This window comes from Pelobates fuscus, chromosome 2 (assembly GCF_036172605.1).
Source record: "Pelobates fuscus isolate aPelFus1 chromosome 2, aPelFus1.pri, whole genome shotgun sequence".
Classification (NCBI taxonomy): domain Eukaryota; kingdom Metazoa; phylum Chordata; class Amphibia; order Anura; family Pelobatidae; genus Pelobates; species Pelobates fuscus.
This window is the reverse complement of record NC_086318.1, coordinates 359744523-359888701: the sequence shown is the minus strand read 5'-3', so window position 1 is coordinate 359888701 and position 144179 is coordinate 359744523. Positions and strand designations below refer to the sequence as shown.

Below are 144179 nucleotides of genomic sequence, written 5' to 3'. Positions count from 1 at the left end.
GAATAATCAATGTACAAAGCATACCGACATTTTATTATATAAGGATTCATTTCATACATTTCACAATTTATAATGAGTCAATCTAACAATATCAGAACATAATTTCCGTTGCCTCGGGTTATTGAGTACGTTTAATAACCCATTACTAATACAGTACACGTGACTACAGAAATCCAAAATATATTGTTTTGAAATATGTTGGTTTTTTTGTTTGTTTGTTTTTACAAAATTTGTTCAATAAAAATAATTTGAAAAGGAATGGATTGTTTCAATATTTAAACTAATTCTTAAATGTTTTAATTTTTGCACTGTGAGAATGTTGCAACTTTTATGGCATGATATATAACATAAAGCACCAAATTGTCTTCATATTTGTAAATTAATTGCCTTATTTTAGGGTGTGATATTAGTTTGGTCTCTGCTTAATGAGAACATTTTCTTTTTTTTCCCTCACTGAGCAGCCATGTTGGGTTAGATTCTACTGTTATCTGCTCAACTGCTGCTCAACCGAAAACTAGAATCTGACCCAACATGGCTGCTCAGCCTGATAGAAAAGTAACATTTTCTAAAAAAAAAATAAAAAAAAAAAAATATCATTTTATATATCATTTTAAAAAATCATTAAGTTTCTTTAACCCCTTAAGGACACATGACATGTGTGACATGTCATGATTCCCTTTTATTCCAGAAGTTTGGTCCTTAAGGGGTTAAACGTAATTAAAAATTAAACGTGAAAATGTTATGGCAGTTGTCCTTCAAATCAAAAGAAAGTTTGTGAGTATGATACCCTGGCTCTACAAAAAATAAAAAAACCAAGGTAAAAAAAGAGCTTATGTGAAATCACGTCTGCGAATATCACTGAAGAGGAGAGGAGTTTGAGTCCCTAACTTTATATGAGACGTATTCTTCACTATGTGTTGACTGGAGAGTCTCTTGACTTCCTTAATCCAATAGTGCAATGTTGTACAATTTAGAAATTAAAGAGGTGAAAAGATTTAACAGACACAGGCACATTTTCTAGCTTTAACCCCTTAAGGACCAAACTTCTGGAATAAAAGGGAATCATGACACGTCACACATGTCATGTGTCCTTAAGGGGTTAAAAGACGGTATAAGTATTTTCCACAAAGCACTTGATCATAGCCATCGATGCATTGCAACATCACATACGTACGGTCTTCTTATTCATAAGCAGCACACGTGAGGCAATCATACACGAGAAGGTTTGGGTGTGCGACTGCATTTTGTCCCATACTGATTCCAGTAGTCATTGTAGACAATAGAGAGAGATGGGATTCTATAAATGCAGGCACCTTGTTTTGGTGGAAATAATAGTACAATGTGTTGATGAAAACTTGATGGATTCAGGTTGAGTCCTACATTCCCTGTAGGTGCCATAATTTATTTTTGCACAGCAAATGGTTGTTTTCTGGCAATCACTGAAGTTGGAGGTAAGGGTTATAATGCTTGTCATATTTCAAGAGCAATGCCACATCCCATGCGTCTTTACACTTGGTCTAAACTTCTGTTGATTTTAGCACAATTTGTTTATAGTAAAGGAGATATTGATCGTAAAAATAAATATTTCTATTACAAAAATATGCAATATTACTAATAAATGAAGAGTGTGTATTCCAGTCTTATAATTCCAGTAACTTGTGTTCCTCTGGCTTCCAGACAGCCCTGTCATCCAAACCTAGCCTGCTGTATTAAAGTTTGGGTTGTGTATGTAGATATCATTTGGCGATAGGTTTAATATCTCATCTATTTCTGGAACTTCGTCTTCCAATGGCATCTCGGACTCAAACATACGCTGCAACAAAGCATCCACTGTTCTGTACCCTAAAAGACAGTTGATACATTCATTTTTTTCTAAAAAAAATTTTTTTTAATTCTTTATACTTCAGATTAATTTTAACATTTCAATAAAAAGGAGTACTAGACCATTATCAATGGGCACATCTAAATGTCATTATATGTACATAGATTTATAAAATAGCCTGCAAAGATTGCCTTCTGTTTGCCCAATATATAATCACGTAGAAGGAGCATTTATAGTTAAGTATAAGGATGTTAGGAGGTCCCTGAACCCTGTCCATAGCATGGTCCTTCCTCTTCTCTAGCACACTGTAGAATATGAAGACAAAAAATGCAGCAGACAGGACAGTTAAATAAAAACAGAGCTGCAGATCTAGTATTTGCAGCAAGTACAAGCTTTACCCTTCTTTCACTATTTAATATTTTTGAAAGATTTCAAATTATATATTTTGGACAAGCTTTTCAGATTAATAACATTTTTGGATAAGCTTGTAAAATTATTTTTCAAACTAGTAAAATATAAAAAGACATCAGTATATCAAATTTTTAAAATATTTTTCAGAATATCACATAATTTTAAACGTTTATCCAAAATATTAAATTGAGGTCTTAATTTGCTAAAATTCAAAGTTTAGTGAATAGCCCTCTCTCTTTTATTGCTTCTCATCCATTGTACCCCATACTCTGAAATAAATGCATAGAAGAGTAAAATGGGTAATAAAGAAGGGACTTGTACACAATGTGGCACAAATAGAATTAAGATATATTTTACTATAAAGACCAAGAAGACTATTTTAAATTATTTCACTGTCCTTTAAGGCACAAACATGCCAGTTCAGACAACAGAAACTTACGGTTTGATGCAATTCTAAACATCAACCCCTTCTGGCTTGTATCTCCAAAATGGCTAATATTATTTTCACCATGTTCCATGTTGTCAACCAAGTTTCCAGAAGACAGATCTTCCCTATGTAACATACACATAAATTAAATAATTAAACATACCACCATGAACACTTCTGAGAACATTAAAATGATCTGTGCAGGTTAAAACAGGATGTATTTTGATATTATTCTTTTGTACAAAATGCTTTTTATTCAGGATAATGTATATGTATATTCTACCATTCGATGCATATTTAGCGTTTGTCATCTCCATTCCTTCTGACATTTAAAATATGCTGATTATAGAAGTCAATAAAATCGATCAGTTTGTTGGCAGCAGCCATCTTGTTCTGCCATACATCGACAGATAAGTAGATATTTAATGTTTATTCACATTATCGTTTGAACAGCCATCTTTGTCTGCTGTGACTTTGTCCACTATGTTCCAAATATATCGACAAAACACTACTCTGAAACAGCCGTCATCAGTCATTTTTTCATAAAAAGATATTAATTTCACTACTTTATAAGGATCTTGCAGATTATGCTAATGATACGTGGGGGAATATACTACACACAATTCTAGTGTCCCAAGCAGTTTCGACTTACTCTTGCACAGCCATTCCCAACTCTTGGATCTTCTTCTCAATAGCTGTCTCAACCTCGCTCTTTTCCAACGAATATTCCACGAAAAAAGCTTCCAAAATAAATGCTACAAAAATGCTGCAGACAAGATAAATAATTTGCAACTGTCCTGCATAAATGTGGTTATTTTGTCAACTAGAAAGGGCCTGCTAGGGATTCTGCTTGTGTTTTGCTGTAAATATAAAATTCTTGGACCAAAAACATGAATAAAAATCTTAAATAAATAACAAACATAGCAAATACTAAGAATATCATTTATCAGCTATCAATTATAGTTTAATACATTTAGTCACTTAAAGGGACACTATAGTCACCTGAACAACTTTAGCTTAATGAGGCAGTTTTGGTGTGTAGAACATGCCCCTGCAGCCTCACTGCTCAATCCTCTGCCATTTAGGAGTTAAATCCCTCTGTTTATGAACCCTAGTCACACCTCCCTGCATGTGACTTGCACAGCCTTCCATAAACACTTCCTGTAAAGAGAGCCCTATTTAGGCTTTCTTTATTGCAAGTTCTGTTTAATTAAGATTTTCTTATCCCCTGCTATGTTAATCGCTTGCTAGACCCTGCAAGAGCCTCCTGTATGTGATTAAAGTTCAATTTAGAGATTGAGATAGAATTATTTAAGGTAAATTACATCTGTTTGAAAGTGAAACCAGTTTTTTTTTCCATGCAGGCTCTGTCAATCATAGCCAGGGGAGGTGTTGCTAGGGCTGCATAAACAGAAACAAAGTGATTTAACTCCTAAATGACAGTGAATTGAGCAGTGAAATTGCAGGGGAATGATCTATATACTAAAACTGCTTTATTGAGCTAAAGTAATTTAGGTGACTATAGTGTTCCTTTAACTCCAAATTGCAGTGAATTTGAAACTAAATTGCAAAACCGAAGCATTAATTGATGGAAAATGTATCAATTCAACTACAGACACATCTTGGATGTTTTAACTTGAATTTTGTAATTTGGTTTGTAATTCGATTTGTGTTTAGTAAATGAGTGTATAGCAGATAGCTGCAATATTTTTAATTTGGCATTAGGTAAACTTTAATCTGCTATGTGTGCTTACAATGTTTTAATGCCAAAGGAGAAAATCTGGCCTAAACAAGCTTTTTTATTGGCGTGCTGTTACAATATCCAAATAATATCAGCACAAATCTTTATAAAACAAGTATAAATACAAGCATGTATTATGCATGCATGAACATATATATGTATATTTTGGTAGGACATACTGATGAAGGGCTGCTGGTAATATAGCAACAGCGAGGATAAGCATTACTTCCGATGCTGCTAATAAAGATATGAGGAATGAGAAAAAACATCTTTTTTTTAAATTAAAAGATATGCGCCATGGCATTAAAGGTTGCCACTCTGGAGCAAAGTGCAAAATGTCAAAATAGATTCTATTTGGTTTCAATGGGGACTGGATCATACTTAGCACTTTGACCCAGAATAGCACACTTGTTTGGATACAGCTCCTTTAAAAAAACATTTATTTTTATTCCATTTATTTTTATTATTATTGACATAAACATCCCAGAATGAAAACTCACTTAATAATCATGATAACGATGACGACATGAAAAGCGATGAAATACAGCTTTGCTGCGGGATGAGTAACCAGAGAAAATCCAGTAGCCAGAAGTATTAAATTAAGGAAAATTAAACTCAATAACTATTGATTAAAGCTAACTAAAATAAAAGCAGAGCTTTGCGGCCGGTCATTAAATATAACCGCCTGCACAACACGGGGGTTCATTTGACATAATACACTGAGACTGAGGAAGGAAGTGATAAGGCATCAAGATTTCAGTAAATGGACTAGGTCTCCTATAAATGTCTATATATTTAATCCAGAGCACGTGGTTACGAGGTTTACAACAGTTGTAATTCTCATAGAGCACAGGCATCGTAGCCTGCGAAAGGATTGTAGGGGTTTAAAGTTCCGCTGACTATGTCTGTTTTATACATATTAAGTGATTAGCAAAATGAACATATTCAGAGTTAAAATCCAAGTTGAGAAGATAACACTAGGTTTTAAACTGGTAATCCCCATGACATAAAGGATATCGTGCCATTGGTTGACAACAGTGAGCTCCACAAGAACAATAAAGCTGGATGCAATGTCATTGAAGTTGTTTCTGCAATATTTGCTCCTGGCAAAGACAGAGTCCTTTAGGACAGCAGCCCCACAAGAATGGGCAAGAGGATCTGTGGAATTCACAGGAAAGAATCGTATTTTGCCACTGAATATTTCCATACCGACTACTGCAAACACATAATATATCACCTAAAAAAAAACATCAATAGAAATTCGAATTAAACAAAATCCATACAAATACACCTGCTATATGGAATTTAGGCTCAGGAACAAATTACTTTAACCCCTTAAGGACCAAACTTCTGGAATAAAAGGGAATTATAACATGTCACACATGTCATGTGTCCTTAAGGGGTTAAAAAAAAACAGCTCGGTTTTCCCTAAAACGTGACAAAAACAAATCATGCTTTATTTCAGTTGTATTGATTATATAATAGGAATTGTAAGTGAAAAACAAAACACATTTCTCACAATATTAACGGAACACTATAGCGTTAGATATACAAACATGTGTTCCTAATGCTACAGTGTTATACTATCTGTTTGAATAATTGCTCCTGCCAAAAAAAAATTAGAAAAAAGCAAACTTACTTACCTTATTTCCCTTGGAGTGCCAGTCTCTGTGTGGCCATCCCGCCTTAGCTGGCTCAGATCATCAATACTGGTGAGTATTGGAAGCATTGGGAGGATAGTGTGCCTGCGCAGCAATGGACAAGCTCTGACCAGGGCTGGATTTTCCTATAGGCTAACTAGGCTTCAGCCTAGGGCCTCAAGATCAAGAGGGGCCTACATTCAAATTGTTAGCAAAATTAAAATTACACTATTCTAAAAACAGTGAACACTAAAACACTGAACCGAAAATAAGGAGAAATTCTACGCATATGATATGACCAGTGGTGTACTAAGGGGGGGGGGGCGGTCCGCCCCGGGAGCCACTTACTAGGGGGGTGCCCGGTGCAGACTGCAATGCCCCTCCTGCCGCGATCGCCGAGACCGGAGGTCTGCAGCTCCGCAATGTGCAGAGCTGCAGACCATGGATCTCGCGTGCACTGCCCAATCAGAGCGTTGCCGCGGGTTACCACGGCAACGCTCTGATTGGGTCTCGCGAGATCCATGGTCTGCAGCTCTGCGGAGCTGCAGACCGGAAATGAGGGCCACCGGACCACCGGGGACGCCACCGGACCACCAGGCAGCCCCCACTGGACCACCAGGTATTTAAGGTAATTTTTTTAGTCACCCCCCTCTCCTTATCACCCCCCTCCCTCTCACAATCACCCCCCTCTCTCTTACAATCACCCCCCCTCACAATCAACCCCCCTCTCCTCATCACCCCACTCGCTCTCACAATCACCCCCCTCTCCTCATCACCCCCTCCCTCTTACAATCACCCCCCCTCTCCTCCTCACCCCCCTCTCCTCCTCACCCCCCTCTCCTCATCACCCCTCCCTCTCACAATCACCACCCCTCACAATCACCCTCCCTCTCACAATCACCCCCCCCTCTCCTCATCACATCCCTCCCTCTTACAATCACCCCCCTCTCCTTATCACCCCACCTCTCCTCATCACCCCTACCCTCTCACAATCACCCCCCCTGACAATCACCCCCCTCTCACAATCACCCCCCTCTCACAATCACCCCCCTCTCACAATCACCCCCCTCTCACAATCACCCCCCTCTCACAATCACCCCCCTCTCACAATCACCCCCCTCTCCTCATCACCCCCCTCTCCTCATCACCCCCTCCCTCTCACAATCACCCCCCCTCTCCTCATCTCGACTTTTTTTTTATTTATTATCCGTGCCACATTTTTTATAAAGGTTAGTACCAATCACATGTTTAATTTAATCTATCTCATTCAAAGAATCATGGGAGTTGTAGTTCAGCAACATCTGGAGGGCCAGAATTTGGAGAACTCTGCTTTAAACAGCAAATCGAACAGTGTCTCTATTCATTCACTACACATAAATATTAAATATACAGACATACATATTTAGACATGCAAAGAATATTCTTACTAAAATAAGTCCACAAAATGTCAGCATCGTGGGCAGGATGTTAATCAGCGTATTCACAATAACTCTGAATCTAGGAAAAAAAGATAGATCAGTGAGAAAAATATTTGCTTAAAACAAAGTAATGATGTTAAGTGATTATAGTGCCTATAATATCCATTACATTAAGCCCCTTAATTACAATTTAATGCACAATGTGCAGACAATGGGAACGCTCCACCCACAAGTTCCTTCCTGGTCAAGGATACCGGAATATCTTTACTTAAAATATGTGCTCTTCTACTGCTACTCATAGTTACCAGTAAAGAATTGGTCTTTGTAATCCACGTACCAAATGCAATGCAGTATTTCCATACTAGTACCTTACATTACTTTACTAGAACATTGCTGAACATTCAATTAGGGAAATATTGCGAGAGTTAAAAAAACTAAAGTTCATGATATTTAAAAAAATGTGGAATTACAGCTTTAAATGGGTGATGTTAAAGGGACACTATAGGTGTGAAGTGGACTGGGTGCTGTGCCTCTGTTTTTTTAACACTGCGATGTAAAACAATGTTCTCACTGCGGCAGTATTTTCAGTGCTGTGTAAAAATGCCTCTAGCGGCTTTCAGCTGTCAGATGTTTCTTCTGAAATAGTCACACAAAACTCGGCTATTTCAATCAGGTTGTCTCAAAGAGACAGTTTCAAAAAGATTGGTGCAACACGTTTCACCGCGCATGTGCACTAACCTCTCAATGCTTTCCTATTGGAAAACATTGCACTGGCTGTGATTGTCAAAAATGATAATCTCAGCAAAGGAGGCAGAGCATTGGCACGCCAAGGGGTGTAAAGTAAGTAAAGCGTCCAGCAGGGTGGAGGTGTGGGGGTGCACCTATAGATAAAGCAACACTACAGCTTTAGGAATACAGGTTTGTTTTATACAATCCCTATAAATCAGATTATAATTATTCAACTTACCTTTGCACACTGTCAATGATCCTGATAAGTCGTAGAACCCTTAAAATGAACACTATGTCGAGCACCTGCTGACTGTTGTACTGGCTTGCTACAGTAAGAAAGATAAAGTTAACATCAGTCTGACAGTGGATGGGATTCTCTTTATATTACATTGACATTTCAGAAGCAGGCTAATATAGTGATGGCTGAATTTTGGTTTGTCAATCATACTTAGCCATCAATGTTTACCCATCACAAGACTAGGACATGTCTGTCATTAACATATAGGAATGTATAAACTGCTATGCCAAGCATGGCAGTTTAACACTTTAAGCGCCAGAGGGAAAAAGCAACCCATTGCCCTTCTAGTTCAGAAAAGGTTAAATAGCACTGTATTCATTGTAACTGCTTCATCTCTTTGAAGTGGTTATAGGTTCTGGAGTCCTCTGGCACTGTCCTTACATTCAGCATTTGAACCGTTTTAAATATTTTAATGCCATATGAGAGTACCCGGCATCCCATTCCCTCTGTGCTGGACTAATAAGGAAGTAGAAGCCTGAGTAGAAATGGGTGGCTGTGATTGGATAAAAGTGTCAGGTGAGATTGCTGGTATGAATCGGTATGGCTAGAAGGAAATGTGTAATCTCTGCTTTAGCCATACATTTAATAGGAGGTAAGATGTCAGCAGCCAGGGCCCCTCAATCAGTGTCAAACTGTATTTAAATGGTTTGACATTGAATGGAGGGACAGCACCAGAGGACTCCAGGCACTGTAACCAAACCAGTGAGATTAAGGTGACTGCTATGTCCCTTCAATGAGCCTCACCCTATTTAATATGAAGGTTTGTATCAATCGGCAGTGCTGCTTTGACATTCTCAGGTATTGAATTGTGTCTATTCAGAAGTGAAATGAATCAGAAATAGCAAAATATTACATTGAAAAGTAGGAATATCGTGCTTGTAGTAATACTGCATGACAACGGAAACTTACCAGATTTCAATCCTGCATTGACACTTGTCGCAATTAGTGCTGCAACAATAATAAAAGTATCAAACCTGCCAAATCAGGGAAGAAAAACAGAAAGATCTCAGTTTCACACAAAGCACTCAGGCTGTTGTATGGACAATTGGGTTTATTTACAAAACTTGAAACTGGGGAGTAATTACAAATGAATTATACATTCTAGGCCAAATGACCAGCTTACATTGAAACATTCCTATACAGGACTATTCACGAAATTGAGACTAATTCATGGTGAATTCAGGGTGAGTTTGAAATTTAAGGTCATAATAGGTCGTAATGAATTGGAAAACCTATCTACGTTAGCTTGGCTTTCAGTTCTGCAACATTGACCTTAGATTTGAATTTCATGGAGTATGGGATCTCTTACCACGGCCTTTTTTCAGTCACTGGGAGGTGGCCTTAAATACCACTTTCTCAGATACACAATGGGAGAAAATATGCAACTTGACACAGTCCAGTAAAACACAAGAATACTCATATAAGCTATTATCTATGTGGTATGGAACTCCACAGACTCTTTGTAGGTTTGATCCCTCTCATGATGGTGGACGTTGGAGATGCCATGATGCACTGGGCACTTTCTGACACATATGGTGGGATTGTCCCCGGATCATCCCATTCTGGAAGCGGCTATACAATATACTTAAACAATTTACTGATTAACCACCTCCATTTCAACTGACGTGATTTCTCCTCCATCAAACCTCATTGACGACTTCTGCTTTTAAAAAAATTGTTAACTAATCTTGAATATCGTTAAACATTTCATTCCAATTATGCGTCGTAAGCCTGATACACCCACTCTGCAGCTCTGGTTCTCCAGAATGTAGGAACTCAGGATGATAGAGCATCTCACATTTAATGCTTCAGGCTGTACACAAACATACATGACAATTTGGACACACTGGATCACTACAACGGTAACCACTGAATTCTAGGCACTCCAGAGACTACAGGGTCTACTCAAGGCTAGGTGGTGGAGTTTGAACTACCTTACAAGACGGGTTGCATGAATAGTGGACATTACCCTTTTTTCCCCCCATTCTTTCTTTTATATGTACGCTGGACTTCTCTTTCTTATTTTAACAAAGACTTAAAAACATACTCACCAGTTGGGAAGCATTGATATATTTAGTTTATTCATGCTTTTATACTTACTATGGTCCAATGATGAATCTATACCTGTTTATTAGCTTGAGTAGGATTCTGCTATTGTTACATATCACAATATAACTTTATCAGATATCCAATTTGTATAATTGTAAAGTGCTGCAGCATATGTTGGCGCCAAATAATTGCTGGTAATAATAATGTCTATTAAGTGCAGCAGGTTAATAGGTGACACCCATACCTGAATACAAAATATTTACACCTCAAAAAGCCTCTCCAACGTTTTATTCGGATGGGCTACATTCATTGACATAGAATCAAAAATGACAATGACATGCCCTATTAAATAAATGGTGAACAGAAGTAGAACCTATTCATTTTCGCAGCTGGCTGGGATTGTACAAATTCCTTTTGGGATGAATTTGAGATAGCTTAGTTGATTAATACATCAGCTGCGGAACCTATGAAAATATTCGTATATGGCAACGTCTTTCAAGCAGGGCCAAGCTAATAAAATTAGCATAATTATTTTGGCTTGTAATAACACCCATTTCAAGTAAATGAGAGTCAATACATTAACACTGACAAAACTATAATTATTTGGCGTTTGGAACGAAAATAACATATTGCAGACAATTATTGAACCATAACATCTAACAATAACTCACCAATTCCAAAACTGGTTCTTGGCAAAAAATGTTCTTGGATCATACGTATAGAGTTTGAGAAGTATTTCCAGTATATATAACGTGAGGAACACCCACTCCGCATTTGCAATTAATGGGCTCTTGTCATCCAGAGCAATAAAGATAGCATTGACTAGAATAATGACATCAAAGGCATAAACAAACCCTCTGTAACAGAAGAGAAACAGTATTAAAAGCATGTACTTGTATTTTGCATCCATATTTTTCCTCTATTTAAAGTAGATTGGTCATGTGTTTTATTTTTTTTCTTTCCAGTTTATATGTTGTGTGTTTTTTTGTTTTTGTGGATTTTTTTTTTATTATTTTACTTTATGGTCCTTCAAGGCACGATAGGGAACAGTTAGGATGTTAAGTTATAATGCTTAAACCCTTCTCATCATAACATAGAAACATAGAATGTGACGGCAGATAAGAACCATTCGGGCCAACTAGTCTGCCCAATTTTCTAAATACTTTCATTAGTCCCTGGCCTTATCTTATAGTTAGGATAGCCTTATGCCTAACCCACGCATGCTTAAACTCCTTCACTGTGTTAATCTCTACCACTTCAGCTGGAAGGCTATTCCATGCATCCACTACCCTCTCAGTAAAGGAATACTTCCGGATATTATTTTGAAACCTTTGCCCCTCTAATTTAAGACTATGTCCTCTTGTTGTGGTAGTTTTTCTTCTTTTAAATATAGTCTCCTCCTTTACTGTGTTGATTCTCTTTATGTATTTAAATCTTTCTGTCAAATCCCCCCTGTCTCGTCTTTCCTCCAAGCTATACATGTTAAGTTCCTTTAACCTTTCCTGGTAAGTTTTATCCTGCAATCCATGAACCAGTTTAGTAGCCCTTCTCTGAACTCCCTCTAAAGTATCAATATGCTTCTGAAGATACGGTCTCCAGTACTGCGTACTATACTCCAAGTGAGGTCTCACCAGTGTTCTGTACAATGGCATGAGCACTTACCTCTTTCTACTGCTAATACCTCTCCCTATAAAACCAAGCATTCTGCTAGCATTTCCTGCTGCTCTATTACATTGTCTGCCTACCTTTAAGTCATCAGAAATAATCACCCTAAGAGGGGCGGAGCCTAACCACCGAGCCGACCAGACGTGCTGTACAGCAGCTCCCGCAATAAGCGACGAAATCAGGGGTATAAACCCCGACAACGGACACGATCTGGAGCCGGAGTGCACTCAGCGAAGCAGGGTAACCATGGGGCATCGAAAGAATCAACACACGAGTCGCAAATCGCCCGGAAACCCGATATACGTTAATGGGGCCTACCTGAGCCAGAGCCAGGGAGAGACGGCCGCTCTCCTGGATGGTAAAGCCAGACATCAACCCCTTCAAGCACTTACTTCTGCTCCTCCCCCCCCCCTGGACCGGTGGGGGTTATCCCGGTCCGCTCTCTGTCCCAGGAGCACACAACTAAGCAGACCACACAAGCATGACCCGGGCATGCTAACCTACAGGCCCCTAAAGGTCTCAACTAAAATGGCGGCCGGCAAAACAACCCGCATGGCGAACATAACGCTGCCATCGACTGCACCCCTGAGGCGCCCGGATGCGACCCTGTTCCACCTCTGGGACTCGCTAGGGTGGCGACAACAAGCAGCCCGACCTAAATCGTCTCCGCCACAGAAGAAGGGTGAGCGGAACCGTAAGAGTAGGGGAGTGGAGGGATTACCCCTGGGTACACACTCGTCCTACCCACCCATGTATGCGCAACCTTACCCACCCGGGCGGCAGGTCACAGGGCATAGTGCCCACAAGCATCACCCACACTGGCGGAGGAAGAAGCAACGAACACCACGAACAACGACCCGCTCCTCCGTCCCTCCCGCAAGTGGAGTAAACCCGGACCCCAGTGGCAACCGAGTTTGTGGCAAGAAGATGCCGACCTGCACTCCAGCCTGGGGCTGGGGGGACGCCCTCTCCGACACCTATATTGCAACGGGCCACAGGAACCCAGAAACAGACACGCACCGCCTATACAGAGACGGCATCGGGTGATGGAGAATCGGATGGGGGCCACATGTAATCGCTGATATGGGACACTGTCACACTGCTAGCACCGAGTATCTTGGGCGCTGAAATGCTCTAACAGCGAATTTGCAGATCCTACCGAAAGGTTGGACACGCTAGTGGACAATACGATTTATATTATGCTTGCCTTATACCTTGCTACACAGGTAAACTGTTTTATGCCATGACACATACCACTTGCTTCAAACAAACGATTACTAGAGGTTAGACCAAATACCTATACAGACACACTCTTGCCAACAAGCCTAGTACACACTCGAGGGCACACGCTCACATGCACTTGAATCATAAACATGATGTATATATGTACATTGGTGACCATAGTACTTGTTTAACGTAGGAGCACTGAACTACACAGACAGGGAACCAGTACATATAGAATTATTACTATTGTCTTTATGTCCAACACCCAATCGCGTAAGCAATAGCCTATGTGGGAGATACTAACGGAAGGGAGGCACTAGACATTAATGGAAGTCGTATGACAGTTAACTTAGCCCATACAACGGTTATACCCGCCTACAATCTATGAATATCTGTAACGCTACTTTGGTTGTGTTTTGTTGTGTTCTGTTTGGGTGCTCTGGGAGAGAACCCAGCCTGACTCACGCTATATATATTTAAATTGTATTGTATACTGTTACTCCTTTGACAACCTGACATGACAGGCATTGCTCTTGGCTCTACTATGTTTTTGCTAAACGACAAGATAAAAATGGAAAAATGAAGCATCGCCATGCCGGAAATGTACTATTTCAAAGCTGACATTGTCTTAACCCCATACTGTAACCGACTTAAACGTTTCCCTCTTCTTTTATGTACCCCATCACAAATGCTTCAATAAAAGAAAGATTGATAAAAAAAAAAAAAAAAAAAAAAAAATAATCACCCTAAATCCCTTTCCTCAGATGTTGAGGTTAGGACTCTATCAAATATTCTGTACTCTGCCCTTGGGTTTTTACGTCCAAGATGCATTATCTTGCACTTATCCACATTGTGGAAAAAGAAAAAGGAGGAAACCGCGCCCTTAGTGTAGATACGTAAAAATATACAAATATACGTACACAATGGTAATATCAAGGGGTCTTCTTATACAATTGACCTCAAAGAAAACATAAAATATAGAAACAGTAATAGTGTGGTATGTCAGATATAGTGGATGGATAAATAGTGGTAAGTGATCCACACTCACATGGCCCAGAGCTAACTCAGAGCTCAGCTGTTAACACGCCTGGACGGAACAATCCCCGTCTATGGATGTGTGGCTTTCTTTCGCGGTCACAGATGGGCGATATATGAAAAGAATAAGAGAACTCCAAATAGTGCAGAGTGTATATATATATATAAAATATGTGAATAGGTAATAAAGTATCGTACTCACATTTGCTAGAGCAGAACTTGCTCTAGTCTTAAGGGCATAGGTGGTATAATCCCCACCAAGGAACAGGTTGATGATCAATTGACCTCAAAGAAAACATAAAACATAAAGGCAGTGATAGTGTAGCAATTTGAATATAGTGGGTGGATAGTAGGTAATAAGTAATCCACACTCACATGGCCCAGAGCTAACTTAGAGCTCAGCTGTTAATACGCCTGGACGGAATAATCCCCGCCTAAGGATATGTAGTTGTCCTCACAGTCTCAGGTGGGCAATATATGGAAAGACAAAATGACTCCAAATGGTGCAATATGTATGAATAAAAGACGTGAATAATTAAAAAAGTATAATACTCACATTTGCTAGAGCAGAACTTGCTCTAGTCTTAATAGCTTGGGTGGTATGGTCCCCACCAAGGAACAAGTTGGTAGCCAGGAATAAAAATGATAAAAAATCCCAGTATAATAAAAAGGATAATTTATTAACAAAAAATATATATTAAAAGTAAATAAAAAAATATGTATATAGTCTCTAGTAGTCCACTTTACGCGTTTCGCCTGTAAAAAGGCTTCCTCAGAAGTGTGGATAATGTCCTGGTACCAAACGTTTATATAGGAGTCCTAATAATGATGATTACTTCCTGCTTTGTGCAATTGATGCTTCCTGTAACCACTGGTGAACCGCACGCGTCATACCTCCAACCAGGAAGGTATAGTTTTAACGTCTGAAATAAGCAATAGCGAAATTACATATTTAGATCTTAATATTTACATAATGGACAATGTTGTCAACACAAAAACGCACTTTAAGAATGTACACGTGAATAACTATATAGATACAAAAAGCTGCCATAACAAAATCTGGCTCGACAGCATTCCGAAAAGCCAGATCACAAGACTAAGAAGGAATTGCTCTGATAATACCACTTTTATCGAACAAGCGAATAAAGTAAAAAACAGTCTGATTAATAAAGGATATAATAAACAATTAATAGAATCTACCATAGCACAAAACCTTGAAATCAGTCAAAAAGACCTCATACATAAAGAAAAAGCACTACAATCCCAAAAAACAGATTTTACACTTCCTATAATATTAGACTATAACGACAAAAATAGACATCTGAAGAAAATTATGAATAAACACTGGCATCTTCTAAAAGAAGATCCAATTTTAAAAGATATAATCCCAGAAAGACCAAAAATTATTTTTAGAGGCGCACCAAATTTAAAAATGCACCTTACAAAAAATTTTACTAGGGACGCCAAACCTAATCTTATCAAAGAAAATTTTTTATCCTTAGGTAAAGGTTTCTACAGATGTAATAGCTGTGCAGCTTGTAAAAAAACCAAGACTACAGATAAAAAAAGGACTACATTTAAATCTAATAACACGGGTAAAATTTACACAATAAAGGAAACTATTACCTGCGAGAGTAAGAATGTCATTTATTTATTAGAATGTCCATGCGGGCTCCAGTACATTGGACGCACAATAAGAGCACTAAAAACTCGTATAGCAGAACACTGCAGAAACATTGAAAAGAATTACACTAACCATTCAGTGTCATCCCACTTTTGTATACACAATAATGACCCAAAGCATCTTACATTCATGGGGATAGCCACAGTGATAAATCACTGGAGAGGTGGAGACCTGATTCGAAAAATAGGCCAAAAAGAGATGGAGTGGGTTTTCAATATAGACACCCTCCATCCGAATGGATTAAATATAGAATTTGATTTATACAATTTTTTATAGACTTTTTTTAATTAATATATTTTTTATTCATAATTTATCTATTCCATTATTTTTATCAGTCTCCCCATCCTCTTATTTGTAACCACTAGTGCTGCATGCTTTATATATGTTTTTTATGTATTTTGTATTTTTTCTTCTTAATGGCATTTTAATGTATCATGTCCTACTTATGGCTTATAGATCTGTAAAGCCCCCTTTTTTTAACATTTTGACTTTTTAAATTAGTTTCTATATTTGTCATTTTTCTGTATATTCTCCATATATTGTTTAGTTCTTATGATGTCTCTAATCTGAGTGTATAATTCCACCATACACTATTATTTATTACATCACCCACTTGGGTTTATTTCCCTGTATATACAATGTTGCACTTTTTATGGGCTAATAGACTTTTTTCCCTGTTTACACATATATTCCTAGATGTGTATATTTATTATTTGGTATTCCATTGATAAGCTGCATATTAATTTCTCCTCTCTATCGAGATTACTACTCTGAGGATCGCCCCTCCCAACAAGAATACAAACCGGAACAGTTCCGGCAACATTTGCGTTCCACCAGTGGAACCGGAACAGTTCCGGCTACATTTGCGTTCCACCTGTGGAACGCATAATACCATCATGGTCCCTGACATTGCGTCACTTCCGGGCCGACACCGGAAGTTACGCTAGATGTATCCGAAAAACGAAAAATCCAGCAGTAAGATCTACTTTATTCTTATGGACCTTATCCAACTGAATGGAACACAGCACCACTATTATAGTCTTGTATGTGTTCCATATATGGAACACGGATATCACCACGAACATATTGCGCCGCGTCACTTCCGGTATGACGCGTGCGGTTCACCAGTGGTTACAGGAAGCATCAATTGCACAAAGCAGGAAGTAATCATCATTATTAGGACTCCTATATAAACGTTTGGTACCAGGACATTATCCACACTTCTGAGGAAGCCTTTTTACAGGCGAAACGCGTAAAGTGGACTACTAGAGACTATATACATATTTTTTTATTTACTTTTAATATATATTTTTTGTTAATAAATTATCCTTTTTATTATACTGGGATTTTTTATCATTTTTATTCCTGGCTACCAACTTGTTCCTTGGTGGGGACCATACCACCCAAGCTATTAAGACTAGAGCAAGTTCTGCTCTAGCAAATGTGAGTATTATACTTTTTTAATTATTCACGTCTTTTATTCATACATATTGCACCATTTGGAGTCATTTTGTCTTTCCATATATTGCCCACCTGAGACTGTGAGGACAACTACATATCCTTAGGCGGGGATTATTCCGTCCAGGCGTATTAACAGCTGAGCTCTAAGTTAGCTCTGGGCCATGTGAGTGTGGATTACTTATTACCTACTATCCACCCACTATATTCAAATTGCTACACTATCACTGCCTTTATGTTTTATGTTTTCTTTGAGGTCAATTGATCATCAACCTGTTCCTTGGTGGGGATTATACCACCTATGCCCTTAAGACTAGAGCAAGTTCTGCTCTAGCAAATGTGAGTACGATACTTTATTACCTATTCACATATTTTATATATATATATACACTCTGCACTATTTGGAGTTCTCTTATTCTTTTCATATATCGCCCATCTGTGACCGCGAAAGAAAGCCACACATCCATAGACGGGGATTGTTCCGTCCAGGCGTGTTAACAGCTGAGCTCTGAGTTAGCTCTGGGCCATGTGAGTGTGGATCACTTACCACTATTTATCCATCCACTATATCTGACATACCACACTATTACTGTTTCTATATTTTATGTTTTCTTTGAGGTCAATTGTATAAGAAGACCCCTTGATATTACCATTGTGTACGTATATTTGTATATTTTTACGTATCTACACTAAGGGCGCGGTTTCCTCCTTTTTCTTTTTCCACATTCATTTACTACAAGGTTGGGGTTCCTTGTACTGGTTACTGCTGCCACACCACCCAAATATATATAGTGAGCGCCTAATCCACCAATACCTACACTTATCCACATTAAATGTCAGTTGCCAAAACTCTGACCATTTTTCTAGTTTACCTAAATCATTTGCCATTTGGCTTATCCCTCCTGGAACATCAACCCTGTTACATATCTTAGTTTCATCAGCAAAAATACATACCTTACCATCAAGACCTTCTGCAATATCACTAATAAAAATATTAAAGAGAATGGGTCCAAGTACAGATCCCTGAGGTACCCCACTGGTGACAAGCCCAAGCTTCGAATATACTCCATTGACTACAACCCTCTGTTGCCTGTCACTCAGCCACTGCCTTACCCATTCAACAATATTGGAATCCAAACTTAAAGATTGAAATGTATTGATAAGCCTTCTATGTGCAACAGTGTCAAAAGCCCTACTGAAATCTAGGTAAGCAATGTCTACTGCACCACCCTGATCTATAATTTTAGTTACCCAATCAAAAAAAATCAATAAGATTAGTTTGGCATGATCTCCCTGAAGTAAACCCATGTTGTCTCTGATTTTGAAATCCATGTGTTTTTAGATGTTCAACAATCCTTTGTCCTTTTTCCTAACTGAGGTCCTTTTCCTTCATTTTCATCTGTAAACACTGAACAAATATTATTAATTGAGGCAGTCAGCTAGACCTTTATCCTCTTCTACATACCTTCCTTCTTTTGTTTTTAATCTAACTAATCCTAGTTTTACTTTCCTTTTCTCATTTATGTATCTAAAAAATGTTTTGTCCCCTTTTTTACTGACTGTGCTATTTTCTCTTCTGTGTGTGATTTGGAAGCTCTTATAACTTGCTTAGCCTTGTTCTGCCTAATCTTATAGATCATTCTGTCTTCCTCACTCTGGTTTTTTTTTATAATTACTAAATGCTAACTTTTTGTTTTTTACTATTTTGGCCACATCTGCGGAGTACCACAGTGGTTTCTTGATTTTTTTGCTTTTACTGACAAGCCTCATGCAATTTTCTGTGGCCTTCAGCAGTGCAACTTTTAAATAATCCCATTTCTCTTGGACGCCATTTAAATTGCTCCAGTCTGATAATGACTCCTTTACACATATTCTAATTTTAGAAAAGTCTGTTTTTCTAAAGTCTAAAACTTTTGTTTTTGTGTGGTGTGACTCAGTCACTGTTCTTATATTAAACCACACTGACTGATGATCACTGGATCCTAAACTTTCACCTACAGTAATATCTGATACCAAATCTCCATTTTTTTAACACTAAATCTATTATGGCCTCTTTACGAGTTAGCTCCTCAACGACTTGTTTTTTTTTTTTTTATTCTTTATTTTTGCTGTGCTCAAGATAACATACGTATGTCAGCAATGCCACAACAGCATTTGTAAACATTTTAAAAACAGGTATTCATTAACAGTTGTATGACATTCAGATATAAAGCACAATTTTTTTATTTTTTTTATAAGATGATGAGACCTATTAGATACATGCTGGGTATTGACGTCTGACATTAATCAATTGGTACTTTAAGCATATTAAACTGCTGCGCTTTGCTATCAGGTAAGCTCTATTTTTTGTGATTTATTTGAAGTCTAGCTGACGGCTTGCCCTTCTGCCAGTGTGTGTTTCAAAGATCAATAACAGAGATGGCAGTAGTGTGACGCATATCTTTTAACCCCTTAAGGACAAATGACATGTGTGACATGTCATGATTCCCTTTTATTCCAGAAGCTTGGTCCTTAAGGGGTTAAAGGTACAGTAAATAGTTTAACATAGTGTGGAACAAGCTTAGGTACCATTATGCTGTGTAATGCTAGCTGGTAGTTTGAATGCATGTCTATTGGGTGTGTGAGAAGATTAGTACGGTAAGCTATACTTAAAGGCTCAGTATATAAACATGCTAAGGTTAAACAGCATTCTACATGTAAAGTTTCACCCTGGCTGATCGAAAAGTTTGTGAGCTGGCACACGCTCCAGGGACCATCGATATGGCGAGCCCGATGCTTCACGGGTGGTAGTGGACACATGGTCAGCCAATGCCTGATCTGCCGTGTCGGCGTGACAGGGTGTTAGTGACTTTCAAGGCTGTGGCACTGGCGATGTTTCTCCAGGCGCATCTCTGGGCTCCTCGCTGGTTTTCTGTGGGCTGCTTCCTTGTTTGGTTAAGCTTGCCTCTTCTGGGCATCGGGAGGTGAGTGGTCTCCGGAATTGGCATTCGGACGTTACTAACTCTGGCTTGCTGCTGGGAGTCATTGTTTGGCCCTCTTCGGGGATGCCGCACTGCAGGCAGTGCGTAGGGCGAGAGTGCGGTCGGCCCTGCTGTGGGAGTGCCTCGCTCAGCAGCAGGGTCATCCGTCAGTGGCAGGGGTGAGTGTTGAGCGGACTCCCGGTCTACTAGTGTAGCAGCTGCTGTGGGTCCGGTTGGGCCTCCGTTGCTGCCCACCTTTAGCATGCCTCGTTGCGTGGCCAGGTATGACATCGCCTGCTGGGCTGCAATGAAGGGAAGGAAGGCCACAAACTCCTCTGACCTCCTGGGCACGTGCCTGGATGCCTCGCTGGGTGCTCTGAGCTCCGCTGTGGAGCATTCCCCTCTGCACATGGCAACCGCCATCTTGTGTGGTGCGGTCTGGCCCTCGAGTGTGGCGGTAGCACCTTAGGGCTCTGGCTGCCTGGCTTCTGGGTGAGGACCGGGAGCACCCCCACCGGGGGGGACAGGGCCGGGTCCTTCCGGGCCTGGGCCTCAGGTCGGGGACCGCTGGGCAGGATAGTGGGGCAGCGGCCGTCTGCCCCTCTCACCGCCGGCATAGGCCCCAACTTGATCGTCGAAGGCCTCACCTCCAGGGGACTGTAGCTCGATGAGCCAGCCTCTCCCTGGATCCAGTGTCCCTGTAGTACCGAGGACCAGTGCTGTCGTTTTCCATAGTTTAGAAGCTTTAATGTGTGTGAATTGCAGGAGCTGATCTAGCTTGCGACTGTCCAGCTCAGCAGTCCAGCACCGCCCCCCTCAACGACTTGTTTTAGAGACAATCCCAGTAGGGAGTTTATAATATGTGTGCTCCTGGCACAAGCAGCTATTTTTGTTTTCCAATTCACATCAGGAAGATTAAAGTCAACCATGATGATAACTTCCCCCTTCTTTGTCATTTTAGCTATTTCCTCAATTAGTAGATTATCTAACTCTTCAATTTGTCTTGGGGGCCTATAAATCACACCTACACGAGTTACTGTGTGATTACCAAATTCTAACATAACCCAAATGAAATGGACTATGTTCGCCCCACTAACTTTTATTAGGCTAGATTTTATGCTATCCTTCATATACAGGTCCACCCCTCCCCCTTTCTTGCCTTCCTTGTTTTTTCTATATAAAGAGTACCCTGGTATTGCTATGTCCCAGTCATTTTTCTCATTATACCATGTCTCAGTAACAGCGACTAAATCTACACTATCAGTTGCCATTATTGCCACAAGTTCATGGATCTTATTCCCTAAACTGCGAGCATTGTACGCTTACCTCACTACATGTAACATGAGTATTGACTGACTGCTTCCTATCAAGTTGCACAAGAAAATAAACAAATTACTCCATTTGTTGCTGTTTATGGATTTTTCCACACAGTTCCACTTGCTAGTGGAGATATGCTGACTGACTGCAGCTTGAATGTAAGTGCAAACAGTGCAATAAAGTGTTATTTCTTTTAACAGTACTGCTCTATATAGTTTCTTTCCCTTTGAGGATCTGATACATCAAGAGCATCCTGATTCTATTTCGGAAGATTCCATGTCCAAGAGGGATATATATTTTTCCCAGGATACCCCATAAGGAAAGGGGAGATAAGCGCAGATCACCAGTGGCTCTTATCCCTCCCAGATAATTTGCTATTATATACAGGTTGTATATTCTGTATATTTGTGTGATATCCCCATTTTTCAATCAATCTATACTCTCACTTTGTGATATTGTATAGTTGCGTTGTGGTTTTTGTATATGCTATTGGTGTAAGTGAGGTACACTTTGGGGTTTTAGCACTTTTTCTCTGGTTCTTTTGGGTTCTATACAGTACATTTTTGTTATATCAAAACAATACGTTTTACCGTTAGTTAGTATTACAAGCATTTATTATGTAATAAAAACACATATCTAAAGGCTTACTCTAGCACCAAAAAGGTAAATAAATGAAGTATAAACTGATTTAAGATCTCGCTGCAGGTAGAGGGATGTTCCATAGGCTGGGCTGAGGGAGAACTTGGGCAGCCTGGAGGAGTGGAAATGCCATCATTGGTCTTCTGTAGCCATAATGCCATGTGCTGACGACGAACACAAACTATGCATAGATTTCACATTAGCCAGCCTGAAACTCTTTTATATGCAGCGTTTCTTACAGACTCCGAGCACTATAACCACTTCCAATCACTGAAATGGTCATGTTGTTTGGAGTATGGTCATGTTGTTTGGACACTGTAACCATAACAGGGGACTACATTCAATCTTTAGGGTGATTTTTAGTAATGTAATGTCAGGATTCCATGTGAAACACAATTGTGACCATGGGCGTCCGCAGGGGGGGGCAAGAGGGGGCACTTGCGCCCCCCCCCCCCCGGATTTTTCAGCTTGTGCTGCTATTTTTGGTTTGTGTGAGAATACACTGCAGTAGGTGGCGCTGTGAATGTTGAAAGGCAGGAAGCTACAGCTTATCCCTGCCTCTCACTCATCACTGAAAACCGCAGGGAAGCAGCACAGAGGCAGCCTACAGAGCAGGTAAGTGATGGATGGGGGGCACTATTACTCCCCTCACTACCCTCAGCATCACCCCCCCTTCACTATCACCCCCCCTCACACCCTTAGCATTACCCCCTCACTATTACCCCCCTCACCACCACCACCCCCTCACTATTACCCCCCTCACCACCACCACCACCCCCTCACTATTACCCCCCTCACCACCCTCAGCATTACCCCCCTCACTATCACCCCCCCTCACCACCCTCAGCATTACCCCCCTCACTATTACCCCCCCTCACACCCTCAGCATCACCCCCCTTCATTATCACCCCCCCTCACACCCTCAGCATTACCCCCTCACTCAGCATCACCCCCCCTCACACCCTCAGCATTACCCCCTCACTCAGCATCACCCTCAGCATTACCCCCTCACTATCACCCGCCTCAGCATCCCCCCCTTATTATCCCCCCTTACAATCATCCCCCCAACACCCTCAGCATCACCCCCTCACTATCACCCCCCTCACCACCCTCGGCATTACCCCCTCACTATCACCCCCCCTCACCACCCTCAGCATTACCCCCTCACCATCACACCCTCTCACACCCTCAGCATCACCCCCTCACTATCACCCCCTCACCACCCTCAGCATCACCCCCCTCACTATCACCCCCTCACCACCCTCAGCATCACCCCCCTCACACCCTCAGCATCACCCCCCTCACTATCACCCCATTTCACACCCTCAGCATTACCCCCCTCCCTCAGCATCACCCCTTCTCACTATCACCTCCTTTCACCACCCGCAGCATCACCCGCCTCACTATTACCCCCTCACCACCCTTAGCATCCCCCTCCCCCAGCATCACCCCCTCACTATCACCCCCCTCATCACCCTCAGCATCACCCCCACCACCCTCAGCATTACCCCCTCACCATCACCCCTTGCTCAGCATCACCCCCTCACTATCACCCCCCTCTGACCACCCTCAGCATTACCCCCCTCCTCAGCATCACCACCCTCAGCATTACCCCTCCTAACCATCACTCCCTCAGCATCATCCCCCCCTCACCACCCACAGCATTACCCCCATCACCCCCACCCTCAGGATACTCTGTCAGACACACTCAGGCACAAATACAGGTAAACTGTGCATCAATGTGTATATGTGACAGTGTGCATGTATTGCAACTGTATTTTTTTCACTTTTTTGTTAGTGGGGCCTCATGTTTGAGTTTCGCCTAAGGCCTCATAAAGTCTAGAGCCGCCTCTGCAGAAGGAGAAGACTGTGTCAAATGAAGGAGAAGAAATGAGATTGGAGCACTTAATTCTGGACAGCACATCATAAGGCTTTGGTACCTGGGCCTGGCAGGGAAACTTTGGACCTTCTCATCTCCCCAGGTAAAAAAAGAAAATATCAGTATTAATGTGTTCACTTTAATTTACTGAGTGTCAGGAAACACAGAGGGCCGCTGGGTAGGGGTGCCGCTGATTGGCTAGAGCAGTCAGCTGGCACTCTAAGCCAATCAGTAGCTCCCCATTCATGAAAACGTAAAAAATTTTATGAATCGGGAACTAGCGATTGGCTTAGAGCGTCAGCTGACCATTCTAGCCAATCAGCTGCACCCATGCCTGATGTCAATCTGCACTTCCTGACACTCCGTTTAAGAAGCTGAATACCACTGAGCGACCTGGAGATCTGGAGCTGGAGGAAGCCTTTGGGGGTAAACCATTTGAGAGTGGTTTCACACCTTTAAGGAAAGAGAGCGCCCAGGGGCCTCCTTGCATCATAGCATTTTCATTTATTGTTGTTATGATGACCAGAATGTTCCTTTAATTTGATTAAAGGAACACTATAGTGTCAGGAATACAAACATATATTCCTGACATTATAGTTGTAAAAAAGCTGTTCACCCTGGCTTTATGTAAAAATGACTATGCTCCTTCCCTTTCATGACACTGTCAAAAAGGGGCCAAGCATGGATGTCATTACAATTATGCCCCCCCGGAAAAATTCCTGTGGACGCCCATGATTGTGACTTTATCATGAGTTTAGAAATCTTTTTTGCAGCATAAAATTAGACTTACTTGTGTCTGACTACTTTGTGGATGAAACGACTCAAAGTAGATTTGTACAGGTAAGGCAGCCAGGACTCCAGGGGATGCATGCGTGCTTTCATCGTAATTACTTTAATATTTAATAGATCAGCCAGGCGCAAGAAAGCCTCCTTTCCTAATTGAGAGATGATAAAGACACTGATTATAACAGTCAATGCAGTTTGCACTCTCCGTTGCTCTGAGTATTCCCCTGGGTGAACATGTCTTTTAAAGTTCTTACACTTATTTTTACATATACTACAAAAATAGTATGCACTTTATATATTCTCTTTTCCTTATATCACTTGATGGAAAAAGCTAAATGTGAATAAGTTGCATTACGTTACTAATGAATGTGCTTAGCGGTTGGGCCACTTTAATTGATTTCTACCCTTTACCCGGTGATTGCTTAGCATTGTTTAGACCAGGGGTAGGCAACCTTCAGCACTCCAGATGTTATGGACTACTTGTCTCCTGATGCTTTGGCAGCATTATGGGAGATGTAGTCCACAGCATCTGGAGTGCAAAAGTTTGCCTATTAGACTATTCCAATTTAGAAATGACTCACCCACATAGTTTGTTTTTGCATCATTAGACACTCTCAAGAGCAGTTCTCTGTGAGAATTACTGATATCCGGAGCCACCAACTTCACCAGATGTTTCCACCTGCCCTCTGGAATGACAAACTCGGTACCTTCCTTGACCTTTAAAGCATTAAAAGCTTCCACCATCTTACGACGCTTCATATAAGCTAATTTACGGATCTCATTCTGGAAAGAGATTGGAGAATTACATGTATATATTTCCTACTGGCACAATGTAACTGCCTAGCTAAACATTTACAAAATAAGCAATAGAATTAAAAAAGTGAGCACATTAAATATTGTTTTCAACAGTACAGATATTTATAGTCACTTATTGTATCTGTCTACACTCAGATTGTGTATTATGTAAATTATGTAAAATACAACTAAAATAATGAACAATGCACATTGGTGGGACAATATTATAAATACTATCGTAAGCATAATTTGTTGTATTGTATGTCAACATATACAAAACACAAAGTTTAAATGTAAATAAAAATATACATAAATAGGTATATATATATATATATATATATAAAAAACGATCCTCTGTACGAAGCTTGCTATTTAGGTTTGAATACCTTTAGATGTTTCCTGTAATTGTTGTACACAACCGCCAGGAAGACAGACATGAAGATATAGGTGTTGAGTATAATGTAGGCTATGAAGAAGATCGAATACCACCGGTTGTAGTCATAGGCTGGCATCCTAAACGGGAGACCAGCAGAACCATATTTATATTTAATGCATAGTAATTATAATAGAAGTGTAGAACAGTGATTGCTAAACTGTGAACATATGGTTTGTGAAATACAATCCCCGAGAAGGTCGGACAGCATAAAGGATGGTTTAATAACAAACTATAATCATCAGAAATAGGTGATTTGTGGACAATATGCCCTTGGATGCTCAGGAAACTGTAGTCAAAATTCACTGCTCTGCCATCTCATGACTCATTAAGACTATAGAAGTATTGTCTGCAGCAGCTCCTTTATAAACATCTTTTACAGCCAAAATTCATGAAAAACACAAAAAGAAAGGATGGTTAGTCCAGTATTCCTCCAAATTGTGGAGCCTACTTACATCAATGTTTCCACCAAACTATTTTTGTCAAGCTCGGTCAAGACAGCGTTTGTCAAAATACTGATGTGTGAAGACATCAATAAACTGTATAATTGTTTTGTTGGCAGCTTCAGACAGTAAATCCAGATCATGGCAAATCCATGAAACACTTGCAATGCAAACCAGTTCCTAGTAATGATACGCTACCATATTGTCCCCATCATCCAATGCCCACATGTAGGGTTCCCATAACCAAAAACACATTGTCGGAAAGCCTCCTGTAGGCAAGACAAACTGAAAAACCTGAAGCACCCTACAAAGGTGCATGCACAAAAAAACTATTGGAGGAGATGACTAAAATGTTTAGAAAAGTTAACCCACTGCTGCCTAAGAGCCCTGCACACTGTTTGCTCAAATCAGTGTACATTAAAGGAACACTATAGTCACCTAAATTACTTTAGCTAAAGCAGTTTTAGTGTATAGATCATTCCCTTGCAATTTCACAGCTCAATTCACTGTCATTTAGGAGTTAAATCACTTTGTTTCTGTTTATGCAGCCCTAGCCACACCTCCCCTGGCTATGATTGACAGAGCCTGCATGGAAAAAAAACTGGTTTCACTTTCAAAAAAGATGTAATTTACCATAAATAATTGTATCTCAATCTCTAAATGGAACTTTAATCCAGGGCCGGACTGGGGATACAAAGCAGCCCTGGAAAAAAATGTTATGCCAGCCCCATGTCATTGCGACATATATTGCCGTATGTAATATGTAAGGCTATATCTTACCACCCCAGATGACAGATGATTGAGTAATATATATATATATATATATATATATATTTTTTTTCCTAATATAAAATATTGGTCCTTTCAGAGTAAAACATTTAATTATACAGTAAGCATACTCACATGCAGACACAGACAATCTCACTGACACACGCAAGCTCATTGATACACAGCCTCATAGACAAACAATCTCACTGATATACATCAGCTCATTGACATAATAACACAAGCTCACTCACTCGCAGGCACACACATGCAAGCAAGCTCACTCACTAGCAGACGCGCGCACACACACACAGCTTAATCTAGTGGTACTGGCCACTAAAAAAGGCAGTGTTTACATTGCTTCAAAGTGACACCGCTAGTGACAGTCACTCAGACGGTCACTAGAGGTGCTTCCTGTGTCATTGCACCTACATTCAGGGCCTCCACACTCTGGAGGCGCTGAACGTTCCCCATAGAGATACATTGATTCAATGCATCTCTATGAGGAGATGCTGATTGGTGTAGTGTTTTGCAGCCAATCCTATGGCAAAGCATTGGATTGGCTGAGATCATCAAGCTTGATGATCTTAGCCATAGAGGCAGGGCCAGTCGAGGGGAGACCAGCACGCTACGTGGGGGAAAAAAAGGTGAGCAAAAACATTATTTTTAAAACACACATATACACCATGACAGACACAGAAACACACATATACCATGACACACACACACCATGACACAGACAGAACCACACACACACCATGACACACACCCCATGACGGGCAGACACACATCCCATGACAGACAGACACACACACCATGACACAGGCAGACACACACACACCATGACACAGACAGACACACACACCATACACACACCATGACAGACAGACACACACACCATGACACAGACAGACACACACACCATGACGGACAGACAGACACACACACCATGACGGACAGACAGACACACACACACCATGACGGACAGACACACACACACACACCATGACGGACAGACAGACAGACACACACACACCATGACGGACAGACAGACACACACACACACCATGACGGACAGACAGACACACACACACACACACACACCATGACGAACAGACAGACACACACACACCATGACGGACAGACAGACAGACACACCATGACGGACAGACAGACAGACACACCATGACGGACAGACAGACACACACACACACACCATGACGGACAGACAGACACACACACACACCATGACGGACAGACAGACACACACACACACCATGACGGACAGACAGACACACACACACACACACACACCATGATGGACAGACAGACACACACACACCATGACTGACAGACACACACACACACACACCATGACGGACAGACACACACACCATGACGGACAGACACACACACCATGACGGACAGACAGACACACACACACACCATGACGGACAGACAGACACACACACACCATGACGGACAGACAGACACACACACACCATGACAGACAGACAGACACACACACACACCATGACACAGACAGACACACACACACCATACAGACAGACACACACACACCATGACAGACAGACACACACACACCATACAGACACCATGACAGACAGACAGACCATAACACACATTACTCCTACCTGGCTGCCAGGGGGCCGTGCAGTGCAGACTGCTGACTGTGCTGGCAGCCGCTGGGGGACTTGTGCTGGAGTCTGGCGGCCGCTGGGGGAGGTCTGCTGGCGGCCGCATGTGAAGCTGTGCTGTGCTGGCTCTGCTCTCCCGCCTTCGCGCGCTGCTGAATGAGACCGCGGCCGGAATATGACGTCTCATTAAGCTGCACGCTGGGGAGCAGAGCCAGCACAGCACAGCTTCACATGCGGCCGCCAGCAGACCTCCCCCAGCGGCCGCCAGCAGACCTTCCCCAGCGGCCGCCAGCAGACCCAGGTGTCTGCCTGGCCCCAGGTGCCGACGGCCCACCGGGAAATTTCCCGGTATCCTGGTGGGCCAGTCCGGCCCTGCTTTAATCACATACAGGAAGCTCTTGCAGGGTATATCAAACTATTACCATAGCAGGGGATAAGAAAATCTTAATTAAACAGAACTTGCAATAAAGAAAGCCTAAATAGGGCTCTCTTTACAGGAAGTGTTTATGGAAGGCTGTGCAAGTCACATGCAGGGAGATGTGACTAGGGCTTATAAACAAAGGGATTTAACTCCTAAATGACATAGGGTTGAGCAGTGAGGCTGCAGGGGCATGTTCTATACACCAAACCTGCTTCATTAAGCTAAAGTTGTTCAGGTGACTATAGTGTCCCTTTAATGACTCACATATATACACTAAAAGGGTTTTTGTCAATGCATACCTATTGAATTCTATCAGTAAGCTGACAGACCTTAGCCTAACTCTGCTTTTTAACATGTATTCACTTTTACTAACAAACTAAAAATTACTTACATAACGTCTGGACTATTAGCTGTTGTCACCAACACATAAAGATTAAATACACCTTCAAGGTAGTTTTCAAAGTAAGGTTCTCCTTCGGCTGTTTTGAGTTTTCTGTAGCGAATGATAAGAAATGAACACTGTTTGTTACATACAAACAGATACAGAACTGCCAATACCGTATATACTCGAGTATAAGCCGACCCGAATATAAGTCGAGACCCCTAATTTTACCCCCAAAACTGGGAAAACTTATTGACTCGAGTATAACACTAGGGTGGGAAATGCAGCAGCTACTGGTAAATTTCTAAATAAAATTATATCCCCCCAAAAATTATATTAATTGAATATTTATTTACAGTATGTGTATATAAAATGAATGCAGTGTGTGTGTGTGTGTGTATTTAATGCAGTGTGTGTGTGTGTATTAGTGCAGTGTGTGTGTATGAATGCAGTGTGTGTGTATATGAATGCAGTGTGTGTGTATATGAATGCAGTGTGTGTGTGTATGAATGTAGTGTGTGGGTATGAATGTAGTGTGTGTGTGTGTATGAATGCAGTGTGTTTGTGTGTCTGATGCAGAGCCCTGGTGGGGGGTGGGCATCTTTATTATTTTTTGAAAATTATTATTATTTTAATATTAATTTTATATATATATATATATATATATATATATATATATATATGTATATATATATATCAGATTTTATTTTTATATTATTATTATTTTTTTAATATTATTAATTTATTATTTTTATTTTATTTACATTTTTATTTACATTTTATTTGTTCCCCCTCCCTGCTTGTTAGCTGGCCAGGGAGGGGGGCTCTCATTCCCTGGTGGTCCAGTGGATGGGCTGTAGGAGGGGGGCTGGCAGAGAGCTGTAACTTACCTTCACAGCAGCTCCTGTCAGCTCCCTTCTCTCACCTCCGGTCGGCTCCCTCTGTAAGTCTCATGGCCGCGCGGAGCGTTGCCATGATAACACGTGGTAACGCTCTGACCCCGCGGCTCTCGCGAGAGTTGCAGAGGGAGCTGACCGGAGGAGAGAGAAGGGAGCTGACAGGAGCTGCTGTGAAGGTAAGTTACAGCTCGCTGCCAGCCCCCAACAGGACAGCCGGGCTTGTAATGAGCCCGGCAGTCCTGTCTGTATTATGGTAATGTAAGCTGCCATAATACAGACACTCACTCGAGTAGAAGACGAGTGGGGGGTTTTCAGCACAAAAAATTTGCTGAAAAACTCGTCTTATACTCGAGTATATACGGTATATAGAAACATAGAATGTGATGGCAGATAAGAACCATTTAGCCCATCTAGTCTGCCCAATTTTTAAAAATACTTTTAATTAGTCCCTGGCCTTATCTTATAGTTAGGATAGCCTTATGCCTATCCTACGTATGCTTAAACTCCTTCACAGTGTTATAGATTTTGGAGTGTGGATTATATCAGTGTTCCCCAACCCCCGGGCCGCGGACCGGTACCGGTCCGTGGATCAAACGGTACCGGGCCGCCCAGGGGTGTGCGAGCCTGCCAGCTAATGCAGGGCTGGCATTGCTCAAGTGCCAGCCCTGCAATGTGCCTGCGGACCGGAGGGGAGATCAGAGATCTCCCTCCCCGGTCCGCAGGCACGGTGCTGGCAGCCGGCAGGGGAGGGAGAGAGGACCCAGGAGCTCTTACCTGCAGCTCCTCCGGGTCCTCCTCTCGCGAGATTTGGAGCGTTGCCGCGGTAACCACGGCAACGCTCCAAATCTCGCGAGAGTGAACTCTAGCCCTGTAACTGGGCTAGAGTTCATCTCACCACCACCGGACCACCAGGGATTCCCCACCGGACCACCAGGGACTAAGAAATGTCCCCCCTCCTCCCAGTAAAGGTAAGAAGGGAGGGGGGACATCAATATATTATATTTAATTATATAAATTTAAAAAAGCCTCCCTACCCTCCTTACTCCCCATACACACACTACACACACAGCCCTACACACACTGCCCCACAAACACTGCCCCATACACACACTACACACACAGCCCCACAAACACTGCCCCATACACACACTACACACACTGCCCCCAAACACTGCCCCATACACACACTACACACACTGCCCCCATACACACACTACAAACACTGCCCCATACACACACTACACACACTGCCCTCATACACACACTACACACACAGCCCCCAAACACTGCCCCATACACACACTACACACACTGCCCCCATACACACACTACAAACACTGCCCCATACACACACTACACACACTGCCCCACAAACACTGCAACCATACACACACTACACACACTGCCCCCATACACACACTACAAACACTGCCCCATACACACACTACACACACTGCCCCACAAACACTGCCCCATACACACACTACACACACAGCCCCACAAACACTGCCCCATACACACACTACACACACTGCCCCACAAACACTGCCCCATAAACACTGCCCCATACACACACTACACACACTGCCCCCATACACACACTACACACACTGCCCCCATACACACACTACACACCCAGCCCCACAAACACTGCCCCATACACACACTACACACACTGCCCCACAAACACTGCCCCATACACACACTACACACACTGCCCCGCAAACACTGCCCCCATACACACACTACACACACTGCCCCGCAAACACTGCCCCCATACACACACTACACACACTGCCCCACAAACACTGCCCCATACACACACTACACACACTGCCCCACAAACACTCCCCCATACACACACTACACACACTGCCCCCAAACACTGCCCCCATACACACACTACACACACTGCCCCATACACACACTGCCCCCAAACACTGCCCCATACACACACTGCAAACACTGCCCCCATACACACACTACACACACTGCCCCACAAACACTGCCCCATACACATACTACACACACTGCCCCCAAACACTGCCCCATACACACACTACACACACTGCCCCGCAAACACTGCCCCCCATACACACACCGCCCCAAACACACACACACTGCAACTCTCACACACACTGCCACCCTCACATACACACTGCACCGCTCACACACACATACACACAATTTTGAGTCTATGTCTTTATGTGACTGTGTTTGTGATTTTCTGACTATGTATGTGTCTGCGTGTTTTTTTAATATATGTGACTGGTTTTTTTTTTTGTCTTATTAAATCAAAACAAGTGGGCCACGGAAAAATTATCAAATGTTTACCGGTCCGCGGCGATAAAAAGGTTGGGGAGCACTGGATTATATTACTAGAATGGATGTATTTTACCTTCATATAATCCGTGTGACAGGTTGGGGCATGTCTGCTAAATCTTTAAAACAAGCGCATTCCCACAGTTTGCAATAGCTGTGATATTGTGGTGAAGCTATATAAGGGCTTTCTGTGCTATCAGAACTGGTTCTGCGGCAAGCCTTCCACGGGTAAAGATAGATTCTTTTTTTTTATTGCAGCACAGTTTTTATTTCCTGCGTTTTTGTTTTTTGTTATGACCAGGCCCTTTTTTAAATTTTATTTTAATTAGTGGTGTTAGGTATTCAGGATTTTGATTTGCCCTTTTTTGGGACAAAAAAAAAAAAAAAAGATTTCTTATGGTAAGTATAATCTTTTTTTTACAGGCTTTAGATTTTTACTGTAAGCCTTTCTATGCTTAGCTTGGCGGTCCGCTCGCTATGTTCCATCATGATCTGGCGAACCAGCACTTCTTCTCTCTGCCCGATCCTGGAGCCTCCCTGACAGTCATGATGTCATTGAAGCTCAATACACACGTAACCAACACCCTCTCAAGTTTTGGGGGCATGGTTACACCACTAACACCACTAAAACTATAAAAGCTTAGTTTGCCAGTATCACAGTGCCCTGTTGTGTCCTTAGTGTCCCAAGAATGTGTTTATTATCTTTCTATTGTCTTTGTATCTGACTTGGCTATTCTCTGACTATTCTGTATTTCTGGCTTTCTTGACCCGGCTTTGGCTTTTATTATTGAAATTTAATTTCTGGCTGTGATTTTCTTATAAAAATAAATAAAAATAAATCTCATCCCATTCTACATTTTTTTTTACCTGCTTCCAAAAAGTTTCATTGCCATCAGAGAAAATGCGAGAACACTGAACATAAACAGAAGAAAGACATAAAGAATTTCTGGTAATGTATTTCGGATACTTCGGAATGCTCTGCGGATCTGTACAAAATTGGCAAAATAAAATAAAGAATTAATGAGTCACTTAATGTAAAAATAAGAATAGGTGTAAAGGTATTTTATTATATGTTGTGAAAGGGGCAACGCCACAAACATTCAGACCCTTTCTATTAGTTTTCATAGCAATTCTATCTACAGTGTATCTGTATCTGTCTGTCTATCTATCTATCTATTTACATGTAGAAGGATACATTCTTAAGAAAGCATTTTATTTATTTTAAGGCAGTTAGTCAATAAAAAAAAAAGATTAGTGATTTAGAATTAGTTACGTACATATCCACTTTATTTCTCTCTATCATAAGGTATTTTAGGCAACATAAAATTATGCAAAAAAAGTACATATGGGGTGGTATTAATAAATAATCAATTGTTCAAAAAGTTTATTTTTTTGATGGCATTGTCTGTTATATATACCAATATTTGAGCGGTCTTTTTACATGAGAAGAAGAATAGATTTTTGGGGCTGCCTCTGTATTTCCACTCAGTCCTTGGTATTTAACTACTAATTATCTCCATCACTCATTTAATTCTTAGGCCATTCTATTTTGTGCTCGTTCTATGAGATGTTTGAATCATGGCTCTAAACACTGTTTCACATGGTGTAGCCTCGTAGATACACAAGAGATGCACGGAAACCCTCACATCCCCACCCACACAAATGCCCGATCGCTCCCGCACGTAGAGTAAGAAAAAGACCCCTCTTGAATCGCAGAGCCAATTATTATATGTTCAGTTTTGTTTTTTATACTTCTTTCGTTTCTGTTAACATAAAATTTGACAGACTGTGAATACGCTAAGCACAGATAGTTGATGCACGGCATGCATGTAACCCACCTATTTTCAGTCCTGTAATAGAATACTAATGATGCATTTACAGAAATAAGGCTTCTGCGTAAGCCTCTTTATACTGCACTGTTTCAGTCTATGTCAATGCAAATAAAATAAATAAATAAATAAATAAAATAAAAACCCCAAACAACCAAAATACAAACTGAACATGATCATATTAGCAGACACTTTCACAGTCTTGTCCATGTCTTACCTGACGACTTTCAGCAAAGTTGACTAAATAAATCGGTCGTAGCACCCTTGTCCATCGAATGGTGCGTATTTGAGCGATGCTCAAAGCTCCACAGATAATCAGATCAATTAAATTCAGCTGTTCATAAAGAAATTAACAATGAAGATAAGATGTCATTAGTACAGGGACAATGCAATTTCATTTCATACATGTTAGAAGATACACACACATTGGATAATGCCAAAACATGCCTGCTTTTAAAAACTTGTTAACAGAAACACAGTTTTATTAGCCATTCTTTAATTGTCATATAATACAAAATAAAATAAAATATGTTCTACAAAATAACTGCTCTAGACTCTGACAATGCATCAGTTTCTGTCAATTGCCCTTTCTAGTAGGAAGATGTCGGTGCCTGCAGGGGACAGCTTAAGGTATATATACATATATCAACTTTCCACTGTACCCCAGGTCATCACACCCCATGTGGGAGTGTCACCTTCAGAGGTCCTTGCTAAATATGCAAAGGCTCTTAGAAGGAAACATAGCGTCATAAAGGAACACTATAGTGTTTGAAATGCATTCCTAATGTTATAATGTCCTAGATTCAGATTCAGTTTAGATCCCCTCTTCTGTTTTCAGTAAAACATGGAAAACCCTTTAAACAGCAGATTTTGTTGAGGATTTTATCAAACTGGTCAGTAAAATCTATGTAACTTTTTCTCAAATGTTCATATTTATTAACTTGTTCTAAAAATGGTCTAAAAAGTGTTGGCTTAATTCTGTCCACATTCTGCAATTTTTCATGGAAATATCCATTTCAGGAAAGAAATTTAGAGTGGTGGAAACAGTGATATCACGATTTAGAACTGAAAATGATCTTACAGAATCTAGCATGCTCCTCCATGCATTGTACACTGCCAGCAGTGGGTAGTAGGCAGTGCTGCGTTACATTTGGTCTATGAGTAAATGCCACATGCAACACAAAATGTATTAAGTTTTTATTTTTCTGCTTTTTTTGCATTTTGGTTTTGTGCACTTTGTTAAGCAAGGTCCTTTTTAACCCCTTAAGGACACATGACGTGTGTGACACGTCATGATTCCCTTTTATTCCAGAAGTTTGGTCCTTAAGGGGTTAAACTAATTTAATAATTATTTTTGCTCTTTTCAGACACAATCCAAGTAGTGTTTTATTTAGGGATTTTTTTCTCCTTGGGGGTAGAGGTCTAAAGGCAAGCAAGATTTAGGCCTGGATAGTGGCAAAATGACTTTATTATAAGGAACACATCTGATAATTCAATGCTACATCTTATTGTGCCTTAAAGGAACACTATAGTCACCTAAATTACTTTAGCTAAAGAAAGCAGTTTTAGTGTATAGATCATCCCCCTGCAATTTCACTGCTTAATTCACTGTCATTTAGGAGTTAAATCACTTTGTTTCTGTTTATGCAGCCCTAGCCACACCTCCCCTGGCTATGATTGACAGAGCCTGCATGAAAAAAAACAACTGGTTTCACTTTCAAACAGATGCAATTTACCTTAAATAATTGTATCTCAATCTCTAAATTGAACTTGAATCACATACAGGAGGCTCTTGCAGGGTCCAGCAAGCTATTAACATAGCAGGGGATAAGAAAATCTTAATAAACAGAACTTGCAATAAAGAAAGCCTAAATAGGGCTCTGTTTACAGGAAGTGTTTATGGAAGGCTGTGCAAGTCACATGCAGGGAGGTGTGACTAGGGTTCATAAACAAAGGGATTTAACTCCTAAATGGCAGAGGATTGAGCAGTGAGGCTGCAGGGACATGTTCTATACACCAAAACTGCTTCATTAAGCTAAAGTTGTTCAGGTGACTATAGTGTCCCTTTAATGTTCTAAAGGAATTGACATTGTACACTATGCAGTCATAATAATGATATTAAATAACCTTACTGGACTTGCAGTTCGTCTAGTTACTAACTGAAATTCATTAGAATTTGGGTGATCAGGTGATTGTACAAATTCCCAAACTCTGAGTTGAAATGTAGCCGAAACACGAACCAAACAAATTGTGTAATGGGCGAGCAAGTTTGTTTGATTCCGAATTTGAAATTCCACCGTGATGCAATAATAAGAGGTGATTGAAAGATTGCTAGGGGACAGCCGCTAAATGTTGATTTCACTCTTGGATCAAGTGAAAAGTGACCTATAGGGAAAAAAATGAGTAGTAAAAAAAAAATCTATATTTATATATTATATATTTAATATATATATAGAATATCACTATATAAATATAGATTTAACTACCGCTTCTCCTCTTTTTTCCTCTAATGATTAGCTTTCCTCATTTGATCTGTAAACCAAACGGCGGAAAATACGTCTATCAGAAATTCAGCCGTACCCCAAAAAATATACGTATTTTCGGAATAAGGTTTGGTTTAAACAGATTTTTTCCACTGTGCACAAGTCTATATTTTACAGAGAACAACTGAGTAATGAGAGGCTGAACTGACCCTGCAGGATATCAGACCTTAAACTGTGAGGAACAAATAGGTACTAGAGATACAGAAGCTGATTTATTAACCAAATAAGCAATTGCAGAGAATAAAAATGTACAAGTAATAAAAAAAATGCTTCCTGTATATTAGACATTAACTGTAAAATATTTGACAATAAGAACTTACCATTATTGTGACCATTACACATATGTTTTTTGTATCCTTCCAGAACAGATTGCGAGGGGTAACTCTACTAAAATGCACCAAGCGACTAAAAAAAGCTACAAGGCACATAACCTCAACTAGTGCGGTCACCTGGAAATAAAAGCAAAATTCTTTAAAAGTTTCGTAAAATTTTTATTAATTGCAGTCATTAACATAATCATTAATCGTAGATGTAAAATAATTAAAGGGACACTGTAAACACCAAAACACCTTTAGCTGATTGATAAAGGTTTTGGTGTATAGATCATTCCCCTGAAGTCTTACTACTTAATTCTTATAAGGAACTTAGTGCACATGCTTTAATGCCTCCTGAAATGCCGAGAGACACACATCTGGCTTCTACAGAGCTCCAGAAGACAGATTCTGATCACCTGGTCATTCATTGGCTGAGAGTGTCAGATAAGCAAGGAATAAACAAAAAATTTACATTAACCAGCCCAGAACTCTTGTTCAAGACTGGCTAATGACTCTGTCGGAAGTGGATTTACAGCTCTGGCATCGATATAAAATATTTCATACAGATTCCAAGCACCGCGACCACTTGAAAACAATGAAGTGGTCGTGGTGCTTGGATTAACCCTCTAAGTATACCAGCTCAAAAAGTCTAATTAAATAACGGTAAGTCGTTTCCCAGCTACTGAACGGCTAACACTAAACCTGCTACAACAATTGTAGATTATGCTAGCTTTAGTGTACCTATAATCTTAATTTTATTAATGACAGGAGGCGAGTATTTGCTTTAGTCTCTCTTTACTAGAACTCCACAGCAGCACAGAAAAAACAACCAATCAGAAAAAAGTTAGGTACTATAAAACTCCCCTCCCCATGCATCATTTCCTCTTTCAAGCTGCGACAAAACAGAATAAAAGGCAGAAAACATAATGGGGAAGAAACGAAGTCCTAGATACGATGAATACAACGATGTCCACCACCCGAGAAGAACTGCCAAACCAGATAGTGATGGACTGTAAACTGAAACGAGAGAAAAAACAGAATCGACAGGTTGATTATCCAATGAAAGGCACTCTGAATAAACATGTGTGCACCCAATATAGCAACCAAAATTACCTTAAAACGAAGATATCCCAACCCTACTTATGAAAGAAAAGACATAAGAGCATGCAACAGGTAGCAGAGACAACAAGCAGAGTTGCATACGTACCTGATTAAACCAAACTATAAACATAGAACAAGGGAGGGATAAAAATGGGTGGGAAATACTCGCCTCCTGTCATTAATAAAATTAAGATTATAGGTACACTAAAGCTAGCATAATCTACAATTTTATAACATGACAGGAGGCTTCGTATTTGCTGTTTCAACGCTCAGATCACCAATCCAACGCTGGTTGTGTCGCTGGTACCTATTCCAGGAGATAGCAGAGTAATCCTAATTGTACTTACCAACTGCGAAAAAACGACAGTAGACGAATCAATGAAGATGTCAGCCGATGAAGCATCTCAAAACACAGAAAAAACACCATCTGCTGATAGATCCAACAAACTTGGTGTTGTCACCCGCTTCCTAGCGGTTGGGACCTGAGCTTGCAAACTGACCTATCAGCTATTTTCCTGTAGTTGTAAAATAACGAAGGCCTTTTGCGGATGCAAGGCCGCGAGAAGAAACTGCCACCAAGACGCAATATAACCGAGTATGATCCTTCGTTCTCTCCTGGTCTACCTGGTGAGATGTCTCATCCGAGGATAAATCTGTAGTGCCTGCGAGAGTGTTGTCAACTAGCCGTATCCTAAGTGATTCCGACATTCCAAATGGACTGTGTAATCCTCGGACTCTGTAGAGAAAAGATTCCAAAAGGACGTCCAGTCATGGTTCCGAACTGAACTCGTGTGGAGGAACAGTGGTCGACTATTTTCTGGAATAGTGAATCCCAGAAATCTTCAAAGGGATGGAGAGTGCAAACCGGAGTGCAGATTTCCATCCAGGTATGTCCTCGCCTAAGAGTGAAAGGTGTCTGTGTAGGAGTCGGGGTACCCCAGGTACTCTCACAAGGTCTCGTAGGTCTCCTCGACGGTAGTTGAAGAGTAGGTTAGCGTGAATCGAAAAAGCAGAATGGCTCCCGCGAGGGGTAAATAGCTAATAGACGGAGGACCCACCAACTCCGAATCCTGTTCACCAGGTATGCGTTCCGAGGAGACAGGGCCGTCCTGCCCCCTCCTCCCAAGATCGTAATGAGCAGGGAACTCAAGCCAACCGGGATGTCCGATCGTACCATGTGAACCATGTGCACGGTTACCCAGAGACCGGATAACTGGCCTTCCTTAATCTTGGTACTCGAGCAAGGCAGTGTCCTTTCGCTCCATGAAGGTTTCCGTAGCTCCTGTTATCTTGATATGGGAGAAACGGTCTGTGCGGTTGGTCCGCAATAGTCTGGATATCCAAAACAGAAAGCAGATTTCCGATTTATAAGGTGTAGAAAAACCAAACACCTGCACTCTCGTAATACCTGAGGCCATCCGTTAGCCGTACTATCTCCAGTAGCGTGTGTACCTAAGTGATCCGGACCCAGTAGAGCCCTCACAGGAGATAGAATAGAGGGATCCAGACTAAAGTTTATGACTGGTATGACTAGGCAGTCCCCTATAACGAAATCAGTAGTACGGGTGTCAGATCAAATTGAATGTAGGAGGGACGCCCCTCTATGTAGTCACCGATGTCTTGCACAGGTACAAGCCTGTGTGGTGAGCGAATGGCCGGCCCTGCAGAGTGACGAGTGTATGAGAGAGCCGCGTTCTCATCTAATGTGATCGACTAACGTGATAGCGTCCGGCCGATAGCCTGAGCGGGTCGCGCCTGTTAACAACCAAAACAGTAGGGTTTACATCCGTGATCGGTTCCTTCTATGAGAACGTGTCCTCCAAACATGTACTCTGTATCCAGCCCAGTATTCGGCCGAGGTTGAGGGAGGGCTGAGTCCCTCAATAACAAATCAGTGTCCGTCCTGTATCTGAGAGGGTTCGCTCTCTGTTCCTGAAAATAAAGTATTCTTGAATCGGGATGATGGAGGGCCGCACCCTCCTGTGGTCCAAACTAGAGTCCCTAGAGACTCAGGGTGACCAATTGCAGGGTACACCCAATATCAATATCAGTATAAGGCTGATGGCAATCCACGGAAGAAAACAACAATGGAAAAGAAAAACTACCAACTGTCCGCCCGGATCCCGTGCGCGCGCGCGGGGTCCAGGACGACCGTTGGTAGCCGGAGGAAAGCTGGAGACGTTCTCCGCAATCCACAAGCGCCCGGGAGGTCGGGGGAGGTCGAGTCAGGCCTCTCGACGACCCGAGCGAAAGGAAAAGGAAGTTACGAAAACGAAAAATTAACGTAGATAAGAGAAAAATACCGAAATTCTAGAACAGATAGAAGGGAAATAGCAGGCCGGAAGGTAAGCCCCACTGAACCGAGCCAGGAGCTAACCTAACGTGGGAAGTAACTACCGATACCTCTAAGGATACCGGGGAGCAGATACGGAGGTAGATGTAAAGACAAGGAAAAAAACACCGCGTTCTCCTTAGGTGTCTGAGCACCGATCCTTGCCTGTGCGAAGTCTTCCTTGGAGATGTATGACCGGGGTCCTTATAAAAAACCCTGTCCTTCAGGCATGAGGTTCAGGGCCTTCACCCTACCCACCATATTCAGATGGCCGTATACTGGTTTCCTCTTGGATAGATTGGCAAAGGTGCCTGTCTGGACACCTGCCTATTTCCATGTCACTGGTGGGCACCGGCATTTCCCCAGTGATATTCCCCCAGGCCTGCGGCCTAGCAGGGGTTCGGCACCCAGACATAACAGGCCGTCTTAATAGGTACCGACATTCTTAATAGGCACAGACATAGCCGGCCGTACTTACATAGCAGGTCGTACTTATGGGCACAGACATAGCAGGCCGATCTATGGCCACAGACATAGCAGGCCGGTTTTATGGGCACAGACGATAGCAGGCCGTTCTTATGGGCACAGACAATAGCAGGCCGTTCTTATGGGCACAGACAATAGCAGGCCGTTCTTATGGGCACAGACAATAGCAGGCCGTTCTTATGGGCACAGACAATAGCAGGCCGTTCTTATGGGCACAGACAACAGCAGGCCGTTCTTATGGGCACAGACAATAGCAGGCCGTTCTTATGGGCACAGACAATAGCAGGCCATTCTTATGGGCACAGACAATAGCAGGCCGTTCTTATGGGCACAGACAATAGCAGGCCGTTCTTATGGGCACAGACAATAGCAGGCCGTTCTTATGGGCACAGACAATAGCAGGCCGTTCTTATGGGCACAGACAATAGCAGGCCGTTCTTATGGGCTTAGACATAGCAGGCCGTTCTTATGGGCACAGACATAGCAGGCCGGTCTTATGGGCACAGACATAGCAGGCCATTCTTATGGGCACAGACATAGCAGGCCATTCTTATGGGCACAGACATAGCAGGCCGTTCTTATGGGCACAGACATAGCAGGCCGTTCTTATGGGCACAGACGTAGCAGGCCGATCCTGGTTGTGTATTATTGTTATATTACGATAACATGTTATTCAAAATAGCGCCCTCCGATTCCGTAGCGCGTTACAATGGGTATCGAATGAGTAATGGGGACCTCCTAGTTCCAGTGGAGGTCCCTAAGAATAGCAGATTCTGAGAGCATCCCGACATAGGATCTCTAGACTCCAACCCATTAGGCAGTGTAATGCCGTGTGAATAAACCTGAACCGGGACTGGCAGTCCCTAGATGCCCAGCAGGCAAATAGTGGTATTCAGTCTGTATTGGGTATAAGTGGAAGTTGTTCCAGAGGCTATCATGTCCATGAATGTAAGATACACTGAGCAATACTCTCCTTAAACTGTGAATTGGTATGCCCATGTTCACACAGATCCGTTGGAAAATCCTAATCATATAATAGATTACCCTCATCATACCACCTGAAGGGTATTGTAACCATGGGCACTTCCAGGAGTAGGGCCAACGATAGCCAACCCAATGAATTCCCCCGGGGGTCTGATAAAAATGTATGGCATCAGCGTAGACTGGTCTCCCGTACTAGTTTGAGTCAGAGCCAGGGCTGTAGTGAGAAATATATGCCATGGACAGAGAAATCATACCAGAGTAGTCTCAAGAGATCTCCAGCTGGACAGAAAAAATATATATACTGAGAAGGAGATGAATCCTAGAGCTAACTGGCACTGTAAACACCCTGTACAGAGTCTGTGTAACAGAGTTCAATATACCTGTTACTCACAATAACCTGCAATATATCCCATCAGGCACTCACAAAACCTGTTAATATACACTGACAGTAAAAAACTCACAGCGATCTGTGACATACACTGTCAGCAAAACTCACATCAACCTGCGATATACACAGTCAACAGAAGCACGCAGCAATCTGTGATATACACTGACAACAAAAACCCACAGTAAACCACGATACACACTGTCGGTAAAAAACTCACAGAATCTGTGGTATCACAGTCAGCAAAGCAAACCAACATGTCATGTACACTGTCAGTAAAACAAATATGTGATATACACCGTCAGTAAAACTAATATGTGCTATAGACTGTCAGAAGACTAATATGTGTTACACACTGTCAGTAAAACTAATATGTGTTATACACTGACAGTAAAACTAATATGTGTTATACACTGTCAGTAAAACTAATATGTGTTATACACCGTCAGTAAAACTAATATGTGTATATACTGTCAGTAAAACTAATATGTGTTATACACAGTCTATGTGATGTACACTGTGGGAAAACTAATAATGTGATACACATAGTCAGTGAAAAACCACAGCAAAACAGAATCTGTGCCAATAAAATTCACAGCAGATAAGCAATATATTCCACTAAAAGGCTCAGACTACTATATATCCGACATGAAAAATGCCCCAACACACACAGAAGCTGTGGGGTACAAGCTGTAAATAAATAGCACATAGGAAAAGGGATAGTACATTGCCTTCCGGCAAAACTGAAGGCAATCCGCCGGGGAAAAAACAGGGCAACAATAGCCGCGATCCGACCACCGTGGGCGGAGGAGGGGTCGCGAGTAAGTGCGTTCTCCTCCACCCGGTCGGCCGCCTGCGGCTCTGTGAAGAAGTTGAGCGCGGCGGTCGACCACGTGGCGGACGGGGCGGCCACGAGGGTGAGCGGAGCGGCCGCCGGGTACTCGCGTCCGACCGCGAGTACCTCGGTTGCCGGTATGAAACTAGGGAGTCGGGAAATCAGGAGGCAGCCAGAGGCTAGTCTCCTGAAACCCCTATACCGCGCAGGCAGCCCGCGGAAAATGGCGGGCAATGAGAGAGGGCAGGGAGGGAGCGGGGGGGAGAAAGGCATGGCGAAACAGCGAAAAAAAACCAAGACTTCCCTAAAACTACCCCCTGAAAGGGAAGGAATCCCTAAGAAGACAGGGGAAGCAAATGCAAGGCCAGTAGTAAGAATGTGTAAGCAAAAGTAACACAAAATATAACCAAAAAATATAGGAGTACAGAACACAAGATACTAGATAAAAGGTACAAATAACAAATAAGAAAAATATACTGAGATATCAAAATAAATCCCAATAAGTCATAATACAACCCAAAGCCACCCACTATAAGCAGGAGGCAGAGGTACTCTGACCTGTACTGGTGCGGAGCAGCAAAGAAAGAGGGAATGATGCATGGGGAGGGGAGTTTTATAGTACCTAACTTTTTTCTGATTGGTTGTTTTTTCTGTGCTGCTGTGGAGTTCTAGTAAAGAGAGACTAAAGCAAATACGAAGCCTCCTGTCATGTTATAAAATTAGTGTAGCTTGACCATAGATTGCAATGGTTACAAGTAATAAATTGTAAATTATTACAAAAAAATTAAATTGTGATATTTTCTGATTGACCCCAAGTATCGACAAGCAACAATGTTTTAAGGAAGCCATACACCCCCATCTAGTATACTTTACTGCTTTCCCATACACATCAATACGTAACTAGTCATTCACCTAGCAAAACAATTGTTCATACACACAAATTAAAAAGTAGGGTCTGTATCACCTATAGCTTATGAATGAGATAAGGGGATTTAAACATGGGTGACAGTTTTCAGAAAACCTACTTGCAAAATGTGGCATAACAAATTGTCTAGCTAAACCTCAGCGTTTATTCCATCCTTGAAGCCACATTTCTTTAAAACAGTCAAACAATTGCCTAACATTCACAGTAAGGTTTGTTCATATGAAACTGATCATTTTGTCAAAGTACTATCTTATAACTCAAAACTATAGCTATTAATCCACAGACACGTGAGGTGATGATATAAGTTTCTCTCTAATATTAATCTACTTGTATTCTCATAAAGTACCTCTAGGGGGCCTAGTGTGCAACTCCACAGAAAGACAAACGGTTATTCAGTAAAGTGAGAATTCAATGTGAATTTAAAGTGACCATAGTAGCCAATCTGGAAGCATAGATGACTTAGAGAATGTCTCCAGTTTGGCTACTCGAATTTGAATTCTCATTTTAGTGAATAACCCTGAAAGTGAAGTATGTAAGTTTGTAGCTGAAAAAAGTTGTTCCCTAGTACAACCTAACTTTTACACATAAAGAAAGCTGGCCTGGCACCTACTTCTCCAAGCAAGCTATGCTCCATGACTGTGCGTTTTCCAAATTTCAGATTGTTTAGGAACTTTTGCTATGCGTCTTCCACCGTAATTAAAGGGACACTAATCACCAAGGACCATTCCATGTCAATGTAGTGGTTTTGATGCATAGATCCTGTCCCTGCACTCTGACAAATGTAAGTATTCTCGTTTGTGATAAAGAAAGCATTTCCACTTGATCTCCTTTGATCTTGGAATGCAGTCATGTTCAACAACATGGTGGTGCTTAATGCAGCTAAAATATATCTGGTTGGCTAGACAGGTAGATAAAAAAATATGTGTCTATTGGATTGTTTCTCTTATATCGCTTTGTTATGGTTAGCCAAATTAACCTTTCTTTTTATAAATCTAGGCTTGCAGCTTTGTTGCTGCATTGCATTTACAGCAATATATTGTCCTTGTTACGTACTAGGAGATCAAACAGAATCATTCCACACTGGCCCATTTTATAATAGGTACTTAGTGATAGCATGCTAAGTCTCAATGCATTCCACAAACAGAGTGTTCTAACGCAGTCTGTAATAAATGTTACCATACTAACCAGAAATGGTAATGGGTAAGCAGCTGGGTCCTCAAATAATGCCAGTGACAGATCAACCAGAATGAAGAAATAGGTGGCTACCTGCATAGCCCAGTGGTTGTAAAAGTAATAAAGTCTAAAAAAACAAAAAAGTTATATCATTAAAACAGAGTGAAACAAATTGTTACCATAACAAAGTGTAGTCATGAACAGATGGCAACTCTTCTTAGGGACAAGAACAGGAATATATTGTGGATTTTTTAAACAAACGCAAAAATACTGCTGATCCACCTATAGCAAAGCATTTAAGCTTCCTCTAAATGTATTATATAGGTAGCCAGTAGATCATACATGTATTCAGTCCATATAAAAATATGGCTATATTTAACATATACATTTAAAATATTATAAATTTATACTTGATTAAAAAGCAAATCATAAAGTGTATACATTGAACTCTACGTGTCACATGGTTCACGATACTCGACACCCACGCTCTCTCGATTTAAAAGCTTAACTACTCTCTCACACCATGGGCTACAAACACCTACTCACACCCAAATGAACATGGGTCCCGCAATTTTAGAGTAGCTCACTTCAGTGTCAGAGACACGCAATACACAACAGAAATGGAGTGTGACTTGATACAGCTATACAGAATATGTATAACGATGGCCTTTAATATGCACCACATTATCCAAGAATTTCAATCTGCGCATAGACCGACACGGCCTCACAACCGACTGAAAATACAGCTTCTGATGAGATGCCATTATGCCATTATACCCCACCTATGCGTCCTCTATGGTTGTGATAGATCCCAGTCTAATTCAAATGTGACATTATCCACTTGTTTACTTTAAGTGACATGTCATCCATATGTTCTGTTACTCCATCATACCTACATGCTATATTGTAATTATGAAAACTTGTAAAACTTTACAAAAATAACCAAAATAAAACAAAATTGAAAAAATTGTAAAAAAAGAAACTTCTAACTGTGCTGTAGTGGTTATGGTGACAGTAGTGCACTGTCACTGCCCCATTGAAATCAGTTAAACTGTTCTAGAATCCACCTCCTCTCAGCAAATAAGTGAGCCAGAAACTCCAGTCTAAGAGCTACCTTTCAGTCTGAAGCTATGTTCTGCAGTGCAGGACCTGCTCATTGGTGTTAGCTGTTTGCTCTCAGCCAATGAGCCAAGCCCTGCATTGCTGAGCTTAGCTAAGGCTCTCACTGAAGCTGAAGTAGAGCTTACGGCTCTAAAACATCTTGACTACTTACCGTGGGGGGTTTCAGGGAACTCTTAGCACCAAAACCACTACAGCATGCTATAATGGTTATGGTGCTTGGAGCATTCGTAGGTTCACAGTGTCACGGCAAGGGTGCATAACTCATTATTGCACTATGGAATATTATCTTTGAAGCTGAGACCCCCACAGAGGTCAGATGACAGAAGGGGTAATGTAACTTGCATAGGAATGTGAAAAGAAAAAGATGTATCCTGTGATTAATCAAAGGCTCTGCAAGGTGTGAGATTCTACACTTGAAAAGCCTGAATGTCTGGATTCAGCCATATGGCCTGTACTTCTTAATTCATGGGTCAATCTCTTTGATATGTTAATGGCCATTAGTGTTGATCCAGTGACAAACCCACAAGAAAAAAACATTAATATTTACCCACAGAATAATAATTAAGCCTCCTTTTTGTTATATTTGGAATGTGACAAGCACCATCTTCTAAACAAGCCCAAACATGTTTGGCATAACTTAACCATAGGGGAAGGGATTGTGATGTCTGCTATATTGGGTTGCAAGTAAGGTGTGTGACATATCTATGGAATGGAAAAATAATAACAAATTCGTAGATGCAATTATTATTTCTGTAACAGGTACATAAGAGCAGATATAACCAAATGTTTCCATTTGGATTGATGTGGGTCTGGACACAAGGGGATGGTCATTTAGTGTCTCTATAGATACGCCTTAACTCCACCTCTGGGTGAGGCGTGGTAATCCACAGGGTATATGATACTGAACTATGCCTTGTACTTGATTGAGGGGTCAGAATCTAATTCTAAGTGAGTCACCATCTTTCCTACCAGAGACCCCCTAGGGTAGAAGTATTTACTTTGAAGAGCTGAGTAAGTGATTAAGACTTTGTCTTATTTTATCCCTTTTGTTTTTATCTGTTGGTGTAAATAATTTTGATTGTCATCTATATTTTTGTATGCACTGTGACTATTTTTTGTTCATAATAAATATTTCTTTATTAAGTTCTGCCTTTGTCTGGTAAAGAATCACGTACCTGAAGAGACTAGTTAGTATTTTGCAATTACATAGATATTGTGCTAAGTTACATTTAGTGGGTTTTTGTTATTGATTTACCTGGGGGATGAAGGCACCTCATTTATAAATTGTCTTGGTGGTGGCAGCGTTAACATAGTAATATTTATATTATTATGCTTAAGTGTGGGTGGTGTTAAGTGGGATTTTATCATTATTTACGGTCTAGTGCAGACAAATAGTGAACTTTAACCCCTTCACCACCACAACTACGTCATGCACACTCTTAAAGTAGGGTGTGTTCGTGACACACAGTACAAGAAGAAAACCATAAAACATAACTATATAATATAGCAAAAATAAAAAAAATACTATTTACATATCAAACATATACATATACAAAAAAAACAACCCACAAAAATCCACACTATATTCCACACGACTCCAGTAACTGCAGGAAGTTTATTAGTAGTTTCAACATTGACCCTTATATTTTATTGAACTGTTATTCATAAAGACTGTCAGAGAATTATATTGACAAATGCTGAGTTATGGACTGTGAAGCCATTTCTCTTTTTTTGACTGACTGATTTTGATTGACTGATTTTTATTCCGACAACGACCCAAACATATTTTTGTTTTTTTGGCAATCATTCTTTTATTAAGAACATTGATAAGCATATTCATACTTATTAAGAACATTGATAAGCATATTCATACAGAGAAACAGAGCCTCAATTTATAAAAAAAAAGAGGAGACTAAATTAGCAATAGCATAGCTCAAAAAGTTAGCTCGATCTAAGAGCTAAGATATATAAGATATTTTTTTTTGTAATTATCATGCTTATTGCTTGCAGAGATGCAAAATTATGTTACTTTTTTCCATTTACCAGAATCTGAAAGTAAATCTGCACAGATTTTTTTTCTGGAATTTACCTAAATAACCTTTGAAGTAATAAGATGACGTGTTACCTATTTTAACACACAGGATATTAAGCCACTGCTCATCAAACTCAAAATAATAAAAATGGACACACTTACTAGTCTGAGACTTAATAGATAATAGTATTCTGCCAGTATCCACATAGCAGATAGTAGAATCAAGTACAATAATGGTAAGAAGCAGCAAATGCGTTTCGACTGTTCCTTGCTTGTCTACTGATTTAAATGCCCCATGGATATCTGGGCACTCCACATGGAGTATTTAAATCGGAAGACCAGCAAGGAACAGTCAGCACTTGAAGAAGACTGTCGGTCGAAACAAGTTTGCTGCTTATTACCATTACTGAACTTGATTGTACTATCTGGATTGGACGCCAGTGGTGAACTGATCCTCATGGACTTGCCATAATAATATAGACACTGCTTTATATTGACAAAGCACCCAATTATTGTATTATGTTCTTGCTCTTTTACATGTGTATTCTATATTGTTTTAATAAATATCCCTCTTCTGGAACAACTTGGAATCTTGCAGCCTTGAAGCCTTGAAACCTTTTACACAGAGCCTGGTACGGCTCTGAGTCATATGGGTTTGACTCCATCTCTCACCCCCTTATTTTATGTTTTATGCAGTTTGCACTATGTTACTTTTTGTATTTTTTTTAGAGACATTGTATTGTACTTTAACCTTCATTTGAACACTACCTTAAATTAAGTATTTCTCCACATTTTATGTGTTTTTCACTATTTACACTGTATATATTGTATACATATATATTTTGTTTATATGATATTTTTTTTTTGTAATACGTATTTTATTTTTAGTGGGGAAGCACTATTATATCAGTTGGGGAAGCACTATTATAGTTTAGTTGGGGAAGCACTATTATATCAGCTACATACATTCTGCACTAACAATTTGATTGCAATGCCTAACAGTTTTTGTCACTGTTTGTATTTTATATTGTTTTTTTATTGCTTCCTGTACAACCAAATATTTGGTAAAACATTATCTCTGCTCACAAAGTGGCCTTTACAAAGCAGAATTACTATTATTATTATTATGTTATTAGTTATATAGCAGCATGCATATAAAAAGAAAGCTTTATCCATATATTGGATATATTTACCACATATTGTATACATTTACAATACCTCACCTGACTGCTTGAGGAGAGGTTTCAAACGGAATGTTTCTGTTATATTGAGCATCATAAACATAGGCAGCAGCAAGGAGAAGATCCTAATTAATACAAGAAACATGTAGGTAGTTAAACAAAGTTCCATTAAAACAGTGTTGAATTCAGGCAGTGACAAGCTGGTAAAATCATTTAGTTGGTTGGTGTACCAACTGCAAAATCTGTCAAAATCTCTAGATTATCAAAAGGGGCTCATGTATAATTATTGCATGACCTATTTAAACTCCATAAAACTCCTGGGTAGTGGGTCTCTGCTACACTGGGGGATGCAGTGCTTCTACAGCAAACCACACACTGTGGGAAATTGTTTCTATGATGATGAATGCAGCCAGTGGAGGAACTAGCGTAGAGAGGGCCCTGGTGCAAGAACTTTTTGGGCCCCCGTATTGCAAAGATGGACATTATGTAGATCCCAGTGTGTCGTACAACTCCCACAATGCTTTGCCAGCTAGGGAATCTACCATTGTCACATGCTTCCAGAGTTGTAACTCTGAACAGCATTTGTGTTTTTGAATGTAAGTATGTTTTTATTATGAAAAATGTATCAGTGAATGTAGTGGTGTGTTTGTATGTAGTGTTGGCTCTTGAATGCAGGAATGGATTTTCACGTAGTCTTGGTTTTTGATGCAGTGGTGTGTTTATATATAATGTAGGTGTTTTTCAATACAGAGGTGCGTTTGTATGCAGTTTTGACATTTGAATGCAGGGATGCATTTGTGTCTAGTGTTGGCGTTTGAATGCTGAGATGTATGCACATATACACATGCACTGTCACACACAGATACAAACACTGACACATATATAGATGCACTGACACACAGGTACAAACATTGACGCAGATGCACAGACACACAGAAACAAACAATGACACATATATAGATACACAGATACACACACTGACACACATGATAATACAAAGACACACAAATACAAACACTGACACACATACAGGTACACAAACTAACACACATACAGATAGACAGATATACAGATACAAATAATGACACAGGCACAGATATACAAACATACTGATACACAAACTGACAAATATACAGACACACAGATACAAACACTGACACATATGCAAATACACAGACAATTACAATTACAAACACACACATAAAAAGACATACAGATACACACACTGACACACATATAGATACACAGATACACACACTGACACACATACAGGTTCACAAACCGACACATACAGATGGACAGACACATAAGTACAAACAATGGCACAAACACATATATACAGATATACAGACACACAAAGTCACACATACAGACTCACAGACATAGAAAAATTACCAAAGACACACATACGGGTTAAAATTTTAGCCACCCTTCAGTTTCCTACCTTTTGGGAGCAGCAGGCTGGCTTCTATTGACTGGGGCTGTTGGGAGTTAGAGGCCTGCTCTCCCACTCTGAAGTGCCACAGAGGTAAGTTTACTTTTTACTTACCTTTGCAACACTAATCACAGCACTAAATACAACAGCATTTACTGGGGTGAAGAATCACAGAACTCTCTTCTAGAATAAGTCTTCTACTATATGTCTTTCAGGAATGTTACATTTTGCAAATAATATAATTAGATATAGACATCAGATTGTTAGAACATAAAAAATATGTATTCCTCAAGAACTACAAATAAACAGTGGGTGAGAGTATCTTCCCTTTTTTCTCCACCCAGCCTAAGGGGGTAATAAATGCCCCAACTCATTTCTTCACCCCTTACTTGTGAGTAAAGGATAAAAAATCTCCGGTGATATAGATACACCCACACTGACACTACACACAAATACACTTCTACAGTCATACACACACACATACACACATTGACAAAACTACAAACTTGCATTCACACATAAATAGACCCTTTCATTGACACTCGCTGATACTCTATACAAATACACTCCTGCACTGAAACTCAATGTCACTCAATGCAGCAATGACATCCTATTGTGTGTCGGGTAGTAGCTTAGTATATTTAACCCCTTAAGGACCAAACTTCTGGAATAAAAGGGAATCATGACATGTCACACATGTCATGTGTCCTTAAGGGGTTAAACCCTGCATTAATCAAGTAGTTATTAAAGGGTTGCTCCCACAAAAACAAAAACAAAAAAACTGTGTAATAATAAAACCCTGTTTTTTTGTTGGAGTAACCTTGCTGGCACAGACCCATTTTTAACCCATTTATAAAAAGAAAAAAAAGAAATGAATGAATAAATTTAACACAGATCCCACGCTAAGGCCAAGTTATCGCTGCAGCACAGTCCACATCACATCAAGCCCAGATTTATTTAAATAATATTTTACCAGGAAGGATACATTGAAATTTTTCTCATTTTCAAGTATGTCCTGGATAACATTATGCACATTGAAAGTTGTGTTTTTGGTTTGTTTTTGTTTTTGTTTTGTTTTTTTATTTCTATTACTAGACACATCAAGCAATCTGCAAACTAATGGTCCACAGACACATTTGCTTTGTTCAGTGGAAAATCCTTAGTATCCCAATTCATGCAGAGTGTGCACATTGCTAAAAGAGCAGGAAGAAGATATCACATGGCAGGAGAGGAAAGAAGAGGAAAAGACGTTTGAAATAACATTAGTAAAATTCCTCGTTGCCGGCTGCTATACCCCCAACTGTCAAAGTCAGCAATCTTTGAGTGTTACTCATTAAACTTCCAACTGCCTGGAATTCAAACTGAATTACAAATACTAGGAAAAAATAATACAACATGAAAATACTTTTGTTCACTATTCAGCCTAAAATGTGGAATTCACATTTCATTCTTGGCAATTTGCTCCAAGTTACTCCAAACACCATGACCACTTCAGTGATTTGAAGTTGTCTTGGTGCCTAGAGTCTATTTGTGCACCGTTTTAACTGTTTTACTGCCATAGGTGTACCTCCACCACCAGCAGCGCCATTAGCCAATAATGTCAATTCTGTGCAAAACTGGCATCTTACTGGCGCTGGTGCCAGACAATCACAGTATTCCCACTCCCTTACATGCCCTTACCTTTGATTGGGTAGAGAAAGAACTTGGCCTCAGCACTGAAAAAAGGTACGTTTGAGCATGATTTTTTTCTGGTGTTTGTGGGGGTGGATCATCACATGATTTATGAATACACAGTTTTTTAGTTGGAGTAGCCTTGAGGCCAGTTATTAGAATGGCGATTCTCACACTATATCAGACAGACCGCGATTAGCTGTCATCTAGTGCATTGGGAAATACCCCAACAGTACCTTAAGGCTGCAGGTAGGACCAATCTTTTTATACTTCCTAGGTCAATATGATGCATAATGATACTGTTAAACTTGGTAATATTGACAGAGGTACCCCACTGTATGATAACTATAGAAATGCTCAATAAATTGAGTCTCATACAAAATGATCTGATTTATGATAACATTTTTGTTATTATTATTATTATTATTGCAATTTATATAGCGCCAACAGATTCCGTAGCGCTTTACAATATTATGAGAAGGGATTTAACTATAAATAGGACAATTACAAATAAACTTACAGGAACAATAGGTTGAAGAGGACCCTGCTCGATCGAGCTTACATTCTATAGGAGGTGGGTGTAAAACACATTAGGACAGGAATTTACACATTAGGACAGGAATTTATCAATGTTTAGGTCTAGAATGTGCAATTCTCTGCAATTTCAGGTTCAGTGAATAGCCATATTTTGAAAATAAATGTTATTTCTATAGAAGAAACAAATGGTTTCCTCGCAATTTCAGTAGGCTACAAGACATGGCCAGCAAACGAGGCACACTAGCCTGTCATGAGCACACTTCTAAGCTGACTATCATATTTCCAGTGAGTTAGGAAGGCATGCACACACATTAATTGCTGTGCAAATGTTCAGGTGATAAGATAACCCATAGTTTGCAATAGCGCTTAGAAGACTTAACCTGTAACTGTACATGATGCTACTGAACTACTGCTGATTGTGCATCATGTAGAATAGTACAACACTACTAGCACCACTTTCAGAGGCTCACTGGTTCTGGAATAGTGGAAATGTTTACCAGCCTCTGGCTCTTTGGAACTATATACAGTTAATCAGAGAAAAATAAGGGCAGGCTAATTGAGCTGTTGTCCGTTCTCACCTCTCTTGCTACTTATTTTTCTCTATATACAGTTAGTGTATTTATTCATGTTTTATCTGCTAATACATTTTGAGTGTTTTTTTTTTAAATATATATATAGCTTGTCTGTTAACTTCCACCCATGTTTCTCCATAAAAGTTCAATTCACAATTGTGGCCTGTTCCACTGTGTGCTGTATACTTTCCAACTTTCAATAGAAAACTAACATCTGGACTAAAAAAATCCCATGAACTACTGAGCAGCAATGGTTGATGGGATATACAGGGAATTCTTACATAAAACAATGACCAGGCTGACAGTTCCCAGTCACTACCTGGCGACTGAAGATTAGATGATTGATCTTGAATAAAAAAAAAATTGTTTTTGCAATTTCTTGTTTAATCTCCATGGTACGTTAAAACTGAGAGAGTGAGTAAAAACACTTTAAAGTTTGTACAGCTTTGTAAAACAATAAAGAAATAGGAAATTGCATAATTACCTGTGTATATTACAGAATATATAATATGTTTAATGCCCTTTTATAGTGGAAAGCCACAAAAATCAAATATGAGGTTATTTCACATTTCATCGGTACGGAAGCTGAACTTTATCTAATGCCAATACTTTTGTTGAATATACACATTGCATGAGCTGACCCTTTTCCCTTCACCCACATTTCTAACCTCTGCTCTTCGATGGGCTGAAATAATGCTACAGAATACCCCAAATTGCCTACAGTAAATCGCATGTCGCTTTCTCTATCCCCGCTATCATTAACATGCATTATTGTGCATGATTATAAATTTACGGGCTGCACCATTCCTATGCAACTCCCTTCCCTGCTCCGTTAGACTCTCACCCAATTTCAGTGCCTTCAAAAGATCATTAAAAACTAATTTCTTTAGGAAAGCATATCAATTAAACTGTTAACAGCTTTCTCTCCTCCCACCTTGATAACCCACCCTGCTTCCTCTCATGCAACTGGGCCATCCAATAAACTCCAATAAACTGTAAACTATTCTATCACCCTACTTTTACCGTACATGAAATACATTCTAACCCTTACCTCTTGTGTCACTTTACCCCACTCCCTCTAGAATGTAAGCTTATTTGAGCATGGTCCTCTACACCTCTGTTCCTGTGCATTCAGCTCATTTGGTTTCAAAAACAGATCTGTTAGTCCACCTATTGTGCAGCGCTATGGAATATGTTGGCGCTTTATAAATATTAATAATAATAATAATAATAATAAAACCCATTTTCAAATGTATTTGACTTTAATTCTAACTAAAATACAATTTACAATTGACGATTTAAATATTAATAGCAAATGTGATCTTATGAAAAGAACTAATATCATAAATTATTTAATTAATTTATGTAATTCTATCTCATGATGTAAGCTATTTTTTCTAAGACAGAAACAAAAACAAAAAAACAGTGCAGTCAATGCCTTCAGATCTTACTAAGTGACTTATTTAAACCTAATAACTTAGTTAAGTTAAGCAGTTAATAAGTGTCTACTGGAATAAAAAAAATCTAAAACTGAGAACATTTGGCTTTTCCACAGTATTCCCACTTTCTGCAGAGGGAGAAAAACCCACCCAACAATCCTATCTGCATCAGATTAACACTAGGGGAATAATTAGAGCTAACAGTTTGCAGCAGTTATTGGGGATAACGGTCCATTTGCAGCCCTAAGGAAACCCCTCCCCCCTGCAGCACATCGCCCTGTTATAGGAAGACAACGACCCCAACAATCTCAGAAAGCATCTCGAGCCAATATTAAGGAATCTTGTCCCACCTCATCCGGACGTTCTTCTTCACTGGAGGGCATTCCAGGAACGATGGCATTCCCAGCGTTCGACTCACTGTTACTCTTAGCTTCTGACATCTTCTCCATAAAGCCCTAAGTACCTTTATTTAAAAATCAATCAGACTGCAGGAAAGTCCAGTAAAAGTTATCATTAAGCTGCAGTTCCTCTTCGGTGTCTCTGAAGCTCCCCTCCCGCAGCTGGAGCCAGAGTTTGGAAGAGATCATGTGATCGAGCGGAAACAGCTCAGCAAGAATTTGGGGAATAGCTCGGGTTTCATCTTGATACAAGTTTACTGAACTTACAGCCTTGTCCAAACGGGTGGTACTCACCCTAAAGCTTTTACAACGTGAACCAGGTTCCCTAGAACGACAAGACGGGCTGAACATGGGGTCTGAGTCAGTTATCATTCGTTCTGATTACAGCTGCGATATTATTTGGATGCCCATTTGCAGGGTTATAGCTGTAAATGTAAACTAAGAATTGTCAGTAATTCAAACTGAGATTCTAAATTTAAAGGTCATAATGTCTGCGCTACAAAATATTAGGTGTATTTTAAACCCCAATTTAGCTGTAATAGACTAATATTTAAAACCTTCTGGTCCGTTCCCAGTTTAGTAAATACCCCGTTAGGACATGGATGGATATTTCCCTCCCCAGTAAATACCCCTGTAGGATATGGATGGTTATTTCCCTCCCCAGTAAATACCCCTGTAGGATATGGATGGATATTTCCCTCCCCAGTAAATACCCCTGTAGGATATGGATGGATATTTCCCTCCCCAGTAAATACCCCTGTAGGATATGGATGGATATTTTCCTCCCCAGTAAATACCCCTGTAGGATATGGATGGATATGTGCCTCCCCAGTAAATACCCCTGTAGGATATGGATGGATATTTGCCTCCCCAGTAAATACCCCTGTAGGATATGGATGGATATTTCCCTCCCCAGTAAATACCCCTGTAGGATATGGATGGATATTTGCCTCCCCAGTAAATACCCCTGTAGGATATGGATGGATATTTGCCTCCCCAGTAAATACCCCTGTAGGATATGGATGGATATTTGCCTCCCCAGTAAATACCCCTGTAGGATATGGATGGATATTTCCCTCCCCAGTAAATACCCCTGTAGGATATGGATGGATATTTGCCTTCCCAGTAAATACCCCTGTAGGATATGGATGGATATTTGCCTCCCCAGTAAATACCCCTGTAGGATATGGATGGATATTTCCCTCCCCAGTAAATACCCCTGTAGGATATGGATGGATATTTGCCTTCCCAGTAAATACCCCTGTAGGATATGGATGGATATTTGCCTTCCCAGTAAATACCCCTGTAGGATATGGATGGATATTTGCCTCCCCAGTAAATACCCCTGTAGGATATGGATGGATATTTGACTCCCTATAGGCATTAATGCATATGTTTGATAAGGAAGTCGATTTTTTTGGAGTGAGGGGGTGTGGCTAAATAGGCAGGCTTATGGTGTAGCATTCTGCAAAGTATTTATTGGTGCCCAGCGTGTCACTTTAAAAATTTAAATCCATTTAAAAGTCACCTTGAAATCTTACTTCAGTAAATAAACCAGTCAGTGTAAACAGTAAATAAACCCTTGTTGATTTGTGAGCACTATGTCATTTGTGTGGGTGTTCTTGTTCATAGAGAGAGAAAGTGGTTGAACACACATTTTATCTTTGAAGTAAAAATAGTCCATATCATGAAGAGGTTAATACAAGTACCAAGTGAAGGCTGGTCCGTAGGTGGAGGCGGATAGACTCTCAGTTTTAGCTGCAAAAAAAGAAATCAGTTCTGATGGAGTGCTCAGGACAAAGTGTGTTGTAAACTGACGTGTTTTCTCCATAACTATATCTGTAGTTTTCTTTCTCAGCCCCTTTATGGGTGGCTGAGGATGATGCTGAGCAACTAATCATGCTTGCTCAGCATTGGGACATTGTTTCTTTTTTTTAAATGCCCATTATCTGCATATAGGTACCTTACACAGGCTTTACATTGAGCCATCAGATCCAGCATGTACTAAAATACCTATAAATTGTACATTCTTCTTGGGCTGTCATTTGGCAAAATGGTTGGAGGGCATCAGGTAGTACAGATGCATGGATCCCTCGGTTATCAACTGAGGGATCCTTATAGCAAGAGATCCGCCTTAACAGACTGGATAATGAGCATTGTGAGTATTTATCAACTCCTATCATACACTTGTTGCATTACGAGTACTGATGACCTCCCACTATACACTTGTCTCAATGCACTTGTCTACAAAAATAACGTGCTGTTCTACCTCAAATTAACCCCTTAAGGACAGATGACGGATGTATTCCGTCATGATTCCCTTTTATTCCAGAAGTTGTGTCATTAAGGGTTAATAGGATGCAACTGTGGCAGGGACCAGAACCATTTATGACAGCATGATATGTTAACATTGACCTATGAGAAACAGTTGTCATTCTAATGCCAGTGTGTCCACACACTACATTATGATTGCAACTTTGTTTAGGCTTTTCAAACATTTTTATATTTCTGTTTACCAAGCTTTTTTGAGATACAATGCTTCTACATGGTTCTCCTGTAAGGGTTATTCTGTTTCTTTTTTTTTTTTTTATAGTATTGCAAATAGTCAAAACATATGCTATACCTGATCTAAGAGTTAATCTCAGCAATAAGTAAGACATTTAATATTTAAATATTTTATCAAGTTGTACGCATAGGAATATTATCCAATTGAAGAGTATAATGGGTTAATGTTACTAGAGGACGTGTTTTAGTAATTACTATGTGGGTAATTAGCTGAAGTATATAAGACCATGTAGATAGATAAAATACATGAATATGATTAAATACATGAATATGTACAAAATGTATTTAGCTGGGTTTTTTAAAAAAAAAATTAAAGAATTTGTTTATGTATTTTGTTTTTGACATCTCCCTCTCTAGGGGAAGTTTTTTTTTCACCTTTTCAATGAATAAATGCTATGTTTGAAATAACAAGATGGCATCCTCAATTGAATTTCATAGATGTGTGGTTCTGAAGTGGTAAGCTAATCACTGGATATTGTTTAAATTGGCCCTTTTGTTACTTGGAGCGGACCATGGGTGGTCAGGGGATCCAGGTAATTGTCAAGCTGTTTCAAAAAAACGCTCAAAGGACGATTCGTTATACATCTTTAAAGGTAACTGTGGTGAAAAGTTGTTACAGGATCTCAATTACTATATGTGAATTGCTGTGCTATAATAGCTAACCTCTGGTCTACATTCTTTTCACCCCCCCTTTTTTTTTAAACATGAACCTCCAAAAAGGGAACTGCTCAAGAACCCCAAAAATTGCACAATTATCAGGATTATACAATATATTGGGAATTGTCAGAAAATGTTCAAAGAATTGTGCATTTTAGAAAAAATTCTCTGGCATAAATTTTAAAAAGAGACACAGAAAGCGGCTGGGGTAAGAATGAGACACAGAAAGGGGCAAGAGACACATAAAGGAGCTGGGGTAAGAATGAGACACAGAAAGGGGCTGTGGTATAATTGAGACACAAAAAAGGACTGGGTGTAAGAGACACATAAAGGGTCTGGGGTAAGAATGAGACACAGAAAGGGTCTGAAGGTACGAGACACAAAAATGGGGTTGTACGACACACTAAAAGGGGAATAAAATACACTGGATCACAAAAGGGTTAAGAAATTCAAAATGGGGGGAGGGTTACAAGACACACAGGTGAAGATGCATTTTTTTAATGGGAGAGGGGGCGCCAAAATGCATCTTAGCCTTTGTTGCTAAAAATCCTAGCACAGGCCCTGGCCACACAAGCTATTAACAGAGAAGTATAATAAATTCTAAATTAAACAGAATCTGCAGTAAAGTAAGTGTAAGCATTAGATAACTCTTTACAGGAAGTGTTTAGGAAGCCTGTCTAAGTCACATTCAGGGAGGAGTGCCTAGGGCTGCATAAACAAAGTGTTGTAACTCCTAAATGGCAGAGAATTGAGCAGTGAGACTGCAGGGGCAAGACCTATACACCACAACTGCTTCAGTAAGATAAAGTTGTTTTGGTGACTTTAGTGTCCCTTTAATTTACAAAAATAAATACTGGTAAAATATTTAAGTAATTTTGCTAAAATTGCTAAAAAAAACTACCTTATCACTCATACCCGAAGTATACCTCCTAGATATGCTGCCAAACTCACAGTGGCAGAAACAAAGATCCATGTCCTTACAGCAGCCAAAAATAATATTGTGAAACATTGGAAATCAGCTTAGAATCCACAAGTTTCCTTAGTCATTAGTGCACTCAAATCAACAAAACTTTATGAAGAAATGATACCCAAGGACCTAGGGTCCATAAAGAAGTTTCACAACATTTGGAAAACATGGGAAGAACACTACAATAACTAACCCGAAACACTACCCTTGGCCAGGGCAGATCCCCCCGGGGTTCTCCGTTTCCCTTTCATCCCCCACCCACCTTCCTCCTTTTCTGTTCGACTTTATTTTTCTCTTCTTTATCTTTTGTTTTCCCAGTTAGCACATGATGTAGTTTACACAAAAGAGAAATTATCAAAAAATATGTACAAGTTGTAACTCCGAAATAACAACAATAAAACATTGTTACAACATTGATCCCATGTTACATTATAAATGAAAGATTGTCCTCAAAAAATATGTTATGCACAATAATTTATCTTTCTTTATTGTTAAAATGCTGTTAAAATAAAATGTAACCTCCATTCTTTTACACTTACCTGTTTTTGAAACAATGTATGTAAAAAAATAAAAACATCTTCAATAAAGATTATACATAAAAAAAAAACTAAGTTTATATAAGCTCTGAAAGCATTTTTTAATATTAGTAAAAGTTCCGTGACAGGAAACCATGTTATTGTCTAATTTAATGAGATAGCTCTCAATGATTTGAGTGAACGTTTTGACCTTCATAACTCTATAAAGAAAAATGAAATATTTGTCATTAGTTTTTAAACATAGAGTAAAATTCTTTATAGAGAATACCAAAATGACACCGCACTCAATTTTATAGCAAAATAGATAAAGGTTAATTTATTAGCACAACATGGTATAGGAAAGAGTGCTAATTGACCCTATGTACAGATAAATATATATATATATCCCAGTTGACATAACTAGTTCGCCAAATTTAAAGTGCAAAACATTACTTAAAGTGCTTAATGCCAAATCACCATAAATATTATAACTCTATACACTAAAGTACAAACAAATATACCTATACAATTACAATACTGCCTGCCAACAGTTCCTATGCACAAAGCAAAAAACTAGGATAAATAGAGGGCACACAGATATCAGTAATCTGTGCAACAGAGTTCCTGAAGTATACTTAAAGTGTCAATGATCTGTCCCAATCCTGAGTGTATGGTGGTAGATCCAATACAGAAAAAATAAAAAAATAAAAATGCTAAATATAATGAAAAAAAATAGAAAAAAAATATATGTATTCAAAAAAACAAACACAAAAAAACGTTCTGCAGTAAAGTCTAGGTTAGATCTCACCTAAAAGTATACAAGGAGGCCTTCTGATGGACAATCATAATGTGTAGATTCTCCTGAAAGTAGGAAAAGGATGGATTCATCAACTATAGATCTCCTTCACTTTGTCTGTAGGAGTTCTTCATGTAGCAGCAGGATGGAGGTAGGCAGATCCGGGGCTGCGCTCGGGAAGTTGTTGGGATACAAGAATAGAAACTGTTGGCAGGCAGTATTGTAATTGTATATGTATATTTGTTTGCACTTTAGTGTATAGAGTTATAATGCTTATGGTGATTTGGCACTAAGCACTTTAAGTAATGTTTTGCCCTTTAAATTTGGTAGACTAGTTATGTCAACTGGGATATATATTTATTTGCACATAGGATCAATTAGCACTCTTTCCTATACCACTATGTTGTGTTAATAAACTAACCTTTTTCTATTTTGATATAAAATTGAGTGCGGTATCATTTTGGTATTCTCTACTATTTCATTATGGGTCTTGAGAGGTGACCCAAATACCTGCACCTAAGGTGTGATTGAGTGCAAGTACTATTTGATTTTTTTGACAACGTTTTTATAAACACTATTACATTTATTTTCATTGAGTGAGGTTAAATTGGCTTAATTCCAGTTAGTACTAATATTGCACAGTAAGAAAAGGGATTTACACCAAACATCCTTCTTGTTAACAACATTAAATAATGGACATGATAATATTCCTTAAAGAAAGACTCTACTACCCAAATAAAAAATAAATAAAAAACGTTTAGTAGATATACCCAAATGAAAACATGCTTGCATTTAACACTCCCTGAGGAAGTGTACAATCATGAAATTTGTAGAAGCAGAATGATCACTGATTTTCCAAATTTGCCTACTGTGAGGCTCTGTAGAGGACATTCCCTTACCGGCGTGGCGCAATCTCACATCATTTATTTCTTTATACCTCTTTGTGAACATTATGCCTTTTTGTGAGTACCCAATATCGGGTATATGGGGGGTTAATAACTATTTGTCAAGTTTATTTAATAACGGTAAAATTCCCTATGGAAGCCTATGTCTGTTTTGTGCTTTTTAGGTATTTCTACCACTTTGGGAGGTGTTGGGGGGCAGGGGGGAGGGAGCTAATGCAAAGGACATTACCTCTAACATGCAGCATCAAGATTTATGGCTACCAATTTGAGTTCTTGGCAAATATTTTATTATTGATTGTACATCTACTGTTTTGGAAGGCTACACGATTTTTATATATTATATATCTATCTATACATAAATATATATATGCATATATATGTTTTTTTTTACATTTATAGTGCTGTATGGGTTCTATTTTGAATCTGAAACAGAGAATATGAGAACTCTGAGAACGTACAAAAGCTTAGAGGAACTCAATAGCTGGCCCTTTGGTGAATTCCCGCTCAGGTCTCAAAATAGTTTTTGCTCACTTGTGGCATTACAGAGAGAACCAGTTCCAAGACATATCAGACTGATTCCACCCGTAAAGGCAGTTCAGAACCAAAATGCTGGCAAGTTCTCGATTTTATCTATTTCGGGTACTTAGACCAGTGGATGATTTTTTTTTAGTCCTTCTGTTCAGGTATGATTGCTGAAAAAGCTTTTAAAATATTTTTATTGCATGGATTTCATGGATTCTTCCTATAATAATAAATTATGCATAAGAATCACCTCACCAATCTCTGACCTCTAGACAATCAAAACCAATAAATAAAAGGGAAACTAAAGTGCCAGGGAAACAAAGTTATTTTTCTGGCACTATTGCAGTCCCCCGTCCCCCAGTGGAGCAAAAGGGATTAAAACCCCTTCTGTGGCTTACCTGATTCCAGCGCCGCTGAACCACACTCCAGCTCCACTACTCCCCCTGCCGCCGTCAGCTGGTTAAGGTGACTTAATGCGATGGCCGTGCTCGCATTAGGACTTCCCCCATTGGAAAGCATTATACAACGCTTTCCTATGGGGATTCCGGTGACGCTGGATGTCATAATGCATAGTGTGAGGATGTCCAGAGTCAGTTAGATGACCAAAGTTGCCTAACGACCCGGAAGTCCCTCTAGTGGCTGTCTAGAGCCACTAGAGGAGCAGTTAACCCTCAAAGGTAATTATTTCAGTTTATTAAGCACTGCAATAATTACCTTTCCAGAGTTAAAGGACCTGGGACACTGCACCCAGACCACTTTATTGAGCTGAAATGGTCTGGGTGCCTATAGTGTCCCCCTTTTTTTTGTAATTCTTTATTTTTGTTATGCAAGCAGTAAACAAAGTTTCATTCATTTTGACATACTTAGTAACAAGAAAAATAACTAATATTACAGCACGAACATGACTGATATTCTGCACAACTTTTTGGAAAAAGGCAAGAACATAGGAAAGTCAGTGCTGGTAGTACAGGGATGCTTTAGGCAAAAATAAGTCAACATAGAAGAAATACATCTCTGCAGGTAATGTATGGATTAGCGGAGCACTTTAACACAAGGCTACATTTAAAGAGTAGTGATACTGCGAAGTACAGGTATAATCATATGCCAAGAACAATAATAGGTTATACTGCAAGAAAAGACCCCCCACAAAGGCCCAGCTATAGTCTCCCTTTAATTGTAAATGTGGTGTTTAAAACAATGTAGGTACAAGTCTCATGTTTAGTTAGTAGATGACGACAGTAAAAAAAGTGATTACATAATAGTGTTAAAACAATGTACACATGCACGATTCTCTCTGTATGAAACTATACAACATTCCATTCACAGCAGTAAAAAGTATCAAAACTACATTGCTCCGCGTTCTAAACTCACGAGACATAACTCAGAACTGAAGCACCGAAATTCGGTCTACGGAACAATGGCTGAGGCAATGTGGTATTTAGAGTTTAGAACTCGGGCGACGCGCATTCGCATTGAGGGCGACCTTCAGTGGCTGCGAGTCAGGGTATTTAGCTGAGTGTGGGCAATGGGCGACGTGTCTGAGCGCACTCTGCACTTGGTGGTGCTCCTGGCCTTCGCTTCCGGGGTGCTGGTGGGATGGCAGTCTAACCGGATCCGCAGGAGGTACCTGGACTGGAGGAAGAAGAGTTTACAGAGCAGACTGGCGGAGACCCAGAAGAAGCTGGACCTGTCATGAGGAGTCAGTGCAGTGAGTGCACATGGAGACACTATTATCTGATTATAGCTGCAGGCAGAGCAGGTAACTATCAATGAGGGCTGCTCACTGAACATGTAGAAAGTACTGACTAGGAAACAAAGAGCCAAGTCTGCTCTCCAAAGCCTTAAAGCTGAAGTTGTTTAGGGGTTAACAGTGAGTGTCACCTCTTTCTTACTTTTTTTAAAGTGTTGGTTTATCGTGAAATTGGCATTTAAAAAAAAAATAATAATTTGGTTCTTAGTTACATAGTTACATAGCTGAAAAGAGACTTGCGTCCATCAAGTTCAGCCTTCCTCACATATGATTTTGCTGTTGATCCTCTCTATCATGCTGTTACACCTCTCCTATCATCCAGAAGGGTGTCCTTCCTAACGCTTTGAACATGAGCTTAAAAAACACAACCCGCTATGGTGTCAGGGGTACAAACGTGTATTTATGACACTATAGTGGTAACATGACTGTTTATGTCCCCGGTGCTCTCTTTTTACTTGAAGGACCGTTTTTTGTCGGACGTACCTCATATGTCCGTTGTCCTTAAGGGGTTAAAAAGGTGAGTTTACTCACCCTTTTAACAATGCTGGGCCAATCTTGCGCTGCTGCCCCCCACCGCCTCCATAGCTGAGTTCATCAAATTTGACCATCTCAACCAATCCGATGCTTTCCCATAGGAAAGCTTTGGGAGGCTATTGCACATTCACGGCAAAACTCTGTGCTGCAGCAAACAGCACCTCCTCATAGATGCATTGAATCGGTGCATCTCAATGGTGAGCATTCAGGGTCTCCATGCAAAGCCTGGAGATACTAAACGCCAGCGCTGCACACTTTAAATGAAAGGGACACCTGTTCCAGTTCACACTGGAAACAGCATTTTTGTTGACCGGTATGTGCCAAACAGTTTGACAGTTTAACATTGGGCAATGAGGTCTAATATGTCCCTCTAACTTTTGTTGAGGGACAGTCTCACTGCAAATAACTTGCAACATTTGCTAACTAGGTTTTTATTTTTTTTTCATTTTATTTTTTTTTTACAGAGGTCTAAAAGAAACCTGACACATTTTAATGAAACTTGTTTTTGTAATCTGATGCAGAATAAATATAGCATTTAACATGTTACAATTCTTTCTTTTCTCACACTTTTTTTTTTTTTTTCTTCTTGCAGGCTCAAATGGAAAATAAAACATTGAAACTAATTGGATGAGTCATTTCAAATTGAAGAACCATACAAATTTGTATATATTTGTTTTTGTTTATGGAGAACTGTTTACAAATTGCGATAAAAGTAATTTTATTTAACCCTTAAGGACAGAGCCAATCGTACAAGTTCTGTTCAAAACAAAATGTAAACAACCAGAGAATGTGACTATATGTCTGTTCAGCTATAAATGACCTCTTTCATATTAAGTGCACCCACACTTATATATATTATCTATAATTTTGTTCAGGAGAAACAGAGCTTTCATTTCACATCAAATGTGCATATATGAAACATATTTTGAATAAAATCTAAAGTTTGAAAAATTAAGAAAGTTTGTGAATTTTGAAGACAACACTGAACTCAAATATGCGTGTGTCATTTTACATATGAATGCCATAATACTGTTTGCTTTTACTGCAAAAAGCAAATAATTTAGGTGCCCTTTTCACCTTTTACTGCAATAAAACACACATTTGTATTCAGCAATATTCCACAAGTAAAGCTTTTACAGGTTTTAAGTTTAAATATATAGGGCTTTCCCATTTTACTTTTTACAGATTGAAATTTGCCAGATTGGTTATGGTGTATGGAGACTGTATGGCCAGGGCCGGCGCTACCATAAGGCGGCCCAGGCGGCCGCCTTAGGGCGCACCGGCCCTGGGGGCGCAAAACCAGGCGGACCGGAAGGAGGGAAGCGCACTGCGCTCCCCTTTATCCGGCTACTACTTGTAGCGTGGCCGAGCGAAGCCCTTACCGTTCCGCCTGCGGATCCCAGCCTCCGCCCGCCCACCTCCTACCCTGCGGTCTACCGCAGGCTGTGTGTAGGGGGCGGGGATATGACATCATATCCCTGCTCCCTGTGGATCACACAGCGTGGCTGGCGCACAGTGATGAGGCTGCGCTGCCGGACGGGACTCCAAGGAGTCGGTGTTCTATCATTCTGCTATACCTCGTCAGTGTAAGTATGTAATTTTGTATGTATGTATGTTTGTTTGTATGTAACTAATCAGGGCTCGAGTCCTGCAGGAACGCGTGGGAACGGCGTTCCTGCACTTTTTTCACAGGAGGAACGCCGTTCCCCCTGCAGACACTCAGGGGGCGGCAAAAAATGCCGCCCCCAAATGCCCTGTGTTCCCCCTGTCATGGGGGGGGGCACCTGATTGCCCCCCCCCCCGGCGGGCTGCTCTCCCCCTGTCACACGCGGCGAGGGAGCTGTGTCCTCTCTGCTCCCTCTCGCCGCGTGGGTTGTCTGCTGATGCAGGGAGCCGGAATATGACGTCATATTCCGGCTCCCTGCATCAGAAAACGGCGCGCGGCGAGAGGGAGCAGAGAGGACACAGCTCCCTCGCCGCGTGTGACAGGGGGAGAGCAGCCCGCTGGGGGGGGGGCAATCAGGTGGCCCCCCCCATGACAGGGGGAGAGCAGCCCGCCGGGGGGGCAATCAGGTGGCCCCCCCATGACAGGGGGAGAGCAGCCCGCCGGGGGGGGGGGCAATCAGGTGGCCCCCCCATGACAGGGGGAGAGCAGCCCGCCTCACTGCAGCCCCACTGGACCCCAGGGACCCATCCATGCCAGCTTTCCTAAAAGGTAGGGAGGCTGGGTGGGTGGGCAATGTTAATTTTAATAATTTGTGTGTGTATGTCTGTTAGTGTATGTGTATGTATGTATGTGTGTGTGTGTGTATGTATGTGTGTTTATGTCTGTTAGTTTATGTGTGTGTGTTTGTCTGTTAGTTTATGTGTGTGTGTGTGTATGTCTGTTAGTCTATGTGTGTGTGTGTGTATGTCTGTTAGTCTATGTATGTGTGTGTATGTGTCAGTGTGTGTGTGTATGAGTGTATTTACGTCTGTTAGCATATGTACGTGTGTGTATGAGTGTATGTGCTTCTGTTACTGTTTGCATGTATGTGCTTCTGTTAGTGTATGCACGTGTGTGTGCGTATGAGTGTATGTGCTTCTGTTAGTGTGTGCACATGTTTGCGTGTATGTGCTTCTGTTAGTGTATGTTTGTAAGTGTCTGTCAAATCAGTGAGTCTGTTTGTCATTTAGTGTGTGACTATTAGTGTGTGTCTGTCAGTGTGTTTGTGTGTGTCTGTCAGTGTGTTTGTGTGTGTCTCTCTGTCAATGAATGAGTGTGTCAGTGAATGTTTGTGTTTTGTCACTGAGTGTATGTGTTACTGTCAGTGTGTATCTGCCAGTGTGGGTGTCTGTCAGAGAGTGTGCTTAGAGGGACACTATAGGCACCCAGACAACTTCAGCTCATTGAAGTGGTCTGGGTGCAGCGTCCCAGTCCCCTTAAACATGCAAGTGTAATTATTGCGGTTTCTCAGAAACTGTAATAATTACCTTGAGGGGTAACTCCACCTCTAGTGGCTGTCTACCAGACAGCCACTAGAGGGACTTTCGGGTGGTTAGGTGACCAAAAGTCGCCTAACTGATGCTGGACGTCCTCACCCTGTGCATGAGGACATCCAGCATCTGCTAAATACCCATAGGATTTTAACCCCCTCCGTGTCGAGTGGGGGAGGGGAGGACATGAGGGAGGGGGGGCACTATAGGGAATTATAGTGCCAGGAAAACAGCTTTGTTTTCCTGGCACTATAGTATTTCTTTAAAAGGAGCAGGAAAAGGTGGAGTCTAAAGAGGAAGGGGTGGGTTCTTAATCAGGAAGCGGTGCGCCCTTGACAGGAAGGGGTGGTAAATTTAGATTAGGGGGTGCTCAGGTATAGTCATGCCTAGGGCAGCACAAAATTTAAATACACCACTGTGTGAGTGTCTGTGAGTGTCTGATTGCATGTGTGTGCACACGTTTATATATGCATACAAGTGGTGGGGGGGGGGGGGAGGGAGTTCCCACACTTTCCCCCCCAGGACTTGACCCCTGTAACTAATACAGAGTAATGGGGAAGAAAACTAGGGCTTTAATGGCTAAATGTATTTTTACATTGCTTTGTAATAAAAAAAGGAAATGAAGACTGTGTAAACATGGTGTTGAAATAAAAGAGGTTTACATTTTCGGAATGACAAATTATGGATACATTTTAAACATGTGTTGAATACTGCTGAAGGAAAGTAAAAAAAAGTATTGTACATTACTGTACAATATACATTTGTGAATAAAGCTAAACTATTACCTTTATAATAAACAAAATATATACCATTGAAACACATAGGAAAGTGCTTCAAGTTAGGTTTAGAAGTATAGTATAATGTGGAAAAAAATGATTAAGATTTTTTGTTGCTTAAAAAATCATAATACTCCAGTCCTAAACACATCTATTTTGATTGTATGTTTTTCTCTGAATGTCTATATATATATATATGTCTCTGTATTCATGTATGTAACTGTATGCCTTTATGTTTCTGTATGTATGTGCCTGAATGTCTCTGTATGTATGTATCTGTATGACGGTATGCCTCTGTATGTATGTATGTGTCTGCATGCCTGTATGTCTTGTACGTATGTTTCTGTATGTCTCTGTATGCATGTATGTAACTGGATGTATGTTTGTCTCTGAATGTCTGTATATATGTCTCTGTATGCATGTATGTAACTGTATGCCTTTATGTCTCTGTATGTACGTATCTGTGTGTCCCTGTATGCATTTTTCTGTATGTATGTGTCTGTATGACGGTATGCCTCTGTATATATGTATGTGTCTGTATGATGTTATGTCTCTGTATGCATGCATGTGTCTGTATGTGTGTATGTCTTTGTATGCCTGTATGTATGTGTCTGCATGCCTGTATGTCTCTGTATGTATGTTTCTTTATGTCTGTATGTGCCTGAATGTCTTTGTATGTATGTTTCGGTATGCCTGTCTGTATGTATGTGTCTGTATGACGGTATGCCTCTGTATGCATGTATGTCTTTATATGCCTGCATGTCTCTGTATGCTTGTATGTCTCTGCTTGTATGTCTCTGACTGTATGTCTCTGTATGATTATTTCTGTCTTTGTATGCCAGTGTACCTGTATGACTTCGACTGTGTGACTGAAAAATGATGCCTGTGTGCCTGTGGCTTGGGAGGAAAGACACACAGGTGAAGATGCATTTTTTTATTATTTTTTAAATCCCCGTTTAACGCACCGCAAACAACCACAAACAGTCCATTTGCACAACCGCAAACTCCCCATTTGCACAATGTTGGATACCAAGCTAGCCATGTCCCGTTCCTTGTCCTCACTGATGTCATTGAAGGTCTCTTCCTCCACCCAGCCACGTACAACACCAAGGGTCCCCGAAAGGTGACAACAAGCCCGCTGTATTTTTTTTTTTTTTTTATTAAATGGTTTTCAAGTTCACAAAGTACATTCTTATGACATGCTATACATTATCCAAATTTGTACAAAAGGGAAGTAACGTAGTTAAGCTATGATACATACAACCAGTATTTTGTACTATTATGAACAATTTTTAATTATTTTTTTTTTGAGTAAACCGGGGGAGTTTGGGGAGTGAGGGAAGTGGGGACATAGGTAGGGAGAGCCAGGTTTGGAGTTCTATGCGTTCCGGCTGTGTGAGTGGTTCGGCATGAGCTGCTTGGGGCAGTCGCCGCCCTCTTTAGTGTGAGTAGTTGGTGTATTTGTTGGCCTGGTGCGACCTATCTCAGTGTCTTACATTCATCAAACGTTATACATTTGTCGTACTGTTATCCTGGCGTGAGCCAGTCTGGTTTTATGAGCTAGGCTGGCGAGACTTCAAAGCAGATTCATTCTTTGGGGGTGTTAGGCCATGGCCTCTGGAGGTGTCCCACTGCTGCCAGGCTTTACTCCAAAAGGTCGCCTTAGTTGGCAGAGCTGCTCTGCATGAGGATTCATAAAATTTGGTTGTTTCAATTAGATCTAAACACTGTGTCAATGTAGGTGCTTCCAGTTTTTTCCATGATCTGCTTATCATGGCTAAAGCTGCTATGTTCATCTGGTAGATCAAATATTTTGTTGATTTGGTTAACTTTGGTGGGTAGTTATGTAATAACAGACAATTTGGTGTATGAGGTAGGGTGATTCCTGTGCTGCTATGGATCAGCGAGGCTATCGCTGTCCAGTACGGCAGTAGTAGTTTACAGGTCCACCAGATATGGAGCCTGTCTCCGCCGCGCATCTCCAACATTTATTTGATACTGCCGGGTATATTTGTTTGAGGCGTGTGGGCACCAAATACCATCGGTATAATATTTTCCGTGATAATTCGGTGTGGTTTGCGCTAAGTGTTAGTTGTTTGGGGGTGCTAAATATCTTTCGCCAGGTTATGTCTGGGAAGGACTGACCGAGGTCTTTTTCCCATGCTTCTACAAAGGGATATCTGATATTTAATTTGTGTGTTAGTGTACTTGAATACAACATTGAGAACGTTTTATGCGCTGGCATTAGTTGAAGTAAGGTTCGCTCGAAGCTCGTCAGCCGATGCTCATTTACATTATCATCTTCTGTCACGCAATGTTGTTTTAACCATGATGTAATTTGTAAATATGAGAATTGGGCTGCTATTGGGAGGTTGTATTGCTGTTGCATTTCCAGGAATGTCAGTAAGCGAGACCCTTGGTAAAACTGATATAGGGAATAGATCCCGTGTCGCTCCCAGAGTTTGTAATTCAGGTCAGGTATTAGTGAGCCTAAGGCCAAAGTCGGCATGGCCTTCGAGTATTGGATGTCTGAACAGCATTTGTGTTTGGTCTTGTCCCATACGTGAATTGTTGTTTCTGTGGTTGGTAATATTGGTACTTTCTTAGGTCTGATATGTTTAGGGGACCACATTATGGATCGGATTGTATTTGGGTGCATTATGTCTTGTTCTATCTTCACCCATTGCGGTGTTTTCCCATGAGTGTGGATTGGTATTATGCTATTTGCAATGGCGGCTTGGTAGTATAAATGTATGTTTGGTGCATTCATCCCTCCGTCAGCTGTTTTTTGGTATAATATCTGCGCTCTAACTCTCTGTACTTTGTGTGCCCATATGAATTTGTTGAGTATCCGCTGCGCTTCCTTAAAATAAGTGTTAGGTAGGAGTATAGGCAGTGTGCGGAAGAGATACTGAAACTTAGGGACGATGACCATTTTTATGGCCGCCAGCCTGCCTGTCCATGAGATATACTTCTTGTGCCAACTATCAAGAGTCGCCTTTACTTCCTTCAGCAACCTTAGATAATTTGCTTTGTATATATGTGGTTTGCTAGGTGCAAAGGCTACTCCCAGGAATGTTAGGGTGTCAGATGTCCAGGCAAAGCTATGCTGGGATTGCAAGGTTAATAGCTCTTTTCGTGGCATATTGATTCCCATAGCCTGTGTTTTATTTATATTGAGTTTATAATAGGAACATCTACAGTACTCCTGCAGGATATTTAAAAAGGTTAGAATGGATGCTTGCGGTTGTGTGAATGTAAGAAGAATATCATCGGCGAATAGTGTTAGTTTATATTCATTGTTTTTGATGCGTATTCCATGTACATCTGGGTTATTCCTAATTAGTGTTGTGAGCGGTTCCAGGGCAAGCACATATAATAGAGGGGAGAGGGGGCATCCCTGCCTTGATCCATTAGATATGTGGAATGGGGCAGACGTGAATCCCCCTCCCGCCACCTTAGCGGTCGGGTTGCTGTGTAGCGCCTGGACTGCTGATATAAATTCCTGTGGGAAGCCGTATTTTTGCAGTACCGCCAATAGGAAGGGCCAGTGCAGCCTGTCAAATGCTTTTTCAGCATCGAGTAACAGGAATACACTGCCTCCTCCCCGCAATGACTGCATCAAGTTGAGCACCTTGCGCGTTCCATCACTACCTTGGCGACCCCGCACAAACCCGACCTGGTCATCGTGTACAATCAGTGGGAGAATAGTTGATAATCGGTTCGCATATATCTTTGCAAATATCTTTAGGTCCGTGTTTAAGAGGGAAATCGGGCGCAGGTTTTGCCCCTTATTTGGAATTTTCCCTGGTTTGGGGAGGGTCGTGACATGTGCCATAAGCATCTCTGCGGGCGCGTTCCCTTTTGAGCTCATTACTGTAAAGGTTTTTAAGAGTTGTGGGGCCAGTGTATGTGCGTATGTTTTGTAATATACGTTTGGGAGTCCGTCCGGTCCCGGCGACTTCCCAGGGGGGAGTGCCAGTATCGTTTGAACTATCTCCTGTTCTGTTATGGGGGCCTGGAGTATGTCTATGTGAGTCTCTGTGAGAGTTGGCATTGTGATTTTAGCTAAGAAGTTATCTATGTCCGTTTTCGTGGGTTGGTACGTATGGGCATCCTCTTTCAGGTTGTATAGTTTTGAGTAATATTTTGCCAATTCATCCACTATGTCCTGGGGGTTATATAGTTTATTTCCTGCATTGTCCAGTATGTAGGCGATCTTTGTGTGTCCTTATTGGAGTCTTAGTTTCGTAGCTAGCAATTTGCCTGTTTTGTTATTCTGGTGGTATTCGTGCATTTTTAGCCTTTGCATTAGGTATGTTGTTTTGGCCATGGCCATGTCATTGAGTCGTTTAGTTAGGTCAGGAATAGTTGTAAGGAGGGCTTTGTTAGGTTGGATGTAGTGTTGTGGCATCTCTGAGATCACGTAGTAACGTCACCTGTTCTTTGTGTGCTTGTTTTTTGAGGTATGAGGCTTTGCTTAGAAATAGGCCGCGCATGACTGCTTTATGGGCTTGCCACACCGTCATGGGGGATGTCTCTTTATTGTCATTATTTGTAAAGTATTCGGTAAGTGCCATGTGCGTTTCAGTACAGAACGTTCCGACCTTCAGTAGTGATTCATTAAGTCTCCAGGGGGCAAAGTCCCTGGACGCAAATTGCGTTGTTATGGTTAGGAGATTTGGTGCATGATCTGACCATAAAATGTCGCCGATCTCACTTTGGGTCACCTTCTTCAGAAGGGGGCCTGTGGTCAAAATGTGGTCTATTCTCGAATGCGTTTTATGCGCCTGTAAGTAGTAAGTATACGAGCGGTCAGAGGGGTGTAATGCCCTCCAGGTGTCATACAGGCCAAACTCAAGTATTAGTTTAGTCATGGATTGACATTGTGGTCTAGCGTGTGATTGAGGTCTCCACATATCATCGTGAGATCTGTTCTAATTTTGGATAAAACTTTGTGTAGGAAGTTTCTTTGTTGGGAATTAGGACTATACACATTCACTATTGTGTAAGTGACGTCATTGTGCATAAAATCATAAGGTATCTACCTTGGCTATCGGTTATGAGTTTGAGTCATTCAAAAGACAGGGATTTGTGGATGAGTATGGAGACGCCTCTGGCTTTAGAGGTGTGTGCCGCATGAAATTGCGTCGGGTATTCCCTGGTGCCAAATGTGGGGACTTTGAGTTTAACAAAATACGTTTCTTGTAGTCAGACAATGTCTGCGGAGGCTCTTTTAAGATCTTCTAGTAATTTACGTTGTTTATGGGGGGTGTTGAGGCCCCGAGTATTCTGGGAGTAAATTTTCATATGAGGGCTTGCTAATGTAGGTGAGTGGTGTGTCAAAGCCATGTTCGTGTTGCATTTGGGGGTTGCTGCCAGCGAGAGTCTAGCCATTTGTTTGGTCGAGGTCTATTGTCTGAATCGGTTGATAGGGTCGTATTCCTAAGCTCTCCATAGGTATGGGGAATAAATTTGGGGGAGTGGGGTAGGGGGGTTGGGTCATCTAACAACCCGGTGGTGGTGAGGGTTAATCTATACAGGTTACCCCGCCATGGGGGGATGGTGACTATGGCGTGCACCATGGGGGTGTCCATATCTAACATACGGTTCACGTGGCTATTCGGGCTTGAGGTGAAATACAGTCTAGGGAGTGGTAGTGGCTAAACCTCAGTGTGTGACCACATGCAATACATAACATTAGGCAGTAAAATAACTCAGTAACGGTGAACAGTAAAACATATCAAACATAACATTTGGTGAGTTGGTTGGTGTCGTGGGTGGCAAGGTGACCAGCCCCAACTGTGTCTTATTGGATGCTATAAGCAAACATCTGCTGTAGTCCCATGTATCTGGGTTGTCTGCCCCTTGAAGTTTGAAGAGTGTCTATCACCAGACCATTGTTCCCCCATCCCTGCCCCGCTTGTGTGCGCCCCCGCCAAGAGGGAGCAGAGGGCTGCGGTTACACCCACTCCACCTGGGCAGGTGGTCTGCGTGGCCCACCGGTCCCCCAGGCCGGATGCACTGCATTATGAACATACATGCCCTCAATACAAAACTAATGGTGGGCCTGGACAGGTGCTAAGTCATGGGTCATACTAATGATCAATAGGTCATGGTGAACTAGGTTGGTTGGGTCTATGCAGATGGGAGTACTACATGTTTCGCTAGGGTTGCAATACTTGCGTATTCTGCAGCGGGCGAACAGCGGCGCACATGTGGGCGGCAAGGAAGGCAAGCACATTCTATGCCCGCTATCCTTAAGGGGTTAAAGATGAATCTCCTATCACTGTAGTTTTATGAATTATTGTTATATAAAACAAATTACATGTTTTCGAAAAAAAAATTCTGTCCTCGAGCTTTGTTTCAAAGGGGACAGTGAGACCAAGGTATCAGGAATATATTGACTACGATATGGGTCTGTGAGTGTTTGGGCGAGTTGTATAATTCGTTTGCTCACATTAAAGCACATTGTCACACCCCCTCCAAAAATGAGTATTTCATAAAGATAAAATCTTCTTTTTAATATATTTTTAAAAAGGTATAGATTTTCATATATAATTTAAAAAAAACCTTTTTATTATGTAAAAGAAAAATTGTTCAGTTGGGTATTGGTAGGACTCACAGGTCCCCAAATAATTGGCATCACAGTGGACACGCAGGTCCCTTGTATTGCAAACACATGAATGTTGCATCACAGTGTAACAAGATTATACATCATCAAAAATATCGCAAGTGGTCTCAATTCTGTGCTGCAGGTATAGTAAAAAGAGTTTTTTTTCTTTTTGCCAAACTGTTTTCCTGGCACTGCAGGTCCCCTCTCCCTCCCACCCCCCATCCCAGGTTGCTGAAGGGGTTAAAACCCCTCCAGTGACTTACCGGAGTCCAGCGCCGATGTCCCTCTGCGCTGGTCCAGGGTCCGCCCACGCTCCTCCCCCGCCGTCATCCGCATTAGACCTCCCCATAGGAAAGCATTGAAAAATGCTTTCAATGCTTCCCTATGGGGATTTTAGCGACGCTGGAGGTGAGTGTGTGTGTAGAGGATTCAGAGTTTAGGAGTGCAGTATGTGTGTGAGGGGTTCTGTTGCATATATACATATATGTTTGGAAGTATTGTGTGTGTGAGTGGTGCAGTGTGTTTGGGAGCTGTGTGTGGTATTGGACAAGAAGACAAAGAGGAGGCTCCCTGCCTGACAACATCTCAACATTGGAAAAAGGGTAAGTAAACAATTTTTTTTTTTTTTTTAAATTGGTTTAGTGACATTATAGTAACATTATAGTGTTATGAATATGTTTGCATTCCTAATGATATAGTGTTGTTTTAAAGCACTCTGAAATCATGTTTTTTTTAAAGGTAAACTCCAGTTCCAGGAAAACAATCCGTTTTCCTGGCACTGCAGGTCCCCTCTCCCTCCCACCCCCCAATCCCGGTTGCTGAAGGTGTGGTGTCCCACGTCGCTGCTTCTTCCTCCGCCGCCGCTCCTCCTCTGCATTGCGTTGGCCGGTGGGTGAGACTGATCCCGCCCACCGGCCGGGGAGACCTAATGCGCATGCGCGGCAATGCTGCGCATGCGCATTAGCGCTCCCCATAGGAAAGCATTGAAAATGCTTTTCAATGCTTTCCTATGGGGAAATGAGCGACGCTGGAGGTCCTCACACAGCGTGAGGACGTCCAGCGACGCTCTAGCACAGGCTTTCTGTGCTGTGGACAAGGAAGTGCCCTCTAGTGGCTGTCTACTAGACAGCCACTAAAGGTGGAGTTAACCCTGCAATGTAATTATTGCAGTTTATAAAAAAACTGCAATAATTACACTTGCAGGGTTAAGAGTAGTGGGAGTTGGCACCCAGACCACTCCAATGGGCAGAAGTGGTCTGGGTGCCTGGAGTGTCCCTTTAATTCTATGTTTATTCTCTTTGTATTTGATAAAATGTAATAGATTTAACCCCTTAAAGACACATGACATGTGTGACATGTCATGATTCCCTTTTATTCCAGAAGTTTGGTCCTTAAGGGGTTAAAGGAACACTCCAGGCACCAGAACAACTTCATCTAAATTAAGTTGTAATGGTGCCAGGAGACCCACGGTGCATTATAACATCTAGTGCCGGTATCAGATCACCCCAGGCGGTATTTGAAATTTCACTTTCAAGGAGTTGTTGAGTGCCGCCGGGCAGGGGCGCCGCTGATTGGCTGAGAGCAAAAACTGACAGGCTTGGAAAAGGTAAGTATCAGCCAATAAGTGGCACCCATGCCTGGCGGCACTCTGCGCTTCCTGAAAGTGATATTTAAGAAGCCTTATTCTGCCTGGGGGGGTTGAGATCGGCCTTGGAGGCTACTTTGGGGTTAAACCTATCACTTGAGGAAAGAATGCACCGAAAGCCTCCTGGCACCACCCAATAAGAACTTAATTTAGATGACATTGTTATGGTGCCTTAATGTGAATAAACTATCCCTTTAATAAACTGTGCTTTTAAAAAAAAAAAGGCCCCAAAAAGTCACAATACTGTCTCCTTTGATAAATATGCTTCTGAATCTCCACATACAATGCTAGAAAACACTGGATTGATGTTCATGGCTAAATCTTTATTATTTAAAAGAAAGGGGAGCACCAAGTGAAAAAAACACAAGACCAAACAAGTTTGTGATGATTTAAAACACATGTATTGTAGAAGTGTGTAAATTCCAGACAATGTTTCCCTTTAAATCCATTTACATTGACTAGTCCCTTCCCCAAGCTCCCTATAACTAACTGTCTGCTAATTACATCGAACTACTAGTTCCTATCGGTCTCCGACCAGGAAAGTCGGCAAGTCCCTAGCTGGGAGCCTCTAATGATGCTATCTCCATGGCAACACACGCCTTGAGACATCAGCGGCGCGTTCCGATGACGTAAATAGCGTCGCAGAGTTTGGATCCTAGCGACCGTCCGTATTAACTGTCCGGTGTTGTGGCAGAGTAAGCGATGCGATCATTGTGTGACCCCCTACTAACATTATATCACCCGCTCACATATAGTGATCTGTCTGTGCTGTGTCCCCCCCACCCCCCCCCCCTCTCTCTCCCCATGTAATGGCTGCACTGGGCTCCTAGCAATCACTTCATAATTTTCTAGTTACTTTCCCAAGGGTCACAGCTCCCGGGTACCAGAACCAGGGGTGTGTGTGACTATTTGTGTATAACACCTCCTACTCCTTTATAAAATAAAGTTATAATGCATGTTTTTCCCAGGAGTCCTCTATCATTAATGTTCTTACAGTTTAAACAAATATTGTAGTTTGTGTGTACTCATTTCTTACTTATTCTGTATATAATTTAGTGCTTTCAATGTCATTCGCCACTTCCTTCAGGGTATACCATATGCTGACATTTTACTCTATGTTGGTGTTGTTTCCCACTTTATTTTGTGCTTTCTGTTTTTATTTTATTTTTTTGTCCTAAGAGCTGGCACTTTACTTTCCCCCAGTGTACTGAGCGCGCAAGGAGAAAATGTCTGTCAGAGTCAAAAGGGCAAGAGGTCCACTACAAAATGCCCTGAGGGTGACTGATGATCTAAAGAGACAGGTACAATCTAATGCTCGAAGAAAAAAATACTAGCCACAGTGTGCTAAATTGCTAAATAACGTTGCAACTGGCCAAATAATAATAATACTACAGATTACATTGAATAATTGCATACAATTCATCATGTTGTTCTATTTGATTGCTTCCTGTGTTGATAATGGAAGAAACAAATAAGACTAAACCTCCTCACAATTGTCTTTGCATATCCAGTAACTACAATGATTTTTTTTTTCTCATCCTTCGTTTTGTAGACTTTTTAGCTGCAGTAATTTAGAGCTTTGATGAGCTGCACACTCACACTGCACACATCTCATCTGTCATCCTGGGACCACTAAATGTGGTCCCGGTTGACTGATGGATCACTAATGTATCAAATAAAACCAGGGACTCCCTCAGAGATCTAGCTCGGTTGGTGGTACCTTAAAGCCATGATCGTCTATGCATAGACAGTCATGTGGACCTTATCAGGTTAATCACACACAAGGCCTCTGTGAGTTCTATCCAGCAATTAATACAACAGGAGAGAAGTAATTCTAATTCGAAAACACTGTGCAATGAAGGAAGTTTAAAATTCTGATCTCCATTTACATAAATTGTGTGGGAGGCTGTGAAAGTTACAGGCAGGGGAGGTGTGGCTAGGGCTGCAGAAAAATCCACCACTGCTCAATCTCCTCCAGGGCCCAGGCTGCTTTATAAATTGATTATTCACTGATAGAGCAGCTTGTTGCTTATGTCACAACCTGGGATGGATACTACTACTTATGTGATGGATATGACCTATTACCACGCCCAGTTCATTAACCTAAATTTGTTTTGGTGATTTGCTTGTCCCTTTAATTCATATTGTTTGTGACTGTGGATGTTTAGGAGAATTACATTTCTGTATACACAACATTGTCATGCTTTTTCATATCATATATATGCTCAAGATACCTAACATAAAAGGAAATTGATTAGCAGCATTATTATTTCCGCTTTGTAGTGTGAATCTTCCTATCACCATGTCTATGCACATACAGTTTTAAAAGAACACTCCACACACATAAAGCACTTCAGAGTGATGTGCTAGCGCATGCATGCATTCCCTCTTCTAAATGAGCGGCACTACAGCTCGTTGTGAAGAATAGGAAAAACACAATTGAATCTGTGCGCACGCTCGCAGCTCCAGCACAGAGGATTTTCAATGTGAAGCCTCTGATTGGAGAATACTCCAGCACAGACTTACAGGGGACAGCAGGTCTGCAGTTTTTGCAAGCTGATTTTTATATACCTTCAAAGAAATCATGTAGACAAAATACATGCATGTTTTCTTTAGGGGTAAATCCACATATTGTTAAAAAAATTAAATAAAGTATTCCTTTAAGAAAAAATCCAGGGTAAGTACATACCTGAATATCCCTGGTTAGAATTTATTCAAATACGTTACCTCTTGTGATCCTTTGGCATTGGATTGAAGCTATAGAACTTGATCAAATATAGGGGTGTTATGAAGAGAGATTTACCGTATATACTCGAGTATAAGCCGAGGCCCCTAATTTTACTCCAAAAAACTGGGAAAACGTATTGACTCGAGTATAAGACTAGGGTGAGAAATGCAGCAGCTACTGGTAAATCTCTAAATAAAATTAGATCCTAAAAAAATTATATTAATTGAATATTTATTTACAGTGTGTGTGTATGAGTGCAGTGTGTGTGTATGAATGCAGTGTGTGATGCAGAGCCTTGGTGGGGGGTGGGCATTTTTATTATTTTTTTTATTATTTTATTTTAATAGTTTTTTTTGTTATATTATTTTTTTTAATTATTATTATAATTTTTTTTATTAATATTTTTATGATTTTTTTCGTCCCCCCTCCCTGCTTGATACATGGCAGGGAGGGGGGCTCTCCTTCCCTGGTGGTCCAGTGGCATTGGCAGTTCGGGGGGGGAGGGGGGAGCTGGCGGAGAGCGCTTACCTCTCCTGCAGCTCCTGTGAGCTCCCTCCTCCTCCGCGCCGGTCCGTGCAGCTCCTCTATCAGCTCACACTGTAAGTCTCGCGAGAGCCGCACTATGACCCCGCGGCTCTCGCGAGATTTTATTATTATTATTAATATTTTTTATTATTTTTTTTAGTCCCCCCTCCCTGCTTGATACATGGCAGGGAGGGGGGCTCTCCTTCCCTGGTGGTCCAGTGGCATTGGCAGTTCAGTGGGGGGGGCTGACAGTGAGCGCTTACCTCTCCTGTAGCTCCTGTGAGCTCCCTCCTCCGCCGGTCCGTGCAGCTCCTCTGTCAGCTCACACTGTGTAAGTCTCGCGAGAGCCGCACTATGACCCCGCGGCTCTCGCAAAATTTACACTGGGAGCTGGCAGAGGTGCTGACTGGACCGGCGCGGAGGAGAAGGGAGCTGACAGGAGCTGCAGGAGAGGTAAGTAAACGCTCTGCAGCCCCCACAGCCCCCAGTCTATATTATGGCAATGTAAATTGCCATAATACAGACAATTGCAGAGTATAAGCCGAGTTGGGGTTTTTCAGCACAAAAAATGTGCTGAAAAACTCTGCTTATACTCGAGTATATACGGTATTTATTAATCATTTCCTTATGCTACTTTTTGTATTATGTTTTGGAGCAATGTAATTATATTTTAGAGTACTTTTGTTTGTTTTTTTATATTTGGGAGAAATTTATCAGAAAACATTAAACAAGTATAATGTTAGTCTGAATCTTACTATCACAATTTTTTTTTGCACCTGGGAAAGGAGAAGCCTGTCTCCTGAGTATTGTGTTCTTTTCAGGTTTGTACAGCTCAAACATGAAGATAAGGGTTCACAATTGACAGTCCAGCTCTAAAGCTTTAGCAGAGGTTGTTTTTAGGACATATCTCTCAAATATTGGCGAGGCAAGAGAGAACAGTTAAAGTTGCCACCAAGCTACAGCATTAAGTCCATACGAGGCAGTCGAAACTCCTATATAATAATAATAAAGGTAGCAAACATAAAGAAATGGGGAATAAAACGGGAAAGCAATATGCCAACGCAGACATTAGTGGCTTTCTTTTTCTTTTTCTTTATTATTTATTGTTATTTATTTTTTCTCCTTTTCTTTTCCATTCTTTGTTTTTATTTTTTGTTGTTTCTACTCCCCCCCCCCCCCCCTTTTGTTATTTTGACTTCATCACTATCCTTTTTTTTTCTTCTATTTTTGCTTTGTGTCTTTTATGTTCTCAAGGTATCAGGAGGATGAGATAAAACATTGAAAAAAAAAAGAAACCACACATGAAAAGCAAAAAGAAGAATGGAGACTGTGGGGAGCCCACTACAGACATGTGAGAGTATTATGGGCCCAGCCTAATGTCAGATAGTTAATATGCAGGCCTAGGTAAATAGCATTACTTAATCAAGTCATCTGTATAGGAGCAGAGCAACTAGGACATTAGGCATGCTGTTTAGTTCCCGGTTCCAATCTTCTTCCATTCAGAGTACATTTTGGAGAGTGATAAATGGTTCCTAGGGACTGGATGGTCTTCGGCAATGGGGTTCCATGTTTATATCAGCTGTAAACCCTTGTCTAGAGAAAACATCACTTTCAGTTAACTGTTGCGCCAGATGAGTGTTTGGTAGAGTATCTCCTTCTACAGGCAATTAGTATTTTTTTTTCCCCCAGCAGTTTGGTGATGGAACTATTGCCTGGTAGTATAGTGAAAGCCTAAAAGATTGTCCGAAAGAACCAGCACATACTAAATTTTAGTATCACGATGGCCGTTAAAGTGTAAGCTCACCTGCCCCATCAAGGCAAACCATGTTTGTGCTCAAAGGTAAAATATCTAATGAGACAGAAAGGGGTATTTTTTAAACACTTACACACTTATAACCCTTAATAGGATACACATAGGGTGGGTGACAGCACTGTAACATAGCTGTGTAATACTAAAGCAAATACAAACATGTAAAATTAGGCTTCGCTCTCAAAGTTTTTTGGGGTTTATAGTCTATATAGTGTGACCGATGAGTACTATAGTCTTTGCTCCTGCCTAGGAGTAGTGGGTGTTTGAGTGCAGGGCTCAATTTTGTACGTTCATAAAAAAATATATAGTTTGATCATTTTGATTCAGGTTTAGTTACTATTACATTACAGCTATTTTCTTTAGGCTGAGAATTCTTTGTACAAATGTAGACACGTAAGCTAAGAGCATGACCTTAAACTATCGGAAGCTAGATTTAGATGTCTGTAGACAACATCAGCTATTGCTTGGGGTGTAACATGTTGCAGAGAGTTGCAGCCTAGTGACTCACCAGGAGGTTTGTGATACTGGGAGTGTAGGGTGGATGGAGAAGGAATAATATTAACACTATACAACTACCTAGAAGTTACACATCCGGTTCTGGTTAAATGTCATTTTATATGTATCTTCTCATACTGTTAACACTGGTGATGCCTTAATTAAATTAGTCATTACAAACTATTGTTCCTGTGTTTTCTGGGTGTGTTATAATGGATGGGCTGCCTAAATGGTGCAAAATTAGAAACCATATGGATTAACTCATTCAAAGGTAAACAGGGATAACAAGGCAAACAAAAAGTAATTGATTTGAATCATAGACAGTACGTGAATTCCAGAAACATGTCATTACCCAAAGGGAAATGTTTATATCAGGGCTGTAAAACTCATTTGTTTGATAGTGCCGAATTGTCCACAGAAATTGGTATGGACATGCATAAAAAAATATATACACACATATGCACACGCAAGAAAAATGCAGACACAAAGAACTTCACATAATGTCATAAATATAATTTATTACTTTCTTACAACAATATAAAAATGTTTATTTGTGGGTAGTGTTGCAATTTTAATGTAATGGTGTGTTTGTGTGTAGTGTTAAAATTGAAAAACAAGGGTGTATCTGGGTGTTGTATTGGAGAATGAAGTTGTGTGCGTTTGAATGCAGTGATGTGTTTGTAGTAATGGTGAATTCAGGGCTGTGTTTGTGTGCAGTGTTTGTTTCAATGCAGGGATGTATTTGTATGTGTTGTTGGTGTTTGAATGCAGTGGCGTATTTATATGCACTGTTTGGAGCGCGTGGTGTATTTGTGTGCAGTGTTGACATTTGAATGCTGGAATGTATGCACTGCCACACACAAAGACACCACACTGGTACATATACACACAAACAGATACACTGGTACACATGCACTCTTAAAAATGTACAGACACACTGACACAGCTATGTACACACTGAGATACACACAGGTATACATACACTCTGACATACATACAGATACACACTGACACAGATATGCACACTCACTCAGATACACACATACACAGGTACACATACATATAAGTTACAATTAACACAGTTCTAGTCACCCTCTTGTTTCCTTTCCTTTCGTGTACAGGAGGGTGGCATCCCTGCGGTACAGTGGGAGGTGACTGACCAAGGCTGATAGGTGTCTGAGGTTCCAAACTTCCCTCCCCTTACCTGTGTGTTTGTGGCGCCTGCTCCGGTACGCTGTTAAAGGGCCAAATATTGTGGGTTCCGTGGGTGTTTGTTTGACAGCCTTAAAGGAGTCTTTGTTACCCATGGTCAACAATGACTAACTGTTTAAATATTTGAGATCAAGATTATAATATAAGGGTTGTGGTTAATTCATTGGTAGTGGTAACAATAGTAAAATACATGTGTTCAATAAAGTTTGACATGAAAATTCAAAGTGATGCAGATTTTAGGTCAAAATACCTGATTTGGAAATTTGAAATTAACTTTGATTTCACGACAATGCTCACCCTGTAAGTGACAGCCGGCCTATATTTTATTTAGTATTTTTTTTTTTTAAAGTAGACATTTTATTAGGCCTCAGTATTTTAGGATAAGCTATGTAAATGATCACAACCTATTTAAAACACTTTTCAAATTATTTATCCACAGAAGTGCGATTTTTGTAGATAAATAATTTGCAAAGATTTTATATTTTTTAACAGATTGTGATCATTTAGGAATCTTATCTCAAAATAGTAAAACGAGGCCTTAGTATGTAACTTTGTTAGTAAAACATATATACTTTATATTCAATAATACTACACCAAAATGCTACATAAAGCGCAATCTGAAATTAATTAAGGAAAACATTAATTAGAAATTTTTTGTTTGCTTTTTAGTTTGATGATTTACTCCGTGAGACATTAGAGAAGGATGTTTTGGAGCCTGCTGTCAAGAAAGAATTTTACCAAAGGTTGGTACCAAAGATGTTGGTTATAGTCAAACCAAACCTGCATGTCTAACTAACTATTAATCCATGGTGATTACAATGTCAAGGAAACATAGCTTACAAATGTAAACTACTTCACACAATAAAGAATGGTGAAAATTCCAAATCTTCATTTCAGCAAAGTGAAATAACAATGACTGTAAACCTATGGTATTGATGCCTGAACCGGGACAAAGAGGGCTCTGATGTGATGCTCAATGTCTGTCACAAAGCAGCCATTGATATTTAAAACTCTATTACATGTACATGCTGAGACAAATGAGACATATCACCAACTTGTAACCTTTTGCATGTAGAGCTGGTATCACGAATGAAACAATGTATCAGTGCAGAGTAGACAGGTTGAAAGAACTAAGCTTGGAACAAAGACCCCTATCAAGAGGGGAGTGAAGGGAAAGAACATAGCTTGGGAAACTTTATGAATATTGAAGGAATGGTACATAGAGGAGAAATGTAGAGCTATAACTTCCTATGATACTGTAGAAGGGGACCAATATTGGGGGTTGGAAGGATTCTAATTTGGTTGAAAAAGAGCATACATACGTACAATATATTATTGATTGTAGGAAATGGTAATGAGATAAAGTTGGGTCAAGTGGGCTTATATGGAGTTCCTAGAAAAGGACATTTGTAAGCACCAGAACCACTGTCCCTGAATTTTTCTGAGAAAAGGCAATGTTTACATTGCTGCCTAGCACCACATCTGATGGATGTCACTCGCACTAGCTTCCCAATGCTTCCTTATGGGAACGTATTGGATCAGTAATGATGATCTCAGCCAGAGGAGTAGTGGCCATGGTGAGAAAGGTAAGTAAAACATTTATTTTATAAATACAAGGGGTGCCCAATAATCCAAATAGGTTGTGTAACACTCTAACGTGAGCAATACTGTTTGTATTCCTAATATTAGAGTTCTCCTTTGAAGGGTTACTCCATGCATCATAACCCCAACCGCCTGCTGTAGTAATTATGTGATGAGTAGCCTGGCGCCATTTGCTATTAATGGGAAAACCTTTTTTTAATGGGTTGCCCTCTTACCCGGTCCTGCTGCGCACCGGGTATCCTCTGAAGCAGGGTTTAGGACATTTGAGGGTAAGGGCATGGGTATTCCCATCAGGCATCAACGATTCTATGCTTCTGTCTGTGACAGCATTCAGTTTCTACAGAGCTGTAAAAGCTCAATGTCATTTATTAGTTGAAGGCGTCAGCTGATTGCTCTCAGCTAATAAGTGACATTTTGTGCATTGGAATTTGCATAAAATTTACATTAGCCAGCGTAGAGCACTAGTCCCGGACTGGCTAATGACATCCCAATGATGCCGGCTGAGGTGGAGTCTCATCTCTGGTAGCAAAGAGCTTACGTAACTCCTTATGTGAACAGTTTGATGTTAAAAGACTACACATACTGACTCCAGGCACCATGGCCACTAGAGTGGTCATGCTGCTTGGATTAACACTTTAAGATAAAATTATTCGTTTCTGGTGAGAAAATGGGAAACACAGGATATTGCCAAGAAAGTGACTGTAGAGCAAGCTCCAATAGAGAGAGAGATAGTTAAATAAAGTGTATATTAATATATATATATATATATAGGAATACTGTTAACTCATTTATATTGGTAAGTATTTTGTTTGATGTTACATTTGCAGATGTGTGTGTATATATATATATATATATATATATATATATATATATATATATATATATAAACGTAGTGTATGTTTTTGGGGTTTTAATGCTTTCACAAAAATATAAAAATACAGATCAGTTTGTCCATTTGTCCCTCCCTCAGAAAAAAAATCTAAATATGTTTTTGTGAGGGCTTTTTCCTTTACTTTTTTATAGGCATTGCTAAAAATGTGAATTGTTGTTAATACATTGCTCAGTTCTATGTCTTTCAATGGTAATAACTGTCTATTTTTACATAGATGTGTTCAATTAAAGAACTTGGTTGACAAAAACAAGGAAGCTCTTCAGAAGCTGAAAAAAGTAAGTCGAGCACACTGACTACACTGTTTATATGTGTTAAAACAAACATTTGGTTAATAAGAATATAAAAAATCAACAGAAATGGTACTGACATTTTGCCTAAACAGTTCCATTACTGGCCAGTCTCTGAGCTTTTTCTCTCCAACTTAGAATATGTGGCATGAATTCTAGGGCAGGTGAGGCTCTCTTACCACTTGACTGGGATGCAGAAGTGAAATTGTAAAATAAGCGACAACTTAACAACAATATTCTGCAAATTCTAAAATTACACTCCTAAACATCCCAGATATGTTATCTTCCAGCTTTCATTTCTGCTCTCATGACATCAAAGAGCAGAAAAAGGAATGGCTTTATATGACTTCCTCCTGTAGATCTAGAGACATATTTTAGATAGGCAATTCTGGTGTAGTATGGCACTAAGTGAAATATATTTCCAACAGTGCCCTTTTACTGGTAAGCAAAAGATAGGTGATATAGACTGTTATTGAGTTGCACTTGTACATATTGATTTTATGTATATATTAGTTGCTCCTGTAATGAGGCTCTATTACTCAAAGCTGTGCTTATTCATATTAATTAATGTTAGCCCCAATGTGAGCAAGCTTTAGGAATACAATAGCACTTACACATGACATGATCTTGTGGGATATACACATAAGGAGTATTCAGCTTAGAAGATGTCATAACTGGATTACAGCGAGGGAGTTAACTATTCATGCCATTTCCAAATGTCAAATCTATTATTTTAACTTGATTGAGAGATAATTTAAATAACTTTTCTGAAAAGAGACATGGATAGTTCTGTTTTTTCTTATTCACAAACTAGTAAATGCATGAATGTAAACGAAAAATAAATATCAGATTTCTTTATAACGTTACTGCTTCTTCTGCCTCCATCTTTTAAAAAACTCTTTTTTTTTTTCAGAGAAGCTGTAGTGAATAAACAGCTAAACACTGACTTATACTTGCCAGTGTTTCCACTTAGGAATGGATGGGAGTTGCTGACTCATTTGCAGTACACCTCTATAGTCTACTAGTCAAAATAATTGATACTCTTGCAGCTTTACTGTATGTGAATGAGTGATTACCGTACTTTTATTTAGAAAAACTGGACATGGTCAGGTTGTATGGTCACGTGGGCATGGGCAGTGCCTCTCGCTTTGGTTTAAAAGAACACTGAGAGCCTAGAGCAGGCACAGGCAACCTTCGGCACTCCAGATGTTGTGGACTACATCCCCCATAATGCTCCTACACCCATAATGCTGGCAAAGCATCATGGAAGGTGTAGTCCAAAACATCTGCAGCGCCAAAGGTTGCCTGTGCCTGCTCTAGGCTCTGTCTGTCATAGCTGCCCATCACTGGTATGAGTTAATTTGGCTAAGGCTTTTGTCAACTATCCATATGCCTTATAGCTAGAGCAGGGAATAGATCACATTTTTACGAGTGATTCTTCTGAATAATATGCTTGGCAGGTCTGCATTGTAACCATTCAAGTCTTTCTCAACGGACCTCTAAAGATGCATTCTTTATGCTTTTTAATGGACTGTTTGCCAATAAACACCTTCAAAATGTAAACTCTGCAAATACTTTGCTCAAGAATGTTTCTCATTCTTTCTTAGTCCGATGAACCGGCACCCGTGGGTAGCTACGAGCAGCAGAAAGAAGAGGAAGAGGGGCGTTTGTTAAAGCTGTCTGATCAGCTCCAGAAGCTTACCCTAACATTGGCACAGGGAGACGAAGAGGTCAGGTAAGTTACATCTCATTAGTGATCTACTTATCGAACAGAATCAATTGAGAGTGCAAAGCCATAAATAAAAGCATACGTGATGTAGCCAGTAAAGCTCAAATTTTTTGTTCGCCTCTAGCAGTTTACAAATGAAAATGTATCCCTGGCAAGTAGAACCCCTCTGAGTATGCTATACATTTTCCAGGCTTGCAGCATCTAGTACATTTTAAAGTCTAGCTCGGGGGTCCTCAAACTACCACCCGCCAGGGTCCTGAACCCGGCACAAGCACTCAGGGCCACCCTACGGGCCCTATATCTTCAGGGGCCCGGTCAGCGCTGCGGCTGTGCAATAGCGCGACCAGGCCCCTTTAAAAAAAATCGCTGCCACAAGTAGTGCTGGGAGGAAGTGACGGCCGGTGATAACTTCCTCCCAGCGGGAGGGAAAAGAGCCACGCCGACTCCCATCAGCCACGCCGACTCCCACCAGCCACGCCGACTCCCACCAGCCACGCCGACTCCCACCAGCCACGCCGACTCCCACCAGCCACGCCGACTCCCATCAGCCACAGCCACCCTCCTGCAAAAAAGTAAGCAAAATTAGCTATGTGTGTATGTATGTATGTATGTCCGTATGTGTGTATGTATGTATCTGCGTGTGTGTGTGTTTCAGTATGCATGTATGTCTGTGTCTGTCTGTTTATGTATGTATGTCAGTATGTGTGTGTGTATTTATGTCCTTATGCGTGTGTGTGCAGTGTGCATAGGAATTCGTTAATTTTTTTTTTTTTATAGTCCGGCCCACAACAGTGTCTGAGGGACCGTGAACTGGCCCCCTGTTTGCAACGTTTGAGGACCCCTGGTCTAGCTAGTAGCATATGATGTAACATTTTTAAACATTTATAAAGCTGAAAGCATTTTGGATAAATTATAAGAGCACACATATAATACACTTGCTTTTTTTTAAACTAAAGCAAGTCTCTGGGAGCATTTTTTAATCAGTGACACATGGTTTCTGTTTGTTTCAGACAGACCTATAAACAGGTGTTTTTGAATAATTAAACTGAAAGCAGAACCAGTCCCATATCTTGGGTGTGTGTTTGATTAATGATAATTAATTAATAATAAATTAGTTCTTTGTTATTACATCTATAACTGATTTTCCCCAACTTTTAAAAATGATGAAGAGTATTTGTTGTTGCATTAGTTAACATGTTATTATATTTTTGGGGCTAAAATCGCAACTAAATGTACCTTTATTCCGGTGCCAGTAGAGTCTCATTGGTGTAGCACTAAACTGCCTTCTTTAAAGTCATTATTAATCAAGCACTTCTTATAGAGAATCAAGACACATGGAGCATATGCGGTAATCACTGCAAATCGGTCTTCAACAACAAGTGCTTTAATAATCTTGAACAGACACATTCTAAAGTACAAAATTAACTCCTGTTAAGGTACCCATAATTGCATATTTACTTACAGAGGCCACAATTTAACATTATTAAAAAAATCACTGTGAAAAATTCCCAGATTTTACTAGTAACATGACGTAAAGTCATGATTTTATTAAAGACACGGAGGCGAGTATTATGCATAACTCTTTCTTTATTTCCTCAGCAGCAAAGATAGAGGAATATAAATATTGTCAAAATGAAAGAAAAAACTGTATAGGCATAACGGGTAGCCGATCACATGGTAGAGGAAGTAGCTATATAAGTCCTGTGTCTCCCACAATCCCCCTCTTTCTTGCGAAAACCGAAGACCAGGTAAGAAGAACGATGTCCTACTTGATCAACACAGGAAACAGGAACAATGCGATAACTTCAAGCTAAAAAAGACAGAGAAATATGGTAATTTCCAGACTCAAAACTGTAGACTTACCAAACAACATTGGAAGGAGCCACAAACAACAAACTGGATTCTGGAATACAAAATATAAATAATTAGTAAACATAATAAGACGTACCAAACCATCCAATCATATAAATAAATACATATAATTAATACATACCTAATTGAACAGCAAAAACCCGTAGAGTCTCAAGCATCTCGTATCCCCACTCCACACCGGGAGGGCGGGAGGGAATAATACTCGCCTCCGTGTCTTTAATAAAATCATGACTTTACGTCATGTTACTAGTAAAATCTGGGAATTTTATTAAAGACACGGAGGCTCATATTATGCAAGTTCAAAGCTGTGCAACCACTCGAGATGCGATGTGTTCAATAGGTCTGAAATAGAAGTCTCTAAAGGTCGATTCTCTGGACCAATCTGCCGCCCGCATAATATCCTCCAGACGACATCCGACTGAGGAGGCTTTAGAAGCCATCGCTCCTCGTATAGAATGGGGCGTAAATACCGAGGTGTCTGCAGAGGATAACAGTTCACGCACCCAACGTGCCAGGGTAGGTGTAGAAACCGGCCGATGAGGCGACTTAAAAGATATGAACAAATCGTGTAGATCGGCAGAGCGAAGGGAACTCGTGACATCCAGGTAAACCCTGATGCAATCCACCGGACAGAGCGCCGGACAACCAGAAAACCTGGGATACGAAAATGACTTGGATGCAGATTTAGTCCTCCCGGATATGTCAAAAGTAACACCCTCCGGGGTGAATGCAATGGCGTCCCAATCCATGGCCCTGACGTCCGAGACCCTCTTGCAAGAGATCAAACAGAGTAACATTACCAACTTGGATGACAGTCGTTTCAAAGTCAGCTCCTGATTAGGGTACCATGAGGAGAGGAACTGCAACATCACGTTAACGTCCCAAAAGGCAGAGAAGCGAGGCCGAGGAGGACGAGCAAGGCGGATACCCTTGAGAAGAGGACATACAAAAGGATGTCTGCCGACAGGGGAACCATCCAAACCCCTGTGTCCGGCCGAAATAGCCGAGCGGGAAATGTTAATCGTGCGGTACGCCTTGCCTGAGTCAAACAGGGACGTGAGGAATTCCAGGATCAAAGGTAGAGGGGCAGATACGGGATCCACTGCCCGTTCCATGCACCAACCAGACCACGATCTTCATGAAGTTCGATAGGCAGTTCGTGTGCCTGGGGCCCAGGCGTTATCGAGGAGCAGGAGAGTTGTCTGCGGAACGTCTGGGACAATCCAAGGTCCCCTGAAAGGAACCACGCTATCAGGGGCAGCTGGTGTTGTAACACTAGCCCGTGTGAGTTCCCATCCGGGTCTAGAAGGAGGTCCTGGAAGATTGGTATCAACCGAGGATAATCGATCGACAACTCCATCAAGCGGGGGAACCATGGTCGAGATCTCCAAAGTGGGGTGATTAGCGCTACACGACAGTCGTGGCGAACCAGTTTCGAAATCGTGCGCGCTATCATGTTGAATGGGGGAAATGCGTATAGCAGACCCTGCGGCCATTCTTGAAGGAAGGCATCGGTCGCCACCGCTGCCGGATCCGGCCTCCAACTGAAGAACTTCGGCAGTTGAGTGTTCAGTCGAGATGCGAACAGATCCATCTGGAATCTTCCCCACAACCTGTCCAGGCTCTGGAACACCGAAGCGTGTAGATGCCAATCTCCAGAGTCTCTCAAGTGTCTGGAATTCCAATCCGCTCCCGAATTGTCTAGGCCCAGAATGTGTTCCGCTGTTACCGAGACGTTGTTGAAGAGGCAGAACTGCCAGAAGTCTTTCGCTAGAATTGCCAACATCTTGGACTTCGTACCTCCCAGGTGATTTATGTAGCGGACCGCTGACACGTTGTCCATCTTGAGGAGAACGCAGCAATCCGCCCGTCCTGGGGTAAGGCTGCGGATCGCGAAAGCCCCAGCCAGGAGTTCCAGGCAGTTGATGTGCAACGACTTCTCCACGTCGGACCATCTGCCTCCTGTGGAAACGTCGCCACAACGAGCACCCCAGCCGTGCAAGCTGGCATCGGATTCGATCACTACGTCCGGGATGGAGCCGAAGATGGCTCTCCCATTCCACGCCTCCATGTGTGCTAACCACCAGACCAACTCGTCTCTGGACTCTGCGTCCAAACGTATCCGAGACTCGTAGGAGTGACCTGACCGAAGGTGTGACCCTTTGAGTCGTTGAAGGGCCCGGTAGTGTAGCGGGCCCGGTAAGATCGCCTGAATAGAGGCCGCGAGAAGGCCAATTATTCTTGCCAGCTGTCTGATGGACAAGTCTGCGACACGCAGAGCTCTTCGAATTTCCTTCTGAATGGCTTTCACCTTGGAACTCGGTAGAAACAGGAACTGTTGGACGGAGTCCACTCTGAATCCCAGGAACTCTATGGACTGGGCGGGATCCAGGACCGATTTGTCCCAGTTGATCAGAAAACCCAACTTCTGTAGCAGGGCGGTAGTCCATTCTAGGTGTAGAAGGAGATTCTCCTTCGATTGGGACAAAATCAGAATGTCGTCCAGGTAAACAATGAGGCGAACCCCTCGGGTACGGAGGAACGCCACCACAGGCTTCATAAGCTTGGTGAAGCACCAGGGAGCCGAAGAGAGACCGAAAGGCAGGCAGGTGAAGCGCCAGCGTCGCCCGTGCCATGTGAAATGGAGATAATCTCTGAATTCCAAAGCAATGGGGACCGTGAAGTAAGCGTCCTTCAGGTCTAGTTTGGCCAGCCAGTCCGACTGGCGCAGAAGGTCTCTGAGGCAGTGTATACCTTCCATCTGGAAGTGTTGGTAACGTAGGAAGGCGTTGAGGGGACGAAGATTTATTACAGGGCGAACTCCGCCTCCTTTCTTGGGCACCAGGAACAGATTGCTCGTAAAGCCCTTGGCGGCGAATGGCAGTTCCTCTATAGCGCCCTTGGAGAGCATCTCCACGACCTCCGCGGAGATCATCTCGTCCTGCTCCCGTGGAAGGGACAGTTCTCTGGGGGAATAAAACTGGACAGGCACTGAAACAAAATCTAGGCGATACCCCTTTACACACTGCAGAACCCAAGCATCCGAGGTGAGCTTCGTCCACTCTCGGTAAAATAAGGCCAGCCTCCCTGCTACTTGAACGGGAGGGAAAGAAAGGGTACTCACCGTAAGGACGTCTGCTGGTGGTACCACCGCGGGGGTATCTGGAGCCCCAAGCCCGACCTCTGGCTGGGAAGAAGGGAGGGGTCCTTTGGTCCTGAAATCCCCGGGAGGGAAAAAAGGAACCTCTGGTAGCGCGGAATGCGCCTCGGAAACCCCGGCCGGGTGGACGGTTCCTGCTACGCCCGGCCCCTCCGAAAACCTTAGGCGCGAACACACGTTTCATGCTCGCCTGCGCCTTGTCAATCGCCGTGAAGGTCTTGACATATGACCCCATGTCTTTAACAAAGGAGGTGCCAAACAGCAAACCCTCCTCTGTCGGGTCAGGTTCCGCCACAGTCATAGTGGCCAGTTTAGGGTCGATTTTTAATAATATAGCCTTACGCCTTTCCGTAGACATCGCCGTATTGGCATTCCCCAGCAAGCATATGGCTCGTTGGACCCAACCAACGGCCACGTCCACGTCCAAAACTGAATCCCCAGCTTTAGCAGCATCTAGAAGCTCATAGAGTTTCGAGAGGGGTCCCAGTGTATCCAGGATCTTGTCCTGGCATCCCTTCAGGGAATGGTCAAGGCCCTTTTTGGGCTTCCAGCCCGACTTACCCAGGAACTGGGCAATCTGTGGATCAATGTCCAGGGTTTTACCCGCAGCGCCCGGGAGAGAAGGGCGTGGGCATTCTGCCCGCAGTTTATTGCGGCCTTCTCTGGAAAGGGGTGTGCGGATACGTTTGGCCACATACTGGGCAATATGATCCGGGGGGACCCATTCAGCGGACCGGGGGTGACGCAGGTCGTCTGGGTCAAACAGGGGGTTACCCTGTGGATCAAGGATCGTTTTGTCATCCCCAGAGGGGCCTAATACTGGACCCCGGGCCTTGGCAGAGGACTCCGATGGGTTAACGCCCGTAAGGGGCAAATCCTCTCCAGATACATCATCATCATCAAAGGAGTCATACTCCATATAGTCGGATACCTCCTCCACACTCCGGTCGGTATCCGACCCATCATCAAGGGCTCTAGCCCGTTTCCATAACCTAGCCCTTTTAGCCCGGCCAGGGGCTCTTTTGCGCGTGGGGTGCACGCCTTCTGTGACCGCCTCAAGCGTGTCAGTCATGGCAGGTAGAACCTGCATCGAGGAGTGGGAGCCGACATGTTTGGACTTGGCCTTTGCCTTACGGGCTCCAGGCACAGTCTGAGCAGGGGAGGGGGACCCCACACCCGTAGGGGCGGGGGAGGCCAGAGCAGGCAAAACCAGGGAGTGCATGGATTGCGAAAATGAAGTAGTAACAGCCCCCATGGCTGAGGCGATAGCCTTCTGAATGGAGGAGGCCATAGTGGCTTCCAGCATGGCCTGAAACTCTTGGGAGGCCATAGCACCCTCAGCACTGTCTGAGTGAAAATCCCCAGGGGGACCTGTAGGCCCATCCTCCCTATCCTGCATGATGTAAAGCTGTAGTGGGCAATTAAAGAAATTAAATAGCTAAATGACACTAAGGAGAGCAAAGGGTTGATTAACCCACAGAAAACGATACACACAGACCGTCTAGTGTTCCCAGGGGACCCGGCAAAGCTAAGGTGACCGCACGGCAGCACAGGGAATGGATCGAGGTCCGCCCAAGATGGCCGCCGCACGTGAGGGAAGGCGCACGCGACCGGGCACCCGGCGGGGGAAGGGGCTCGTGCACCCGACCCGCCGAGCCCGCCCGCGAGCGGGGAAGAATGCGTGCGCAGCCGCGGCCGAAAACAGAGCGGTCGCGGCAAAAGCACAGAGCCGGGACCCGTGCGGAAGCACGAGGAGGAGGGAAGTGCAGGTTACAGGAATCCCCGGGCAGGGAGTAGAGCACTAAGGGGTCCCAGGGGGAACGCTAGCGGTAACAGGTTAAAACTGTACAATCTATAAGCCAGTATACAACGAAAATCAATACAAGTAAACGAATATCAAAATAGAGTCAGAGAGAAGCAAAACACTTATCTGTCTGAGGAAGCAGCAAAGAAAGAGGGAGATTGTGGGAGACACAGGACTTATATAGCTACTTCCTCTACCATGTGATCGGCTACCCGTTATGCCTATACAGTTTTTTCTTTCATTTTGACAATATTTATATTCCTCTATCTTTGCTGCTGAGGAAATAAAGAAAGAGTTATGCATAATATGAGCCTCCGTGTCTTTAATAAAATTGACCGGTTTCGTCTTATTATTGCAATAAATTTTGGCTGAATTTTATGCCGATAAACATTCAATAAAAGCTGCTCAATCGAAATCTTACCATAAATGCGCTTCGGAAGTAAGTTTTTTCTGACTTCTTAAATGACTTTTTAATGACTAAAGAATTATATAAAATATGACCCAGTAGAACAATATACACCAACCCAAAAAGGCCAAGTAAATAATATGTGTTTTCTTGCTCTATGCAGTTTCAGTCAGAGAGCTCTGAAGTGGATGACTGTTTGGTAATGGCGTTATATTGTCTTGTGCCAATTAAATAGTGCAACATGGTTAAAGCAAACATTTTTCAGAAGCACTATGGTTGAAGAATAGAAAGACATATTTGTTGTAGTTAATTCAGTACAATTGCAAAAATACTGGGTTTGGAAAACAAAACAAAAACTAAGAAATGTATTCATAAGTATTAAATGTACATCCAAGGGGAAAACTTAAATCAAGTCCGTGTACACATGCCAAGGTCAAAACCAGAATATCAGTAATTTAAATTGCAAGGGAATAACAGAGATAATAGTGTAAAAGTCTGAGTGAATACGTCCGTCGGAGACAAATGACAAGAGGGATTCCTTTATGCATAGCGGAGGCCAAGTCGAGGAAGTAAACCGTTTTCTGAGCGGCTTTAGGGAACGGAGTGGAGGCCTTCGAGGCGAATGGACATGCTGCAGAGAGGAAAAAAAGGAACACCGCATATGGTGAATAGCACACTCATGTAAGATAAAATCTTAAGAGATCAGTGTTTCCACCACATATGTGATTAAAACAAAAGTGTATAGGTGAACAAGCGACACGTAGCATATACCGTTTAGTAGGCAATCCAAGGAATTACTGCAAAATATAATATAAACTGGCTCAAGTACATAAGTATGGGTGGAATGGAAGATACTCCTGAAGTCTCGGAGCTGGTATTCGATCTTGGGAAATGTGCTGGGCTTTTCTGAAAGCTAAACAATTGAGCTATTTGTAAAATAAAAATACTGAAAGATTTGTTGAATAAAATACAGAATTGCACAATTCAGGCTAGAAATAGTCAGTCTATGACTATAGCTTTTTAATTTTTCTGAAACAACACATTTTGGCTGTGTTTCGCAGTTCCGTTTTTTTATTTGTGAGTGTTCACCAACAGAAAATTACCCAAAGATCAGATGTATGGATTAGAGTGCAAATGTACACCCAATCTTTAGAAAACTTCTCCAAGGCTGTGCAATAGAACCAATTTACTCATATCATAGGATTTTGTGATTGATTACAGAAAAACATATTCTAATATTGTCCGGTTTTATATATGTTAGTCTGTGCTGCTCAAACATAATATTGGAATAGAGCACAACCTCGTTTTTTTATGTTCAAACTCTTTTATTGTCATTATACAATGAAGAGTTATAAGCAAATTGTCATATTCAACAGTTGTGAAAGCGACATAAAAATGCTTCTTAGTTGGCATATTGTTTTACATTTTACATGTATTTCAAATTAAACAAAATCCGATGAAATAAAATATAAAAATGAGAAATAATTCAACAAAACATACATATCCTCTTTTTAAGCTGGTAGCAGTGCTGCTGCATCTTTGGTCCACTATTACCAGTTTAATTCACTGACTACCTGTTTGTGTGAAGATGAGGAGCCATCAGTTATTTATGAAAGCTGACTGACTGTAAAATTGTTTTGCTAGATATAGATATTCTGGTGCCGCAAACATCTGTCCTAGCACTCCTCACCTTTCCTGGCTCCTCGTCCCCACCAGTGCTCCTCAGGTCCTGGCCAACTTTTTTCCTATGCAACAATATGTTTTACCAATATTATCAGGTTTTCTTACACACACACCTTTTATTTACACACTCAACACAAATATACCCGTGCAGTCACACAATAGCACTCCACACAAATATACCCTTTAATTCATATACAACTCTGAATAGATAAACACACTTGTACTCCACATACAACCCTGTATTCACACTGCAAACAAATACCCTTTACATTCACACACATCAAAATTACATTGTGGGAACATATCTTGTATCATAACCAAAATGCTGTTTATGTGTGCTGTGAGTATATTTACATAGCATATTTAGAGTTGCATGGAAGAACTCTCAAACAGTAAACTATACTTTTTACCACTAGTGGTAGTATTACACTTGCACTTCTTTACTACTGAGATATATTTAGAAATGTATTAATGTAGTATTTTTTTCTTCTTCAGGGATCAAACATCTAGAAATCACTCAAGAGCCAGTGATGATGATGATGATGAAGATGAAGAGGAAAGTGAAGAAGAACAGGAGGAAGAGGAGGAAGGCGAAGAGAGTGACCAGGAAGAAGAGGACGACACAGAATTTGATGCAACCATTAGAGAATTCATCACCCTGGGAGATTTCCAAGCCCAACAGAAAGATGATTTAACATTTCAAGTAAACGGGCCTATATTAGTGCCAATTATACTGAGTTAAATAGAGCAACCATCCTGGTGTGCTCTGCTTTCTTAAACTACTTATATTAACTCAAATGTTGTTTTAAAACCATTTACTGTCAGTTAGGAATGCAGTAGTCAACCTGCTGTAATGGCTATGGTGCCAGGAGTCTCCTAACAGCATTTAATGGTAAGCAGTCAAAATGTTTTCAATGGATTGACACTTCCATGGGTCCCGGCAGCACTTCTGTTCTGACCTCATTTTTGATATTAATATGCAGAAGTTTTTCCGCATTAGTAATGCCAATTTCACTTGTGTTTATACAGAATTCATTGGATGAGAGCATAAACACACTCTTAATCAATTCATTTTACAACATTGATATATATATTGTTAAAAACGGAACCCCCGCTTCAGATATATCACAAATAGTGACCAGATCAGAGGCTCTTGGAGGACCCAGGTAAGTGTCAAGCAGTTAGAAATGTTTAGTTACATACCATGGGATGACGTTAGGTACTCCTGGCACCATAACCACTACAGTTGGCTGTAGTGGCTATGGTAGCTTTAAAGGGACACTATAGTCACCAGAACAACTACAGCTTAATGTAGTTGTTTTGGTTAGTATAATCATTGCCTTCAGGCATTTTCATGTAAACACTGCCTTTTCAGAGACAATGCAGTGTTTACATTGCCCCTGTGGACACCTCCAAGTGGCCACTCCTCATATGGCCACTGGAGGTGCTTCCTGGCTCAGTGCTGTGTATTAGGCAGCACTGCCTTTCAGCGTCTCCATGAGGGCCAGCGCCAGCGGACCCGCGCAATGCCGTAAATAAGGTGAGTTTGAATTCCTTATAAGGAGGTTAAGCACTATTGGGTCAGGAATACATGTTTGTGTTCCTGACCCTATAGTGCTCCTTTAAATGTATATAATTAAAACGTATGTGATGATAGTTAAGAAAAACGAAAAAAAAAACAAAAAACTGTTATAATTATTAATTCACCAAAAGAGCTCCTAGTGCTTGGATATAGTACAAGGAATAAGTATGATCACAAATGCATAACCTTGTTAAATAGTTACCAAATAATGAATATACGTACATATCACTTCAGCATTACATCAGTTGTAACAAGCAAATAATAAAAGTAAATTAAACATTAAAGGGAAATTCCAAGAGGAACGTTTCAAGAGAAATCTGCACTTATATAAAGATACTAGTTGGTGACAGGCAGGAAGGTACTCATCCTCTCATGTTATTCAATGTGTACATTCTAAATGATTTTATTTCTAATTCACTTGTCTTTTTTTAAATTATGTGAATTTACCACAAGGGGGAGCAGATTGCTATATACTATAGAAGTAGGATTTAGCCTGGTAAGGGCAAGAGAGAGCAAATTCCTTGATATTGTGTTAATGTTGACATGCAATTGGTCCTGATAGGGTTAAGCCACAAAAAATGTAGTTTGTTTAATAAAGCGGTACATATTCTAAGAGGAAATTTTATTTCCTGTAATTTTGTGGTAAGGATTTGGATTTGTGCTATATCGAATGTCCAATTGTGTGACCATTACATATGTAAATTCATTATCCTTACTTTGAAGTATTATTTAAAAATGCTTTTTTTCTCTAAAGAATATGAGCCTGTATCGATTTGGATTCATGTTTGGAGTTACCTCTCGCCACCTGGGGAATTAACTAGGGAGTGGGAGGGTTGTTGTTAACAGGGTCAAAAGAATTAGGGATCCTTATTGAGTGTTCACACAAGATCACTGGGCATCCTCAGGTCTACTTGTAACTGAGATTGGAGGCTCGATGACATCCTATACAAATTGTATTATTATTTCCGTCTAACCCACAGACTGGGAAAGAGGTGTAAAGGTCATTTACTGGGCCCTACCTGGTATATAGTTCTATCCTCCCCATAAACCAGGAGGTGAAGGATAAGATAGGGATCATTTACCAGGCCCCTACCTAGTATGTTGTTCCTTCTGTCCCATTGTACACAGCAGCACTAGATATACAGCAGTTTAAATAATTTCTGTTTAATATTTCTATAAGCCTGTAGCTGATCTTTGGTTCTTTCTCTGTTTTATATATTGATGCAGAAAGGTGAAGTTCTGCAGATTCTGGATAAGAAGCCCGATGGCTGGTGGCTGGCTCAGGACTCCCAGGGTAATAAAGGCCTTGTACCTAAAACTTACCTACAGGTGAGTTTCTGTGCTGATATCTATGTTTGTAATTTTAAGGTTAGCTCTGAATTCACCGATTTAATACCATATTATAATTCGACAACATAAAAGTGAGCTTGCACAGCCTTATTACATGTACTCTCTCCTAATATTTACTTCCTTTTTTGTATTGTTGACAATGTTAAAGTTTTTTTTATACCTTGATGGAGCGATATAAATAAGTGCATGAGTACATAAGTATAATCATATATTTGAACTTGATGTATTTAAATAATGATTTATCTGTTGGTATACAATGATCACACACAGCAAGAGTTAAGATTACTTATTTGTGGTTGAAGAAGATCCATGTAAGTCTATTTTTTTTTCTTGCATTATTTCTATCAGGCATACAACAAAGGTGAGCAAAGTCACGAACCTAGTGAGGAAGAAAGCGAAGAAGAGGAGGAGGAGGAAGCAGCAGATAAAAAAGATGTCAGTCGGGAGAGGTAAGTCTCATCTAGTAGCTACCTTACTAGATCCCATTTTAACGAAAATATTCTGTAAAGAACACATAATCGTATACAGTGAGCTTGGTATTTGGTGTGCCTGGAACCAGAGGCGTAACTAGAAACCACAGGGCCCCGGTGCAAAAATTGACCTGAGGCCCCCCACCCCATACATCCCCGCCTCCCAACCACATGCAGACACAGATGCACATACATGTAGACACACACACATACATACAGACACACACACACAGATATACTGATACAGACATTCTCTATCACACACACACAAACTGTTTAAAAAATGTAGTGACTTCCCTGGGGTCCAGTGGCTGCCTCATGCTGATGGGAGTCAGAGCTCCCACCCTGACCCCCTCCTTTCCTCCTGCGCGGCACTCTGTTGGCTGGGAGGAAGTGACGACTTCCTTCCAGATCTGACCTCATCACTGGGGCCACCCGATGGCAATGGATTTCCTGGGGCCCCTGTCAGCGCTGCGGCGCTTTAAGAGCACGACTGTGCCCCAGGAAATCTATTGCCATCAGGTGGCCCCAAGAGCATGGGCCACCCGATGGGCTCCTTAAATGCGGCCCCGGCGTTTTTCCAAGCAGTCGGGGCCGCACCAAAACGCTGCCGGGCACCCTGGTCTCAGGGGTCGACAGGGCGGCCGGGCCCTCTGGAATGAGGTCAGAGGTAGTTCCGTCAGTGCCTGGAACACACTTGATGGAATGTATTCTACGTTTGTTTGCTGTGACCAATGGGTGCTGCTTGCTGCAGTGTGATCTGGTGAACAATACAAGTGAACTTACCATATTCTGCTGCAAAGCTGCGTACTCTGTGATGCCAGTGGTGATGTTTCATCTCATCGGAACTAGCAATATGGCACACTGTAAGTGCAATGTGCCAATTAGCCAATTTGTGACTAGAACAGTTAAAACCTGATTAACCCCTTAAGGACACAACTTCTGGAATAAAAGGGAATCATGACAGAATATTTCAGGCATGTGTCCTTAAGGGGTTAAGGAATAGAGCTCAGTTTGCTTAAATGCTTGCAAGTTCGTTGTTTATGTTAGATTTTTCCTCATTACTTTCATTTATTCCTTCCATGGCTTTGATTTAAAGAGACACTATAGGCACCATAACCACTGGTTGAAGTGGTAAAGGTGCCTGGAGTCTGTGGGTGCGGTTTACGCATCACTGCTAAAGGGTTTACACTGTATGTAATGACAATATCATAATTCATCTATAAGGTCACAATATTAATATTAGAGTTTAGTGTTTTGTAAGTTGACATCCTTGGCAATCTCCAAAAAGTGATATATACCCTTTCATTATAGAACAGGGATAACAAACTTCCACACCAAAGCCAATAACATTTTCTTTTTTTGACATAATCAAATATACATAATATAGTAAGAATCAATCTGCCAATAATTTTTTGTCAGAGCGACCCTCAAGAATTGGAGCTTGTCATCTCTGGTGCCTGATATAGTACATTTTAGAAAACTATACCAGCTGTAAATATTACATCCTTGTTTTTACTAGACCTGCTGAAGATACGGTTTCTCAAACAAGCTCCGCTAAGAAGACACAAGAGGTAAATAACATACATTGTTTTTAGGTTTTGCAATAGTTGTGTTGTGAAGTTACATTATATTTACAGTAATTTTGTATGGAAAAACCTCATCAGTTTAACAGTTGACAAGCCCTGCTGCTACTGCTTATCCAGAACATGACAAGAGAACGCAATGGATAAAAATCCAATTCAAATTGAATTTCCTCCTGGATGAATGAGCTCCTATTATTATTGTTATTATTTATTGGGACGTTTTATGCTGAAATTGAACCCCCTCCATTAATATATTATGTATTATTAATATCATATGAAGATAGTATATGTTATAAACATGTTGAACATGATCTTGAATGGGCTAGTGGTGAACTATGTGGAGTAAGAAGAGAATGGAGTTAACTATAGTTGCAGAGACGTTTGCCTAAAAGTATAATTGCCTTGTCAAGTCTATACATTCCCAGTTTAATCAATGGACCCCAATGATTATTAAACCGTTTGCAGCCTCATGATATAACCAAAGGGTAAAATGTTATCTTGGCAAAGAAGACCAGCCAGCCTGTATTTTATAGAATATTTTACATAATGGCTGATCATGTTCTAATGAAGTAATTATATTTTTTCAGATGAGTACAACAGATGCTTTAACCATGATGGGAGCAATACCTCCTGGGTTCCGCTCGTCAACTCTGGCACAGCTTTTAGAGCAAGGTAAAAATGCCCTTTGATCAAATATGTAGATGCTGGATACTTTTTACTGAATTAACTTTGATATGTTTGGAGTTCATGTTCATCAATGCAGTTTATCAGGTTATCTCCAACTTTATCATTTATTTAAAAAAAAATTTAATATGTGATTTTATTTTTCTTCTTCTTTTGAGCGTGTAGGACATTACAGTTTTACTTATTGTCTATTAACAAATTGTTTATAATAAAGACAAAATGTATGATGTTAGTGTCTTGAGCTTGTTACAGGCTAAAATGATTAGATACCAAACAAGTCCAAACGTGCTGCTGCTCGTATCTGTAACGCACATTTGGCTGCACAATATAAATAAAAGGCACAGTTTCTCCTTATCATTAAAGTGAATTGGCACTTATATAATATATAAACATGAATGAAAACCTAATTAAAAATTGAAGTTATTTCAAATTCCACTGCAACTATCACCATTGTGCCTCTAACATAACTTTTGTGTATATATGTGTGTGTATTTATATGTGTGTATATAATATATATATATTGTAAAGATAGCACTCCAGGGACTTCAAAATAGCATGAAAAAAACGTATCTTTTATTCAGGCATCCCTGAATAAAAGATAAGTTTTTTTTCATGCTATTTTGATGTCCCTGGAATGCTATCTTTACATTATCTTTTTATATATTTTGTCTGTTAAGCACCAGGCTTATACTTTAATACAGGAGTGCAAGCAATTGGATTTTTTTTATATATATATATATATATATATGTCACACTGCATTACAATCTGCAATACTACTAACAATAAGTAAACAATCTCATGCCTAAAATTGCCTAAAACGTTGTCTTTACATTTTTATGTGTTTTTTTTTCCCACTGTAATTTGAGGGTTTCTTAAATCTCTTTAAGTACGGGTGACAGGCAGGAGAATTGCCTGCAGTAAGAATACTGAGGATTCTGAAAAGGTTTACAAACTCTCTCGCCATTTAAGATTGCCATTTAAGATATTTTACTCTGAATTGTTTATTAGTGAATAATTTGGTCCGTGGCTAAATTGTACACAATGTCATTTTTACATAGGTGATCAATTAAGAGCTAATATGTTCCTCCAACCAGAACTCACCCCTTCTCAGCTGGCATTTAAGGATCTATTATGGGACCAGGAGAGAGATGGTGTAAGTAATAGTTGTGACAGTCTCTGAATCATTTTTGCATGTATTAAACTGCAGGTGTTCACTATGTATTAATGGGTTATGTGGTGCTCATTCACTCGATGCTAGGTTCAGCAGCTTAGCATCTTTGCAAATGTATAACTAGGATTGAGGAACGTTATACCATCAGGTTTTCTGGATAAAGCTCTAAAACGATGTGCACAGGAATATGAAACTTGCAGAAGGAAAAAAATGACTATCCCCAAATCATATCCAACATGCCCTCTTTAACCCCTTAAGGACACATGACATGTGTGACATGTCATGATTCCCTTTTATTCCAGAAGTTTGGTCCTTAAGGGGTTAAAAGGAAAACTGTAGGCACTATAACTTCTTCATCTCATTAAAGTGGTTATTGTGTCTGGAGGCCTTTGGCTGAGAGTCTAACATGGTATAGCTAAAAGGAAGTGAGTAATCTCTGCCTTAGTTATACCTCTAGTAGGGGCTGTGCTGTAGGTGTCCCTTATTTAGTGTTAAACTGCTGAAAATAGTTTAACACTGAATGAAGTGACAGTGCCATGGGTCTCCAGGCACTATAACAAATCCAATGAGATGAAATGTTTACAGTGTCTACAGTGTTCATTTAAAGGAACACTATAGGCACATATACCAATTAATATCAGTGAAGTCTTTGTGCAGTGTCCCTGTTCCCCTTAGACCTGCAATGTAAAACATTTTATATTTAGACAAGTTAAGACTGCTTCTAGTGGCTGTCTACCAGACAGACATTAGAAGTACATCCTGCAGTTCTTCAGAGTGTGACTATGAAACCATGCTGGACGTCCTTACGCTTTGCATGAGGACATCCAGTGTCAAGCAAATCTCAGTAGAAATGAATTGACTCAGTGCTTATGGGAAAGGCATAATGCACGCACATATTGATGCTCACTGCACGTGCGCATTAGGTCCCCCCAATCGGCTTACATTTACTGAATAGGAGTAAGTGAATGAAAGTTTTCATTTTTTTTACATTTTTTTTAAAACAATATCAGGGGCAGAGATGGGCTGCAGGGGCAGAGGGGCACTTTGATATTAGAAATACATATTTGTTCCTTTAACTAGAGAAAAGGAATTCTTAATACTACAGCCGTTTAGATTGAGTGAATCCTGTGAATTATTGATAACACTAATCAGGATTATTTACTATGTAGTTTGCAAATACATGAGATTAAAAAAAAAAAATATTTTGGGAGCAGGGCCTGACCGCCAAGATGGCCGGACGTATTTCTGCTTAGCAATGACCCATCCGAGCACAAAATCAGCCTTAACTGCTCCTAATCCCATTGATTTAAGCCACACAGGAGTTATGGCCGGACATATACCAAGCGAGAACAAGTCGGCATTTGTGCCGTTATTCTGGACATTCAAGTCGTCTGACCATGCGGCCTAGCCGGTCTAGTGGCCTAGTGACCGAGGGAGACGGCTGATCTCCCGTGGCACTGTTTGCAAGTCTGTCAATCTTATGTACAGCAAAAATAAAGAATTTAAAAAAGAAAATATTCTTTCTGCATTCTTTTCATGTTTCTTTTTGAAGCAAAACCTGTTTAGTTGCTGTTACATTATTGAACATTATTATAAGCCTTCAAGGCGCAGTTTGAGATAAAGTAAGATATATATATATATATATATAGTAAATGTTTTCTCTTGCGTCCAACACTGTCAGCATGGGGAGTGCCTTTTATTTGTAAATTTTTTGGGGTTTTGTAAAACGCATCAATTTTGCATTTTTCTCATAAAGGATACCTGTTTATTTGGCTATTGGCGAACTGGAATGTGGGGAGGTAAACATAGAAAATTGTACGTCAAAGATGTTTCCTATGCCATGTCCAAATAAGTCATATGCACTCTAACATAGCCAGAACAAGAAATATTAACGCAAACAAAATTACCCTTATTTTTATTAAATGATTTCCACCAAATATGTTTCATTTTTATATATTTATTTTAAAATACGTATGTGAATGTTTCCCAGCAACTTGAATAAAATGCTTTTTATTTTAAGAATTCTTTTGATTTTATTTCATTTGTATCTTGAATTGAATCTGGATTCCAATCAGTTTGTTGACTAGAGTACATATAGTTAGCAAAAGCTTGGTTGTGGACAAGTTTGAATATGGAAGATATTTGCCCCAAGGTGTCAGTTGTGATAGTAAATTTATCTCGCGTTCAAGACTCAGATGTTTTCGGATTTTCAAAAGGTGAAAAAATTTGAAAAGATAGCTTGCTGTTGTGATCATACAGGGTTACAATCTATTGCCTTGAAAGGTTGTAAGATGTTATATATTAAGCCTAACATTTTACAATCTTGGTAGAACAGTGGGTCACATCCATTTGTCATCCTTTGGTAGTTAAAGAGTTCCCATGTACACAATGATTTACTAGAGCTGTAAAAATTGAAGTCAAAGCCAGGCTACGCCAACAGTGCAATTTAATAACTGGCAGAATTTTGCTGTGATGTCAGTTAGTTACATTTTCTGAGTGTTTTTTTATGAAACTTTGATGCCATTTCCTATTTACCAAATGACATGGTTGTTTTATTGGCTGAAAAAAACTTTTTACTGGTGTCTCTCCGTGAGCAGCTCATGGATCAGATCGACCGAATTAAGATCTTGAAGACCGAATTAAGATCTTGATTGAAGATTTTCAAATCTGCGTTTGCCACTATTAGATTAAACCTATTCATCATTACTGATGTATCTGGTCATTCTATTAATTTAAATATGACCGTTCAACTTCATTTCTATTTATTTCCAGCTGTGTAAATCTCCATGTTTCTGTAATTTTTGTGTATCCGTTACATTTCTAATGGCTTTATAAACTGTAAATGATTTATCTCAAGGATGCCTTTTTATCATTAACCTTCTCTTTCTTTGTCAGAAAAGTAATAAATGTGAATATTACTTCACAATGTGCAATAGATGTCTAGATATCAAGATATAACCTGTGATTTACTAGTATTCACCTTGGTGCCAAGTTAGATTCAGAAGGATACTGTTTGCATATAGTTACCCAGTCTTTTTAAATCTGGTCATATTATTCTTAGAGAGAGATTGACTGTGTCACTTTGTGTAGTGAGAGTCGCATTCACCTTCAGTCTCGTGTTTTATGATGTCTTCAGGACCTCTTGATGGCATTATGTTTAAATAATACAGGAGTGACATTAATTGAGGAAAATCAATCTGATTCAGATAATCGATGTATATTATTTTACAGAAACAAGCAGTATATGATCTGTGCATACAGAAAAAGCTTAATCTCATTTTTTAATTTTTCTAGATTCAAGCACTGCCTGCCCGGGTCTCTTGTATTTTGACTTTGTGGAGCTGTAAAATGATACCTTTGCCTGCAGCTAGCATTCAGATACTAAGCAGGCATGTGAGACTTTGCCTGTTTGATGGCAATAAGGTGAGTATATATATTATATGCTACACGTGCATTTTTATTTAACAGTTCTGCTGATTTAATACGTAATTGTGCATGTTCAGGCAACACTATCACTTACATTGAGTAAAAAGCCTCATTAATGTAGCCGAATTGATCCAAAATCAAGCTTATTGGCATTTAATTCGAAGGCCAAATAACTTGGGAATGAATTCCCATAGAATCTTCAAAATAAATATATAAAAAAAGATGAGCTAGGTATGTAAGGCAAAGTGTGTGAAAGAAAATATCAAATTGCACCCCCCGCTGTGCCCTATTCCCAGTAGGGAGTCAAGACAACCTGCTTCCTCGTTTTGGAAGTAAGATGTTAGAAAAATGTGCATGGGTGTCTGGGTCCCCAGAAACTACAGGATAATATTTCGCCTTATCCACTCAAAGTACAAGATAAATTGAAGGGGGTCTGGAATGTCCTCTACTTCCTATTCTCTCATACCATGGTTGTAGGTGTGACTGTTGCTAACACTGTATGGATGGACAGATAGCTGTCCACTTGCTTCTTTCTTGGTAATGTGATATTAGGTGGAAGATTTATGGGCAGACCTCCAAATCTGATGTTTCTAACCTATGGTACTAACGTTTTGTATGATTGAAGTTGGCCTTTTGACTTGTTGAGTGAAAATGATTGTTATTCCTACATAGTAAGGTGCAAATCTCTGCTTCTTATTTACTTCTAGAGTGAACGCCAAAATATATTTACAAACCTTAAACAAAATTCAGCAAACAACAGTTCATTAGAAAAGTGTGAGTTATATGAATTGGAATTACTTAACCAAGTTTTACAATCATTCTATTGATAATAGTCCAGTACAGATGTGAGAAGATAAAAATAAAACCTACATTCCACATGGCTTTCTTGAAGTCATTAGAACCAACTGTGAATTTCACTGCCTGACTTTTACCCACATAGCTTTTCTCTTTAGCCTTTTATAGCATATGACATGATCACAATTATTCCCTGCAGTGTGAATTGTCGGGAGTTCAAAGTGAATTCCACATTGTATGCAAAAATATTCAAACTGAAAACGTAGCTAACTTGGAGAATTTATTTGGCTAGAATGGTCTAAATTTAGAATTTCACACTTTAGTGAATAACCCTGTAAGTTATTACAGAAACTAAACTTTCCTACATTATCCAATTGTACTGCGCTGCGGAATATGTTGGCGCTTTATAAATGCCAGTAATAAATAAATTATGACAACTGCAGCGGTGAGAACATTTAGTTTAGAGTCAGGTCCCATGTTTTCTTAATATAAAATTTAACATGTTTTCTCCAGTATTTATATTCTGTCCAACACTTCCTTTTAGGTTTTAAGCAACATCCATACTGTCAGAGCAACATGGCTACCCAAAAATTCAAAAACATGGACTTTTTCTCCACGGGTGAGTCTAAGGTTAAATACAGAGAATCTGGTATTGGTGCTTACTTTACAACACATATTGCTCCTGTTGCCTTGAGGCAAGGACGCTATTATATATCCATACTAAAGTTTAATTCATCCTCACATTCGTAGCTGTATTCAAAATCCTGACAACCTTTTCATATGTGTGTAAAAATGAACAACAATTACTGTGCGGATGCAATTAACCAGACTCTTTAGATCTGGCAATATTATGCTAGTGTATGATTGACAGCTCCATGACAGGTAACTTGCCAGGAATGCAAGAGGATGGCAGTCCATGTAAGAGGATTTGCCCTACCCTTATTGTGATGGAGTTATTAACAGATAGGAATGCAGTATGTATTATTAGCAAGCATTTCTGAATATTTGCTGAATGCTACATTGAAACTAATCAATGACGTGTTATAAAAAGTATATTATATTGATTTTACTTATATTTATTATCTACAAGCCTTTTTATCTTTTAAACTGATTATGTATTAGAAAGTGCACACCTGCTTTATGCAACTCAAAACTGTAATTGAATTGGAATGGAATTAGGACAGGATATGTTTACTTTAGTTGGGCTTGCCCTGTGTTATGGGACACATAATGACAAGGCTAGATTTTCTTCCTGAGAAGGGAAAAAAAAAAAAGAAGATCCCTACACCCTATAGGCTAACGTTTACATTAAAGCGGCTCTGTAGGGCGTGGCCGACCGCCGAGTGAACAAGACGCAAGTGTGTGGAGCTCAGCACCAGCGCCCGATAAAGTAAGCAACATACCCGGCAAACAGCTCCCACACACGGCCACACATAAGCCTCCCACACAGAGACACCAATGGGGCGAAAAAGTAAGAAAAGTCGCCACCCAGAGACGTCCAAAACGTCCGATATTCGGCTCTCGTTTGCGAGGCCTACTCCACAGGCTGCCGCCAAGATGGCGCCCGCAGTTAGCAGTGAGGAGGAGGAATACCAAGATGACAGGGACAGCCTTACCTCACCTCCAGCAGAGTCTGAAACCCCATGTCTCGACTCAGACTCAGAAGCAGAATCGTCCCCTGTGACGAAAAAGGACATAAGAGACCTTTTAACAGAAATGAGAGAGGTGTGGAGAGCTGACATTCTAAGCACACAGAAGGAGGTGGGGGACCTCCAACAAAGGCTCACGGAACTGGAAAACAGGGAAAGTGCAAGAGAACACCAGATACAGCATTCCCAAGACTCTATGCAGACTATCTCCTCGCAAGTCCAGAAGCTCACCCGGACTGTCACCACTATGGAAGCTCGGCATAGAAGGCGGAACATACGCCTCCGAGGAATACCTGAAAGCGTAGAGGACGGGGCTTTAGTACCCTATATCCACCGTCTAATATCTACAATGGGCCTTAAAGGAGGTACCGACTCCAACACCATACTCTCAGCGTTTAGAATCCGTAAAGCGGCAACAGCCCCGGGAGACGCACCCAGAGACATTATAGCGGTCACAAAGGACATAGCGACTCGCTCCACTATCATGTCCCGCTCCAGAGACCTGGGCACTGTGCAACTAGAGGGGAGCACGGTGGCCTTATATGGGGATATCCCATTTGCAGCACTTGCAGAACGAAGACAACTGGCACCAGTGGCCAAACAACTGCGGGGAGCAGGAGTCAGATACAGATGGGGAGCAGATGGATCCCTGGCGGTACCACGGGGAAACCAGATGCTTACCCTGACCTCCTCGGACGACCAAACGGAGTTCCTCCGCCAGTTACACCTCCCTGAGACCGACAGAAGGGAATCAAGGGAAGAAGACACGGTGGCGCAGTGTACGCCCAAAATCAGTCTTGGCCAGAAGAAGAGCATGTACGTATCGACTATGCCTAAGAGACACTCATAAGCTACCGTTCATAGCTGCAACACGCATACCTTCAGTTCCCGCACAGTTGTCCAGCTGAGGCGCAAGGGCCACCACCTAAACTTCACCCACGCCAAATTGTAGCTCCTGAAAACGATTGCTATTATTATACCCAGTTTTGACCGTTGAAAAACCATGTTGACACTTTTATATTACAGCAAAAGGGATCAGAGGAACTGTCATACCTTTATTAGTACATTAATCCAGCTATCTCTTTAATATTACGGCATAGTTATTGCTACTACTGCACCCAGATGTTGAACGTTGATGCAACCGTATTGACATTTCCATACTACAGCCCAGTGTATTCTGAGGCATTGTTATATTTTTGATATTACTTTAATTTTGTTATTACGGTACTTTAAATTTGTTATTACGTTAAATTAGGTATTACTATGATACTACGGCAAGTTGTACTACGAGTATCCAACCTCTAATAAAAAACATAAATTGAAAAAAAAAAAAAAAAAAGCGGCTCTGTAACCCCCACCAAAGCAAAAGAGCATTTCATAAAGGTGCAATCTTTATGAAGTGCTCATAAAGACTATCTTGAAATTCTAACCCAGTCAAAAGATATAAGTAGGGACTACTTGTCATTGATAGGAAAATTACATAAGACAAAGGTTAACAAAAGACAAAGCTACATTTTGTTAAAACCTTAGCCAGCCATCACTGAGAAAAAGTTTTAAAATTGACTAACACGCCACAATATTTCTGTAAGTGTTCACGCATAAACAGAAGGAACGCCACAACCATCTTCCCTGACTTGACATCATGTGGTAACAGCATCACCTGATCTAGCAATTTCTTGTTAATCCCTTAAACCAAATAAAGGACTAATAGGCACTATGTGACTAAACAGATAATTCAAGCAAACATGCATGTTCACAATACCTGACACATCTAGGAGTCACAATGTTCACACAACAGGTTAATGGCACACTTGCTACCTATTAGCATCTTCAATGCACTTGGCTGTCCATCACCTTCAATCTTTAATTCAATTGAAAGTTGTGCCATTTTGTTATTTATTTTGTCTTGGCATTAATTTTGAAACATGAATGTTGTGAGCTCTATATTGTGAGGTTAACCGTTAAATCACAAGTTAGGCTGGTTTTAAGTTAATAATACAGACATCCCAAATCTCCCGGTAGGTCGCATATTTAATGTGGCTCCCTGACAACCGCATGCCATGTGTAATATCCCAGAAATCACAATGTCCGTGTATGCATCTGCGTGTGTATCTGTGTATGTGCCAGTGTGTATCTGTGGGTATATGGCAGTTTGTCTATGTGATATTTGTGTGTGTGTCTATTTTGTGTGTGCCCATGTGGGTATCCATGTGCGTATGTGCCCGTGCATGTATCTGTGTGTCAAGTTGTGTGTGTGTATCAGTGTGTATCAGTGTGCCAATGTATGTGCATATGTCCATGTGTGTAAATAGTTGTAATATGTTGTGTGGTGGCCCATGTGTGGGTGCCCACTTGGTCATGGGGGGGAGGGAGAGCATTTGGGGGCATGCATTCGGGGGGGGGGGGGGGGGGTGCAGCCATCTCTCTGAAATTAGTTTTTGCATGTTTGGGTGTCTGATAATGTTTCCTGACTTCTGCGGTATCACCAGCAGTAGGAATTTTTAAATTGTGATCGCTTTGAAAACTAATGCTGGTTAATAGTCAAAAAGTGTTGTAGATCAGTTATTGATGCTGGTTTGTAATTTCCCCCTTTATCAGTTACACAAGTATTAAAGTAGTAGTTATTTTTACATTTTTCATGCATAAGTTAAGCATGCAAATATTTCCTGCACTTTGCATTCTTTTTAAATATTTTGCTGCATTCCATTTACACTCTCCTAGTGACCATGAATGAACCTGGTCAGTCATTATAAACTAGACTTATTTGCTTATATATGATCAAAGTGTATTCTCCCTGATAGATGAGTTCAGAACAGAACCCAGCAGTCACCCTAATAATATTTATAGGATATCTCTTTAACAGACGTATGTAGTGCAAAATCTGATCTACATAACATTTTTTCATGGAGCTGTTGATACACTGGCAAATTAATCAAACAATTTTGTTATTTACATGAATTATTAGGCTATACTGTTTTCAAGGAAAGCTGGTATAGTTCGTTACTGAGTGGGTATATATGTGTTACATGTTTGTGATTACTGTCTGCAGGTGACTGGTATCCTACCCAGCTTGCTAGATGGTGATTGCTTTGTCAGGTCTGGGAGTCAGTCTGCTGAGATTGGAATCTTATTTGAACTAGGAGTTACCTATATCCGTAATGTAAGTATACAAATGGGGGTGATTAAAACAAACTATTAATGATTCTTTTAAAGGTTTACAATGAAATGTGCTGTACTGCTGAAGCACCTACAAATTAGGCATTCGGTATTATACATACATTTGCTACATATGGAACATGAGACTTAACATTTTACATAAATCTATCCACATAGTACAAAGTAGCTAAACTAGTAATATTCAAAATCAACTATGTTTTCAGTTGGGCTACTCTGGCCTCACATTTGATATTCACTTTGACTTCTCACTTTAGTGCAAAATAGCCAAGCTTTGACGCTGGTTGAGATGGAGTTTTTTTACACGGCCGTTTTTGCCTAAATTTAGCAACTTTTGTTTTTTTGTCCACTACATACAGTGTTTAGTACATAAACCCCTAAATATTTATTTCTTTTTGTTTGATTTTTCAGTCAACGGGTGAAAGGGGAGAGCTGAGCTGTGGTTGGACATTTTTAAAACTATTTGATGTCAGTGGAGTTCCGATGCCTCCAAAGTAAGCAAGTGCTAGTTCTTGAATGTTACTAAAACATATAAAATTTTTAACTGATTACTGTGTTCGTTATAGCATGTTTAGTGAATTGTGAATCTGTATTGACTGCTGTAACTTAATTACGGCTGTTTGTTGCTAGGTTTTAAAAGTAATCTTTTTGCTGCACGTTTCTATTCAAAATTATTCTTTTTAAATAGTTTACTAGCACAGAATGTTTGTCTTACACACACACACACACACACACACACACACACTACATTGGCGTTGTGGCAGGCTTATGCAATGTATGATCATATAACGTAACTAAACCCCCATTATTTTTTGCCTAGATTAGGTGTTTTTAATAAAACTAACAAAATTGTTCAGCACTCAAATAACTGTTTAGTAGATAAGTGAGTGCGCTGGATTCTCATTTTTACTATATATATATATATATATATATTAGTGAGTGAGTCCTAGAGAGGTAATAAAAAAAAAAACCTGTAAGAATAATTTTGTACTTTATTTTAGATTCTTTGATTGAAGATCTTTTCTTCTTCTATAAAACTAACCAAACCAAAAACTATTATCTAAATAAAATAAAAAGCTATATTCACAAAAAAAATCTGAAAAACTAAAACCACTCTGCGGACTGAAATTCAAAGTTTTTGTATATACACCTCTGCCATCTTGAATTCATATCTTAAAATGTGTTTGCTTAAAGGGACACTATAGTCACCAAAACAACTTTAGCTTAATTAAGCAGTTTTAGTGTATAGATAATCAAGTTTCCCTGCTGAATTCTCTGCCATTTAGTAGTTAAATCATTTTTGTTTCTGTTCATGCTGCCCCAGCCACATCTCTCCTGGCTGTGACTGACACAGCCTACATTAAAACAAAATGGTTTAGAAACATAGAAACATAGAATGTGACGGCAGATAAGAACCATTCGGCCCATCTAGTCTGCCCAGTTTTCTAAATACTTTCATTAGTCCCTGGCCTTATCTTATAGTTCGGATAGCCTTATGCCTATCCCACGCATGCTTAAACTCCTTCACTGTGTTAACCTCTACCACTTCAGCTGGAAGGCTATTCCATGCATCCACTACCCTCTCAGTAAAGTAATACTTCCTGATATTATTTTTAAACCTTTGTCCCTCTAATTTAAGACTATGTCCTCTGGTTGTGGTAGTTTTTCTTCTTTTAAATATAGTCTTCTCCTTTACTGTGTTTATTTATTTATTTATTTATTTATTAAAATTCTTAAGAAACGCAGTCTTATTACCCATAGGGTCTCGATGCGCATACCAGCAATCAAAAACAAGCAAAACAATATCCAGCACACAACAGCATTATAATCACATGCATTTGAACCAGGTTAAAAATTTCATGTCATCCCGTATGCCTGAGCAAATAAAACTGTTTTTAAGCTCCGGCGGAACTTCAGTAGATCATTCTCAAGTCTTAATGTCAGAGGCAGGGAGTTCCAAAATTGCGCTCCCTGAACATCACTCGTCCTCCCTCCGCACTTTTTCTTTTTAAAATTTGGAATCTTCAATAAGGCTAAATCAGCCGATCTCAAGGATCGACTGGGAGCATAGCGTGTGAATTTATCCTTCAGATAGTCTGGTCCCATACCGTGGATTGCCTTATATGCCAAACAACCATTTTTAAACAGAACCCGTTCACGAACGGGCAGCCAGTGCAGGGCTTTTAAAGATGGAGTGATATGGTCATTGCGGGCCACACCCGTAAGTAGCCTTGCAGCTGCGTTCTGTATCAACTGTCCCTTTATGTATTTAAATGTTTCTATCATATCCCCCCTGTCTCGTCTTTCCTCCATGCTATACATGTTAAGATCCTTTAACCTTTCCTGGTAAGTTTTATCCTGCAATCCATGAACCAGTTTAGTAGCCCTTCTTTGAACTCTCTCTAAGGTATCAATATCCTTCTGAAGATATGGTCTCCAGTACTGTGTACAGTACTCCAAGTGAGGTCTCACCAGTGTTCTGTACAATGGCATGAGCACTTCCCTCTTTCTACTGCTAATACCTCTCCCTATACAACCAAGCATTCTGCTAGCATTTCCTGCTGCTCTATTACATTGTCTGCCTACCTTTAAGTCATCAGAAATAATCACCCCTAAATCCCTTTCCTCAGATGTTGAGGTTAGGACTCTATCAAATATTCTGTACTCTGCCCTTGGGTTTTTACGTCCAAGATGCATTATCTTGCACTTATCCACATTAAATGTCAGTTGCCACAACTCTGACCATTTTTCTAGTTTACCTAAATCATTTTCCATTTGGCTTATCCCTCCTGGAACATCAACCCTGTTACATATCTTAGTATCATCCGCAAAAAGACACACCTTACCATCAAGACCTTCTGCAATATCACTAATAAAAATATTAAAGAGAATGGGTCCAAGTACAGATCCCTGAGGTACCCCACTGGTGACAAGCCCAAGCTTCGAATATACTCCATTGACTACAACCCTCTGTTGCCTGTCACTCAGCAACTGCCTTACCCATTCAACAATATTGGAATCCAAACTCAAAGATTGTAGTTTGTTGATAAGCCTTCTATGTGCAACAGTGTCAAAAGCCTTACTGAAATCGAGGTAAGCAATGTCTACTGCACCACCCTGATCTATAATTTTAGTTACCCAATCAAAAAAATCAATAAGATTAGTTTGGCATGATCTCCCTGAAGTAAACCCATGTTGTCTCTGATCTTGAAATCCATGTGTTTTTAGATGTTCAACAATCTTATCCTTTAACATGGTTTCCATCACTTTCCCCACTACTGAAGTTAGGCTTACTGGCCTATAGTTGCCCGACTCCTCCCTATTACCTTTCTTGTGAATGGGCACAACATTCGCTAACTTCCAATCTTCTGGGACTACTCCTGTTATCAATGATTGGTTAAATAAATCTGTTAATGGTTTTGCTAGTACACCACTAAGCTCTTTTAATAGCTTTGGGTGTATTCCATCAGGCCCCATTGACTTATTTGTCTTTACTTTTGACAGTTGAAATAGAACCTCTTCCTCTGTAAACTCACGTGTAATAAATGACTCATTTATCCTTTTTCTTAACTGAGGTCCCTTTCCTTCATTTTCATCTGTAAATACCGAACAAAAATATTCATTGAGGCAGTCAGCTAGACCTTTATCCTCATCTACATACCTTCCTTCTTTTGTTTTTAATCTAACTAATCCTTGTTTTACTTTTCTTTTCTCATTTATGTATCTAAAAAAGGTTTTGTCCCCCTTTTTTACTGACTGTGCTATTTTCTCTTCTGTGTGTGATTTGGAAGCTCTTATAACTTGCTTAGCCTCTTTCTGCCTAATCTTATAGGTCATTCTGTCTTCCTCACTCTGTTTTTTTTTATAATTACTAAATGCTAACTTTTTGTTTTTTACTATTTTGGCTACATCTGTGGAGTACCACAGTGGTTTCTTGAATTTTTTGCTTTTACTGACAAGCCTAATGCAATTTTCTGTTGCCTTCAGTAGTGCAACTTTTAAATAATCCCATTTCTTTTGGACTCCATTTAAATTGCTCCAGTCTGATAATGACTCCTTTACACATATTCTAATTTTGGAAAAGTCTGTTTTTCTAAAGTCTAAAACTTTTGTTTTTGTGTGGTGTGACTCAGTCACTGTTCTTATATTAAACCACACTGACTGATGATCACTGGATCCTAAACTTTCACCTACAGTAATATCTGATACCAAATCTCCATTTGTTAACACTAAATCTAGTATGGCCTCTTTACGAGTTGGCTCCTCAACGACTTGTTTTAGAGACAATCCCAGTAGGGAGTTTAGAATATGTGTGCTCCTGGCACAAGTAGCTATTTTTGTTTTCCAATTTACATCAGGAAGATTAAAGTCACCCATGATGATAACTTCCCCCTTCATTGTCATTTTAGCTATTTCTTCAACTAGTAGATTATCTAACTCTTCAATTTGTCCTGGGGGCCTATAAATCACACCTACACGAGTTACTGTGTGATTACCAAATTCTAACGTAACCCAAACTGACTCTATGTTCGCCTCACTAACCTTTATTAGGCTAGATTTTATGCTATTCTTTACATACAGGGCCACCCCTCCCTCTTTCTTGCCTTCCCTGTCTTTTCTATATAAAGAGTTTCATTTTCAATCAGATGTAACTTACTTTACAAGTTTTTTTTTTTTATAGCACTTTGACCTTTTGTGGGATTATTTCCTACTTCCTTTAGACTTAATTTGTTTATACAAGACCCTTGTCATCATGTATCATATAGAGATGCTGAATATATTGGCATATATTACTGTAAATAATAGCAGTTACTTTATATTTTCTTTTGCTTTGTTATAGGACATACGAACTCCCATTGAATGGAGGTACGCCTTATGAACGTGGTGTTGAAGTGGATCCCTCTATCTCAAGGCGAGGTAACATGAACAAATTAATCTTGTTTATTTATTCAGATTAAAGATATTCTTTTATATATGATACATACTGATGGCAGAAGAAAAGGATAATTATGTTTAAAATAACAAAAACCCCTTTAGCAACTTTAGCTCATTGAAATTGTCCAGGGGCTGTCCTCCCTTAGGGGTTATCTCGTTTTCCAATGGTTTAACCCTGAAATGCGTCCAAAACCATTGCCCCCTGACTTCCTCTTGCCACTGTGGAGAAAGATTTTGCCAGTTGGCCACTGGCATTAGCTGATAGTCTCAGCTTACCACTGACTGCCCATTGAGAGGAATGTAGGTATATTTTTTCTCAGTAGACGGCCACCGATAACTTTAAAGGGACACTATAGTCACCAGAACAACTACAGCCTATTACATTTGTTCTATGAGTAGAATCATTACCTTCAGGCTTTTTGCTGCGAACACTGTCTTTTCAGAGAAAATGTGCTGTTTACATTAAAACCTAGTGATAACTTCACTGGCCACTCCTCAGATAGCTGTTAGAGATCCTTCCTGGGTCATGGCTGCCTAAAATGCATCCACACATTCCGTATCTCCTCCCTCTGCATGCAGACACTGAATTTTCCTCATAGAGATTCATTGATTCAATTAGTCTCTATGAGGAGATGCTGATTGGCCAGGGCTGTGTTTGAATCATGCTGGCTCTGCCCCTGATCTGCCTCCTTGTCAGTCTCAGCCAGTCCTATGAGGAAGCATTGTGATTGGATCAGGCCACCACTTCTGATGATGTCAGCAGACTGCTTGTTTTTCTGACGCAAACAACATGCAGATCTACAGCTTCAGGCTTGAATATTAAGATTTTGCTATATTTATGGAGGCATGAGGGGCCCAGGGGGGCTAGATGGTGGTTTTAACACTATAGGGTCAGGAATACATGTTTGTGTTCCTGACCCTATAGTTATTCTTTAAGGGTTTAGCCACTCTTGCAGACTCTCCTGCCCAATGAGCTAAAGTTGTTAAGGGGAATGTGATTGTTATGTTTAGCATTATTTTATGTTTTTCAAATATATACCTCTTAGTACTATACCTGAACTTACTAAGCAGATATATTTAAAAGAAAATCTTGGCGTATCTTCCTCTAATCTCTGCTAGATGTTCTGCCCTGAAGTTAAGGAACCTGCAATTTATGGTGGCTATCATATCGTGAATTACAAAGAATAATGGAAAGCATGTCATTGTGGGCTCTGGAGATATCTGAAAAAACGAGACCAAAAGTCTTATGGTTTATAAATGTCTCCAGAACCTCGCGATAGCATTATTTTCTCCTAGCATGCACTTTATGTTGTGTTTTTATAGGTTAGGGTTAGTTTAAGTTTTAATGTACTGTTAGTACAGTTAGTATTGTTAGGGTAGTGTATGGGTTAATGTTTAGTAATAGTGTTAGTGTATTGTAGGGTACTATGTGTGTAGTATATGTGTTAATATGTAGTGTAGTGTGATGTTTTAGGGATTGAGGCAATGACATTACTGAATGGGCAGCACTGAGACATACAAGTCAGTGCTGCCTGCGATTAGTATGTGTTACAGTTCTAGAAAGATTCATGCAGTATTAGATTCTAAAACTCATATACATATGAGTGTGTTTGTGACCAGATTACCAACAGAATACTTTACTTTGGTTTTCTTTAGCCAACAGTGGAGTCTTTCATCAGATGATAACCCAGAGAAGACAACCTCGTCTTCTAGTGAAACTTAGATCCTCTAACACAAGACGAAGGGAATTGTTGAAGTAAGTAGAATGTCCCTGTATAACTTAACATGTTTTATTTCTGCTATTTACACTAAAGTAATGGGCACAAGTTACAAAATTGTGATGTAATATTGAGCTTAATATATTAAAAATGTCTAGATTTTTTAGTTTATTTTTTTCCTTCATTGTTTTACCTTGTTTCTTTGTCCCACCAGCATCAGAGCAGTAAATATACATGCTGCAATGGAAGTGTGTACATGTATGTACTCCCAACTACTGCACCCCAAAAGTGTGTTCTAAGGATTGTGGATAGAGTTGTTCATTTAATATACCAAGTCTATAATAAATTATCAGGTAGAATAAAAATCTTGCAAATTCTTCATTAGAGCATCAGTATTGAGTGTATGTCACCTTGTCTAAAGTAAGTACTGTTTTCAAATGTAACAAGCCATAGAAATGCAATCCTGTATATATATCTTTAGTCAGTCACAGATAATTCATTTTTAAATCTCTATGAAATATATTTAGCCTTGAGGTATTTTTTCTAGTTGTATCGAAGTGCAAGCACCTGTATTTTTTTTTCTGCTTTGCAGCTTTCTTCCAGAAACAATGGTTGGCAGCATGTGCTACATTCCATTGTTAGTGCTCTACCGGCAGATCCTCGGCGATGTGCTTTTGAAAGAAAGAGTAAGCATGCAGAACACGGGTAAGGATTTACAGTGTTACGCTCCGGTGATGCTTGTAGAAGGGTGAGACACAGGATTTTACACAATGACTCTTTAAACAGTTTCTGAAAGTACCTTCCAAGTGTATTTTTATTCCGATTACTTCAGAATATATATATATATATATATATATCTCAAAAGCAGCATAGAGTGTGATAAAAGCGAATTCAATAGGATAAATGTGGCAATGGTTCCTAAAAGAGAGAAGTTTCAGCCAACTATGAATTGTAGCATAGATAACAGAGTTCCCTAGATACTCATTGAGAAACTAATTAACAGCAGACAAACCCTAATCGAAATGTACTTTTATTTCATAATGTCCAACAAAGTTTAAAATGTGTGTACACACAACTGTGAAATAAATGTTAGCATTGTTCATGATGCATATGTACTTAACACAAACACATATGGCTAATTAGTGATGCACATACTTTTTAATCAGCTGTAGTGTTACCTGGTTTATAAGTGACACTCCCTCAAAAATATATACGTAGTGTTAGCCACTATCACACTTACATACCTAATCAGCCGCTTTCCAATACACACAATACACACATGCTTACTTTCTAAACTAGCCATACTCTCTCACACCTAATTAGCCACATGCTCATACTTGCACAAACATACATAAGTAGCTATTGAAATATATATTTTTTTTTTTTTTTTTTTAAATTGCATTCTTTATTTTTGCAGGTGAGCAAGTATTGCTTGTAAAATAAATGACATATGCACAGTATGACACAATGTTGAAAGCTAACATGTCAAGGATCCACACCCATTTTTAAAGATATACATAATACAGATTTTGGTAAAGCGAGGTCAATATACAGTAGCATATATGAAAGTGTAAACCGTGGCAGCCATCCAAGACCAAGAAAACAAACAGATAATAAGGCATTTAACCTGGGGTATGCGTGTGTGAAAGAGATGTGTCTGCAGATTGCCTACTGGTACAAAGATATCATATGGTTAATCACACCGAGAAGTGTATCTGGGTCTTCTGTCTGGTTGTATGTGTGAGATAGTTCTCTAGCCTGGTTGGGAATTAATGAGCTTTATAACCCTGAAGTCCAAGAAAGGGGGGGAGAGGGAGGGATGTTATGGAAACTATTCCTTAGCATTGGTACATTGCTTAGGTACTATTGTGTTTCTTAGAGGACAGTTAACAAGTGTAGATCACTTCTACATTGGTAAAGTATATACATACAACAATTATGAGTAGAAACAAATCTAAATGAAAACTTAAAGGAGGGTACAACTGGTAACATAAAATTGGAGCATCGGATGTAAAACCCCAGTGTAATGGAAGTTTGGCCGAGAAGGGCATCTTCCGTGTGCTCCTCATCACGGGGCTGTGAAACCAGCTGGAGTGAAGATGGTAACATTATCCATATCTAGATGCTGCATGGCTAGCCAGTCCCAGAGCTTGTAGAAAGCTGTCTGCATTAGACAGGGAAGTTAGTTTGTAGCGTTGATCTAGTCACTCGACCCCCTCTTGTATAGGACATTTGCTGCTTTCAGCTGCGAGGTCACCTCTTTGAACGTAGCGTGCTACTGCAGCATTGTTTTGCTGAGGTCATGAAAGAAGCTTAAAGCATGTTGCTCAAACCTATACGGTGATTGACCTTTAACTTGTAAAAGGAAGGTGTCCTTGTCAGATTGTGACTTAAAGCATAAAATTACATCCCTGGGAGTCGATGCCTTGTTCTTGGAGCCTCCTGGTAGTAGGTACAGTCCATACAGCAGAATACCTTTGGCTTGCTTGGGTGTCAAGGCAACTGTGAGTAGTCTTCTGATATAATGTGGTAATTCTCCAGCATCTATTGCATCAGGGAATTTTCAGGTTTTGTTGCCATGCTAAGTCTTCTAGGTGTTCCACCCTAGCACTTAGCGCTGCACAGGTGTTTGATACCTCCTGTAGGTGAGTATTAGTGGTATGTTGTTTGAGTCCAAGGTTTTGGAAGTTCTCCTCTCTGGCCTTGGTTCTGCCTCCTAGCGTGCTTAGGTCAGCCTTTAAGGTCACCATTTCTGAGGCAAAGAATGTTTTGATTTCTGTTACCATTGTGGTAACGTCAGTTTTGGTAGCCTACTGTGGGTCAGGTTGCTTCTGGGAGAAGGCTCTGCTGCTGCCGGGCTGTCACAAGATCCTCTAGATTCGGGTCCTCGTCTTCCAAGGCGGAGATGGAGCTACGGTCTAGGCCTGTCTGGTTGTGAGAGCAAGAGGGAATGCTTCCTATGTCCTCTCCTGTCTTTTGGGACCTCAGTGGGGTAGATTGTATCGCTGTACAGGGTAAAATATAGGCAGTTACCCGTCACTCTGTCGGAGCTCAGAGATCTTGCTACCGCTCAGCTTGGTGGCTAGCTCTGCCCCCTCAAATTTATTGTTCTAACCGATCACACATGCATTTCCATCCATATTAAACACAAATACACACCTAATTAACTCTCTACATTCATACATTAGAAGACATTCACACACGCAACGGAAGAAGGAGGTATAGTATACCTGGCATTATTTCACCGTTTGTAGGAAAAAGAATTTCTGCCGTGATAATTGGTTGTTTCATAAAACCCAAAAAACATCTATACATTAAAACTATATATTTAATGACCAGTATCCCGCTGCTTTAGGCTCAGGTCAAATTGAATTATGAATAATTAAAAAATTCCATATATACATGTAACTGGGCTCTAAAGCCCTTTTTTCTTCATCATTATCATCAGTGAGAAAAATACAGTTATCTATAAAAGCAAATGTTAGTTTGCATCATTATAATAAAAATAACAAACAGTGCATTCATTCCAGAACAAAGGTATGAGCACAGCATCATCGCTTTAAGAGTTTCTTATATTTTGTTAGCATGATATACAGGATATACTTGCAGGCATGGTGCTTTCATATATGTGTCTTGCTAATAAGAAAAGGGAAAATCTTAAATAAGACAAAAGCACAGTGTTTATATGTTCTTGTTGGAAAGAAATAAATTTAAATCCAACACACTGGTACCATGTCTATGAATGTAAAGCATACATTCCTTTTTTTGCAGTCATGGATCAGAGTGTAGGAGCAGAGCACGTTTCTTCCTAATGTCCATGCACTCATGACAATTATTAATATTACTCAATATACCAATTCCAGTATACCTGTTGTGAGGATACATCAGCAGGTAAAAACTGCACTGTCAGGCGGGTTCAAATGAGTTCTCGATAAATCTGCAGAATAAATAAATCCTTCAATATACCGGTAAATACAATCAAAGTCTATGGTTATACTAATTTAATTAAATCATAGTGAAGGGTTGCTCTGTATTCTTTTTCTCTGAAACATCTGTAATGGTAACATTTGCAGCCTTACGAACAACACAGAATATCAGTTAAAGAGCCTTGAAATTTTCAACGTATTAATTAATTCTATTCGTATGGAATTTAGAGGAACAGCTGTAGTTTTTAAGCTACACATCGTGTTCTCTGCTTGGCTTCTCCCATCACTCCTCCCAGTAAAAGCAATTAAAGTAATTTGTGTGATTGCATCTTTCAGGTTTTATAATTGTAGGTTTCCGTAAATAACGAACACTTGCTTATTAATAGAGTTTGTGACAATTTATATTTGATAGCCATCGAAAAGACTTTACAGCGTTTTGCTGATTGTGTGAGACACTTTCCAGCAGTGTGTACAATTCACAAACAGCAGAATGTCCGTTATTTCGAATGATTTTAATTACTCCCTATATTTAACCAGATTGCCCAGGAGAGGGATTCTGAAACTCTTGTCTCTAGAAAATTCACAATGGAATTTGTGCTGCTGTATCTACCATTGCCACCGGAGATTGCCCAATAAATTTCAATATGCAGTACGCTTTGAATAATCGCTCACATACAAGCCTATGTAAAGGGTCAGTTGTAATATGGTTTTATAATGGTTGACTGCGGCACCATTGCTCCAATTATATGAACTGTATACTTGGTTTAAAGTGATTATTGGCCTCTCAGTGACTTAAACGTAATTGTCTTATTTGATCGGTGAGGAAAAATCGTTTTTGGCACTGCCTTTGTCGTGTGATACAGCATCCACTTCCTAATAACCTCACTTGGGTATCTAAAAATTATTTTACTGTTTTCTAAACTATATATTTATACCGCTTCATATTTTACTTAAGTAGAATGTTCTTTGGTTTTAATCCATAGCTTGACCAATACATTGTTAAACAGTGGCAGGGTTATTTACTAAGACGACGATTGTCATGAATTAAAAGTAAATTTTAGATTTAAGGCCAACATTTTTCCATTCAGCTATTTTATCATCAAACTGGAAATTCAGTTTGACCTCCCAGCAATTCTCACTTTAGTGAATAACCCTGCTGGAAATTGTAACAGCGCTTTTATTTAATAATTTAAAGATTAAGTCTAATGGTTAAGTAATTGTGTTCTTTTTATGTAATCTTTTTAATCTGGGTACAAAAGAAAAATACTTAAATACAATTTCCAGGTTCACTCTAAGCACTATAACCATTACAGCGTGGTGTAGTGGTTATGGTGCCAGCATCCCCCTAAGGCCATCTTCCAGTTTTGTATCAAAACATTTTCAGTTTGGTAGAGACAATGTGTAGCCCAGGTGCCTGTAACATTGACATTTGGGATGGAACCAGGGGCATATTGGAAGCATAACCACTACAGGTGGTTATGGTGGAGAGAGTGTCCCATGAAAATATAATACAAAGTGATACAAGAGAACTAAACCACAAAATAAGATGCAGTGGCTATACCTCGTTCCCACAGGGCGAGAAAGGGTGTCACAGCATCAAACCTCCTATATGGAGGACTGTCACCTAAACTGTGCTCTCCAAGAGGGGAAACCCACAAAAACTTGACACAAATAACAAAATAAATTCCTGCATGATCCACAAACAGGAGGGATCGCACTGGGAGAGAGCACAGAAAATAGGAAAAATGAGCAATATATGCTACTAATATAATTTACCGTAATCCACATCTGATTTAAAAATGAGTACAATTGTGACATTAGATAAATGTCGAGAAGGAGAAGCCTTCATTTAATCTATGGCGGGACAAAGTATTTAGTTTGCATATCCAAAAAGCTTCCCTCTGTCGTAATTTTTTGTCCCAATTGCTATTGCTCCCTTTTCCTATTTTTCTCTCTCCCAGTGCGATCCCTCCTGTTTGTGGATCATACTGCGATTTTTACAAGAGAACTAGTCAGGAGTCAGAAGTTTTATTTCATATATACATTTTTCACTATTTGGACACATTTTCCTATATGTATTATCCTATGAAAAACCAAAGAAAATAGTTACCTGCGCACTACCCTAAATCCCTATGCATATTTAAACAATTAGAGTTTTTTTGTTTTACTCCAATGGCTATTAGGTGTAAGCCCACCTGCCATCTAAAGGTGGGTCCTAAACTAACTATTCACCTTGTTTCCTTCAGCTTCAGGCAAAAAAATCCGAGACAGAAAGGGGTATTTTTCTAAACACCTACATACTTATTAACCATGAATAGAGGCAACATGGGCTGGGCGGCAGCATTGTAACATGGCTGTGTCATACAAAAGCATTATCCTATTAGTCCCTTTTTATTTTCCTCCTTATATTTTGAATATTTGAAAGCTGTGAACTACATAGAGAGTTAAAAGGAATCTTTTTTTTTTTTAAATTTGTCTTAGTTGGCACTTTCCATAAGATGGCAGTAAACATAGAAAGCAAATATTATTGAGAGAATTGCATGATTACATTAAATTACTTGTTTATCAAACCACTCCTGTTCTTTCCACATCTGCTTGCTTTCTTATTCTGCTTTAACTTTAATTTAACATGTTCAGGTGACAAGGCGTTGGTCAAATAACTTTGTATCATGACAGCCTTAACAAGTCATTTCTTGTGAATGAGTTAATTATTTTATTTTTTTACATATGCTTTGCAAACCTTGGGATCCCTTCAAAGTACACATTGGTTTATAGACGTATCCTTAAGAGTCTTGGGACGCCATAAATGTATCGATATTTGTCTAAGGACATTGCATTTCTCACATTAAACATTAAACATTAAACCACTATGTTTCTTAATTATTTTACTTATCTTTGAACTGCATATATAACAACATGGCATTGCTTTGTGGTTGTAACTATCACATTCCTTTAGCAGTAATCTTTACCCTACTTTGACAGTTGAAATGTACAGCATTTTTGTTCTGAAACATACCTTGTGTGACTGTATGGTAGTGGCAGAAAAAATAATATTGATCATGGATTACAAACTACAGTTTCACTCAACCTAATATAATGCACGTATACTTACCATTGTTCTAGATTCAGAATATATGACTGTTATAAATTTATTCTAGGTATTTGCCGTTGGATAGTTGACAGGATAAACGTGTTTTAATATTTGTTTAAATTCTGATTTCTTTATTCCAGATCTGATTTGTAACCCTGTTTTGGCCACATTTCCTCAAGTAATTGAGCAGACTGATATCATGGATGCTCTGAGGGTATGTCAGTGACGCAAACCGAAAATATTCTAATGACTTACGCAATGAATTTAAAGGGGTCGACTTCACATGCCCACAAACTGCCCCCTCCCGCCCCAAAAAATCTTGGTATGCAAATCAACCTAGGTTGAATGCATGATTTATGGGGTCTGTGATTTGCCAGCATGATATATCTGGGTGTTTTTGAAGCCAGGGATCCCAAATCTTAGCACATGTCGCAATATTAAATAAGCTGACAAGTTTTCTGTGGTGCAGATGTACTACAAGTTCCCCAGTACCATACATAGTACTGTAGCTGGCTTTACCAACTCTTGGCAATACACAGCCTTACCACCGTATTTACCATATGTATTACTTTAAGAGATACCTTGAAGAATCTACCATGCGGTGCCAGATTATTGGTATGTCCAGGGCTATTAAATAGGGTATCCCTGGCTCAGGGCTAATGGTGTTCCTTTAAAGTTAACCATTCACTTTACTAAATCCACCATTATACAGTTCTGCATTCCTAATAAACATAGATAATTTATACATGCTAATTAGTTGCCACATAATTTGTGTATTTTCCCATAATTTGTGTATTTTTTTCCTTTTGAACAAATTCCTTAAAAGAAAATCAAAACATAGGTTTTATAAAAAAATTATATATATATTTTTTTAACGATTAGACGTATTAGCCGTATTAGACGTTACTAGCTTACAATGCTTCGAAAAAGAAAATGAAATTCCTACAAGGATTGCTGTTGAGAAATTCCAAAATTATTCAAACCAGGTAGATAAACTGGAGAAAATGATCTTATAATAATATTAACTAATTACACATGTGCTTCTAATACCGCCTTCCCCAAACTCTGACCCTCCAGATGTTGCTGAACTACAACTCCCATGATTCTCAGCCAATCTATTTCATTCATAGAATCATGGGAGTTGTAGTTCAGCAACATCTGGAGGGCCGGAGTTTGGGGAAGCCTGTATAACAAGCACATGTGTAATTAGTTAATATTATTATTTAATAATTAAAATGATTATGAATTGTCTCATGTCTCCCAGACCTTCTGAAGGTTTTAGAACAATTAGTAAATAACAAAGAACACTTTTACAATAGTTATGTTCATTTAATTTTATAAGAAATCTGCTTTTCTGGTTAAGATTAAAGCTTCTCAGCCTGACAGTAGGCTGTACAAATGGTTCCAAATATGGCTGTAATACCTTTTATCAACAAATGACGGTTTGAGATAGTAGGATGAATAATATTGGAATGTAAGCAAGTTATCTTTTTCTTTATTTCATGTCCAAATTGTAAACCTAGACCATTACACATAGGATAGCTACCCAGGGTCGGATTAACATAGAGGCTGATGGAGCTTCTATATCCACTACATTCTGCTTCACCAGACACCGCTGTTAAGGGGTAGGGATTTACTTGAAAGATGAAAGCGAGAGATTAGCATAGGGATGTGATTTCTGATCACTATATTCTGTGAGTTTCCCTCCAGCACCACCTCCACCAGATACATGACCCTTGGGGGGTGTTTTAGTGTTTACTGTCGATAAGATTCTGTAAACAGGCCCATCATAATTGTCCGCACCCGGCCCAATGGGCTCATAATCCGGCCTTGTAGCTACCAATGTATAGGTGTTGCTGATAACGAAAAGTATGTCTCTGTATGGGTAGTTTAATATATTTAATGATGCAGAATCATTTGTGACATGTTACAGAAGAGCTTGCCATACAGAAACTGTAGTACAAGTGTAATTCAGTTTCTACTAACGAATCTTAAACCAACATACAGCAGTATTAGAATCATTTTCTTCTGATGTGACTCAGATGGCAGGAAGGAGACTAATTAGAAATTAGTGCAAAGCTATTGTCAAGGTTAGTTAAAGACACTGTCTCCAGCCAGTCTATGACTGCTGAGGAATGTGCAAGAAAATCCCACTCATTGGTAAAATTTAGTATAGTTATGTTTATATGCATTGACAGTTAATCTCAAATCTATTTCTACTGCTTTTTATTGCTTTCCTCCTAACCTTGTGGGTAATTACTACCCAACTGTCAATCTTTGACAACTACTCAGAAATCCATGTGGATGAGCAATTAATGAGATTCTTAAATAGTTGTTAAAGGAACACTTCAGCGTGTTGTGAGATTTTATCATTGATGTATTTGCTTTCATTCCAATGTAGTAAACGTTTGTAAAACATGAACCAAATTTTAAAATTGAAAAAAAAGAAACCCTCCAGACATATAAAGCACCATTATAAAAGTGCTGGCTTGGATTGGATGTCTGAAGGGGAGAAAGATAGAGGGGCATAGGCGTGGTGGAGTTCCTATTCTCCCTTTCCCTTCTTAAAAAAAACTTTCTGTGTTGTGTTTGTTATTGTTTAATTTATTTGTAACTGTGTCAAAAAAGAGAAATAAAGTTTGAATACAAATGAAAGTGCTTAAACTCCTTCACTGTGTTAACCTCTACCACTTCAGCTGGAAGGCTATTCCATGCATCCACTACCCTCTCAGTAAAGTAATACTCCCTGATATTATTTTTAACCCCTTAAGGACACATGACATGTGTGACATGTCATGATTCCCTTTTATTCCAGAAGTTTGGTCCTTAAGGGGTTAAACCGTTGCCCCTCTAATTTAAGACTGTCCTCTTGTTGTGGTAGTTATCTATTTTCTTAAATATAGTCTCCTTCTTTACGGTGTTGATTCCCTTTATGTATTTAAATGTTTTAATCACATCCCCCCTGATATGGGGAGGATTTCTTTTAGCCAGGGATTAATTTCTGTTAGCTCTGGCACTCCTGCCTTTCTCAAAGAGCTGCACTTCATTGAGAGTCCAAAAGCTTAGATGCTTCTTAATAAGACTCCTCTGACTAGCCTGTGTTTTATTTTAGCTTAGTAACATACTTCTAACCTGGCTTCCTCGTTCCTTTTTAATGTCAATGTAATTTTTCTTTTGATGAACCTAGAGTGGATGGGCTGAAAAACAGAACTCTATGAAGAGATCAGAGAAGGTAACAATACATCTTGTTTATCATATTAAACCATTATTGTTTTTCTATGTGTTGTTATTGTTTGGTTAAATTATTATTTTTTGAAATCATTAAATATTTTTTATATTTAATTGGAAATATTTTCCTAGTCCTTGGTATTTGTTGATGTGAACTTACATAAACGTGGGTAAAGGATTGCACATTCTTTATTTTCACATTGCTTTAAAAGTCCAATCTTTAAACTGAGTTATCTCTTACAAATAGTTAGGTTGTTAAAGATAATCCCTGGTACAGTACAGCTTAAATATACAATTACATTGTAAAAACCCCAAAACAGAACACTCAAACTTAAAAATGTGTTTAAGGGTACACTCCAAGTACCAAAATAACATATGCTCATTGCACAGGTTATAGTGCAAACAAATTATCTGTCCCCATCTCCTTGAACATGGTGGCTTCTAAAAGCAGTGATCTGCAAACAAATGTTAAACTACATATCCATACACCTCTGTTCTTTAATTTCTGCTGAATATAGTGCTCTGTAATGTTAAATATAGCAAGAGTATTTCGTAAACTAAATATAAAATTAGGAATGTCATCACTTTTAAATGCCCAAACTAAATCGAGGAAAATTTATATTTCAAAATATAACATGAATATATAAAATATAACACAACATATTTTTGCCAGTAGCAGGAAAATGCATTTGTATGCTGGTTTGTACTGTTTACAAAGTTAGAGAACACATAGCATGCATAGTAGATCTGTTTATTGTGCCTTGGTATTCTGTTAACGAATCTCTAGATACAACAGCTATGTTAAATGCTTTAATATTGAGTTTACATCTGTGACCGTTTAAGAGCGTGGAAGGGCATGCAGGAAGAGATTGGTGGTGGCTGTTTCAGATATATATAGTATGAAATTATTATGAAAGTAAAATTTTAAATTAAATACGTTAACAATTATATTATTTGCTATTTAGAAGCCTTTATACTTCTTAAATGTTACATTTGTCATTTGATGTTTATGTTTCATTTGTTAAATTTTTATACTATGTTTGCTAAGAACTCTCTTTCTCTTTCAGAGGGACAAAGAGTTTGTAAAGAATGCTTTTATCCATGTTTATCATGACACAGCATACCCTCTTCTACAATCAACTGTTCTGCAGGGATCAAAGTGGACTGATGATGAGGTAGAAGCCTCACGCTGGAAAGTGATTGCTGATTTCCTAAAACAAAACCGAGAGAAAGATGGATCTCTCCACTTCCTGCTGTCTCCTGACAACATTCACAAGCCTTTTGACATCTCAGAAGTAACATATGATTTTATTGATGCAGCCAGGAAACCGTTGCTTTCATTATGACAGTCGCAAAACATACTACAATAGCCAATACACTGTGATTTTACTAGATGTTGCTATTGGTATTGTACAATTACACAGGAATCACTTTACAGAAAACAAATATGCCAGCTATGTTTGTGCAATTTGTATAATTATTACATGGCAATGTTTGTATTACTGCTTTTTAAAACATGTTGCTATATATATACATTTTGTTTGTTTTTTTCCAAGTATTGCTTATATGATTATTTATGCACCTTTCTATAAAATATCAGTGTAATATTGTTACAGTTTGAATGTGATATTTGCTTCATCTTATTCCTTAACTTCTGTTCCTGATGACCTTAAAGTTAAACTCAAATTTGCGAAGCTGGAATGATCATTCCATCAAGAAATAGAGCTAATTTTACGGAGCAAAAAGAATACTACTTCTAAAATATATATTGAAAAAAATGCAAAGAATACTATTTCAAGCCCGACTGATGGATGGGGCTTTTCTATAGATTAAGGAAGGAGTAATATCCGCTATATATAAAGTAGACATGGTGGTCCTTATCTCTGTTCAAGACTACAAAATAGTCAAACACTCTTGGGTCAAGCATATCATCAAGGCCAACTCATACATTTAGCTCATACTAGGTATACTCGCATTTTTCTCGCATGTTTAAAATAAACATTTATTTGGTATAAAATAATAAAAGCAGAACTTGCTGACACAGCAGCTCTGTGTCAGCAATTTCTGCTTTTATTATTTTATACCAAATAAATGTTTATTTTAACACTTTACCTTACCTGGTTCCTGAGTTCCTGCTAAGAAAAACTTATTGCAAACATCTAAGAGGAGGATCAGATCCAGTGTAGACCTTTACAGTCCAGAGCCTAACTTATGTGGCTCTGGAAAGTGTGAGTGAACCTTTTTTATTTTCCACATATTGTAAATAGGTTTCAACAGTATACACTATGTTGTTTTCTTGTATATATTATATATAGGGTCCACAGTTACTGTCTGTTGCTGAAAATAGGACCTATACAAGATTTTAAAGGTAAAATATTCCACTCTTTGTGCGCTTTCACCTTTTTTTTTTCTGTTCACTGTATTATATACTTACTGTTTTTCTGAACTTGGTTAAATTTTTACTTATAAGAATATACAGTGGTACCACGGTTTACGAATTAAATGCGTTCTGCGGGATGTTTCTTTTTGCGAAAAAAATCTGTAAACCGAAATGCGGTTTCCCATAGGAATGCATTGAAAACCAATGAATCCATTCTGGAGGTCAGAAAAAAGTCAAAATGAGCTGGCATGGAAACCAACCCACAATGCAGAACACACAATAAAAGGCATGCAAACGATAAAGCTCAGCTCCCTACCTTTCCACAACTTGAGAAATGCACCAACTGGCTCCAAAACTCGATGCAAAAGCCACTCCAACAACTCCACACTCAACGCCACATGCTACCCACAGACTGCAGCTTGCATGGGGGCGGTGCTATAAACCTCCCAGGCGCAATGCATCCTGGGGAAACTTGCTTTGTATTGTAAAGAAGATGTGTAAACCGAGGCATTATTTTCAATGAATTTTCATTTGTAAATCGAAAATTATGTTAACTGAGGCGTTTGTAAACCACTGTATATTACAATTGCCTATAATTCACAAAACTCAAGGTACAAATTTTTTGTGCTATTGCAGTTATTAAAAATTAATAAAAAAACATTACGACAGAATTGCTTTCCTTAAAAGGATTCTAGAGTGCCAGGAAAACAAACTCATTTTCCTGGCACTGTATTTTTCCCCTGTGTCAAGGCCCCATCCCGCGGCACCCCTTCAGTCACTTACCTGTGTCCACCTCGGCGCTGGCTCAGCTCCACCCACGCTCCTCCCCCGCCGGCAGGGGAGACCTAATGCACATGTGCGGCAATGGCCGCGCTTGCAATAGGATCTCCCCATAGGAAATCATTATTCATTGCTTTCCTATAAGAAAAATCTGACGCTGGAAGTCCTCATGCAGAGCGTGAACACGTCCAGCATCAGATAACGGACCAAAAGTCTGTTTCAATTCTGGAAGTCCCTCTAGTGGCTGTCTGGTAGACAGCCACTAGAGGAGAAGTTAACCCTCAGAGGTAATTATTGCAGTTTATAAAAACTGCAATACTTACCACTGCAGGGTTAAGGGTGATAGGAGTTTGCACCCAAACCACTTCAAAGAGCTGAAGTGGTCTGGGTGCCTACAGTGTCCCTTTAATGGGTCGCAACACAAACCCAAAACCCAAAAGGCAAATCTGACTGTGAGTCACCAGGAAGAATAACAGCGGAAACAACACAACAGTGGATGCAACTAATAGTGTGCTGCCAGAAAACATAGAAACGTCAAAGTGGGAGGGGCGTGGCTTGGCAGCCGAAGAACATGGCCGCTTAAACTTTCCCGCCGCCCGGGTCCCGATGCCAAAACCGCAACCTACCCGCTACACTGCCGACATGGGGAGACCAAATAGGACCCCACAGACCGGGAAGACCCCAGAGCCCAAAAAGGGACAGCTTACCTCGTCCCTGCGCCAGTTCCTGGTGACCCCTGCAGACCTCGCGACACAGCCGCATGGCGCCGACGGATCAATGGCGTCGGAGGAGTCCGCGCCGTCATCACCGGCATCAGACATGCTCACGGGCGGCACAGAACGGCCCCCGTGGTTAGACCTCCTGAGAGCACTGCCCACCAAAGAAGATCTCCGCTCGGCCACCTCAGAAATGGGAGCTACAATCCGGCAGGACATCCAGGCACTGAGAGCTGACATGCAGGGCCTGTCAGACCGCGTGAGCCACATAGAGGCAGCCTGTGACAGCCTGAGGGAAACACAGAATACACTAGCAGAGGCTGCAGACACCACCTCAGAACAGGTACGTGGCATGGCCCTACATATTGAGGATCTGGACAACAGGGGGCGATGCAATAACTTAAGACTGCGCGGCCTCCCTGAAACTGAGGACTCCCCCCAGCAGCTACAAGAAATCCTCCTGGAAATATTAAATGGGATCCTGGGCCGCGACCGCCTGACACCCATAGAATTTGTAAGAGCTCATAGAGCCCTCCGTCCTAAGGGCACGCCAGATAGCCCACCCAGGGATGTCATATGCTGCCTGGCGAATTTTGCCTTAAAGGAGACTATCCTTAAACAAGCACGAGGCCGGCAATCGCTCACCTACCGGAACCAAGACCTGCAACTCTTTCCAGATTTATCACCGGCTACCCTGACCTACCAACGCGCTCTGAAACCACTCACGAGGGTACTGGTGGCCCAACAGATCCGGTACAGATGGCAGATGCCCACGGGACTGCTCGTCCACACGCCGAGAAGTCCGTTCCTGGTCCGCACACACAGCGACTACATAGCACTGGGCACGGAGCTCCAACTGCCTGCCATCAACATGAGATGGCCTGACCCATTGGACATCTATACCACCGCAAGAAACCCCTACCCGAGACCGGCGCTGCCGCAACGCACTAGAGGGGGACGCCAGGAGGCCACTAGGCCCACAGGTACTGCCCGTTAGAGGGCATGACTTTCCCCCCTTCCCCCCCACAATGCGCCCAACACCAGCCTGACCCCCTCCAGGGCACTAATAGCCCCGTTCCAGGACATAGACACTGTCCCCAGATACGAACTTAGCCAACCTACCACTTGGACACCCCACATTGGCACCCTGTCTCTCCGCCCCACAGAACTGATCCTTATGCCGGGCGTACAGTTGCTGAGCCACACCTCACCTACAGCCAGGCCGCACAGAAGCGCCACCATGGACACGAGGGCACTGTCTACCCCGATGGCGTTAGGTGTGGCGGTGCATATGGCCCAGGGGACCGTGGTACCTGACAATGTCCGCCAAGGTTGACACTGGCCCGCTGGGTGCACCTACTGCCCTATGTCCCTGTGGCACACGCGCCCACGCATGCTGCAACTGCCCACCGCTTATGTGCCAGCGCATGCTATAACTATCCACGGCGCTGCATATCACCCGCACGCACAGGTCACAACTACCCCTCCCACGCTGCACACCACTGTTTCTGCGCCCGCCATCACTAAAACGGCTCACCGCAGTGCAGGCACCACGGCACAAACGCCCACACCCGCCACAATTGTCTACTGCATTACATTGACCGCTGTAAACGTGCCGGCTGGTGTATAGCCCCATATGCACGCTCGCGCATGCTCAAATTGCCCATTGCATTGTATAGCACATGAGATGTTTTTTCCTAGGAGCTGTTCGCAGGTCCCCCTACTTGTGGGGCTCCCTTTTTGACATGCCCCCCTAGTACACTGCATTGCTTTATATCTGTACAATATGGTGTTCGCGCCTGCTACTGTTAGACTTGTCTACGGCACTACATGAACCAATGTGTATATATTGTGTATATATGTGAATGTGTATATATATGTGTAGACCTGCCAGGCAGGCTAACGGTACTCCTTGGTGCACATGCCACACTGCGTACACACCCGTACACGCTACTAGCACCATGGGACTGGGTACAACACAACATATGCCCCTGCATGTCCCACACCTGGCTACTACTTATACCTCAGGTTCGGCGCACGTGCAAGTCCCCAGGGTATAGGGGTTCGCATGCAACATTGGGATAGGTGCCAGACCTCGCTACACCAGGGTACAACTCTATATGTAATATAGTATGAGCATCCGCGTACACAACCCAGAGACCTGCTGCAACCAGAGCGATGCAACCCACCACCACACAGAAGGGGGAACCCACAAGGGGGTCCGTTAACCGGGATACCCTCCGGGGGGAAACAGGCTTCCCATACCACTTCCAGGGACGGAGGAATGGCACCACGGGACTACGCTGATGCTCATAGGGGGAATGGGTTGGGGGAGGGGGGATCCACCAATATCCTAACCACCCGCACTGTAGAAAGGAGGTTACACCCTGGGTAGGCTAGTGCATCTTCCCTTCAGATAGGACAACGTCGGGACCCGGGGGCGAGTCCCTGCAGACACACAACAGGTTACAGTTACAGCCGGAACCCGGCCATACCCTGGGAAACTCGCCCCGGGGGCGCGACAGCAGTTTTCACAGGTTTAAGTTACACCCGTTGGTGTTTGTTTTGATACACAACCGCCGCTGTTGGCGAGTTGACAAGGCGCCTTCCACTCCCCGTGAGGTCGGTGTCTACTGTATAGGGGGGCCATCCCCCACTCCGGTCTCCGGGCCGGGGGATCTCTACCCCCCTGACACCGGTGCCTCTGCTCCACTGCGCGGAGATATCCGCTCCCCGGCTCTGCCCTGCGTCCCCCGGACCGGGCTCTACCTACCTAGGCCATCACCCGCCCTCACTGACCGGGGCGACTTAGACACCCGTGGGACTTGACATTATGGCGACACCCGCACCCAAATACGCACCGGCCCCACTCACCTTCTTATCCCTAAACGCAAAGGGCTTAAACTCCCCCGAAAAGAGGTCACATGCTCTACGCCTCTGTCGGAAAACCAGAGCCCATGTGGTCTACCTCCAAGAAACCCACTTTAAAACCAACGCCGCCCCGAAACTCTGCAACCATATATACACCCAAGGCTTCTACAGCAATAACCCGGAGGGGAAATCTAGGGGGACGGCAATACTCCTACACAAATCCATACCCTTCGTAGCTGACTCGACCATGACTGATAACTGGGGCAGATACGTATTCGTTAGGGGCAAAATCCTGGACGAAACCTACACCTTTGCCAACATCTACGCCCCAAACACGCGACAGGACAGATTCCTCCGGGACGCACTCCGGGCCCTTCACGACTTCACGACGGGCTGTCTGGTCCTGGGTGGGGACTTCAACATCGCTCTACACCCGACGATGGACGCATCCAGGGGCCACTCATCGACACCCCCCCCCACACTGCTTAAAATACGTAAACTTCTCCACCAGTACAGGCTTACAGATTGTTGGAGGGCGACACACCCGACAGCCAGGGACTACACCTTCTATTCGACCCCGAATGACTGCTACACACGCATCGACTACTTCTTTCTGCCATACTACTATCTACCCAGACTGCAGGACGCTGCCATAGGGGGGACAATGTGGTCCGACCACGCACCACTCACGATCCAACTCACATCGCCACTACACAAACCCAAAACCACGACATGGCGACTCCACGAAAACCTCCTATCCAACCCACAGGTGGCCCAAGACGTACAACAAGCCCTGACAAACTACTTCGCCGAGAACCTACCACAGGACACATCCCCCCTCTTGACTTGGGAGGCCCACAAGTGTGTGATGAGAGGAATTCTCATCTCACACTCCTCTGCCCTGAAGAAGGCACGGGACCACACGATCCAAGAACTAACTGCCAGGATAGGGACCCTAACACAGGCCCACAAGCAAACACTAGACGACACACTTCTCAGGGAACTTACAGCAGCCCGTGAAGAACTAGCACGGACCCTGCGGCAATCGTACACTAGGGCTCTCCAGCGCACTAAATCGTTCTTCTACACAGAGGGAGATAAGTGCGGCAGGTTGTTGGCCAGAATGATTAACAAAAAACGCTCCATGACATATATTGCACGCATGCGCGACGCCGCAGGCCAACTACACCACATGCCAGATCAAATCGCTACAGCCGTAACCCGCTTCTACACGGAACTTTACGCGATCCCCCCCACACCCCTCGGGCGGACCCTAACGTGGGAACGACCCGCATGAACGCATACCTCTCTAAATACACTAAATCTAAACTCTCCACAGACGCAGCGGAGGCTCTGGAAGCGCCCCTGACAGAAGGGGAACTGGCCCTAGCCATTAAATCCTCAAAGACCGGCACAAGCCCAGGCCCTGACGGCCTCCCCCTCAAATACTATAAAACCTTCCTGGCCCCATTGTCCCCCCAATTTATCTCGGCCTTCAACTCTATAACAGAGGGAAATACTATCCCCCAGCAAACACTAGCGGCCAATATTGTCCTGCTGCCAAAGGAGGGGGGAGATACTGAACGGTGCACGGGCTACCGACCGATATCGTTACTTAACTGCGACCTACGCCTATTCGCCAAAATACTATCTACAAGGTTGAACCCACACATACCAGACTTAATCTCACCTGACCAAGTGGGATTCGTCCCCCACAGGGAAGCCCGGGACAACACGGTCCGGGCCCTCTCCCTGATCCACCACGCACAGCGCACCTCGGAGAACCTTCTCCTCCTCTCTACGGACGCGGAGAAGGCCTTCGACAGGGTGGCGTGGGACTACCTGTTCTCGGTACTGGAGCATGTTGGCATGGGGACCCACATGCGCCAGTGGATAGAGGCCCTCTACTCGGCCCCCACGGCCAGGGTGTGCATAAATGGGGTCTATACAGACGCATTCCCGGTCAGGAATGGCACCAGGCAGGGCTGCCCTCTGTCGCCGCTTTTGTTCATCCTGGCCTTGGAGCCCTTCCTACAAGCGGTAAGGGACAACCCAGATATCTCGGGGGTGGCGGTGGAGGCAGACCACCACAAAATCGCAGCATATGCGGACGATATGCTATTTTTTATAACAAACCCAGAAATCTCCCTCCCAAACCTCATGGCAGAGTTTAAGACATACGGCCACATCGCCAACCTCAAGATCAATTACGCTAAATCCTCTATTCTTAACATTGGCTTCCCCCAGAAGAGGGCAGACCAAATCCGACGAAATTTCCCCTTCCAATGGCAGGACACCGCTATTAAATACCTGGGGTGAAGCTCACGGATGACCTATCCAAACTCTACCATATGAACTTCACCCCACTGATGGCAACATTACGGAAGAACCTGACAGAATGGGCCACACCTCACTTCTCCTGGCTCGGCAGGGTGGCCATTGCCAAAATGAACATCCTCCCACGGGTACTTTACCTATTCCAGACACTGCCACTCCAACTCCCTACCACCTTCTTCTCCGCACTCCGCACCCTCCTCATTAAATTTATCTGGAAGGGTACTAAACCCAGACTCAAGTATACACAACTCACACTCCCCAAAACAGCAGGAGGCCTGGCCGTTCCTGATTTTAAACTATATTACCAAGCATGCCACATGCAACGGGCCCTGGAATGGGCAAAAGAGGGGATTAGCAAACCCTGGAAGGCCATCGAAACACACCACGCAGGCAGGCCCCTTTCAGCCCTCCTGTGGCTGGACCCATCGATTGGTAGGCGGCTAGTCCGCCAACAGCCCTTCACCACCGCCACCCTAACCGTATGGCACTCACAAGCGAGGAAACTACGCCTCTCCTCCTTCCCGTCCCCGCTACTACCTCTGGCGTACAATCCGGAGTTTGAACCGGGGGTAAGACCGGGGAGCCTCCGCTGCGTCCCCCCTCAAACCATACCCAGACTCCGAGACATGACCGCCAATGGGAAAATTGTGTCCCTACAGACGCTCACGGGCACACCCACCCAGCCTTTCATGACAACATTTAGATACACCCAAATTAGGAACTACATCACCGCTATACCACAACATCCCGATATATATAGGGACCTTACGCCATTCGAACAGCTATGCCAAGACCCGGAGCCCATGCCCCATAGTATTTCATACCTCTACTCCATGCTACAACGGCAACAGGGACACCCCCCACCTCCCTTCATGTCCAAATGGGAGACTGCCGTAGGGGAAACACTTCCCGAGACCCAGTGGCACAAGATCTGCGACCTAGTGCACCATTGCGCAATCGCTAGCAAAACCCAGGAAACGGCCTATAAGGTTCTCACACAATGGTACCTGACCCCAGAACGCTTACAGAGAATGCATTTGGACGCGGACGGCCTCTGCTGGAGGTGCAAGAGAGGGGCAGGATCCTTTCTTCACATATGGTGGGAATGCCCACTCATAGTACCGTTCTGGGAGAAAATAGCTGCCATGGTGGCCATGTTCACGGACAAGGTCCCACCCTTCCAGCCTGCCCCATACCTCCTACACCACACGACAACCCCCACATCACGTTACAAACGCTCCCTGACCATCCGAATTCTTAATGTCGCAAAACACCTAATACCTTTGTACTGGAAAAAAGACACAACCCCAACACTCTCCCTGTGGTTTACCAGAATGGAGGAGTTACGAGTCACAGAGGAGATCTGGTATTCAGCCCAAGACCGAACGCAGACATACTTAGACACATGGACACCCTGGTTGGCACGGGTGGGTACAGAGGCATTCCGGACTATGCACTTGACCATGGGGGGAGGAACAGACAATCCCCAGGAGAGGACGCTGGGAGACTAGCGGGACGATCCACACCTGGCCCAAAACGTGATGCCTCACTCCCGCCCCCCGTCAAAAGGGGGTGGGGCGCGGTCCGGGGGACCCGGGGGGCGGTGCCTGGGCCGAACCCGCGGGGGTGTGCGGGGAAGGCTACGGCGCCCGCTGGGGTGCGACCACATGCGGAGCCCGGGGCGGCCTGCAGCCCCGCTAGCGAGGGGGGTGGAAGTGCGCCAGTTTTGTGAGCTATAGAGCTAATGAGTTTGGAAGGAGTCGTAGGATACCCCTTAGGTTATCCCCATCAGCACAACCTACACCGCTGGGCAGAACCGAACCATACTAAGGTAGGGGGCCAACACCCCACAACACTGCCATCCAGGACCATAGACACAGGGTCACTGGAGGGTTGCACGTCCTGAAGGGACCCTATACAACAGATGGCCACATGCCTCACTACTGTCTAGAGGCTACAGGGTGGGCAGGGGGAATAGACAAACAAAACACAACAGTGGGGCATGCAAAACCACCCAACGTAGAAATGGTGCATATTGAATATAACAGAGTACGAAACACCACCGGGTAACACCGGACCTGCGAGTCCATAATACACATGCTATTTACTCAAGAAAGCGACCTGCGAGTCGCCCAGACACGTACGTCATCATATGCCCTCCGATGTATAAGCTTTTGTGAATGACCAGAGGGACCTGGGAGTCCACGTTTCTCTTGTACATGTTGCAAAACCAACAAAAACGAAAGGTTCAATAAGAAGATATTTACAAAAAAAAAAAAAGAGTACTAAACACCATGTAACACCGGACCTGCGAGTCCACAATACACATACTATTTACTCATGAAAGCGACCTGCGAGTCGCCCAGACACGTACGTCATGACATGCCTTACAATGTATAAGCTTCTGTGAATGACCAGAGGGACCTGCGAGTCCACGTTTCTCTCTTACATGTTGCAAGTCCAACAAAAACGAAAGGTTTAATAAAAAGATATTTACAAAAAAAAGAAACGTCAAAGTGTATTTAAATCAAAGTACTTGCGTATACTACATTGAATTAATGAATCCATGGAGATAAATATTGCATTTAGGTGTGACTATCTCGATAACTGCTTTTCAGAACTTCCACTGAAACTTTATACATCAGATAATAATAATAATAATAATAATAATAATACAATAAATAAAACAATTAGCTTTAAGTTCTTGACAGTTGATTTCTAACTCTTCAAGCAGTGCAATAAATATATCTGTGATACATTCGTAGCTGGTAAAGTGCACGTATTTTACTGTTTGCCGCTGCTTACCTTTAATTCACCAACTCACTGAATACCATTGGCATTAATCTAACTCAAACATAAGGCCACTAATGTGGAAAGCACATTCCACTGGCTATTCACAGACATCAACTACAAGTAAATATGATTGATTAAATTCTTTGCAGAATACATATTTTTATTATATCTTTTCTTTGCATTTATCAAAATGTAGCACTTTTCGTAGGCACCTGCCTTACAAATAGTCTCAATCAGGCTTCTGTTTGCTTAAATGATTTTACTAAGAGATGTATTTCTGTAATTTTTCAGCTTTATCAGTATAAATAGTTTTCTCAATGCTTTATATTCATGTATTTTCTATATTGCTTCTTTGCAGGACGAAAACATAAAACGGCTCTTATCACTACACTGCAGGATTGTTGTTTTTCTTGCAGACACGAACAGGGTTCTCGTTACATTTTATTTTGCTGAACAAATAATGCATGTTAAGTAGTGATGTCGCGAACATAACATTTTCCGTTTGCGAATGGCGAACGGAAACTTCCTCAAATGTTCGCGAAGGGCGAACCGGGCGAACCGCCATAGACCTCAATAGGCAGGCGAATTTTAAAACCCACAGGGACTCTTTCTGACCACAATAGTGATGGAAAAGTTGTTTCAAGGGGACTAACACCTGGACTGTGGCATGCCGGAGGGGGATCCATGGCAAAATTCCCATGGAAAAGTACATAGTTGATGCAGAGTCTGGTTTTAATCCATAAAGGGCATAAATCACCTAACATTCCTAAATTGTTTGGAATAACGTGCTTTAAAACATCAGGTATGATGTTGTATCGATCAGGTAGTGTAAGGGTTATAGTGACAGACCAAACTCCCCGTTTAACGCACCGCAAACAACTGCAAACAGTCCATTTGCACAACCGCAAACTCCCCATTTGCACAAGGTTGGATACCAAGCTAGCCATGTCCTGTTCCTTGTCCTCACTGATGTCATTGAAGGTCTCTTCCTCCACCCAGCCACGTACAACACCAAGGGTCCCTGAAAGGTGACAACAAGCCCCCTGTATTTTTTTTTTTAAATGTACACTACTGTTACACCAGATATGAGTTGCACTGGTGTGACACTGTGCCCTGGCAGGCCCTGAAACGCACATGTGTGAAGGAAACTGACTGCTATTATATTACATATATTATTATATTATATTACAGTCAGTATTACAGTTTTTTAAATGCAAGCTATTGTGACACCAGATATGAGTGGTGGCACTGGGCAAGTGGGCACAGTATACGCTGTGAGCCTGACACACACGCTGGCAGGCAGGCAACTGCAATTAGATTACACAAAAAAAAAAGCAGACTGATGTTCTAGCCCTAAAAAGGGCTTTTTGGGGTGCTGTCCTTACAGCAGAGATCAGATGAGTCCTTCAGGACTGTAGTGGACACTGAATACACTAGCCTAGCTATCGATTTCCCTATTAAATCAGCAGCAGCTACACTGTTCCTCCTCTCAC

The 144179-nt window shown here is 41.0% G+C and overlaps 3 protein-coding genes across 4 annotated transcripts; 2 read left to right on the top strand and 1 right to left on the bottom strand.

Moving 5' to 3' along the window:
- Window positions 1-1104: 1104 nt before the first annotated feature.
- On the bottom strand, window positions 1105-56810 carry LOC134587353 (two pore calcium channel protein 1-like). Its single transcript, XM_063443665.1, has 19 exons — window positions 56547-56810; window positions 50585-50667; window positions 46220-46334; window positions 37993-38121; window positions 35347-35463; window positions 34168-34286; window positions 30089-30190; window positions 26364-26490; window positions 25764-25965; window positions 25187-25331; window positions 11207-11392; window positions 9396-9460; window positions 8427-8514; window positions 7469-7538; window positions 5419-5638; window positions 4902-4992; window positions 3313-3426; window positions 2673-2785; window positions 1105-1842 (listed from the first exon to the last, which is right to left on the bottom strand). The coding sequence occupies exons 1-19, from the start codon at window positions 56643-56645 to the stop codon at window positions 1697-1699; spliced, it is 2331 nt and encodes a 776-aa protein (XP_063299735.1). The 5' UTR covers window positions 56646-56810; the 3' UTR covers window positions 1105-1696.
- Window positions 56811-64976: 8166 nt separating this feature from the next.
- MTLN (mitoregulin) lies at window positions 64977-66538 on the top strand. Its single transcript, XM_063443664.1, has 2 exons — window positions 64977-65280; window positions 66398-66538. Exon 1 carries the CDS (start codon window positions 65047-65049, stop codon window positions 65215-65217), a length of 171 nt encoding a protein of 56 aa, XP_063299734.1. The 5' UTR covers window positions 64977-65046; the 3' UTR covers window positions 65218-65280; window positions 66398-66538.
- Window positions 66539-78440: 11902 nt separating this feature from the next.
- On the top strand, window positions 78441-132713 carry NPHP1 (nephrocystin 1). 2 transcript variants are annotated; one of them, XM_063443661.1, is made up of 21 exons: window positions 78441-78513; window positions 79022-79119; window positions 85258-85331; window positions 87297-87357; window positions 88977-89104; window positions 98519-98726; window positions 100833-100934; window positions 101304-101404; window positions 102948-102999; window positions 103599-103683; window positions 104755-104849; window positions 108162-108290; window positions 109633-109707; window positions 113787-113897; window positions 114323-114405; window positions 118752-118828; window positions 120503-120602; window positions 121157-121269; window positions 127722-127795; window positions 130769-130813; window positions 131877-132713. In XM_063443661.1, exons 2-21 carry the CDS (start codon window positions 79045-79047, stop codon window positions 132153-132155), a joined length of 2067 nt encoding a protein of 688 aa, XP_063299731.1. In that variant the 5' UTR covers window positions 78441-78513; window positions 79022-79044; the 3' UTR covers window positions 132156-132713. The 2 variants fall into 2 exon arrangements, with proteins under 2 accessions (XP_063299731.1, XP_063299730.1); XM_063443660.1 differs by having other exon boundaries at window positions 78447-78513; window positions 78998-79119.
- Window positions 132714-144179: the final 11466 nt, after the last annotated feature.

What these genes read in the sequence shown, in the direction of transcription:
- LOC134587353 (XM_063443665.1), bottom strand. Translation starts at nt 56,645, where the DNA reads ATGGAGAAGATGTCAGAAGCTAAGAGTAACAGTGAGTCGAACGCTGGG. An exon ending in AAGAAGAACGTCCGGATGAG is followed by an intron (nt 50,668 to 56,546) that starts GTGGGACAAGAT and finishes TGTATTAATTAG; the next exon opens with GATCTTCTCCTTGCTGCTGC. An exon ending in ATCGTTATCATGATTATTAA is followed by an intron (nt 3,427 to 4,901) that starts GTGAGTTTTCAT and finishes TCTTGTCTGCAG; the next exon opens with CATTTTTGTAGCATTTATTT.
- MTLN (XM_063443664.1), top strand. Translation starts at nt 65,047, where the DNA reads ATGGGCGACGTGTCTGAGCGCACTCTGCACTTGGTGGTGCTCCTGGCC.
- NPHP1 (XM_063443661.1), top strand. Translation starts at nt 79,045, where the DNA reads ATGTCTGTCAGAGTCAAAAGGGCAAGAGGTCCACTACAAAATGCCCTG. An exon ending in CCGCTAAGAAGACACAAGAG is followed by an intron (nt 103,000 to 103,598) that starts GTAAATAACATA and finishes ATATTTTTTCAG; the next exon opens with ATGAGTACAACAGATGCTTT. An exon ending in TCCCTCTATCTCAAGGCGAG is followed by an intron (nt 118,829 to 120,502) that starts GTAACATGAACA and finishes GGTTTTCTTTAG; the next exon opens with CCAACAGTGGAGTCTTTCAT.